This window comes from Saccopteryx bilineata, chromosome 3 (assembly GCF_036850765.1).
Source record: "Saccopteryx bilineata isolate mSacBil1 chromosome 3, mSacBil1_pri_phased_curated, whole genome shotgun sequence".
NCBI classification, from domain to species: Eukaryota; Metazoa; Chordata; class Mammalia; order Chiroptera; family Emballonuridae; genus Saccopteryx; species Saccopteryx bilineata.
Window position 1 is genome coordinate 258,565,556 of NC_089492.1, and position 121,896 is coordinate 258,687,451.

The 121,896-nt window shown below is 53.0% G+C and overlaps 1 protein-coding gene and 1 pseudogene across 2 annotated transcripts; both read right to left on the reverse strand.

The window, feature by feature from the left end:
* Window positions 1-16,802: 16,802 nt before the first annotated feature.
* On the reverse strand, window positions 16,803-103,873 carry PTPRF (protein tyrosine phosphatase receptor type F). 2 transcript variants are annotated; one of them, XM_066269420.1, is made up of 34 exons: window positions 103,643-103,873; window positions 96,710-96,785; window positions 89,901-90,035; window positions 80,152-80,297; window positions 79,847-79,988; window positions 67,719-67,907; window positions 58,805-58,915; window positions 48,691-48,960; window positions 46,256-46,837; window positions 45,867-46,003; window positions 45,292-45,436; window positions 40,766-41,071; window positions 39,945-40,138; window positions 36,672-36,698; window positions 35,235-35,352; window positions 34,578-35,156; window positions 33,816-33,913; window positions 33,378-33,631; window positions 33,201-33,294; window positions 32,390-32,608; window positions 31,894-32,048; window positions 29,195-29,310; window positions 24,340-24,437; window positions 21,586-21,709; window positions 21,246-21,421; window positions 20,452-20,571; window positions 20,081-20,235; window positions 19,716-20,001; window positions 19,453-19,631; window positions 19,116-19,242; window positions 18,780-18,905; window positions 18,376-18,530; window positions 18,149-18,284; window positions 16,803-17,743 (listed from the first exon to the last, which is right to left on the reverse strand). In XM_066269420.1, the coding sequence occupies exons 3-34, from the start codon at window positions 89,989-89,991 to the stop codon at window positions 17,675-17,677; spliced, it is 5,724 nt and encodes a 1,907-aa protein (XP_066125517.1). In that variant the 5' UTR covers window positions 89,992-90,035; window positions 96,710-96,785; window positions 103,643-103,873; the 3' UTR covers window positions 16,803-17,674. The 2 variants fall into 2 exon arrangements, with proteins under 2 accessions (XP_066125517.1, XP_066125518.1); XM_066269421.1 differs by lacking the exon at window positions 36,672-36,698.
* An 8,867-nt stretch (window positions 103,874-112,740) lies between these two features.
* On the reverse strand, window positions 112,741-113,046 carry LOC136329088 (U6 snRNA-associated Sm-like protein LSm3 pseudogene; annotated as a pseudogene).
* Window positions 113,047-121,896: the final 8,850 nt, after the last annotated feature.

The following is a 121,896-nucleotide window of genomic DNA, read 5'->3' on the forward strand; positions in this document are numbered from 1 at the left end:
ATTCCAACTCCTGCCTGGGGGCACTAGCTGCTGAACAGAAACATTTTTTTCTGGGAGCTTTGGAGGCTCTGGTCAAAGGGCCTCACATGAGCTGCCCAGAAAAGAAGCCCTGATCCCTAAGCACCAGGAACACATTGACACAGACTGACCTGCTCAGCCTGGTTCACTGCGGAGGGGTTGGGGAGAGCTTCCGCAGCCAGGTCAGTCAATGTAAATAGAGAACTGAATCGGCCTTAACTCAGGCTTGCAGACAAGGTCAGCTGGAAAGACCAGGGCCTTCTAGTCTATGAAATATAAAAATACAAATATAAAAATGTTTACAGGCAGGCCCTGGCCGTTTGGCTCAGCGGTAGAGCGTCAGCCTGGCGTATGGGGGACCCGAGTTCGATTCCCGGCCAGGGCACACAGGAGAAGCGCCCATTTGCTTCTCCACCCCCCCCTCCTTCCTCTCTGTCTCTCTCTTCCCCTCCCGCAGCCAAGGCTCCATTGGAGCAAAGATGGCCTGGGCGCTGGGGATGGCTCCTTGGCCTCTGCCTCAGGCGCTAGTTGCTCTGGTCGGGGCAGAGCGATGCCCCGAAGGGGTAGAGCATCGCCCCCTGGTGGGCAGAGCATCGCCCCTGGTGGGAGTGCCAGGTGGATCCCGGTCGGGCGCATGCGGGAGTCTGTTTGACTGTCTCTCCCTGTTTCCAGCTTCAGAAAAATACAAAAAAAAAAATGTTTACAGGCAGACACATACACACACACACTTACCCTGGATTCTGCCATTTAACAAAAATATAGTCCTTCCTTCTGGCTCTGATGTATGCTCCCATGCTCAGTGTTACCTCAACGGCACAAAATTCTTTGGTGAGCCACACCACCGACCAGCACCCCACAGGCCATTGCTACATCATTCAATCCTTCTCCTTTGCTTCCTCCAACTGTTCTGTGGGGTTTTTGTTTTGTTTTGATATCAGCCACCAAAACATCCTCTTCTCAAGGCTAAATCCCACCCATTCCTCAAGCTTGGATTCAAATTCTACCTATTTGTACATTTTTTAATGTAATGATTTCAAGCACCTATTTTGTACCGTCTCTGGGGATACAGAAATGAAGACAATTCTGCCCCTCCCCTGGACAATTACAGGCACCTCAAACTCAAGAAAAGCCAACCTAAGGTTCTTTCCTAAATCGGTCCCTGCCTCAGTGTTCCCCACCTTAGCAGAGGCACCAGGATCCACCCAGGTGTGTACTGGCAACCCCTGTGCTTCAGGACAAAGTTCTAACCAACTGAGCTATTCAGCCAGGACATACCATCACTCTTGAGTCTCTCTTGCAGCCCACACCCAAGCCTATTGGCATTACTCTCCAAAATATATCTTGAATTCTACTCTTCACCTCCTCTGTCACTACCATCCCACTTCAAGTCACAGTACCTTTCACCTGGACCACGGCAACCATTGTCTCTAATCTGTTCTCCAAACAGCAGCAGCCAAGAGTGAGCTTTCTGAAAGCAAAGCTGAGTTCATTGCTCCACTGAAAACCCTTTAAAAGCTTACCGTGGGCCTGACCTGTGGTGGCACAGTGGATAAAGCGTCGACCTGGAAATGCTGAGGTTGCCAGTTCGAAACCCTGGGCTTGCCTGGTCAAGGCACATATGGGAGTTGATCCTTCCAGCTCCTCCCCCCCTTCTCTCTCTCTGTCTCTCCCTCTCCCCTCTAAAATGAATAAATAAATAAAAAAAATTAAAAATAAAATAAAATAAAAGCTTACTGTGCCCTCATGGTGAAACCCAAGGTCCTACCCCGGGCTTACTAGGCCCCTGCCCACTCTCTACCCCATCCTGCCCCATTCTTTCTTTACGAAAGGAAATCATAATATAGCTAATACAGGACTGTTGGGAGATGAAATCCTAACAATGCAGGTAGAGTGCACATCACATCTAAGTGCACAGCAATGCTAACAGGCATTACTATAGCATGTAACAGGTGTGTACCATGTGTATGTTGGATTTAAATCTTTAGGACCACATAGGAGCTCACATGGAAGTAACTGCAAAGAATGTCCTGAAATGTGCCAGACAAGAGGTTGGAAAGGAACATACCTAGAAGGAAGTCTGGGACACAGGTCTGTGGGAGGAGATTGAGAGCACCCCAGTTCTGGAGCCAAAAATCTTCCCCCAGGTCAAAGTTCAATCCAGGTTCTGGGTGACCCTTATTTATTTAAGAAATGTCATTGGTAATTATTCATTTGAGTCATTCCTACTGTTGATGGGGGATGGGGAGAAAAGCAGCTTATCAGGGAGAGGGTGGTTTGGTGTGGATGCTGGTCCCTTCTTGGTTGAGGTGGTCAGAGGATGGGAAGTCCCTCCCAGAGCTAAGATGTGTGCTCAGCATGGAAGCGAAAGGGGAGTCTCCTTAAAGGAGCTGGGAGTGGAAATGCCGAGGACTGGATGAGTATTCAGGCAGCCCCAGCTACAATTCCTCTGACAATCAGATTTACTTTTTTTTTTGTCCAAAATGAGAAGGAAGGAGGGCAGCGGGTGTGTGTGTGTGTGTGTGTGTGTGTGTGTGTGAGACAGGCTCCTGTACGCCCAACCAGATCCACTGGGCATGCCCACCAGGGGGCGATGCTCAGCCCCTCTGGGGCTTTGCTCTGCTGCAGCCCGAGCCATTCTAGTGCCTGAGGTGGAGGCCATGGAGCCATCCTCAGCATCCAGGCCAACTTTGCTCTAATGGAGCCTTGGCTGTGGGAGGGAAAGAGAGAGATAGAGAGAAGGGAGAAGGATAAGGGTGGAGAAGCAGATGGGCGCTTCTCCTGTGTGCCCTGGCTGGGAATCTAACCCGGGACTTCCACATGCCAGGCTGACACTCTACCACTGAGCCAACTGGCCAGGGCCAGATTTACTTCTTGCTTTAGGACCAGGTCAAACACCTCCTCTTTGATCCACTTGGCAAACATTTATGGAGTCCCCACTTTGGGCTAGCCTATGCTGGGAAGCAAGTAAGACATGGCCTTTGCCTTCAAGAAGTTCACAGTCCACTGGAAGAGACAGATGAATCAAACTATAATTATCATGTTAATTTGCATTTCATTTCTACACTGCAGCCTGGATAATTTATTTGGTGTTCCCCCCCCCCCATTTTAGTATGTGAACAGCTGAAGAAACAAGAATAATAATTTCAGCGCAGTGCTACGGTTACTGGACCAACAATGCAGCTGGATATGAGGATGTCTGACTGAGTGTGAGGGAGGAGGGGCCAAGATGGGATTCCCAGAGGACCAGGAAGGGAATCCAGGCATATGCAACCATAGCATGACATGCTTTTTGACCACTGACACATTCTTATAAAACAAGTATGTCAGTGGTAGCAAACTAGAAAATGCATTTAAAATAGGGAGCATCACTGCTGACATTTTGGTGAATATCCTTGCCAGAGCTTTTCTAATTTTAATGCTCATACAAATGCCCTAAGGAACTGTCAAAATACAAATTTTGATTTCATAGGTCTGGGGTAGGGCCTCTGATTGTTTCTGACATGCTCCCAGATAATACGGATCCTGATGGTCTCCAAATTCACTTGAGCAAGGTTGTAGGAGATACATGTGTGTATATGTGTTGGGTTGTTTACAACTTTTCAGTATTATGAATGATGTTGCAGTGAATCTTTGCCCATTGACTTAAAAGATATTTGTTCTAATCTGACCTGTGGTGGTGCAGTGGCTTAAGCATTGACCTGGAATGCTGAGGTCACTGGTTCGAAACCCTGGGTTTGCTGGGTCAAGACACATTTGGGAGTTGATGCTTCCTGCTCCTTACCCCTTCTCTCCCTCTCTCTCTCTTTCTCCCCTCTCTAAAATGAGTAAGTAAAATCTTAAAAAAAAAAAGAAAAGATATTTGTCCTATTGTTTTCTTTCTTTCTTTCTTTTTTTTTTTTTTCATTTTTCTGAAGCTGGAAACAGGGAGAGACAGCCAGACAGACTGCCGCATGCGCCCGACCGGGATCCACCCGGCACGCCCACCAGGGGCAATGCTCTGCCCACCAGGGGGCGACGCTCTGCCCATCCTGGGCGTCGCCACGCCGCGACCAGAGCCACTCTAGCGCCCGGGGCAGAGGCCACAGAGCCATCCCCAGCGCCCGGGCCATCTCTGCTCCAACGGAGCCTTGGCTGCGGGAGGGGAAGAGAGAGACAGAGAGGGAAAGCGCGGCGGAGGGGTGGAGAAGCAAATGGGCGCTTCTCTTGTGTGCCCTGGCCGGAATCGAACCCGGGTCCTCCGCACGCTAGGCCGACGCTCTACCGCCGGCCAGGGCAAGATAAATAATTTTTAAAGAAAGAAAACAATAGGGCCCTGGCCGGTTGGCTGAGCGGTAGAGCGTCGGCCTAGCGTGCGGAGGACCCGGGTTCGATTCCGGCCAGGGCACACAAGAGAAGCGCCCATTTGCTTCTCCACCCCTCCGCCGCGCTTTCCCTCTCTGTCTCTCTCTTCCCCTCCCGCAGCCAAGGCTCCGTTGGAGCAGAGATGGCCCGGGCGCTGGGGATGGCTCTGTGGCCTCTGCCCCGGGCGCTAGAGTGGCTCTGGTCGCGGCGTGGCGACGCCCAGGATGGGCAGAGCGTCGCCCCCTGGTGGGCAGAGCATTGCCCCTGGTGGGCGTGCCGGGTGGATCCCGGTCGGGCGCATGCGGCAGTCTGTCTGGCTGTCTCTCCCTGTTTCCAGCTTCAGAAAAATGAAAAAAAAAAAAATTATTTATCTTATTATTCATTTGGGGTGGGGGGAGTGTGAGAGAGAAGTGGAGAGGAGCAGGAAGCATCAGCTCCCATATGTCTTGACCAGAAAACCCAGAGGTTTTGAATTGGCAACCTCAGTATTTCAGGTCGACACTTTATCTTCTACACCACTACAGGTCAGGCTTATTTATTTTAGTGAGAGAGGAAGGAATGAGAGACAGGAACATCAATCTGTTCCTGTGTGTGCCCTGAAGGAGGATTTAACTGGCAACTTCTGTGCTTCGGGACAACGCTCTAACTGACCAAACTATCCGGCTAGGACCAATGGTTTTTTTGTTTTGTTTTGATTGATTGATTTTAGGGAGAGAAAGAAGCATTCATTTGTTGTTCCACTTAGTTGTGTGTTCATTGGTTGCTTCCTATACATGCCCTGACCTGGAATCAAACCTGGAACATTGGTGTTTTGGGAGGATGCTCCAAGCAACTGAGCCAACTGGTTAGGGCTTGTCTGATTGTTTCCTGTAAACAGACTGCTAAATGTGTGCCACTGGGTCAAAGGTAAAGCATATTTTAAGACTTTTGATAGATTCTGCAATTTTTCCTTCAAAAAGAACCAACATAGATAGATCCCCACTAGCAACGTGAGTGTGCAATTCCCCATACCAATTTTAACACATAACTATTTTTATTTATTTATTTATTTTTTGGCAGAGACAAAGAGAGTCAGAGAGAGGGACAGAAAGAGACAGACAGACTAGAAGGGAGAGAGATGAGAAACATCAATTCTTTGTTGCGGCTCCTTAGTTGTTTATTGATTGATTTCTCATATGTGCCTTGACTGTGGGGCTACCGCTGACCGAGTGACCCCTTGCTCAAGCCAGTGACCTTGGGTCCAAGATGGTGAGCTTTTTGCTGAAACCAGATGAGCCTGTGCTCAAGCTGGCAAACTCGGGGTCTCAAACCTGGGTCCTCCACATCTCAGTCCAACGCTTTATCCACTGCGCCACCACCTGGTCAGCTAACACATAACTATTTATTCATTTTTAGAGAGGAGAGAGAGAGATAGAGAGGGAGAGAGAGAAGAGAGAGACAGAGACAGAGAAGGGGGGAGGAGCTGGAAGCATCAACTCCCATATGTGCCTTGACCACGCAAGCCCAGGGTTTTGAACCGGCGACCTCAGCATTTCCAGGTCGACGCTTTATCCACTGCGCCACCACAGGTCAGGCAACACATAACTATTGACAATTTTTTTTTAAGTGATAAAGAGGGACAGTAAGACAGGAAGGGAGAGAGATGAGAAGCATCAACTCATAGTTGAGGCACTTTAGTTGTTCATTACTTTCTCACATGTGCCTTGACCGGGGAGCTTCAGCTGAGGCAGTGACCCCTTGCTCAAGCCAGTGACCTTGGGCTCAAGTCAGTGACCATGTAGTCATGTCTATGATCCCACGCTCAAGCTGGTGAACCTGCACTCGCAGGCAACCTTAGGGTTTCAAACCTGGGTCCTCAATGGATAGGCCAACGCTCTATCTACTGCACCACCCTCTTGTCTGGCAACTATTGCCAATTTGATAAACAATAGTACCTGATATTTTTTTTCAATGTGTATTTCTTTGATTAATAGTGAAGTTCTGTAGAAACAAAAAAAACAACAAAAGACAACAAAATTTAAAAACAAAAGAAAAAAATAAAAAAAAGAGGAAGAAACATTGTGAGGTTCTGTATCTTCTATACTTTCATGGAATCAGTGTACCATTTTAAAATTGCCTATTTGTGTCCATGCTCATTTTATTTATTTTTTACAGAGACAGAGAGAGAGTCAGAGAGAGAGATAGATAGAGACAGACAGGAACGGAGAGAGATGAAAAGCATCAATCTTCAGTTTTTCGTTGCGACACCTTAGTTGTTCATTGATTGCTTTCTCATATGTGCCTTAACTGTGGGCCTTCAGCAGACCGAGTAACCCCTTGCTCGAGCCAGCGACCTTGGGTCCAAGCTGGTGAGCTTTGCTCAAACCAGATGAGCGCATGCTCAAGCTAGCGAACTCAGGGTCTCGAACCTGGGTCCTCGGCATCCCAGTCCGACGCTCTATCCACTGCGCCACTGCTTGGTCAAGCTATGCTCATTTTTCTATTAGGGATTTAACCCTGTACTTTTTACAAATGTTTAGGGTGGTGTGCTTAAGAAAAGGCAAGTATTTAGGTAAGGCTGGGATAAAGGGTTCAAGGAGAGATGGGTTAAGTGTCATGGAAGAGCACGAGGAGTTTGAAGCTCCAGACTATCATCATTGCAGAGGCTGCAGCCAGCATCCTTGTTACATTACAGCTCCCCTTCTGGAAACCTGGAAGGCTGTGCTCATCAGAGACTACCTCCTCCCTTCCGGCAGGGATGGATGAGCACAGCTTACTCTGACTCCTACTGGCTTTTATGTTGACACAGATCCTTCATATACATTTTTGCCCCCCCCCCCCTTTTTTACAGAAACAGAGAGAGTCAGAGAGAGGGATAGATAGGGACAGACAGACAAGAACAGAGAGAGATGAGAAGCATCAATCATTAGATTTTCATTGCGACACCTTAGTTGTTCATTGATTGCTTTCTCATATGTGCCTTGACCGTGGGGCTACAGCAGACCGAGTGACGCCTTGCTCGTGCCAGCGACCTTGGTCCAAGCTGGTGAGCTTTGCTCAAACCAAATGAGCCTGCGCTCAAGCTGGCAACCTTGGGGTCTTGAACCTGGGTTTTCCGCATCCCAGTCCGACGCTCTATCCACTGCGCCACTGCCTGGTCAGGCCATTTTTGCCCATTTTAATGAGAAACAATAACATCTGGCCCTGGCCAGGTAGCTCAGTTGGTTAGAGCATCATCCTGATACCCAAGGTTATGGGTTTGATCCCTGGTCAGGGCACGTACAAGAATCAACCAGTGAATGCATAAATAAGTGGAACAGCAAATTGATGTCCCTCCCCCTCCCTTCTTCTCTCTTTAAAATCAATCAAAAAATTAAAATAAAACAATAACATCTGTAACCAGAAATGAGGGAGGGAAATTTTCTAAAATTAACCAAATGTCCACTTAGAATAAAATCAGGGAACTAGCACTAATTTTATTTATTATTTATTTATTTATTATTTATTTTTTAAAGATTTTATTTATTCATTATAGAGAGGAGAGAGAGAGAGAGAGAGAGAAGGGGGGAGGAGCAGGAAGCATCAACTCCCATATATGCCTTGACTAGGCAAGCCCAGGGTTTTGAACCGGCAACCTCAGCGTTTCCAGGTCGACGCTTTATCCACTGCTCCACCACAGGTCAGGCCACTAATTTTAACAATATAGTGATAGGGATACTAGCTGTGTCAGGTAATAAAACAAAATCACAATTAAATGAGTAGTTCTGGCTTAGACAAGACACAATGAATGAAACAGACTCAAGGCCCAGAAGTAACATTTATATAACTTCATATAATTTTTTTAAAAAGGCATTACAATCAGTGGAGGGGGGTGATCTAAAATAATTTGGGGGGGCCTGACCTGTGGTGGCGCAGTGGATAAAGCATCGACCTGAAATGCTGAGGTTGCTGGTTCGAAACCCTGCACTAATCTGGTCAAGGCACATATGGGAGTTGATGCTTCCTGCTCCTCCACCCTTTCTCTTTCTCTCTCTCTTCTCTAAAATGAATAAATAAATAAGTTAAAAATAAATAAAAAAAAATTTTGGGGGATAAAAACCAATTTAGCCCTGGCTGGTTAGCTCAGTTAAAAGTGTCATCCCTAGGCCCTGGCTGGTTGGCTCAGTGGTAGAGTGTCGGCCTGGTGCACGGAGGTCCTGGGTTCGATTCCCGGCCAGGGCACACAGGAGAAGCTCCCATCTGCTTCTCCACCCCTCCCCCTCTCCTTCCTCTCTGTCTCTCTCTTCCCCTCCCGCAGCCAAGGCTCCATTGGAGCAAAGATGGCCTGGGAGCTGGGGCTGGCTTTGTGGCCTCTACCTCAGGCGCTAGAATGGCTCTGATTGCAACAGAGCGACGCCCCAAGATGGGCAGAGCGTCGCCCCCTGGTGGGCGTGCCGGGTGGATCCCGGTCGGGCGCATGCGGGAGTCTGTCTGACTGTCTATCCCCGTTTCCAGCTTCAGAAAAATGCAAAAAAAAAAAAAAAAAAAAAAAAGTGTCATCCCGAAACAACAAGGTTGTAGGTTCGATCCCCAGTCAGAGCACGCATGGGAAGCAACCAAAAAATGCATGACTGAGTGGAACAAAAAACTCTCCCCTTCCCCCATCTTTCCCTTCTTCTCTCTGGCTCTCTAAAAATCAATAAAAATTAAACCCTGGCCAGATAGCTTGTTTGGTTGGAGTGTCATCTCTGATTGCAAAGGTTGCCAGTTTGATACCCTAGTCTGGGCACACACAGGAGTAGCTCAATGTTCCTGTCTTTCTCTCTCAACAACAACAAAACAACCAAAAAAGATACACTAACCATACACCAAAATATTTTTATACTAAAATATTTTTAAAAACAAGAATTCCAAAAGATAGTAAGTAAGCAATGGAATCAGAAATCACAGAAAATGGAGATGAGAAAACTGCAGCCTTAGATGCCTGAGTCAAAGATCATTCTCCCCAGGAGAAGCCTGCACAGGTTTTTTTTTTTTTTTTTTTTATAAATTTTTTTATTTATTCATTTTAGAGAGGAGAGGGAGAGACAGAGAGAGAGAGAGAAGGGGGAGGAGCAGGAAGCATCAACTCTCATATGTGCCTTGACCAGGCAAGCCCAGGGTTTCGAACCGGCCACCTCAGCATTTCCAGGTCGACGCTTTATCCACTGCGCCACCACAGGTCAGGCCCTGCACAGGTTTTAAGCTGAGTCTACACACAAAAAACAAAACAAAACAAGCCCATTAGCTCAGTCGGTTAGTTTCCTCCCCAAACACCAAAGCTGCAGGTTCGATCCCCAGTCAGAGCACCTAAGGGACACAAGAAATGAATGCACAACTAAGTGGAGCAACAAATGATGCTTCTCTCTCTCTCTCCCTTCCTCTGTCTCTAAAAATTAATCGATTAAAAAAAAAAAACCTTAAAAAAAATCAAATGGGTGACAGGGTAATATGATAAAGAACGCCCCTAGCTCCACGGCTGCCATAGAACCCTCTTCCAACCATGGGTCACTCAATACACCATCAGACACAATATCTTTTAAGTTTCTTGGGGAAATTTCTTTTTCTAAGTAAAGACGGCAAAAGTAAGTGCCCTCCCTCCCGAGAGCAGCCTGCACCTTTTCCCTTCCCCCACCCGTGTCCCCAGGGTGCTCCTTGTCTCTCTTTCTCCTAAGCTCCAACCGCGGGAGCAGTGGGCAGTGGCAGCTTGTCCCGGGCTAGCCCCCTGGACCTGTCTCCAAGGCCCCCTTTTCTTTGCCCTCTCAGTCCCTTCTGAGTGCATTATAGCATGGCCAATAAATCCTTGCTTTGCTTGCTTCAAAAAGATTTTTAAAAATCAGGAAAATTAAAACTGAAAGTAAGTATAAAAGAGATCTTCAGACCTACATGAATCAGAAACTTCACATTATGTGAAAAAATTTCACGAGGGAGTACTTCAGCAAACAGCAAGACTAACAGGCTGCACCAGAAACAGCAGCAGCTGTGTGTGATCCAGAAGGGAAATTGGATGACTTATTTGAAATTAATGCGTGAAAGATTTTTCATAAACATGCAATTAAAATGCTGTTTATTGGTTTTCAATTTTTAGAATGACTTAATTACGTAAATAGAACAGGAAGTATTATAAACTTTGACAATGTGAAATAAAAAAGAATAGTTGGAGGCAGGAGGATGGGGGGGGGCGGGGACCAAGAAGCATGAGCTAATTTCCTCATTCTTCATAGAGGGTAATCAATAGATACTGCCTCAGGTGATAAATCAAGACATAGATAAATACATTATTTAAAATCATGACGGAGTTCCAGAAGAGCTAAAATATCTAACAAAATCAAGAGGTAACGTGGGAGAGTACATAAATTAATGAAACCCCACACGTTTTATTGGGGAGTCACCAGGTGCTACCTACTGCAGATGTGATGCTCACTGCCCGAAGAACTAAAATCGGAAGCTCCGAAGGATGAAACTGGGGTCGGGCGAGGGGAAAGGTGCGCTCACCCTTTACTTTGTACTCTTCAAGACCATTGGAATTATTTTTATCTATTTTATCATGTGCACTCATTTTTTATATGTATTTTTTATGTGCATCCATTTTTTCAAATAAAAAAGCTATATTGAGCCTTACCAAGTGGTGGCACTGTGGATAAAGCATCAGAACTGGACGCAAAGGACCCACGTTCAAAACCATGACATCACGAGCTTAAGTGTGGGCTCACCAGCTTGAGCGTAGGATCATAGACACGACCCCAAGGTCGTTGGCTTGAGCAAGGGGTCACTGGCTCTGTTGTAGCGCCCCAGTCAAGGCACATATGAGAAAGCGGTCAATGAACAACTAAGGAGCCGCAACAAAGAATTGATGCTTCTCATATCTCTCCCTTCCTATCTATCTCTCTCTGTCACACACACACACACAAAAAGCTATATTGATAAGCATTTAAAAAGCGATGGCACATCTATAACAGGAAAGTATGTAGCAGCCTAAAAAATGAGGTGGTGACATGGGAAGAAATTCACAATAAACTTAAATGAAAAGGGCAATTTGCAGAAAGACATGAGTAACATTATTCTTGTATAAAAAATAAAGTTCATAAACATATTTGTATATTCATAGAAAATGCCCAAAAGAATGCAGACTAAATTGTGACTCCCGCCAGGGAGCTGGGAGACAGGGAGAGCATGGGGACTGTAACATTTTACAACTTCGCTCCTGTTTGAAAGATCTTTGTTTTCAAAAATGTTGTGTAATTTTATTTTTAAAAATTTATTGGTTCGCCTGACCAGGAGGTGGCGCAGTGGAGAGAGCGTCGGAATGGGATGCAGAAGACCCAGGTTTGAGACCCCGAGGTCATCAGCTTGAGTGCGGGCTTGAGCAAAAAGCTCACCATCTTGAACCCAAGGTCACTGGCTCGAGCAAGGGGTTACTCGGTCTGCTGAAGGCCCGCGGTCAAGGCACATATGAGAAAGCAATCAATGAACATCTAAGGTGTCGCAACACGCAATGAAAAACTAATGATTGATGCTTCTCATCTCTCTCCGTTCCTGTCTGTCCCTGTCTATCTCTCTGACTCACTCTCTGTCTCTGTAAAAAATAAATAAATTGGCCCTGGCCGGTTGGTTCAGTGGTAGAGCATCAGCCTGGCGTGCAGGAGTCCCGGGTTCAATTCCCGGCCAGGGCACACAGGAGAAGCGCCCAACTGCTTCTCCACCACCCCCTTCCTCTCTGTCTCTCTCCTCCCCTCCCGCAGCCGAGGCTCCATTGGAGCAAAAAGATGGCCCGGGCGCTGAGGATGGCTCCTTGGCCTCTGCACCAGGCGTTAGAGTGGCTCTGGTTGCAACAGAGCATTGCCCCCTGGTGGGCGTGCCGGGTGGATCCCGGTCGGGCGCATGCAGGAGTCTGTCTGACTGCCTCCCCGTTTCCAGCTTCAGAAAAAAAAATAAATAAAAATTTTTTTTATTGGTTCTAGAGAGTGGAGAGAAGAGAGAGACAAACATTGATCTGTTCCTGTATGTGCCCTGACTGGGAATCAGACCCACAAAGTTCATGTTTCAGGACGATGCTCAACAACTGAGCTATCCAGCCAGGACAAAAGATTTTATTTATTGATTTTACAGAAGTCAGGGCGGGGGTGGGGCAGGGAATGAGAAGTAGTTGCTTCACTCTAGCTGTTCATTGGTTGATTTGTCATATGTGCCTTGACTGTGCAAGCCTAGGGTTTCAAACCAGCAACTTCAGTGTTCCAGGTCAGTGCTCTAGTCACTGCGCCACCACTAGCCAGGCCAAGAGCTATTAATTCTTTACAGGACATATACAGTGTGTTGTTCGTAAAGTCATGGTGCACTTTTGACTGGTCACAGGAAAGCAACAAAAGACGACAGAAATGTGAAATCTGCACCAAATAAAAGGAAAACTCTCCCAGTTTCATACCTTTTCAGTGCAGTTTGATGTGGTCTCATGCACAGATTTTTTAGGGCTCCTTAGGTAGCTATCCCGTATAGCCTCTACAGACTCGTCACTGACTGATAGCCTACCAGAACGGGGTTTCTCCACCAAACTGCTGGTTTCTTTCAACTGCTTATCCCACCGAGTAATGTTATTCTTTTTTTTTTTTAAGTTTCATTTATTCATTTTAGAGAGGAGAGAGAAAGAGGGAGAGAGGGAGAAAGAAGGTGGGGAGGAGCTGGAAGCATCAACTCCCATATGTGCCTTGACCAAGCAAGCCCAGGGTTTCGAACCGGCGACCTCAGCATTTCCAGGTCGACACTTTATCCACTGCGCCACCACAGGTCAGGCGAGTAATGTTATTCTTGTGTGGTGGCGCTTCGTTATAAACGCGCCTATATTCAAGTTGCACTTTGGTCACGGATTCGAATTTAGCGAGCCACAGAACACACTGAACTTTCCTCTGTACCATCCACATCTCGACTGGCATGGCCGTGGGCTGCTCCGCTGTATACACGGTGTTACGTCATCATCTGCGCATGCGCACATGCTGCCATATCATCCTACAGAAACTGGGAGGGTTTTCCTTTTATTTGGTGCAGATTTCACATTCTATCGTCTTTTGTTGCTTTCCTGTGACCGGTCAAAAGTGCACCATGACTTTACGGACACACTGTAGAAAATCATGAAGCAAGAGATCCCCAACTTAACAACTCATGTGTATTTCCTTCCAAATATCTTTTTCCTCAATACAACTGACTCCATTTCCAGCTAGAGGCAGGTAGCAGTGTGGAATGAGCACTGGAGACAGGCAGACCTAGAAACCATGGCAACTCTGCCACATTCCGCTTAGGAGTCTTGAGCCCTCACGTTCAGCTTTCCTCATTTCCATAAATGCCAACCTCATCCCACAGTGGCTCAGGCCAAAACTGTGGGGTCAGCCTTGACTCCTTTTTCTCTCATCCACTCTGTGAACAAATCCTTATTTCCACTTCTAATATATAGCAAGTATCTGGCTACTTCTCACACCTGGACTTCTGCCCAAATCCTCCCCACGTCCTCAGAGCTGGTCCCCATTTCCCCTCTGACCTCACCCCCCCCCCCACTCTCTCACCCCTTGTTGGCAGCATCACAGCTACACCAACTTCAACCCACCACATTCCCGCCCAGACAGGGCCTTTGCTGCAGCTGCTCCCTCTGCCTGGATGCTCATTTTGAAGATGTTTAGGCAAAATCTCTCACCAGTTTCAAGTCTTCCCTCAAACCCCATCTTTTTTCTTCCTTTTTAGAGAGAGAGGTAGGAACATTGAGCTGTTCCTGTATGTGCCAACTAGGGATTGAACCAGCAGCCGGAACAACACTCCAACCAACTAACAGCTCTGTCCAGATCTTAATTAATTAATTAATTAATTAATTGACAGAGACTCAGAGAGGGACAGATAGGGACAGACAAAAAGGGAGATGAGAAGCATCAATTCTTCATTGCAGCTCCTTAAGTTGTTCAGTGATTGCTTTCTCATATGTGCCTTGACCGGGGGGCTACAGCAGAGTGAGTGACCCCTTGCTCAAGTCAGTGATCCTGTGCTCAAGCTGGTGAGCCTGTACTCAAGGCGGAGACCTCCGAGTTTCAAACCTGGGTCCTCCACATCCCAGTCTGACATTCTATCCACTGTGCCATGGCCTGGTCAGGCTTTTTAAAAATGTATTGATTGAACTTTAGAGACAGAGAGAGGAAGGGAGAGCGGAGGGGGATGGGAGGCATTCGTTTGTTGTTCCACTTAGTTGTACATTCACTGGCTGCTCCTGTGTATGCCTTGACTGGGGATTGAACCTACAACCTTTTCACTTTAGGATGATGCTCGAACCGACTAAATTGTCTAGGGCCAAATCCCTTATTTTTAATGAGGCTTTTCTGACCTCCCCAATAACCAAACTTCCCTAGGTGCCTGATTCTTCCCAACTCCTCTCCCCATGGTATTTCTCACTTTCTAACAAACTTACTATCTTTCATAGGCGCCATGCTTCCTCTTACTAGAGTGTAGATACCACAAAGGCAGAAGTCTTTGTTGCATTCACTGATATGACGAGCAAATGGCAAATGCTCCTTATGTATGTGTTGAATGAGTAGATGAGACCTAATTTTCTCATCTACAAAACAAGCATAATAGGATCCCTGTACTTTGTTGTGAGGATGACATCTTTTCCTGACTGGGTGCTAAATGAAATAAGCCAGTCGGGGAAAAACAAGTACCATATGATTTCACTTATATATGGAATCTAATGAACTAAATGAACCAACAAAAAAAATGAAACAGAAACTCATAGATACAAAGAACAGACTGACAGCTGTCAGAAGTGAGGGGATTAAGCTAAGAAAAAAATCATAGGCACAGACAACACTACGGTGGTTACCAGAGGGAAAGAGGGATGAAGGGTGGTAAAGAGGTTAAAAAAGATAAATGGTGATGAAAGGAGACTGGATTTGGGGTGGTGAAAACAAGCTAACCATTACCCTGTTAAACACTTGGAATCCAGCATGTCACCTCCTCCAGGAAACCTTCCTTGATCTTGCTGCAGGGTCAGGTACTGCCTCAGACCACCCACAGCATCTCTGAGGTGAACCCATCACAACTCTCAGGCTAGTCATTGCCAACTTCCCTTCCCCACTTGTTCTGGGTTTCATTCATCTGTGTCCCCAGAAGCTCCATGGTTTGATAACATGGTAAGACTTGCCTGATCACTAGTGACAAGGCCACAGGGCTCAATGAATGGATACAGCCATACTGGGGGCCAGATGGCTGCACCATGTCCCAGTGTCCACACTGCAAGAATGAGCAAGAACCTTCTCTAGTCAGTTTCCATACTGACACAGCTTTCACTGCCACAGTGGCAGTGGGGAAAAGAAGAGGGAGGTAATGAGAGAGGAAGTGTGGCTCCTGGAAGAGGGAGTCCCAGGACCTCCGGCCGGGGGACCCAGGATATCCTAAGGGTGAGGAGAGGCAAAGGGCACGCATGCTCCCAGGCTGCGCAGCTGCTCCCAGGGGGGCTGCTTTTCACATGCTCTGGTGGCTCAGTCTTCAGGGTGTGTAACCTGAACTGAGCACCAGGCTGACAGCCCATCCTGTCACAAATACTTAGGACAGTGTACCTGTTTCCTCAGGAGCAGGAAATCACCAGAAACTATCCTTAGGTGTCGACTTACAGAGCTCAGACTCTGGTTCCAGAAACAGCTGAGACAGAGGCCCGGTTTGTAAGAAATCTGATTATTCAAATTTATTACCATCAAGAATTATGCAATGATGCTGTAGTTTTCTTAACAAATAGAAAACAGACTGTGTACAACAGTGAACTCTACAGCACTAGCATCCACAAGGTAAAAATGAATGTCTCATCCAACATTACCAACCCTGGATTGTTGATCTTGACCGAGCCTAGCTAGATCTTGGGATGTTTGCTTCATGTCCCTTGGCTAAAACAGCTATGCACCCTTCCCCGCCCCCACTTATCTATCTAGATAGTGCTGCCCAGAGGAAGAGGCCCTCTCCCTGCCCCTCAGCAAGCCAAGATTACAAGGATCGAATATAGTACCATTGAGAGAAGTCCAGTAGTCTTGCCACATTGGTTTATGAGGGCATCTTAAAAGAGTGGAAAAGAGCAATTCTCATGGGCTTTGAAAATAGCTGCACACCAGGGAGGAAAATCATCTGGCCCCTTCTCTGAGAACAGACATGTGCTACCGGGCCCACTGGCCTGGACCTGAAGGGCCAGCCATGCCCCTGCTTGGCCCTGAGGTGTGCAGGGTGTGGCACACACCCTGACCTGTGCCAACTGCCTGGGCCACATGGCCAGACCCACAGCCTACCAACACTACACCACTCCGCCACACCAAAATGCTGGGGACAAAAGCCACCTTCTGTGGGTTCAGAGGTCAGCCTGCCAACTCCCCGGGGTGCCCCAGGTCCAGAGCCGACTCCCCCCTCACAGGTTTGAAGCAGAGGCCAGGAAATGACTCTTTTTTTTTCCTTTTTTTTTTGATTGTTTTTTTTTTGTTGTTGCTTTTTTTAACCTTTGCAAACACGATGGTGATGAGGAATGCCTTGCCAGGCTCCCCCAGACACGCCTGTGGTTCTGGGCTGTGAATGTTAAACACACACTGGAATAGATGACTGGGGCTGAGTGTTTTCCCAGCTCTTCCCCGCCCACCACTGTCTGTGGGGCCTAAAATAAGGCTCTTAAGGAAAAACAAAACTTGAAAAAGAAAACTGTTCCCTGCATTTGGCTGAAACAGGATCTTGTCTGAAGGCCGGGAGAACAGCGGATCGCGTGGCTTGCCACCCACTCGGGCTGGCCACCCCGGCTCCACACGCGCAAAGAAGGCATGTTCATTCTTCAGCAGTAAAAGTTGTACAAAAAAAAAAGGATCCAAGTGAACTCAAAAAAAGAAAATAGACTATACCCCAACCCCCACAGCAGCCCATTCTGAAGTTAAGACTTTGCAAAAGAAAAAATCAGAGGGGAGAGGCTAGAATCCCTCCGTCTACTCCACTGAATGTATAAAAAGGAGGCTCTGCCCCATCCCCACCCCATGAGAAGAAGCATGAGAAACGCGGCAGCGAACAGAGAGTGTGGAGTGGCCTCCAGGTGGGCTTGGTGGACAGGGACGGCCGCAGCGCCTGCCTGCCCACCTACCCACTCGCCACAGGGGTTCTGGGCTCTCTGTTTGGTGTGGCAATGTTCCTGAAACGCTGTGATCCCAGTGGGCTGTGCTCTGCCAGCAACGGCATCCGTGCAGGAGGGCTGGATGATGGTCGGTATGGCTCAGAGGAGCTGGGTCCCCTCCGGAGCCCCTAGGCAGGGGCGGCGAAGGAGAGGGTGCGGTAGTTACGTTGCATAGTGGTCAAAGCTGCCGAGGTACTCCAGGGCTGCGCGGTAGCACAGCTGGTACTGGTCCTGCCAGGACAGGAGGACGGTCAGCATGGGTAGTACCAGTGGGTACCCCAATACACTGCCAAGGGCACTCATGCTACAGCCGGTGGGCCATGGACTTACTTAGCCTCTGCTGGCCAGGAGCAGGTGCTGGACCCAGACATCTGCCCCAGGCAGTGTCCAGAGAGCCTGAAAGAATCTCTGAAAGCTCATCTCTCTCCCTTTCCCACTGGCCATATCTACCACCAACCGATCTGTACACCCATAAAAACTGCTATGTCCAACCCCAGCTGAAGCCAGGTATACCACTGGAGATCAGTGCAGAGATGCTGAATGAGGAGCACGTCCCACCCATCCTGGCCTAGAACCCCAGGCAGAGCTGGCCAAGGTCCGTGTCGGCGGTGTGTGCTCACGCACTGGCCCACATACCTCTGTCTGCACCATGGCTGGGCGCTGTGTGCGCAGGGTCTTCACGGTCTGGAACATGTCCACCACGCCCTCATAGCGCATCCGCTCCAGAACGATGCTCAGGGTGATGAACACCCCGGTGCGCCCCACACCGGCACTGCTCAGGGACAGTGTTGGGTCACGGGTCTTGGTCGACCGGGCCTGCAGGCCACCCCCACCCTGCCCAGTCCTCCAGGAGCCAGCCCCACCTGCAATGCACCGTAATGGGCCCATCCTGCCCAAACTGCTCCTTGGTCTTGTGCACCTGCCCGATGAAGTCAATGAAGCCCTCCCCCGTCTTGGGCACACCCTGCTCTGGCCAGTCTGTGAACTGGAACTGCCGGATTGTCCTCGACTGCCCATCCTGGGAGAGGCAGGCAGGAAACAGAGTTAGTGCCTGACGCTGCAGCCCCACAAGGCCAGGAGGGTAGGACAATGACACAGGTAAATACCCTGGGAGATGTGCTCTGGCCCTCCCACCTCTTCTCATTGGAGCCTCAGATTCTCGCAGCTGGAACTAGGGCATGAAGCAGGCAGCTCCCACCCCATACATGATCAAACAGTTTCAGACATGCTTTCACACAAACATACATGTTTCCCTGTCCAAACTTACCCGTGCGTCCGTGACCTTGAACTCACGCAGGATATACTGTGGCATGTTGTACTCAGCCATCGGATCAACGACAAAGTACTGGTAGCGAGCAGAGCGCTCTGCTGGCCAGTACTGGTGGCATTTCTCCTGTGAACAAAGGGCCCAGGCCCCATGATCAGGAGGGGAGAAACGGGGGTGGGAGGCTCCAAGTATCAGAGGATTCTGGGGCAGGATCCCTCAGACGGTGATAACGGGAAAGGGGTCAGAGGCTATGCTGATGGGAAGCTGGGTACAAGAAAAGACTGAGGGGTGGCTGGTGCACTCCAAGGCGTGAGAGGGCCCTGGGGGTGGGCTCACCCTGCCCATCTCCCGGAGCCGGGTCAGCATGACGATGATGGTGGAGTTGTGTTCCCACAGCATACGCCAGAAGTCCTCGGTGCTTTCTGCCAGAGGCCCCTGTGTGGCTATGTAGGCCTTCTGCTGTCTGGGGCGGACAGAAGACTGGACATGCTGGAGGTGTTGTGCTCCCAGTCTCCCCAAGACTTCCTAGTACCTCGGGGCCCCAATCAGATCACCCCTCCTCCAGGAAGCCCACTCTAATCTTTGGGGCTGGCCTTCTCTGTTGTGGCCACAGCCAATCAGGCACAGGCCTAGATACCCACAGGGTATGGTGGGCAGGCACAAGCAGGCTAACCTATAGCCATCCAGGAAGCTGGCATTGATGTAGTCGGAGCCCTCCACACCCCGGATAGGCTGCAGACACACACGGGTCAACTCATAGGGCATGATGTTCACCAGGCGGTTCTTGAACTTGTTGCAGGGCAGATTGGCGCTGATGAAGCGGGATGTGTGGGCCTTGGAGCTGGCCAGCAACTAGCGAGAGGGAGGGACTGGTCAGGTCTGGCTTCTTGGGGGGACTCATCCCCATGATCCAGTTCAACCCACCCCTCAGCCCACCTTGAACTCAAGCTCCATGGCGGTCACACTCTCCCCAGGAGGCACTTGGCCCAGCTTCTGGATGTGGGCATAGAGGTTGCGGGCGGGCACCTCTGTGTGTCCACATGTGGCGGCCTCTAGCAGCGCCTCGTGGATGAACACATACTGGTCTTCCGTCTGCACCATGTAGTTGCGCTGTGATCGCATGCACGTCACGTGGCCATAGATGTCAACTGTCTTCTCGTGCTTCATGCGCTCCAGCATGGCGTCAATCACGATGAAGCAGCCCGTGCGGCCCACGCCCGCGCTGCAGGACACGGGCGTGGCTTGGGGCAGAGGTCCACCCACCTCCCACCCTGTCCCTTTCGTGGAGGGTATCCCCTCACCTGCAGTGTACCACCATGGGCCCCGCATCGAGCGGGTTGCAGGCCTTGACCCGCCGCAGGAAGGCCAGGATGGGGGTTGGGTACTCGGGAACTCCATGGTCTGGCCAGGCCATGAACTGGAACTGGCGCAGCTCCCGCTTCTCACTGGAGCCGCTCTGGGGAGAATGGTTGGGAGAGAGGGTGTGACCAGGAGAGTCTGCCTGCTATAGGCTCAGGGCAGTGAGCCAGCGCGGGCTGTCACGGGGCACTCCCACACCTCCAAGCCCGACCTCTGATCCTTAGTTGCTGCTCACCCACACCCAGCACACTAGGCTCAGACTATTGTCCTTATCGGGCCTGAGTGGGGGACAAGCACTGGGGTAGGGCCATACCTTGTGGAGCGCGAAGGTGCGCACAGTGTATGTGGCCAGTTCCACAGTGTCCAGCAGAGTCACCTGAATGAGGCCGTAGGTTTCCGTGCCACGGACTGGCCAGTACTGATCGCACTTCACCTGCAAAGACACAAACGGGGCAGAATGCAAGGGTGTTTGGAAGTTTCCAAAGGCTCAGAGGGGCAGGGGCCCTGAGGCCTGGGGCAGGGTGGAGAGTCCAGCTGACCTGAATACAAGGCCTCCCAGCCCCAAACTCTCAGATCCACTGTGCCAGTCCCTCACCAAACCACGTCAGGCTCTCAAGCCACAGCGCCACTCCTACCCTAGCTGGGGGAACGAGGGCCGTAATTGAAATTTATTTATTCATGACCAGATCGCACCAGGCACATTTTCTGCCAAATTTACCCATGATGTTTATGTGCTATTTTCAAGCTCTGTAAATTTTACGTTCCAGTCGATGCTTTGCAGTGCAAAAGCAGATAACAGCAGCACTTCCCACTAATTAACTTAGGAGATGTGTTAATGCCCCAGGAACACTGCAGCATCTGGGGGACATGCGAACATCGCGGGAACATGCCAACAACCGGGGAACATAGTAACATTCTCAGAAAATGTAGCATCTGGTGCAACATATTAACATCCTAGGAACCTACTAGTATCTGGGGACCATGATAAGATCCCAGGAAAACAATTTTTTCCCATGGGGACAGCAAAAGGTGCTTGAAGTCACCTGGTGGCTGAGTATTTCCCACCGCACCTCCTGGTAGAGCTGGCAGAGCCCCGCATAGTCTTACCCGAGACTTCTCCTCCAGCCGCGTCATCATGACCACAGTGGCTGTGCGCTGTTCCCACACCATCCGCCAGAAATCACCCATGGTCTCGGGCAGCGGGCCCTGTGTGGCAATGTAGGCATTCTGCTTGCGGTAGCCATCAATGTAGTTGGCATTGATGTAGTCGCTGCCTGGAACACCTGTGGATAGGAAGGGACATGGGAGAGCATTATCCCCGGGTCCCCGACCCCAACCACCACACCTCAGTGCACCCCAGGACTTGTGGACCTCTTCTGTAGGATGACCTGTCACCCCAGCCAGCAAGGAGAAGAGCAGGGGATGGGGGGGCCCGCCCTTGGCTCACCATCGATGGAGGTAAGGATGACACGAGAGTGGTCGTAGGCAATGACATTTGCGTAGCGGTTCTTGGGCTTGTTTACCTCCAGGTTTGAATTCTCCCACGTGAACTGCTGTCCAGGGTCAATGGACTGCAGAGAATGGGGGAGGCAGGTGGAATGGGTAAGAGTTGAGGGCTACCTACTTCCCCCAAGGTGAATCTAGCATTCCAGATGGTGCCCACACCCTATCTTCGCTCTTTGGCCAGAGTCAGCCCCTCTAGTCCATGGTTCCAATGAAAGGTGAGCTCCAGGTCCCCCAGCCATGAAGTTCAGGGGCTGCCATGTCACTTGTCAGGAAGGCAAAGGACAAAAGCCTTTTCTAGCCACGGGATCAAATCCCCTACGGGTAGAGTGACAAGGGATGAAGTAGTAACAGGGGAAATTCCTTCAGGCCCTGCACCCAGCTAATGAAATGAGCGCAGCAGCAGCAACGGCAGCCAGCTGTGCACTGCCCACACTCCAGCTGTGCATTTCCCACACTCCAGCTGTGCACTGCCACACTGCCCAGGGCTTTGGATCCACAATAACAGCTCCCTCTGCACATGGCCTTGTCTGGCTCTCCTACCTCTCCGGCCGTTTCTCTTCTGCCTCCTCTCCTTCACCCGCCTGTTCCGTAGGCAGGACACAGCGCTCTTCCAGGGTTCATTTCTGTTCCCTCTTTGACCTCTACAACCTTTCCTGGGTGACCTCATTTGCTCGCAGGATCTCACACTAGGTGCTGGAGCTGCATGTAACCTAGCTTGCAGCCCCGAGTCTCCCTTGAGCCTCCGGTCTAAACAGCCAGCAGCCTCCTCATACAACGAACAATCCTTACACAATGCAGATCTGATGACCAATTTCCTGCTTAATGACTTCCGTGGCTCCTCACTGCCTCACCTCAGACGATAATGATAACAGCTCAATCTCGGTGAGAACTTACTGCGTGCTTGGCACAGTTCTAAGCACTCTGTCTGTATTCCCTCATCTAATCCTCCTCGAAGCAGGTTCTATTATTATCCTCCTTCTGCAGATGGATGCAATCCACAGTCCTCAGCACAGCACACGATGTCCCCCATGTTTTGGCGCCAGCCTGTTACTCTCCACAGGACAGCATGCTCTGCTCCTGTGTCTCCCAGCGCACCCGCCCCTCTGCCCACTTCACGGCACACGTCTGTCACATTTGTCACCAGGGCATATTGTTTTATTTCATGTTGATTATCTGTCTGCACTCATTTCCCCACTGACTGAGCTCCCGGAAGCTATCTGTCTCCACATCCCCAGCACCGAGCACAGAGACGGCACATGGTAGGTGCCTGACAAAGAGTGAAGACTGACTGACCGTTAAAGGTAACAGAACTATGGGATCCTCGCTAAGGGAAAGCCCACAGCAGGCCAGGGTAGTCAGAAGGCTTCCTGGAGGAGGAGGGTCTGGTAAGGGAAGCTCAGACTGGAGGAAAAAGTAGGCAGAAGGTAGAAGGAGGAACCCCGAGGCTGGACGAGGCACAGAGACTTGTTGGGAGGAAGGGCAGTTGTGGGGCCTGGAACTTAATGTGTATGAACGGAAGACCACAGAAGGCCTTCCAGGACAGCTGAAACTCTGAAGGTAGAGAGCCCAACTCACTAGATCTGTCGCCCTTGAAGCAGGACCTTATGCAAAGAAGGGCCCCGGTGGGTGCTCAGACATGCTCGGCAATCTGCCTGCCAAGCTCAATTTCCTCGGCAGAAACCTGGCCCACACCCCCTTGGAACCTGCCTGGCCCCCAGCCCATGGAGGGGAATCTCAGTGCCCGGGATGTTATACACAGCTGAGGGTGCACACCTGACTAGAGAGGAACAAACTCCCAGGCTGGGCTGAGCTGAGCCAGCCCTTCCATGGTCTCCTCATCCCTCACCGATCGAGGGTTAACCCACGCGAGATCTGTGCCAGGATCAGGGAAGCAGTGGGGCTGAGCCACGATGACAGCTCCCTCTCTGCTCCTCAGAGGAGGCAGAGCTCTCCTTATCACTCCTCCTCTAGCCAAGCACCTCCCAGCTGAGCAACTTGGAAGCCCTCAGACCCAGGCTCAGGGAACAGTGTTCTGAGCACCCCCCGCCCCCTCCAGGTAGAAGTCAAGACCAGAGTGAAGTGAGCACATGGAGGGCCCTGAGCAGGAGAATTTGTGCAGCCTCAGCTGAGTCCCCTGACTTCCCACCTCTGTGATCTGTGCAGCTCTGATAACACACATGTGTGCACATGCGTGTGCAGGGCACAGGCTGTGCCTATATGTGGCAGGCAGGCCTGGGTGTGAATCCTAGCTCCACTACTCAGCAGCTGTTTGACCTTGGGCAAGCCACGTCCCCTCTCTGAGCCTCAGCTTCCTCACCTGTGAGGTGGGATAGTAACAATACCCATTTCACAGGGCTGTGGAAAGAGCTGAATGCAATGATGCATGCAGAGTGCTTAACTCAATGCTGACCTGCAGTAAGCTTTTGATAAATGCCAGCCATTATTACGGGTGTGTGTGTGTGATCTTACGCCTCCTCTGTGAGTACCTGGGCATGTGTCTTAGTGTCCAGACCTGGGCTGCTGGAAGGGTCTGAGCCAGGCCCAGCACCTGAGCAGCCAAGCTCTTGACTTGCCATTGCTCACCCCTCCAATCTATGCTCTGGGGAAGCCTGGAGCACCCGACCCACAGCTGGGACCTGAGGCAGGACAGAAGCTGGCATGGGGCCAGGCACATGATGGGAGGGCGACGTCTCACCTCATACTCCTGTGAGAACTTGAGGCCATCGTTGGCTCGGAGGCGCTCAATGTTGTCTGCTAGGTCAGTGATGGGAATGGGCGGGTGGTCTCGCATACCTAGGGCGGGGGGGGGGCACACAGGCTGAGTTAGCACGAGGCCTGAAAGAGGTAGCGGGCATAGCCCCACGCATGTATGTGCACATGTGAACACGTGTGACCATGGAGCACTCAGCACTAGTGGCATGGAGACAGCGGCACATGCGGCGACAGGGATGGCAGAGCACACAGTGGCTGGAGTGGGGGAGAGGACAGAGCAGGAGTGTGTGCGCTGTGAACACGTGTGAGCATGTCTGTGTGACGCGGCGCTGAGTGGGGGCACCAGGGCCCCACCCGGGAGGTTCTCAAGAGGGAATGAGGGACTTTCTCCTTCCCAGCCTGGGCCTAAAGCCCAGGTTGGGGGCAGCTAACAGGATGGGGCCGTGGACCTCTTCAGCCTGCACCCCTACCCCAGGGGCCCTGCCTGTGGACAGCCCTCCTGCCCCTCACTGGCGCGAGTCACTATGGGAGACTTGGACATCATCGTCCCAGCATTGAGCATGTGGATGGAGTGATCACGGAGTACAGAGACAAGACAGAGTGACGCTGAAGGACACGGGGAGAGAAACAGAGGTGAGGAGGGAGCTGCAGAGACAGGGAGACAGGAGACAGGAGGCACCCAGGAAGGTGTCAGACTAAGGCTGGAGGCCAGAGAGGCGGCAGGTGGGAGGGAAGACAACACTGGAGGAAGCAAGTGGGGGGGGGGGAGGAGGATGGAGAAGGGAAGAGATGAGAGCGAGAAGACGAAGACAGGAAAGGAGAGAGAAGTCAAGGAAGAAGCGAGGTGATGGGGTGAGAAAAAGTAGAGGAAACAGACACAGAAGCCAGAGTAGGCCCCAAACATGGGAACTTGGAAAACTAACTTGAGATATTCGGGCAACTGGGGACACTGGAACCTGCAGAGAGAAAAACAAACAGAACAACAGCAGGGCAAGAGAAGAAAGCCTGTTAACCTGCTCTGGGTCCATCACGGTGGGACACAGCGGAAGGGTGGCGAGGTGGTGAAGGGGCCGGGAGGGGCAGGCAGGAAGAGGAGGAGGACCCGGGGACAGCGAGCCAAGTCCCAGCACAGGCCCCCTCTGCCTCCCGAGGAGCACGGTGGACATCCCACCCGGAGCAGAGCGCGCCCTGCTCCCAGGGGGCTGGCAGGCCTCCTCTTATAACCACATTCTTGGTCCAAACCAACTGTTGTCCCGTTTGGTATCAGAATTAGACCTCAGCTATTTTTGGGTGATGTGGCAAAAGTGAAGTGTGCTTTTATACAGAGAGATGACGCACGTGGCAAAAAAATGAAAGGGTCAGTCTGCACGAGAACATGCAGATGGCGGCGGGTCAGGAGCAGCTTTTCTGTGGGGTTAAAAATCTTCAGAATAAAAGTTAAATAGTAACAGGAAAAAAAATAAGTGTTTACTGAACTAAAAATAAACACATAAACAAAACAAAACAAGAAAACCCTGAACTGGGGAGAGTGCTGCCATCCCCACTGCCCTGCCCCTGCCCCTTGTTCTTCTAGTGTCCCTGGCCCCCTCCACACTGCTGCGTCCACAGGGGCACCCTCTCTGCCAGCAGCCTCAGCTCCTTGATGTCCGGATGTTCGGTGATGTTCACCATGCCCCTTCCCACTGCCTGACCCAGGCTATAGCTTCTTGTCCTTCTGGACCCCAGCTCCTGAACTTGGCCTTTACTTAATTTATTTTTACGATTTTATTTATTCCTTTTAGAGGGGGGAGGGGAGAGGAACAGGAAGCATCAATCCTCACAGATGTCTTGACCAGACAAGCCCAGGGTTTCGAACTGGTGACCTCAGCATTCCAGGTCGATGCCTTTATCCACTGCATCACCACAGGTCAGGTCTACTCTTGACCTTTAACACTACCGCTGTCTTCATCTTCTCTATCCCTCCTTTCCTCTCAGATCCCTGCAGCCACAGGAATTCGGGATCTACCCCCGGGCTCTCAGGCTGCCCAGCAACCCGCCCCAGGCAGGCACATACCCAGGCGGGACATGACTTCTCTCCTGACCCTGCTCTAACCACTGTCCTCTCACCCGGGAGGAAACGGGCCTTGGGCTGAGCACTGCAACGTGTCCCTGACACCAGCTGGCCTGCCTCCCATCCCTCCTGGTTGGAGCTCCAAGGCGTCCCCACACGCTTTTCCCAGGGCAAACCACACCCCACACCGAGGGCCGGGCCCCACATCTCAAATGCTCATGCAAATGACCACTGCCTGGAAACAGTGCCATGTTGGAAAGAAAAAAAGTCCTTTTTGGATCTCACACCCCTCTCTTCTCCCTTGCTGGGTTCCTGCCCACCTTGTCCTCACCCGTGGTGTCTAAAAGGGGTTTCTCCACTTAACTCCTTCCCTGCTCACTGCTCCTCAAATCACTGAAACGCTTCTGCCCTCAGGACTAGGCCACCATGCTCTGTCCAAGGTGCCAACTGCCAGAGCCCACGGTCTCCGGATCTCCTCTCATCCCTTCCGCACAGCCCTCCCCGTCCTGACTTCAGGGACACTGTCCTCCTGTTCTCTCTCTCCAGATGCTCGATCTTAACCTCCCTGACTACTCTGCATCCTTCCTCAGCCTTTCACCAGGTTCCCTGGCTGCTCCTGCCGCCCTTCTCCTTGTCTTCTCCTGGAAGAGCCCATCTATGCTCAGCCTTGGACCACTGCATGCTCCTCGGCACTTCCCATGCCCACGGTTTCAGCCCAGATGTCAATGCAAACGACGACGGTGCAGACACACAGACCAGGCTGCCATCTGGAGCCGCCACCCCATCCCACTGCCAGCCAGCTGCTCTTGCATGCCCCCTGCTTTTTCATCCTCCCATGCAACCATGCCCAGGCTTAGCTGCCCTGCCTCCTTCACGCTCCTCTGAGTCTGCCCTTCCGTCCACCCGTGCCACCACCTCTGGAAGTCCAGGTCCTCAGCACCTTTCACTTACTCAGTGGCCTTCCAAATAGTCTCCCTCCCCAATTTCTCCCCCTACAATCCGTCTTCCACACAGCAGTCAGAGAGCTATTTCTAAAGAACAATTCTGATCCTGTCGCTCCCCTGCTGAAAACCTAGAATGCCTCCCTGGCCCCTCAAGAGGAAATCCAAACCCCTGAGCCTACTGCTTCGGTTCCACTGTGAGTAGATCTTCACCTAACTCTCCAGTCTCGTCTCTGGGCTCTCAACATCTCCAGCTCAATGCTGCAGAACCTTCAGGGCCTCTCAGCTGCTCCTGTGCGTGCTACTTCCGCCGATGACAGCTCCCTCCCACCCTCTCTGCTTAACGCCCATATGGCCTGGCATTCCCTCTCAGAGAAGGTTTCACTGCCCTCCAGGGCTCCAGCATCCTGGAGCGTTGACTCCTCAGATACCCAGGCTGCAACAGCCTGCTAGGTCTGCCTAGCTCTCTCTCTCAGTAGCTGTGCCCTTGGAACTCAGCTACCATGTTGTAAGGGAGCCCAGGCCACATGAAGAGGTTTCATGTGGTTGTGACAGCTGACAGCCCCAGGTGGGCTCAGGGCTGACTTCAGCATCAACTACCAGACATGTGAGTGAAATGAGCCATCAGAATTCGAGGATCAGCGAACTTTTCTATAAAAGGACAGATAGTAAATATTTTTGGCTTTGTGGACATAACTTACCTACCGACATCTGCTTAACTCTGCTTTTGTAGTATAAAAGTAGTCATAGATAATACATAAATGAATGGGTATGGCTGTGCTCCAATAAAACTTTATTTGTAGAAATAGGTGGTGGGCTGTATTTGGCTGTGGGCCATAGTGTGCTGACCCCTGCTTTAAATGATTCTAGCTCCCAGACTTCAAGTCTTCCAGCTGAGGGCCCAGACAGTCTAGAATAGAGATAAGCGGTCTCTGCTGTGCTCCTGCCTGAATTTCTGACTCACAAAAACTGTGAGAGAGAATATGTAGTTATTGTTGTTTTAGACCATTACGTTTTGGGGTAATTTAATATGTAATAATAATTAGCGTGCACGTGCACGTGCGCGCACACACACACACAGGCCCTGCGTGTGTGTTAGTTCACTCATTCAGCTGTGTGTTTGTTTCACAAGCCATTTAACAAGAACCCACCGTGTGCACAATACCAGGGATGACAAATGAACAAGACACAGCTCCTGGCTCCACAGAGCTCAGACAGTCACTGAGGCAATTCCAGCCCAGGGTACGAGGGGTCATGACAGAAGAAGCAGAGAGGTTCTGGGAGCTGAGGAGAGACTCCCGCAAGCCTGTGTGGAGGCTGGGCAGTCTGGGAAATGTCACACAGGGGAAAGGTCTGAGCTGTGTCTGAAGCACGGGAAGGGAAGACACTTCAGGTAGAAAGAACAGGGAGCCGTGCGAAAGTGGCTGGGAAAGGAAGGGCAGGTGCCGAGCCCGGTGCAGGGCCGCTGTGCTCTCATGGGAAAGCTGGGGCCAGCCTCCAGGAAGGGTCTCATGTGGGCATGCCATCCCACAAATGTCTGATGGAGTGTGCCCCTTCATAGGCTGGGATGTCGGCTCTGTGAAGGTCCTTGGCCCATGTTTGCACAGACCAAAGACAACAAGGCAGGGCCTAAGCAGCTGGGCCTCCCCTGACGGGCTCTTAGAATGTGAAGGACCTGTCCAGCTGTTCGATTCAGGGGCTCTCAGTCTTTCAACAAAGTGGTTAGTACAGGGAGAAAGGCAAAAAGGAGGAGCAGGAAATTGGGTCTCAGGTCAGGGTCCTTCGGTGGAGACCCTGGGGACCTGCAGGCCTGAGCTGGGGCAGGCCGGCTAGAGTAGCTGCCCTACCTGGGGTCTGGTAGTTGAGCCTCCGCATCTCCACAGGGTCAGAGGAGTGGGCCAACAAAGAGTCCTTTAGCCCAATCGACTGCTCGTCTTTGGATGACGGGGAGTGGGTCCTTTTCCTGAAAGGCAGAAGGGGAGCTGGTGACAACCGAGGTCTAGGCAAAGGATAGAGATGGATGGTGTGGCTGGCTGCCACCGAGTCCGTGTTCATGGTTCTGGCCCCGCCCCGCCCCCTCCTGGGGTCTCTGAGCGCAGGGGAGCCAGGGGCAGAGCAGCTTCGACATGGAGAACACAGGGTGGGGGTGGGGAGACAGCAGGAATGGGGAGTGGACAGAGGGAGTGCAGCAAGGGAGAAGGGCAGGTGACTGCTGGGCAGTGGCTGCTGTCCATGAGGCTGCCACAGCGAAGACAGCAGGAGCCACCAGGAGTAAACATGCAAATGACACATAAGATAGCAAACATCACAGAGCGCTGGGCCGCAGCTATCTGATTCCCGGTATATCAGGGTAAACGTCCAGAGCAGCAGGACCAGGACAGAGGAGGTGTCACCCTAGCCGAGCAGAGTCCTCCCTCAATGGCCTCAGCTCCCCTGACTACAAGGACAGGGTCAGAGACAAAATATGGGGTCTAGCTGCTGACAAGTACCCAGGGGCTGCTTCTGCTCAGGAGAAACGGGTATGTTTGAGGGGAAGGACTCGTGTGTTTGCACGAGTGTAGCGAGACACAATTCCTCACTGCCCTGCAGGTAGTGCTCTTTGCACATATGCAAGACTCTGTCTCCTGCAGCACTTAAGATAACTCAGAATAGGAAGCCTGGTAAAAGGTTCTGGTGGGCTCAGAGCCAGTCTGTGCATACAACGGAGCATCGTATGTCTGTGCGCTGCCTGCGCCCTGGGGAAAGGGCGTTCCTTATGCAGGGTGCACATGGAGAGAGTGACAGAGCCTGTCCCAAAGCCTGCTGAGCTAACCCAACAGCCACAGGCCAGGAGGCTTCTAGTCAAAGCACCGCCCCTCCCTGCTGAGCCCGAAATGTACATGGGGGTAGGAAGTAAAAGGGGAGGCGAGAAAGAATGACTCCTACCTTTCTTGTTTACTAGGTCCCGAAAGATAGGCAAGGACAGAAGAAAGGCATGGTCACTGTTTCCGCCAAGGACTCAGGCCCTCTCGTGACATGGGGACACTGTGGATCCTATCCATGGCACACACAGGGAGGGGGGCTGCCTCTCCTGACAGACACCAAGACCCAGACGGGAGTGGGAAGAAGGATAAGTGGGTGTAGGGGATACTCCTCAGGTGCCCACCCACAGGACTCCACACTCTGAACCAGGACAGCCTGTCCTCTTCACCTGGGAAGGAGGAAGCTAACTCTTCAGGAAGGAGGCACCGGGTCCAGGCAGCAGTCGGGTCAGGATTCAGGGGTCAAGGGCAGGGGAGAGATGGAGCACAGGTATAGGACTACACGTGTGGAAATATGTGCAGACACACAGACCAACACGCATTCACTGACACACGTTCACTGACATGTCTTGTGGGTTCGGCCTTGTGCTGGGGGCTGGGAATGCAGGCCTAGGGATGTGTGTGCCCCAGAGCATTGCTGGGGCAGAGCAGGGAAAGGGTGGGGAAGCGGTGGGGTCTGGGAGAGCCTTGTGGGCCTGGCGGGGTCTTGAAGGGTGAGATGGCCGTTGCCAGGGGGGCAGGGGGTGGACAGCTGCAGAGGGAGGAGGGCTCAGTCTGAGATGGCAGGGGAACTGTATTAGTCCAGCAGGACAATATCAAGAATGGGGGCAGGGGCCAGAATAGCCAGGCATTTGACTGTCAAGTTACAGAGATGAGGTTTATTTTGGGAGCCACTAAAAAGATTTAAACTGAGGCAACAAAGTTCAATCTTCAGTAATACCTTCCAGGCTACAAGGTTAATGGATAGCAAGGGGGCCTCCCAGAGCAGGTGGCTGCAAGTACCCGAGACAGAGGACTAAGGCATGCTGTGTGTCCGAGAGGACTGAGGTGTTGTATGTGCTAGGTCCCCAGCTGCCTGCACGTGTGTTCTACTGTGGGGAGTCCACCAGGACAGGGAGGAAGAACAGATCCAGATATTCAGCATAGGACTCACAGGAGACAGTGGAGCAAGAGGAAGAGGAGAGGTGAGGGTGACACCCAGGTTTGGTTGGTAATTAGGGGGATGGGAGGAGGGCTTCAAGGAAGGTTCAAGATACACTGAGTCTAGGACAGCTGGGAATGCTGCAGCCCCAACACACTCAATAAACGTCTGTCAAGTAAATGTCTGTGGGCATGTAGGCCTGCAGCTGGGCCTGAACCTTCCTAGGCCTAAGCAGGAGAGCCAGGCTGGGGAGGCACCTGGAAATGGCCGCAGAACAAGTGCTGAAGGCAGGAGACCAAGAGAGGGCAGTATTTTGAAGCTGAGACAGACATGCTCACCATATTCACCAAAACAGAAATAAATGGACAGACGTCCGTGGAAACACGTGAACCAGCCCTCTGTGAAGCCTCAGCTTCTTATCACACCTAGGTAACAGACACACATGGGCACACACACTGCTTCTGCTCATCCTGGCTTCCCACCGAGCCTGGGCCAGGGTGCAGGCTGGTGTGGCTGCTCTGTGACCGAATGTACCACATCTAGGGAGGGCCTGAGAGTCCAGGGGCAGGTGGCCACCCCCTGGAGTCCTGGGTACAGCACTCACCTCTTGAACAGGAGGATGGCGATGACAATGAGGATGATGAGGATGACTGCCAAGACGGGGCCTGTCACCCACAGCATCTCAGGCTCCTCCTGCTGCTGGGCTGGTGCTACCTGGACCACAATCTCATCGGAGTAGGGGCTGGTGGCATAGCGCTTCTGTGGCCCATGGGAGGAACATCACGGGCGGGAAGTTCAGTGTGAGATCTCCCACCGTCTGCCCACCAAACCTAGAGAGAGGGCCCTGGGGCTGGGCTACGCCTGCTGGCTGGGCCTGGTTTCCCAAACCTAAGATCCTGGTTAGCTGACTGCATCCCTAGGAGAGATTGTGTCTGGCTTTCTGGATCCTATGGGCTGGTATCTTAAGAACCCTTGTGGAGGTTTGTGGTCTCTAGGGGCTACCCCCCAGGTCTGAGATCTTAAGAGTGTCTGAGCCTGGCCTGGTCTTGGGTCAGACCTGGGGTCTTGGGGTACTGAGGGCCCAGGTGGCTTAGGCAGACCTGGTCCACAGGTTCCTTCAGGGAGGCGAGAACAAAGCACTGGTAGCTCAGGTCCGGGGACAGGGGTCGGTTGTAGAAGCCCCGGTAGTTCTTCTTGTCCCCCAGGGTGAAGGTCTCGGGGAGCACGTCCACCTGAGCTGCCACATAAGGCTTTAGCCGCTCCGCTTGTCGCCGCCGCCGCCGCCGCTCCCCACCGCCCTGCTCGATGGCCTCCAGGAGCTGACGGAGCAGAGCACAGAGTCACACCAGGCCTTGGAACATGTGTGTCTGTGCCTGTGGCCTGGGACATCAGCTGCCTGGGCTGAGATCAGGGCTCATCACCTCCTGTGTACGGGGCCCAAGCCCAGCCCAGCTAGCTCTCCCTTTTTATATTTCCGCCACCCCACTTTCTTTGCAGAGAAATGCTAGACACCAGACATGACAATGTCACTCCTTCCCACCAACCCAAGATACCCTCTGGGAAATCTGCCTCTCTGCCTAACCAGAACGGGCTGGTTCCACACTGCTACGAGAAGACAAGATTCTACACGTCCTAAGGCCTCCGCTCTAGCCCCACCGTGGCCTCTAGACCCACAGAGATGTCTTTGGTTTTTCCCATCCCTGGGATCCTTGGCAAACCCCTCCAAGGAATCTTAAGTAAGCCAGCTCTCTGAAACTCCTGGGGGCCACTTCAGAGTCCCTCTCCCCCTGGAGGGGCTTGGCTACCAACAAGAGCAGCCGGAGAGTGACTCCAGTTTGGGTTAGCCACGAGGGCCACAGCCAACCACTGCCACGAGGCTGTTGTTAAGTGCTGCCTGGCCTGTCGCTGCACCTCATCCAGCTCCAGCTCCTTGGGTGTGCTCCACCGTGATGTCAGCATGCTCCCGCCCACGCGGTCAATGGGCACCACTACGATGTAGAACCACCTGGGCGGGCAGAGCAGGGAACTGTCACTGTGCGTGCTCGTGTCACTAGCCCTACCCTCCTCCACACGGCTTCGTCTGCACACCTGACAAGTGAGGGGTCCTGCACGTAGGGCATGGAGAGGGTGAAGTGGCCGTCCTCCATGTAGGCAGAGGCCGGCAGCGGCTTGTGTGGCAGGAGGTCAGGGGCTGTGCGGATGGACACGAGGTGCTGCAGGCCCCCGGCACTGCTGCCCCGGTTCATCAGCACGAACGAGTACTCTGTGTTCGGCTGCAGGTCTGAGATCAGCTTCCGCATGGAGTGCCCGTCCACCTCCACACTCTGCCCATTGTACAGAATCTGTGGGGAATGGAGCAGAAGGCACACTGGGGGAGGCGCCCACTGAGGGCCTGCCAGGCCGGGCTCATGCACACACCTGACCGGGATCCCGCAACACGAATGCACAAAAACACCCACAGTGGGACTGGAACGATGGCTGCAGCAGTCCCGCGCGAGGGCTGGGCTGGTCGGGGCCCTCACCCACCTTGAAGGGTACAGCCGACTTGTAGGAGTCGGGAACTTCCCAGCTGAGCAGCACAGATGTCTTCATGGCGGCTGCCACACGGAAGTTCTTGGCAAACACTGTGGAACATAAGGAGGGAGTCAGTGCTGGCTATGTAACTGGGGTGGAGTGAATGTGCCTGAAGGGTCCCCTGCCAGGAGGAGACCATGTGTTGGGGTGCAGGGTAGGAATGGCTGCAGAGAACCAGGCGCCCCACTCCCAGCCGCCTAGCTGGCCTCAGATCTCCCAGTCCAGCTCCCAGCCCCAGCGCTTCCACACCGTGAGCGCCCAGCCAGCTGACACCACAGCCTCCACGGCCAGAATATCCATAAGTGCCTGGGCCAACGCTGGCACTCCCAGGCCCCAGGTTAGAGTGACCACAGGTAAGTGGGATTTGGTCATGAGAAGCATGTGGCTGAACCCCAGAATACTTGTTCATTAAGTGATCAGTTTGTTGTGGCCCCAAGAAATTAGTGTCGCATACCCAAGAATGGTGATACAGTCAAGAGAGATCAGTGGGTCAAGTCACAGAGATTGGAGAGTCACACAGCAGAGGTCAGTAGGTCAAGACAGCAGAGGTCGGGGTCACACACCAAGAATGTGGCACCTATTCGCTAGAGGTTAGTGATCATGGTCAGGAGAAACTGGAGGGTCACAGAGCAGAGGCTGGTGGGTCAGCCACCAGAAGTCAGTGGGTCAAGAGCAGCAGTTCCCCCGGCGCAGCCGCGTCCCCGCGGCACACACCTTGCTCCACGGGCATGGTCCGCGACTGGATGCTGGGGCTGAGCGGGCCGGCGCCTTTGCTGGTGTGTGCCTGGACCTTGATGTCGTACGTGGTGTCCGGCTTGAGGCCGGAGAGAGTAAGGTGGGTGTCGGCAGTGGTGTTCTGCAGCTCCTGCTGGCTGTTGATGTCGCGGTATACCACGGTGTAGTCGGTGATGTGCCCGTTCCGCTCCGCCAGCACCGGCGGATCCCAAGTCAGTTCCGTGGTAGAAGTAGTCAGCCCTACCACCCGCAGGTTTTGTGGGAAGCCACTGGGTGCGCCCTCAGGGGTCGTGATCTCCTTCTTGAACTCCTCACCTAGGCCGGCCTGGTTCTTGGCGGCAAGCCGAAAGATGTAGGTGGCCCCCTTGTGAAGGCCGGTGACCGTAAAGTGCTGGTCATCCTTGCCAAAATCTATGGTGTTGGGCCTCGTCTCGTCAGCCCGGTTGTACTGCAGCCGGTAGCCCAGCAGTTCACCGGGCAGCTCCTTGGGTGGGTGCCACTGCAGCAGGGCGGTGTTCATGGCTGTGGTGCTGACAATCATGGTGGGCCGGCCTGGGACTGAACAACCACGCACTGGGCTCTGGCACTGCCCTCGTCACTGCCCCTCCCTCGGTCTGTCCTGGACCCCTCACTCACCTGCTCCCGTTGTAGTGACAACTTTGGGCTTGCTTCGGGCACCGTCTCCTTTGGTGGTATAGGCAGCAACAGTAACGGAGTAGGTGGTCTCTGGGGTGAGGCCGCTGATGGTGGTTTCCTAAGGGAGGAGGAGGGCCCATTCCCATCACAGGACAATAAGGAGAGCCCAGACCAGGCCAGCCACCTCAGGATTCTAGCTGGTGGGGAGTCCCCGGGGCACACAGGGCCAGAAGAGGTCCAAGGAGGTGAGCTGTATAATGCTGGCATCTACCAGAGGCAGAGTCAGGCAGGAGGGATGCGTGCCCAGGAGGACCCCACCCACCAAGAGTCCCATGCCTGGAGCAGACAGACAGCTCATTTTTCTTTTCAGACAAGAACAAAGGGCCACACTGTTCCTTCACCCCATTGTACTGTGAATACCTCATGACACGACACACAGGGCACAGGGCCTCGCACGCATGTAACACCTTGCATGGTTTCTGCCACGCACATTCATGTAACCCATAGCTATTCCTGTACAAGCGAGTGGAAGGCCACCTATAGTTACGAATGCACACTCATGCACACCCACAGAGCAAGGGAGAGGGGTGGCCCAAGTGCTACCCTGCAGGATCAAATCAGGATCCCACCTGATCTCCACCAAGGCACTGGCTCTGCGAACACCTTATGCCCTGCAATACCTCCAAAGACAGGGAAGAGAGACAAGAATAGGGAACCACCCTGGGGAATGCACTTCCCCATCAGCCCGGTGATGCCTGAGAAGTCAGTCAAGGCAGTGTCCCCATGCCTTGGTAGGCCCTGCCCATACGCCCGTGTTCAGCCAAGGAGTCATTTCTGGACATGCTGAGCAACCACGGGAGGCTAAACCACACCACACAGTAGAAGAGTGGGAAGAAAGGAGGGACCACCGTGCAGTGGGAACAGACTTGTCAACACCAGCCCTGGTGTCCCTCCAGCTGAGCCCCGGGTGGGCCACCGCAGCCCCTACCAACCCCGCACAGGCCCCCTCCTGCCCCAGCTGGAGGGTCTATCCCAGGGCTGGGGCTCCAGAATGCACCAACGCCGGAACCCGGCTCCCCAGACTCCACTCCCAGCCTGGGCTGAGGGCAGGTGATGTTTCATTCCAGGGATCAATAAGGCCTAACAATCAGGATTGGATTTAACTCCATCCCTGTCTGGCCAGAGCAAGGGCCAGGCCCTGGTCAATCATGAACATTGGCCTGAAATCGCTGCTCAACAGGCGAGAAGTAAGGATTAGAGGAAATGCCAATCGTTGCTTAGCTTGGTGTTCCTGTCTAAACACCTATTTTCTCCAGATGTGGCTGGTGCCCTGTGGATCTTGGCGGCTCAGGCTGGGAGGAAAGGCGGGGGAGGGGGAGTGGCCCAGGAGCCCAGCGTGACCCAGGTCTTGCCCACACTCGCACACCTGTTACTTACATAGTCCTCGGACTCCTCTGGCTGCCACTGACCGCAGGAGAGGGAGAGAAAGGGAGACAGGATGTGAAAGACTCTGGCCTGGCGAGAGCCTGGCCTAGGGAAGGCAGGTAGAGGATGTGGGCCTCTGAAGTGCCCATGAGGGCTGCACCCCCAAACACTCCCCATCTAAAGATTCCAGCCTCGGCCTCATGAGCCCCATTCTGTGTATCAGGGCAGAGGAGAGGAGGGCTCCAGGCCACTGAAGGGTCAGAGGGCAACACCTGAAGGGGCTTTGAAGGCCAGGCCACCAGACACCCAGACACAAGGGGTGGGCTGGCTAGCTCCGGAAGAGAGGAGGGAAGAGACCATAGGACGAGCAGGAAGGGTGACTGTACAACCTGGTTTGCCCGGGATAGTCCTGGCCTACTTTTGTTGCCATGGTGGGATTACTCACTCTCAGCGGTATCCTTTCAAAAGTATCTCAGTTGGGATGACAGATAACACAGTCATCCTAGGCAGGAGGAGCATTCCAGGGACAGTAAGAGCTGCACCATGGCTAGGAGTGGGGGCCCGGGGCAGGCTAGACAGCAAAATGACCGAGGCGTGAATGCCAAACTCAGAGCAGACCCTGCCCCACAGGCACGGGGGAAGCACTCAGACCCCTGTTTCTTCTGGGGGCTGCCTGAGATCTTATCAAGATAGAAAGGCATGTTTCAGGGTTGCCAATGTTAGTATTTCTTGGTGCATTCTTCATTAGGTCATGCTACATGTCGATGTACTAGCTGAACAGGGAGAGGGAGTGATGTCTCTGTCCTACATTCCTATGTCACTGGAGGGCTGGGGGCTGGCAGGTGTACAGCAGAGATGGCCCATGAGATCTCCAAGGTACAGGTACCATGGGGTCCTCCAGCCTAACTATCTGCACAGTGCTGACCTGGCCTCTGTCCACCAGCCCCAGCTCCTCCTGTTTTGGGAAGCTCTGTTGGAAAGGTCTTGTAAGGAGAGTGGGACAGGAGATGGGGGAAGGCCACTGACAGGCCCCTACCAGCCATGGCCTCTTCTGAGCATGTGGCTGGGCCCATCTCTGCTCTAGGTTCCTTGCCTAGAGGGAGACCAGCACTGTGCAAGCCAGGCCCGGTAGGAAGGTCCTCACAGGGCACCTCCCCTGAGTCAGAGGCAGAGTGAGGGAGAAAGGGAGACCAGCACTGTGCAAACCAGGCCCGGTAGGAAGGTCCTCACAGGGCACCTCTCCTGAGTCAGAGGCAGAGTGAGGAAGAAGGGAAACACAAAGCGAGTGGAGCAAAATGGGAAGGGGGGTGGAGGGAGAGAGAGAGAGAGAACGGGAAGGGCTCAGAGGAAAGGGGAAAGAGAATGAGACAGACAAAAATAGAGAGGGAGAGACAGAAACAAAGGAGAACAGAGACCATGAGAAGGGGACAGGAGGACACAGAGAGGTACAGTCGGAGACCATGAGAAACAGATAAACCTGGAGATGTAGGAGACAGGTCTGGCTACATACTCGCAGGGGCACGTACCCCACAGTACTTTCAGAATGGATGGGGGCCCTGGGCCTAGCAGGTGGTGCTGTTGGGTAAAGGACAGGCAGTGGTGCCCTTGACAGAACACTCAGGGGACAGCCGGGCCCTGTGGCCAGGCTGGGGAGCAGGCCCCATCTGCTCTCCTACTGGCTCCGAGCAGAATGACCCAGTCCCATGGGGGCTGCAAGGGCAGGCCCCTCACTTTCAGTCGGCCTCCCTGCAGCCTAAAGAGCACGTTTGCTCCCCCACCCCCTACCCAGGTCAGCAGATGCTGGAGGCCAGGAGGGCAGTGTCCCTCCTCCTACAGCCCAGCTCCCTTCCAACCACTTCGGACCAGAAGGGGGCACCCGAAGCGGCTTCTCCAGAACCCCACTGGCTGCAGCTGTGCCGCTGGCCCCTAGCACGGGAGGGGCTGGAGGGAGCCCATTCCCGGCATGTTTCTGGGTGGGTGTGTCTGCTGAGGCTCCAGGAGGAGCCCTCAACCTGCCCCAGGAATGCAGGCGGGTTTCCATGCCCGCCTCCTCCACTCCCTCGTTCTCTCAGCACCCAGAAGGCTGAGAGGAAGAAGAAGGCACCCTTTGGGGAAAAAGGAATTTTGTTCAGAGGGACGAGCCCAGCAGGAGGCATGAAATCCCCTCTCCCCCTCCCCACAAGCACAGCACAGGGCAAGTGCTTACATTTCCAGTCCCAGCCCAGGTAGGGTTGAAAAGCTGGATGGGGCGGGTGTGTGGTTCTGCAAGGGATCTGGGCTCCTTTCCTCAGGACTGGCTCAGTGCTGTCCCTTGTGGATCTCCCAAGCCCTGATTCTAGATGGGAGACCCTGAGAGCACACCACACCAGGTATTAGGACACTTCAGCAGAATATTTTGGGAGGGAATTTGCAAAAGCAATTATGGCTCTTATCCCGGAAATCCAGAGACCCTGACTTCCTATCCAAGCTCAGCCACCCACTTACTGGAAAATTCTGGACCGCTCACACCACCTCCCAGGACCCCTGGCTCTTCATCTGAATAGCAATTTAGTGCTGAGGATATCCCAGGGACTTTACCCCACATTCACAGGCAGAATCATCATCATTCCCCCCAGACAGAAGGGCAGAGGGAGCTGTGAGACTAGCTGGCAGCCCCAGCTTTTGAGGGTAAACATCAGGGACTGAGCCACCCTCCTGGGGGCCAGGCACAGAGCACACCCGAGCTTGACCATTCACAGAACTCAGCAATGGCCAAGGGCCAAACTGGGGGAGAAGACTGTCCAGAAGAGCTTTCCAGGCCTTTGGCTGTGGGAGGAGTGGCTGGCCAGCTCAGTACTGTCTAGGAGAAGAGCACATCCCAAAAGCCCAGCCAAATGCGACAGGGAAGGTGCTTCCTGCCAACCACAAAGGAGGGCTTAGGAGCGCTGAAGCCTGTGTAGGGATGACAATAGAGGCCCGGGTCTGGGGAAATAGAGCTCCTCAGTGCCAGTGCTGGTGGCTAAGCCAGAGAGGTGACTGCCAGGCTGGGCCTGTCACCAGGACAGATGGGGTTGGCAGGGTATGGGTTGGTATAGTTTGGGCAGCACCAAGACAGAGGAGGGAATGCTCCTGGAACCTAGCCCTCACCCCCTGGGCTCAGTGCCTCCCATGTCCAATACAACAGGACATCTTGGTGTCACAGTCTCTGAGAGCAGGCGGGAGAGGGGAGCAAACCTGGGCTCCAAAGAGGAAGTGACCATGTTGGTCTCGCCCACCCTCCCACTCCACCACCTCTTTGAGGTGTACCTGGGCCTCAGCCAGCATGACATCCTGGATGATGGGTTGGCCTCGGGGCTGACCATTCTCTAGCCGCACATAGGTGACCTGGTAGCCACGGATCTGGCCATGCTGCTTGCTGGGGACGGGCAGCTTCCAGGAGACGTGCACGGCAGTGGAGTTCACCGGTTCCACCTCAACCTTCCGCGGTGGCCCACTGGGCACTGGGGACCAGGGAGACAAGGAAGTCAGACCTGGTGGTATGGGTTCTGGCTCGGGTGGGCACAGCACACTACAGGGCCTTGCCTGCCACCCCACTGCCCCAGGAGAGGCCCTGATGTAGCTTCCTTAGCCTGCCTGTCTCTGGAGAGGAACATGGAGGGCTCCCTCTGCCTTGCAGCAGGGAGAGCCCAGGACCCTGTGACCCTCTCTGGCTCAGAGCTACCTTACTTGGTGGGGAGGGGAGAGGCCTTTGATGACGCAAAAGTCAGCACAACCTGTCCTATCTCCTCCTGGGGCCCCATATCATGCCAATGTCCAGCCCACGCAGCATCTCGCTGATTCTGCTTTGAGTCTCTTGTATCAATCTTCTCAGTCCTGACCTTTCAAATCTTAGGAGGGTTACTTGTTCTATCTTAGCCTCTTAAGGCTCTGGCTGCCTTGGGAATAGTCTCAGAGGCTGGGATTTAGGCACAGGTTATCCCATAAGCTACATTCCCCCAGCCTGGGCCATTCAGCCTGTACCAGGAAGAGGAGTCCTGTGGGCTGTGAGAGGCCCTGGGTTACGAGGTGGGTAGTGTCCAGGCAGAAGTCCTCCCCTCCCCGCCCTGCCCCTTGGTGCCGCTGCCTACCGTCCTCGTTGGTGCGCACCAGCACCGGGCTGCTCTCGGGGCCGGGGCCCACGTCCGTGTGCGCCCGCACCCACACCCGGTACTCCGTCCACTTCTCCAGGCCCACCAGGTCCCAGCTGGAGTGCTCGCGGCTGATGCCATTCACCACCTGCCGCCGGCGGTCCTCGCCGTCCACCGCCTCGTAGGCCACCGAGTACTGGGTGATAACGCCGTTGCGGCTGTCAGCCGGCGGTGGGACCCAACTTACCCGGACTGTGGTGGAGCCCGTGCTCACACAGGTCACCTTCTGGGGAGGGGCGGAGGGGGCTGGGGAAGACAAATGAGGGGAAGCAGGCAGATGGAGGCAGGGATTACAGGCACGGTAACAAGTCACAGAGGAGGGGAACTCACCCAAGCAGGTCATTCCCCGAGTGTGCAATGCTTATCCCAGGGCCCCCCATGCAGGCTACAGCCACTGCTGCCAGACAGCCTGGCTACCTCTAACCACAGGCACGCGCGTGCCCATTCTCTCTCACTCATATACACACACACACTCACACACACAGTGTCTTCCACATATACATATGGTGTCTCTCACACATATGGGGCTCTAACACAGTGTCTTACACACATATGCTATCTCGCCCAAAACACATATGGATTCAGACACACAAACACCCGGCCACGTCACCCCCACCTGCACCCCCACACACAACCACATATAGAAAACCTCTTCAGATGCTATTCCCTTCTGAGGACAGTGGCCCCAATGGCTCCTCTGGTGCAAGGAGGCCCTGGCCTGTGCCTGCCTGGACAGGGTGTCTGTGCCAGAGCCACAGGTGAGCAGAGGCCAGGCATGAAGGAGGCCAATGGCCCCTAGCGTAGCCTGGAGAAAAAGCACCTGACAGAGGTGCTCTCTGGGTTCCTTGGGGGTTAGAAGGCAGCTCTGTACCTTCCCAGTTCCCTGTGACATTTCCAGACCCTATTCTCACAGGGTCTGAGGCTTCCTCACCATTTCAAGTGCTGCCACCATCTGCTGCCCAGGTGACTTCAGCAGCCCCTTCACCACACTGGCACCAGAGCCCTACCTCTCCAAGGCTTTCTCCTTGCCAACACTGAGGTGCTTGTGCCCTGTATATTGCACTGACTCTACCAGGAAGAGCCCTACCCCCCCCTCCCCAAACCGTGGCCTCCAACATCTCCTCGCAGACCTTGCTTCTTATCCCAGTCCAGTTGCTCAAGGCCCCCAGCAAGGTATGTGCGCTTTACCCCTGGGGACCTCCGTCCTTACTGCCCTCAGTACTCAGCCTAGACCAGGCATGGCCAGCATACGGCCTGCGGGCCGGATGAGTTTGTGTGGCCCGCGATTAAATTTTTAATATTCTCTGCACAACGCACCGTGGAAATGAAATAAGTAGTACTTTCAAATCGTTATACATAAACTACAATATTTAACCATTGTACAACAATGAAAGTTAAAATCTCAGCTACTCAGAAGCGGAAGCGTCTATGATTATTGGAAATCGAGATATTCAAGAAGACAGTGATACGCAGGAAAGAATTCCGCGTGTGATTAATCTAGGGTTAACTTCCAATAACTGGTCGAATGGATTTGCGATACTTCTCTATTTTAAAAAAAAATTCCATTATAAAGATTTTTTTTGTTAATTTGTTGTACTAAATTACTTACATTTATTCATAAACAAATTACATAATAAAATTTTGTTTACTTAAATGAATCATTTTTGTATTTAACATTTTTTAATTTTAATATTTCATCTGGCCCGTGAAAAAAGTTTTCTTTCTAACCTGGCCCAGGGGCAAAAACTGTTGGCCACGCCTGGCCTAGACACTGAAGTCCTGTATCGGACCAATATCCTGAACTCCCTCACCTCCTCTTCGTCCCATGCTGCTGCCCGGGCCACGCTGAGCTCTGAATGAATCCAACTCTCCACCTTCTCTAAGGCGGCACCGGAGTGGTAGAAAACACCGCCTGCCCAGTCAGGGTGGCATCCTCTGAACACATGCCCACGGCCTCACCTGGGCCCTCCACACTGTCTGCCACAGTCTGTTCTCTCCCTATTTCACTCTGCCACGTGACACAGAAAAGTTTCGACTTTCTCTGTCCTCCTCAAACCTCCGGCTACCATCACCACCCTGTCTACTACTTTGCAGAGAAAGTCAAAGCTTCCCAAAAGCAGCTCTCTCCATCTCTTGCTACCAAACCCACCAATGGACTTGCATTTGCACTGATTCTCTCCTTTCTTCCCCCAGAATGGAGACCTATACTCTTCTGTCCACGGCCAATCATCCCATCACTCATGCTCTGCCCCCTTCCCTTCTTCCTTGCCTCCCAGTATCTTTCTTTTCCATATTTCCTACTTCTCTTTATCCATTCCTTCCCAGTAACATTTAGATATGCTCATGATTTTCCCATCTGAAAAGACAAATCCCATCCTCAGCCCTATGTTCCCTCGGCTACAGTGACCCCTCCCTCCGAACTAAACATCCGACATCTGAGCTTTCCATCTCTGCTTTCTTGCCTCCCATCATGCCTCATGAAATCCAAGCAGCTTCAGTCCTTCACGACACCAAGACTCTTGTCCAGACCCATTCCTCCTTGTCTGGACTCTAGCAGACCCTCTGCGTTCCTCTGGCCCTGACCCCTCAGCAGCAACACCTGCTCTGCTTCTTGAAACGTTTCTTCCAAACTCCAACACCCCTTTCCGGGACCTCCTCCCATCTCCAGCCCAGGCTCCGGGTTCCGGCAGCCTGCCAAGCATCACCATGTGGATGGAGAACAGCATCTTGAGCTTGGGTGTCGGCTTCTGTCCCATTTCCTACCCTCAGGAGAGCTGCCACCCACCTCCCAGGTCTATGCATCAGAAACACCGGATTCGCCTGACGTGTCCTTTTCCCTCAGCCCCCACACATCATCCATCACCATGGCCCAGCCAGTCGGCATCCCAGACAGCTCTCCATTCACCACCACCGCCTCATCTGAGCTGCTGTCTTTTGCCCAGACTGCCGCACAGCCTCCTCACTGGTCTCCGGCATCCTGTTGGGCAGCCTCACACATTCGCATACAGCGGCCAGTCAGTCCTCCCACCTGTCCTGTTTCCCTGCTCCAGCCACACTGGCCTGCTGCTCGCTCCTGACCACCACAAAGCACCTTCCTCCTTCAGGGCCTTGGCACCTGCTAATGCCCTGGCTGAGGCCTCTGTTTCCCCAGGAAGCCCTCCGAGATTCCTCAGACCAGAAGAGGTTCCAATTCCATCATCTCTCCTCTGTTTGTCTCCTCCACAGCACTTTAGACAAATGTAATTAAAAGCTCATTTGGATAATTGCAGGTTTAACGGCTGTCTGCCCCACTAGACTAGGATTCCCACAGGCAGAGGCTATGCCAGGGTCGTGCTGCCAGCCCTCCACTGTTCACGGGGCCTGGCACCCAGCAGGGGTGCAAGAGGTGCTTGTGGAATGAACTCACGAACATCAGGTCGCACGTGGCTCCCTGACATCCCTGGCACACTCACACAGTCGCTGGGACATGGACAGCCTCATAGACGCTGCTGTTCTTTAAGGTCATCACACGTGCTTCCTGTTTCAATGCCACGATCCCTTCCAGCCACATACCCATAGCACTGTTATCACAAAGGGCCTCAAGGACAGTGGTCTGCTGTGGCCACGTGACCAGACAGCCAGGGTCTCATGGCCTGTCATCGGGAGAGCGTCAAGAGACCCACAGACAGGGTCATGGGTCAGGTACCCAGAGATAACACACACTGGGTTCCCAATTCTAAGAAGAGCTTTATAGACCCGATCATAGGGGCACAGAGACTGACGCGCACGCACAGGAGCTGCTCGGTCAGGTGGTCGGACACGGTGACAGAGCTCACAGCACCACTCTTGTACATGCAGAACAGTAATTCACAACACCACAAAGTTACCACACAAATGGCCCCGCATATGGTCCCACACACAGATGGCCACATGATCCTGGAGTGATACACAGACATGCTCAGTCACATGGTCTCGTTCTCACAGGTATACCCTGTGTGCAAACAGCTTAATGTGATTGAATGGCTCATACACACTCATGGTGGGGGGCATGAGGGAGGGAGCACAGGTGATGGGGAGATGAGATGTGGGCACATGGGCAGGGAGATGGCTGCCAGAGCAGGTCTGGGGATAGCGAATGTGGTGGTCCCACCGCTGAGGATGGCTTAGTCAGCTAGTGCGACCAGCGCAGAGGAGGGTGGAGGAAGGAGATGAGTCAGACACAGAACTTACCTGGGTGGGTTGAGGGGGTGTGGTGGGGACAGAAGCCAGGCAGGGAGCAGTGAGTGCAGGAGCCGCCTGGCGCAGACTAGAGGGCACTTACCTGTCCCTCTCTATGGGTCCAGACCTGGAGCCCAGATCAGAGTCTAGTCCAGGACCCAGCAGACCTGACCACCTGCCTGGTCGAGGGGTCGGGGTGTGTGTGTGTGTGTGTGTGTGTCCGTGTCGCAGCCCAGCTATAGCACGCAGTAGTCTCAGGAGACACTTACTGGACTGTGCCGTGCGGGCCTCAATGGTGGGGGTGAAGACGCCCACCCCCAGCTCAGAGCGGGCGGCCAGCTGGAAGTGGTACAGCGTGTCGGGCTTCAAGTCCTCTAGGGTGTAGGAGGAGGTAGGATCGAAGGTCACCTTGTGCTGGAAGAGCAGGGAGCACTCACTGACTGCTCCGACCTCAAAGGTCGCTCAGAGGCTGTTCCCTGACACAGGGAACAGCTGACCGCCCTGGAGCCACTGTGGCTTCAGGGCTGGCTCCACGCCACATGGCCACACGGGGGACACGTGGGCACAGGAACTCCCGGGACACATAGCCCCAGGAGAACTTGAGAGTTCTGCCAGTGTCACATGAACCACAACCACAGAGCCTGGGAGACTCAATGACAGACCTAGTGACTTTGCCCCCAGCACACGGTGACAAAGAGAATCATAAAGGCTGCACAAGCAACAGAGCCTCAAGGAGAACCCCAGGGGCCACAGAAATCCAGAAAGGCTGACCTGGGTAAGCCCACCACAGACCCTTAGGAACTAGAAGCCCTCCTCCCTCCTCCTGTCCTTGCTGGGCACTCACCTGCTGGCCTTCATCCTCTGCTGCCCAGTATACCAGCTCATACTTGACGATCCGCTCCTGTGGGGGCAGCAGCCACGAGAGCTGAATCCTGGTGTCGGACTCCGCCTCGGCCTGGAAGTCCGCGGGCTGGGCAGGCACTGCAACACCCCATGCCAGGTGCTGTCAGCCCCACCGAGCCCCTCCAGGGCAGGTGCACCCAGGGGAAGGGGGCAGCGGAAGGCAGATCTTTACTCCCACACCCTTAGTCTGCAAGTGACCGCCTATGTGTGAAACACAGGCCCTCCTCCTACCCAAACCTCCGAGTGGACAGCCTGAGGAAGGAGGCCCGCCCCAGCCTCGCCCACCCCAGCTCTGCCTGGGCTGTCCGGTCAGACGCTGCCCGCACCTACCTCCTTGCTGTGTCTTGACCTGGATGGTGGGGCTGGGGGGGCCATCGCCCACAGCAGTGAAGGCCAGCACGCGTAGGCTGTAGGTGATGCCGGGCAGCAGGCTGCCCACGGTGGTGAGGAGTCCCGCGTCTGTGTTGTGCTTATGCCAGGCACTCAGGGGGCGGCGGGAGTCGGGAGTATAGTAGACACGGTAGCCCCGTACTAAGCCATTGGGCTCCTCGGGTGGCTCCCACTGCACCAGCATGGTGCTGGCGCTCAGCATGCGGGCCTGTACGCGGCGTGGTGGGCTGGAAGGCGCCTGCTCCCCCGTGCGTGCCTGCACCACCTCACTGGGTGGCCCTCGCCCGATGCTGTTCACCGCCAGCACACGGAAGGCATACTCTGAAAAAGGGCTGAGGCCGCCAATGCTGTAGCGAGTAGTGGCCACACCATCCACTTCCTGGAAGGGGCCCTCCGTGCCCGATGCACGGTACTGAATGCCATAGTAGGACACAGGCTCTGAGTTCCCAGAGTCCCAGGTCAGGGTGACACTGGTAGCAGTCGTCTCTGTCACCACCAGGTCAATTGGAGGCTTCGGCAAAGCTGGGGACAAAATGGGAGGCTAAGGGGTGCCTGAGGTCATGAGCCCAGGAGGCAACCCTGCCCTTGGGGTCATTTAACCAGAGAATGGTTGATCCCCACAGCCCACCTTGAAGAATGGCCTAAAAAGTCTGTGGTGATGCCTGTCTGAGGGGACCTAGTGGGGGATGGAGTTTTTCAGTGTCCCCAGGGGCCTTGGGTCATCTAGTGTTGATCCACACGTCACTTCTGGGATTCCCTGAATCCTCGTATCAGCCCCTGTGACTCATCTAACAATCAGACCCAGACATGACGCTGCCTGCCCAGGTCCCATGCAGATGGGAGACACACAGGCTGGGGGGTAGAGACCTGCTTCTGCAGCTTGTCTTGGTTCACCTGTTGGCACATATGTGTAATAGGGGCTAGGTAAGGGGAAGATATTTCTCCAGGAAACGGTTCTGGATATTAGAAAAAGTGATGAAACCACTGGCCCCACAGACCCAGGCAGTAGTTTGGCTGAAATTAAAGGTTGAGAAGTCCCAGGTCCACAGTCAAGATTCAACAAATAATTATTGAGTATCAGGCACTGCACTAGGCCAAGGACATATGTCACACAAACAGGTTCCTGTTCTCATGGGGTTTAAATTCCAGGGTGAGGCCCTGGATGATTTGCACAGCAGACAGAGCATCAGTGTGGCATATGGACATCCTGGGTACACATGAGAGGCAGAGGCGACTATCTGCTTCTCTCCCCCTTCTCCTCTTCCCTTCCTGCAGCCAGTGGCTCTATTGGTTGGAGCATTGGCCCCAGGCACTGAGGATAGCTCATTTGGTCTGAGTATCATCCCCAGGTGCTAAAAATAGCACTGTTGATTCAAGCATTGGCCCCAGACAACAGGGGTTGCCAGGTGTATTCTGTTAAAGGTGCATGTGAGCGTCTGTCTTCCTAGCTCCTCTCCTCTCACTTGAAAAAAATTTCCAGTGTAAGAGAGAAGTAATCAATACATCGGTAATGATTCTGGTATGGGCAAGGACAGCAGAAAGCAGGGTACCAAATGGGCAAAAATTCAGAGAATCTCTTTAGATGGGGTGATCAGGGAAGGTGTCACAGAGCTAAGATCCAGAGAGTGAGATGAAGCCAGCAATGGCCAGAGCTAGGTGAGGAGCCTGGAGCATAAGCATGGGATGCATAGCAGTAAGGATCCTATCCCAAAAGCCACTGGCAGACACTGGAAGGCTTTCTCCCTTTCTTTAAATGAAGTGACACAATCCTGCTTTACATGTTAAAAAAAGACCACTCAAGTTGCAGAATGGAGAAGGACGGAGATCAGAACGGGCAGCGTGGAAGCAGGGACCCCAGGGGAGTCTGCTATATATTCAATATATGTATGCCTGTCCCAGGGCTCTAGGGAGCCCACATTCCCCTGGCTCCTATTTATCCTATTTCACATCCTCCTTGGCGGGAAGCTGGGAAACCCCAGGGCCTGGTGATATGTAGTAGTTAGAGAGGCGTGCTGTGGAATCAGACCCCCCAGGGTTCAAGTCCCTGCTCCATTATTACTTCTGTGTGACCCTGAATCTCAGTTCCTTCACTTGTAAAAGGGGGATGATGAGAGTACCTACTTCCCAGGGTGAAACTGAGAATGAATAATGTAATCTGTGCTTCCCAGAGGGCGTCTTCTCCCAGGACTCAGTACCTGTCGGCTATTATTATTAAGACTATTAATGACAGAAATCCCTGCCTCCATCACAGAGGGCCAGGAGGACCCCAGAGCCGATGTACCCAAGAGAGAACAATGACCCAGCCCAGCCCACAGCAGTCATACATGCTGGGACTCCTGCTGCATTCCACGACAAGGCATGCCCACGGCACTCACCTTTCACTGTGACCTGGGCTGTGGCCTCAATCATACCCAGTGAGGAGATGGCCACACAGGTGTAGTTGGCGGAACGCATGACGTTGCTGAGCTCCAGCACGTTGCGGCCAACCGGCATCTCGTCCTCCTTGGTGAGTTCTTCAGCCCCCATCATCCACTTCACGTAGGGCATGGGTGCGCCCACCGCGACACACGTCAGGTTCACGCTGCCACCTGGCATCACCTCCTGGCTAGTGGGAGGGATGGAGAAACGCGGAGCCACGCGGCGCACTGCAGGAGGAGGGAGAGAGGCACTCACAGGCTGGGCCACAGACACCGGAGGACGGAAGGGCAGGGGCCCCTCATCCAGGAAGCCCCTCTTGTCAGAGCCAAAGCCACCTCAGAGACAGGAGGGGCAGAGTCCCTGGGCCCTGGCTCACCATCTCCCACCCCACGTTCAGGCTAGAAAGAGCCTCTATACTCAGGGACTGGAACACGAGAGATTCTATCACAAAGCTCCCACTTTAGAGCCTAGGAAACCGAGGCCCAGAAAAGTCCCATCTGTCCAGGGTCGTCCAGGGGCTCAGTACAAAGGCCAGGCCTACTCAGGGCCACAATCCAGGTCACCCTCCAGTGCCCACCTCTATCTCCTCCTGACCCCCTCCCCACAAGGGTATCCAGAAGGGCTGGTTGGGGCACTAGTGAGAGAAGTCCAGGCGCCCTGGGTGGAGGGCCCTTGGAGATGGCTGAAGCAGAGCCGAGTGTCCATCTGGAAGTGACAGCCACCTCCTCTGGAGTCACTTCCTCCACCTCCAGGCCCAAGGGGAAGAGATGAGAGCGGTAGCATGCCCACCTGCAGGGACTCAGCCATGCTCAAGGCACAGCCTTGGAACCCCAGAGAAGGGGCTGCCCTCAGAGGGACTGGGCGGGGGCAAGAGGTCGGGGTGAGCCAGGGACGTGGTCCACGGGCAGGATGGGCATGACGATGGCAGTAACATGATGAGGGCGCCGAGCACACGGCTTTCCACGCCAATGAACAAGGATCTCAAGGGGGAGGGTGGCTGTGTCTGGCCACAACCTCCAGCCTTGGGTTCCCCAGATCAGAAGCTGTTCTGAGCTTCTCAGTCCAAGGTGCAGCCCAGTGACACCCCCCAAAAGATGCAAGCTTGGCAGAGACATTCGAAACATGCAGAGAGAGGGAAACCAGGCAAGACCTAGCCATGGGCAGGCATGCTTGGCATGCAGACGGGTCATGCAGCTGGTAGGCAGAGGCTGGGGTGAGTCTCTCATGGGCACCCCTGCAGACAGGGCCGGAGCAGGCAGCAAGGCTAAGTGACCAGAGGGCATCACTGAGAGTATGGGTCTCAGAGGACCCTTGCGAGGAACCCAGGCATGCAAAAGACCATGGTGCCCCACAAGAAGCTCCTCTCCTATGGGTTGCAGGCTTTGCTGCTTGCACAACCTAAAACCACTGAGTCAGAGCTGCAAGCCAATGCAGAGACTACCTGGTGCAACCTCTAACCTCTACACAGGGGTCAAGCTACAGCCCAGAGACCAGGCATCCAGCAAATCACCAGGTCCTGGTAATGCACTGTCTTAAAATATCTTTCAAACCCACAGGCAACTGGCACCACCAAAGTCTAAGCCACCATCATCTTTCTCTGGATGGCCGCATCAGGTTCCTCACTGTTCCTCCCGTCTTGTCCACCAGACCTGCTCCCATGACTGGACCTCCACAAACAGCTGGCACAAATCTGCTCACAACACTTTCCAGTTAAAAAACTCCTGCATGGTCCCCCAATCACTCCTCGGCCTAGACTATAGGAACCTACCTTCTCCAGTCCCTGCTTCAATTCCATCTACACCACCTCACTCTGAGGTCTCCAGGTAGAACCGAACATGGCCAGTCCTGAGTGGGCCAGGCATGGCCAGTGTCACGGGCCTGGCCATTTCCCTCTGTGTCCCCCAGGCTCACTGGGGTCTCAACATGTCTTGTACACATGTAGCATTCTACCTTCTGGAGCTGGCATTCTCATTTCCCTTAGGGGAGCCACCCCATTCCTGCTAAGTGGGGCGTGTAACCCAGACCTGGCTAACAAGATACAGCCTTTAGACTTTGGCAACAATGATTACAACAGCGATCTCTCTACTATGGTGGCTACGTTTAGATGGACTGTGGCCCACCCTTCACAACATGAGAGGACCTGCTTGTGGACAAAGCAGTCAACTAACTGAGAGGAGCAGAGCTAAGAGATAAAGACAAATGCCTCCTCAAACTGTTTAAATATCTGGATGCAGCCCTGCCTGGCACCAAATCTACTACATTTTTCAGTTCGGTAAGACAAGAGTTTCCTTGTTTTGATTAAACTGATATAAGTGGGTTTCTGTCATTTGTCCTAAAGCTGGGAGTCTACACTGGATGAAAATAGCATGTCACAGGTAGAGCAGTCTGTGTGGCAGAGAACAGGTGGACCCCGGATCATGGCTGGCAAGAGAAAGCCACAACAAAGAGCCCCGTCTGAGCCTGCCCTGCAACTGACACAAGGGTGAGGTCAGGAGGCAGAGAAAGAAGCATCACCCAGTCTGGTGGTGTAGGCACCCCCTGGCCTCTGGAGCCAGGCCGGAGGGGTGGGCCAGCAGAGCAGAGACACAGGCAGGTCTGCCTGCAGCCCAGGCCCTGGTCTGCTGAAGGCCCAGGGTCCAGCCCAGCCCAGGGTCCAGCACAAAGGTACAGGGTAGCAGCCTTAACTGACCAAGTATGTCCTCTGCTCTCAGCCACCCGCTGCCCCATCTCCTGCTCCTTCATGGCATTTCAGGGAACGGAAACCACTCTTGAGCACTTACTAAGTGCTAAGGGTTTCCATGGCTATCGCCTAATCACAGACAAGTGAAGTACCTTAAGACTGATCCTTTAACTGAAATGCCCGAGTCTATCCATGTACTACAAGTAGGTCTGTCTGATGCAAATAGGGCAGAAAAAAAGAGACCCAGGAGACTCCAAAGAGAAGCTTCTTGGTTTCTGAGTTAGTCAAGGCTGGCAGCAGATCCTCTCCCAGTGGTGTATGGATGGGATGTGGAGAGCCTGTGTCAGGTGAGGGGTCTCAGCTGCAAGCCTGACCCCAGTCAGTGGCGGAGTCTTGGGGTCTAGTTGGGTCACTGAACATAAGAACAAAGAGCCCAGGAAAAGGAAGTATGTCTTTGCTCAATAAACCCTGGGCTCCAACCTAAGCAGTGTAGAAAGTTGACTAGACTTTTCACCCCAAATAGTCCCTGGAGGACAAGGTCTTCTGTTCCACTGTCAGCAATGGGAAGCACTATAGAAATTAACACTGAGAACAGTTTTTTTATTTTCCCCCTCCAACAGGCAGGTGCAAGGGAGGACTCCAGGGACCAAGGATAAGAGGTGACCCTCAGGGTCATCCCTAGTACCAGGTAAGGGCTTCTACCTGAGAGACTCCTGGGTGTGTGACCTGTGGCGCTTTCACAAGGACACTGGGCTCCGGCTGCATGGCAGGAGAGGCGAGAGACAGCCTCCTGGGACCACAGCGCCTGGGGGCCCGCGCCTCCTGGACCTGCCCGGACAGCCATCCCCATTCCAACAGCCACGAAGCTGGCGCCTCACCACAGTCACTGTCATTCCTCCTGCTGTCACAGATACAAGGTCTCTAAAAAGAACAAGACTCACCCTGGACTCAGCCTATTGACAGAAGCAACAGCAGGGAAGGAAAAACCAGAGCCGGGGAAAAATGCACTTAGGGTCTAATCTTGAGCTCCAATAATGCCAGTCTCTCACCGTTCCCTGTGCATCCCGAGTGCTGACATTTTACAGACAATTTCCAAAACAGGGCCCTGCCATTTCTGGATTATATTTCAGCTGTAAGTTTTAAGTCTAATTATTTGCGCTGACAACCCCTATAATAGGGCGGCGCGGCGCCTGCAGGCACCGGCGTTGGGTGAGTGACAGACTAATCGCAGGGGGAGGCGGCCCCGCAATCTGCATTTACTTGTGGAAATTTCTCTGATGAAAATAACACAACATTAAGGAGGGGATAAGGGGCAGGATCCACTGTATCAAGATAAAATAACTCTTTAATAAATAACCTTGTGGCTGCCGCAGAGCAGTAATTAAATGCCAGCGCACTCGGCACACAGTTTTAAGCAAAGCTAGAAAAATGTAAGATGTAATTATCAGCGCCAAACAAATTACCAGCCCAGCAAATCCCCCCGGAATATTTAGAAACTCATTTCTGCTTTCCCGTTAAATATTTGTGCGTGTGCTTATTTTTGGCGGGACCCCTGCGGGGGCAGGGCAGGGGCAAGGGACCAGGGGTGGCAGGTGTAGGGGGAGGCAGCCGCAAGCTGGGCTGTCTCTGCTGATGGCTGTGTTCTGACGGCCCAGGCAGATCCGCCCGGTCAGCGAAATGGTGTAACCGAAATGCCCCAGAGCTCAGGAGTGCATATGGCTGGATGCTCAGGGCTGATATCTGAGCTGAGGCCGCAGCCCTCCTCCCAACTGGCTCCCTCTCCCTCATGGAGGAAACTCAAGCCACAGAAACGATACAGAGGGGACCAAGTAGCCCAGCTCAGCTCCCTGGGGCTCAGCCCAAAGCCCTGTGGACACGTGAGCCTCCTCCTTGGACCACTCAGAACAGGGGGACACAGAAAGAACTGCAAGCCCCTGCAGGTGGGCTGAGAACAGAGCCCCATGTAAGCATGTTCTGGAATGGGCTGGAGTGGAGTCTCAGGGAAGCCCTTTCCAACCTGTGGCTGGGCTGGGGCCTCCTCAGAGCTCCCAAGTGGGCCTCACTAAGTTATAGTTGACTGTTCGAGGTGTGAGCTCCTTGGGTCTGAATGCCCAGCACCCAGCATGGGGTTCAGAAAATGGCAGAGCCAGGCAGAGGGGGGGGAACTGGGGCAGGTGGGAAGCTTTTCATTTGGATATGGCCCGGGAGGGAAAAGATAAGTGTGTAGGAGAGACATCCTCAGTGAGCCATGATGATATCACCTACCCAGTACTGTGGACACTATGCTCAGTAGGCAGACCAGGGCAGACAATGTAGGACTTTTGTCCTATGCTGCAGGATCTTCAGGGGTAAGCTCATTCTAGATGAGCTTTTTCCCTTTGTCTTGTCAGTGGTTTCAGCTAAGCTCAGGCAAACGTGGCGTTTAGGTGATTGGGGGCTATGAAATGCCCCCCAGGTATACATAAAGCACCCTGACTCTTAGAGCTCCCAAAATCACACCTGAGTTCCACCTGGAACAGACAGCTGGCCCGACCTGGGCACAAAGGTGCAGTGTAGCTTCGTGCCATGCACCATGCCTGCCGGACCCTGCAGGGGAGCCCAGCTAAGGGGACATGCAGACATGAGGTGTATAAGGGGCCCAAGCAGCAGAAACATGCGGGGCAGGGGGGCCTGCCCACCACCCACCCTGGTCCTGCCCGCCTGCCGGCCCAAAACAACAGATAGCAGAGCCCAACTGGCGGGCAGGCCTGGCTGGAGCGAGCCCAAGGGAGCTGGCCGTGCCCGCTGGTCCCTACTGACGGGAGCATCCCATCGACGGGCGAACTGTAGATGGATAAGAAGTGAAAAGGACCAACCTTCTCGCTGATCTGAGAGATGAGAGTTTGGGTTGATGGCAGAGTGCGATGAGGATGAGGAGGGAATAAAAAAAAGACAAGGAGAAACACAGAGAGAGTAAAAACAGGCCAACCTTCATCTGCCCACACAGCACGGAAACGAGACAAGACTCTGGTGCCCCACGCACACGCACGTGCACACAGGTGCGCGCGGACCACGCCGCTCACAAAAGACTCAGGACTCATGGAGGACACGGTGGACAGGGCTGAGACCCCTCGGCAGGTGCTGGGACGCCAAGGGGAGGAGGGGGAGGGGTGGAAGCGGGGCACAGGCAGGTCCCCATGCCTCACACACACCTGATGGCTCGGAGAGACCCAGAGAGCTGGGCTCTGGGGTCAGGGCCCATCCAGCCCACAAACCCACCAGCCGCACGAGCCACAAGAACCCCACCACCTTGAGGAAGCCAGCCCCATGCTGCACAGCACCACAGGGTGAGGAGCTGGTCTGGGCACCTGTGGGGAGAAAGGCTGTGAAGACACTGCCCTGTTTAGAGACAGCGGTGACCTCCTGGCCAGCTTCCTGCAGAGAAGGGGGTAAGTCAAAGGCAGGTAGGGCAGGCTCTGCAGAGGGTGTGGCCTTGCCCTGGCCCCTGGCAGCTATGCATTCGTTGGAGAGCTGGAGGAAGGAAACGCTGTGGGAGCAAGGAGAAAGTGAGTCATTCGGGGGGGAGTCAGATGGCGAGGGAGAGGCTGGTCCACCAGGCAAGCCTGGGCCTGCTAGACCGTGGGTGGAGCTGCGGCCAACTGTGAGCAAAGTCAGAGTAACTGGATGATGCATCCACCCCCCAACAGTGCTATCCTGACAGCAACAGCAGCTAGACTGCCAAGTACTTCCTGTGTGCCTGGCGCCAGGCCGGCAGCTTTACCCTCGCTGTCCCATTAACAGCAGCAACTGTAGGGCCTCAGAGAGGCAGTGGAAGCCCTGAGAGCCTGAGGGACAAGGGGCAAGATGCGAGGTACACACCGAAGCCAAATGTGAGAAGGAGACACAAGCCCAAGCTCAGTGGACAAGAGAGTGAGAGATGGATGGAGATGACTCCCCATGGGAGGCTGTCTATTTGGGCAGTTCTCAACTAGATTCCGCCAGGCGATACTGAGCAAGGTCTGGAGACATTCTGGGTTGTCATGACCAGGGAGTACTGCTGGCATCTACTGTGCCAGGGATGCTGCTAACCACTCTACTAAAACCCACAGAACAGGCTCATACAATTGAGTTATCCGGGCGGAAATGTCAATAGTGCAGAAGTTGAGAAACCCTGGGCTAGAGTCCACACTGATCCAGGTGCCGAGGCCTCGGTCCTGAGAGCTGGTACTCAGCAGGGACCTCCTTCCAGCCGGGAGGGTAACAAGTAGCTGCTCTGCTGGGAGGTCGGTGGGCACAGCCAGCAGGCGGGGCATCACAGGTGGGGGTTGCTGGGGGAGTTCTCTATGGGCAGCCCGCTCACAAGCAGGGTTCAGGACACAGAGCTGGAGGCCATCCCAGCAGGGGCTGTCCCAGAGGAGCTGGGGCTGGGGGGCCCCCAGCAGTGTGGGAGGCAGAAAGCAGGGGCTGTGCCAGGACTGAGATGAGGGTGGGAGAGAGATCAGAGAAAAGGATCCTAGGAGCAGGGCTTTCCAGGTGTCTACAATCAGATGGTAGGACCTGTCCTACGGCTAGAGGGCAGAGGTCACTCCCAGTAAAGCAGGGCAGGTGGTGCAGGTTCAGGGAGGGCCTAGGGACATGACTTGGGACTGGACCTGAGATACCAGGGCCCACAGGAATGTGTGTGTGATAGAGGCAGAGACAACTGAAACTAGACGGAAACAACCTGGTTTAGAGTCCCAGGCCAGGTGGGTCTAGAACTAAAGAAACTCCCACATTCTCTGCCCCAAAGGCCTGTGGGCATGGGCCAAGAAGGCAATTCCGGAAAACCTGGTGGGGGTGAAGGATAGACCATGGCAGAAGCCAGTGAGGGTCCTGTCTGAGTTCATCAGGTATGAATAACGGGTGCCCCAGAGACAGGGAGGCTTCAAGGGGTGGAGGGTCAGAGCTCCTTGGTCAGTGCTCAAACTGCCAGGTATAGGAGTCAAAGTCAGGTCATCTCCAAAGAGACCCACTGTCAGGCTAGTGTGATGGGGACTTCAGAGAAAGTTGCCCAGCTAAGATGACAATGCAGGGCCCTGGCCAGTGGCTCAGTAGATAGAGCATTGGCCTGGTGTATGGATATCTCAGGTTTGATTCCTGGTCAGGGCACACAGGAGAAGCGACCATCTGCTTCTCTCCCCCTCCTACTCTGCCTTCTCTACCTCTTCCCTTCCTGTAGCCAGTGACTCGATTGGGTCAAGCATGGCTCTAGTTGCTGAGGATAGCTTGGTTTGTCCAAGTGACAGCCTTAAGTGCTAAAAATAACTCCACATTTGAGCATCAGCCCCAGATGGGGTTGTCGGGTGGATCCCAGTCAGAGCACATGTGGAAGTCTGCCTCACTGTCTATCCTCCTCTCACCTTTAAAAAAAAATAAAAAGATGACAGTGCAGGGTCCATAAACCTCAGGTCTGGGCCTTCTCCTGCCCCTTGAAGGCCTCCTGCAGCTTTGCCCCAAGAAATGTACCACTAGAGCTTTCTTGCTGAGGCCCAGGACCTCCACTCTCCCATCCCTCTGGCCTTTTGGGAGAAGTGCTTTGGAATGGTCTGGGTAGAAGGCAGGCCTTTGACAAAGGGTCTTTCCAGCTGCTTGTCTCTCAGAGGGGACTTGTCAGGCTCCTGTGTGCTTGTCAGAAGCTCTGCCTGGAGCAGTGCGGGTTGAGGGGGGAAAGGCTGTGCAATTTACAACACTCACCTCGACCTTTTTTTATTTATTATTATTTTTTAAACATTCTTTTTTTTTTAAAGATCATGGTTTTTATTTATTTTTTTTATTTTTTTAACAGAGACAGAGAGAGGGATAGACAGGGACGGACAGACAGACAGGAATGGAGAGATGAGAAACATCAATCATTAGTTTTTCGTTGTGTTTTGTGACACCTTAGTTGTTCATTGATTGCTTTCTCATATGTGCCTTGACCGTGGGCCTTCAGCAGAACGAGTAACCCCTTGCTCGAGCCAGTGACCTTGGGTCCAATCCGGTGAGCTTTTGCTCAAACCAGATGAGCCTGCGCTCAAGCTGGCGACCTTGGGGTCTCGAACCTGGGTCCTTCCGCATCCCAGTCCGAGGCTCTATCCACTGTGTCACCGCCTAGTCAGGCTCACCTTGACCTTTTAGATAGCTATTGTGTTCCTGGCCCCCTGCCCTGATGCTGTTTCTTACGACGGGCCCTGGGGCAGCTCAGGTGAGCTTCAGCAACAGAACACCTAACAAGGGGAATAGTGTGGACCTCCCATTCCATGCCCCAACTCCAATGAGGCATCGCCCATTGTCTCTGAACTAGGGCACGCCCATCACCAAATGGGCTGACAGCCTGCAGTCTCTCAGGAACATGTGCCCTGACCAAGGGCAGCCCTTCAAGAAGTACATAGTTGATGGCCTCATTCTCTTTGCCCTATCTGACCAAAACGCCCCAAAGAGTGGAACACGCCACTGCCATCGCCCCATCCTGTGCCTGGCCCTGGGTGGACAGGTGGACACCCCTCAAGAAGCAGCACGAAGCACTTAGTGTGACGAGAGCATCACCATATGGAAGCAGCATCCACTTTCCTTTACAAATCCCGAGGGAGACGGTTTCCCTCTTAATGACGCCCATCTGTGCAGGAGGGCTGAGGGGACAGGAGGGGCTCCCACTCCCAGGGCCCCCCCTGGGCACCATACACAGCAGACTCAGCATGCTCATAGAAAGCAGCCAGTTTTGGGCGCCTTGGGCGGTGAACACAGCAGAGACTGGACACTCCAAACCAGCCTCTGGGACCTCTCTGCTGGGTATCTGGACTTGTGAAAATGCACAACCCACTTAGTCCCAGCAAGGAACACCTGGAACACAATAGATGCTCACTGCAGCGTTGCCTCGGCCCGACTCCCTACAAAAGGGTCCTGGCTGGACAGAATATATTTGGCTTTTCCTTCAGGAAGACCCCAGGCAAGACCTGGCCAGAAGGCAGGCACACCTGGCCTAAAGCCCACCCTGCTGGGGGTGGGAAGGACAGGACAGATTCAAGGAAGACAAGGCAGGTATCCACATCTTTATACACAAATGTAAGTGCCTGCTCACACACAGAAACCCACACACCCACTCAGAAGGCTCTGTGGACTTCCACGGGGCTCTGGGCCCATACAGCAGGACCTACGAGAGATACAAATACTCCCAAGAGTGGATGCTTCCCAAAGGGCCTGCAGGAAAGGAAGGCAGAGCAGTGGTGGACATCAGGGGCTTGCCCAGTGCGAGCTGCTACTGCTGTGACGCTGCAGAAAGAGGCGGGAAGGAGAGACTGGGCCCATGGCGGCTCCCCATGTGTTCGTTCCCAGCAGGGGCAGCTCAGCTCCGTGGAGACAGGGCCAGGTACTGCACTCACGGCCAGAGTCCTTACCTCGCACATACAGGTTGGCAGGGGCCGAGTAGCGTGTGCCTGCAGAGTTGGTCGCCACACACTCGTACTTGCCTTGGTCCGACTCCTCACTGCTCTCAATCTGCAAGGCACCTGCAGAGACATAAAGACCAAGTTCAGGCCTGGAACACAGGGAGGGATCTTGACAGTATTTGTGTTGACCAGTGCAGCAGACATTGGTGTCACACCCAGTGTCAGTACTGCTTCCAGGAAGCCCTCCCTGACTAGCCCAGTGGCTTCTTGGTTGGAACCAAGGGTTGCAATCTGGAGCACAACCCTGCCCTGCTCTGCCGAAATGCAGTTGGGCCTGTTGCCTCTGCCAGGAGCTCTACCCCAGCCCCCAACTCCACTGAGTGTCCACCATCCTCCAGCCAATACTGGAGCCTGTCTGCCAGCAAGCATCCCCATTAATGCCCCTGGCTGTGCCAGGCCGTGAGAGCCAGGCATGGGTGGGAGCAGCCTGTAGACCTGCTGGCCTGGGATGTGTAAGCATGCAATGCCCTCATCGGGCAAAAGCCTGGGAATCTGCCACCCACCAGAACCCCACAGGAAGAAAGTGGCTTGCCCTGGGGGCCTGGTGCCCAGCAGCCTCGGTTCACAGCACCTATCATCCCCTCCCACCCCACCCCCATCCCGCCAGCCCCACCCATTCCGGTTGCTCTTCTCAGCTTGGTCCTGCTAAAGTGCTTCGACCCACCATGTCTCCTGCATAATTCAGGAAGCTAATGGAGACTGTAGCTCCCACGCGGGCTGGCGCCCTGAGGGGCTGCTCTGGCCACAGACGGACAGACAGGAGCCAGGATGGGGGGTTAGGGGGTAACTGAAAAGGGCCCTCACAGAGAGTGGAGGAAACTTGGGCTTGGGGCCAGTTCTGGGAGGTCCGGGGGGGGGGAGCACAAGTTGAGGGTGGTGGTGGGGAGGGGGGGAGTGAAACCACATGGCTAGCCACTCCCCCATTCCCAGCAATAAACACTTGGAAAAACTGCTTGTGAGAGCACACTGGGCAAACTGTCTGCGACAGTAACACCCTGAGGCACAGGTAGCAATGCTTCCCTGGAACAAGCTGACAGACGATCACACCCACACAGGACAGTCCAATGGACAGTTAATAACCCCACAGGACACAGCCTGACAGAAAGCCACCGCCTGCACAGAAAAGCCAGAGTGATCCTAACAGCCCGCTCCTCCCCAGGCCCAGGCTGGCTGACAGTCATAACTACAAAGGATACAGATAGAACCTGCCGGACCCCACCTGACTGGTCTGGACAGGAGTCCCAGGGAGCCTTCCGAGCCATGCACTCATGGTCCAGGCCCCAGGGGAGGACCACCATGGTCCGAGCTGCAGCCTCTTCACTGTCTGACATCCCTTTGCCCAGACCCAGGACAAGAGGGGCTGTGAACACCCAGGGGCTTGGGAGATGGAGATGGAGGAAGAGGCTTTCAGGGCTCAGCCCTGAGGCAGGCACAAGGGCTGGTCTGCTCTGTGGTCCTCGCTTCACGGGGCATCAGGGAGTGTGAGGGCCCAGGGTATATGCCCACTATACTTCTTCTGCGAGAGCATCCCAACGGGCACCCAATAGGTCATGTTCATGGGATGGATGGACCCAGTTACAGAAAATGTTCATTCCAACAGGTGGGGTCACACATCTGGCTGGGAGCCTGCCTAAGCTCAGCTCAGCTGGGGGATGGTGCCACAGACAGGAACAGGAAGTAGTGCCTGGATGAGATCCCTGCTGGGAGAGGAGCTCCCAGCGCCGAGAGCCAGGGCTGGCCAGGGACCCAACATAGACCCTGGGCCTATTTGTACACAGAAACTCCCAAATCTGGAACCAACCTCCGTAAGGTGGCAGCTGCTCTTCTCAGCCCCAAATTCTGTCCGGAGACCACCTGGCCCTGAACTCTGTGGGTCTAGATGTGCCCAAGGCCACTTGAGAGGTGAGAGGAAATGACATAAATACAGTACAGAAGCAAGCATTTTACAGGGTGCCTGCTCCATGCCAAACACCACCCAGTCCTCCTCTCCTTTAATCCTCAGCCACGTGAGGGGGCTTTGGCCCCAATCAGAGGAGGAAACAGACTGCTGAGAGACAAACTGATTTTCTGAAGGTGACACAGGTGGTGAGTCATAGGCTGAAGAACCTGGATCTTGGAGTCCAGAGTCTGGGCTTTGAACCCTCAGGCTGCAGGGCCTCTGCACAAAAGCAGCCAGGGGTTAATAGGTCAGAGGATCTAGTCACACAGGACACTGTATTTCACAGAATGGTCCTCATTTTACTACAAGGCCAGGATGTTAAAGGGGAGTTAAGTAATAACCGAGGGCCCTAAGACAAAGAAGGTTCTTGAGAGGAAAAGCAAGGCTTAGTCATGCTCCCCACCTCATAGGAAGACTTTCCCTCTCTGGCCAGCCTTGGGGACCGGGGCCTGGCTTCACTGCAGGAGCCAACAGGTTCCTTCTGTGGGGCTGGCCTAGAAGGCCTGGGCAACGGGGCTGGCCGTCCCCAAGGCGGGGCTCGGCTGAGTATCTTCACAATCCAGACTTGCAATGGATGAGTCCACAGGAGGAAATGACCGAGAGTGGATGTGTGTGGTGGCCGGTGGTGTTGAGGGGGCCAGAGCTGGAGATGAGGCTGGAGAGGTCAGGATGGGGATGGGGGAGGTGACGGACTGGACGGGATGGAGTGGTGGTGACGGCAGTGGCGTGGCGTGGCGAGATGCACGGACAGCATTCTTACCTCTAATTGGTGAACCACCTGGCGAGGTAATTTGAATGCAAATAAGATCAGAGAGAAGCATTAGTACAAAAGGAAGGAAAGCCACAAAAAGCCAAATCAGATAAAATAAAACACGAGAAAGGGCCTTAAATACACGAAGAAATCGAGGCCTGAGTTCGGCCAACGCAGGTAATGTGTGCACAGGCACCAGGCTCAGTGCGGGCGAAGCTGTGTCCTCCAGGTCCCTGGCACTACTGAGGAGGGGGAGAGTGGGACAGGGGTTAGGGCTGGGGGTGATGGGTATCAGGACGGTGAGTTGGGGCTCCTGTAAACCCCACTGGCTGAGGCCAGTGGAGGCAGGAAGTGAAGAAGAGGTAGCAACCCCACTCTGCAGGGCCACCCACATTCATAGGTGGGCAGATTTCGAAACAAAGGACTTACCAAAACAAACCAGGGCATTTAAGCAGACAGAAGGGCAAAAAAGAGGTTTCCCTGAACAAGCACATCAGCCCACCCTGCTGCGAGACGAGGCTGAACTCACAACCCAGTGCCAGTCTCCCTCTTAAACCCCCTCAACCCTGCTAAAAACTGAGCGACCACTGAGCTTCTCCCCAGCCTGACTGGCGAGAGCCAGAGGCCAGTGCCCTCCCTTGTCTGTCCAGTGCTCTGCTGTCCTGAGCATCGGCAGCGGAGAGGGCCATGTGCGGGTGCAGGGTGAGTGTGAGGTGTGAGCAGGCTCGCTTCTCAACGGGGCTTCCTCCGAGGCTGCTCAGGCCGACCCGTGGGTGTCTCCCCTGCTCCTCCTCTCCATCCACTTGTAGGGGAGGAAGCGTGCTGAGAGACACACACTGATCACTATTCCATCGAACCTAACGACACCTGCCCCAGGAGGAATTATCATCCATCACCCGCCCGGAGGAAGTCTTAATCTCTGTGTAGGAATGAGAAAACAAAGGCTGATTAACACTAAGTGACCTGCCCAAAACCCAAGGTCACGCAGCTCCTGAGTGAAGTGGCAGGGAACTGACCCAGTGGACCTGGCTCATGGCATTCCTACTGGACTAGGCTGCCTCCTGCAGTCACAGAGGCTGGAGAGGGCAAAGGCAGCTTGTCAGGACCTGGGTGTGTGTGTGTGTGTGTGTGTGTGGTGCAGAGAAATTGCCTAGAAAGAACCATCAACACAGTGATCCTCTAAACTCAGTTTAGGGACCTTTAGTGTCCGTAAGACCCTTCCAGAGGGTTCACAAGGTCAAAACAATTTTCATAATACTAAGAAATTGTTTATCTTTTTCACTCCTGTTCTCTCAGAAACACACAGCAGTGGAGTTTCCAGAGCCTCCATCATGTGTGCTATCACGACAGACGGAATGCAGAGACAGACGTGAGTCCAGCCGTCTTCTATTAAGCCCCAAATTGAAACTGCTTTGTAAAAGTGTGAAACAATGCTGCTCTTTTCTCACTAACCATTTTGTTTTATAAAAATATGATTATTTTTCATTAAAAATGTTATTTCTGTTAACCCATAATGGAGTTTTGGTTTTTTTTAAGTGAGAGGAGGGGAGAAAGAGAGACAAACTCATGCCTGAGCCCTGACTGGGATCCGCCTGGCAACCCCCGTCTGTGGACATGCTCGCATCAATTGAGCTCTGTTTAGTGCCTGAGGCCAACAGTCGGACTAACCAGGCCACTGGCTGTGGGAAGGAAAGAAAGAAGGGGGGAAGAGAAGCAGATGGTTGCTTCTCACGTGTTCCCTGACTGGGGATCAAACCCAGGATGTCTGCATGCTGGGCTGATGCTCTATCCACTGAGCCAACTGGCCAGGGCCATTTTAAGTTATTTTAAAGTAGATTAATAAATATTTAAGATCTTATCACTCTCAGTATCTGCTATGGTAAATATTGACAGATAAAATCCACATGAATAAAAGCTCTTTGAGGTCCTCTGATATTTACAATCACAGGTTCTGAAACCAAAAAGGTGACAACGGCTGATCTACTCCTACAGTCGTGCTTGACGTGGCAGGGGGTGGCAGTGTCAAGGGCCCAGGTCTAGGACCCCGAGCTTCTAGCCTCAGCTCTTCTAAAACCTAACCTGCTGTGTGAGGAGCCTGGACAGCTCAGAACAGCCATGTCTCTATCACACTGAAGCAAGAACTTGCTTTTCCATTTCCCAAGGAGGCTGCGAGAGACTGGAGGGAGCCTGGGAGTCAGCACTGCCTGCGAGAGGCGCCAGTGTGCTCAGGCCAGAGGGACACCGCAACCACGCCCCGACAGCGTGCCTCCTGGCAGACCTGGAGGACAGCGGGGCAGAGTGGGCGGACAGGCTCTTCCTGTCGGAGTGGGGGCTGCAGGCCTCACACCCACTCTAGGGATGGCCCTGCACTTCCCTTTGGGTCCCATCTGCTGGGGTCAGCGGGCTTCCTCTGGTGGCCAGATGCTGGCATCTCTGCTTGAGGCCCTGTAATCTCTGCTCCGGTGTCAGGACACATGGAGGGAGACCGCCCTGTGTGTGAGCAGGTGGATGCGTGCATCACATTGTCCTCGATGTGTAAACTGTAATGGGGACGGTGGTGCACATACTCAGGCTACTGGGATGAGTGGAGCACAAGAGGTTTCCTTGGGGCTCTGTCCAGGCTTGGCAGAGCATGCGGCCAACAGTTCCTCTCAGCACCCTGCAGTGGCTCAGAGCCCCAATTGGGAAGTGAGCCACCATTCACTCTAGTGATATAGTCTGCTCCTGACTCAATTTCCACTCTCCCTGAGCCTGTCCCATTCCTCATGGGCCCACACTGGCTCTCAAGTTCAAATTCTCCAAGAGGCTCGTGTTGGTGCAGCAGTTCCCACCACTTCAGTGAGCACTGGACCTGTACAGCAGAGCTCACACCTGGGCAATGCCACCTGCTGCCCTCCTACCAGCACTGCTCTAGTGCAATACCCTGGTGACATGTGATGTGGCTCGGCCTGAAGATGACCAAGTTCTGGGCACCAGTCGGGGGTTAGGTCTGAGATCTGGACAGAATGGGACTGTGGCACTCTGCAGCCCTAGCAGGGTCCAGCCATATCCCATACCCCAGGTTCTGGATGTGATACTAGAAGGCTCCTGGGGACCTCACAGGGGAGCTCCCCAGCCCTGCACCTCCACATGTGACCCCAGGTGACTCTCTTAAATCAGCTGTAAAGTGGACATGATAATCACAGCCTGTCCTACTTCTCAGGGTTGTAGGAGAATCCAGTGCAACCAAAGGCAGGAAAGTGCTTTGTAAACTGTCGGTGATGCGTAAACCGTGACAGTCTGTGTGAACAGCCGACTGCTCGGGGGCCTGATTCCACTCTATGAAGGGACGCTCCTGTAAACGTGCATGGAACAGCCCAGCACATTCCGAGGTGGTAAGAGGACAGGGGCAGCAGTTACTGGGACCAGGGTCTGGGAACAGGATTAGGCAGCGATGGGGGAAGAGTTCTGTCCATTAGCTCCACCCGGAGGTGAGATGATTGAGTTCCCTCAGGTACCACCTGGTTCCCTCCCAGTAGCTGGATTTTAGGCCTATAACCATCAGGCCACAGCTGCCAGGGGGGCAGAAAAGGTCTAACAAAGAGGTCTTTCGTGGACCTGGGAAGCAGGAGTAGACATCAGTCTGCACGGACAGAGTCCAAAGGTCACGTTCACACAATAATTCATCAACAAGGGTTCAGAGATCCCCGTCCTATAGCTGGGCTCGTGCAAGGCACTGGGGAGAACCTCGCAGAGGAGAACCAGGCCCAAGCCCTCCTTATAAGGAGTGCCCAGCCCAAGTGAGCAGAGCTGGAGCCGGATGGTAAAAATGTCAAGTGGAATGAGTCCCAAGGGGTTAGGTTTTAGGCAGAGGAAGGCAGGGCTTCACATTCTGGTGAATGTAAGCAGAGGGCCAGGATGGGGTCAGGGTGGCTCAGTACAAGTGGGGAGCGGCCAGAAGTAAGAAGAACCCCGTTCCCAGAGCCCTCACCATATGCCCAGTAGTAAACAGTGGCTCTGACTGCCACTGACTCTGTTTACTGCAGCTCCTTTTTAGATGAAAAACTGAAACTCAAAGTTAAATAACTGAGGCCACAGAGCCAGTAACTGGTGCAGCTGGGGCCCTAGGAGATAAAGCTGAGATGTGAGCAGGGGCAGAGAGAAGGGTTCTGCGTGCCTTGTTCAGGGGCAGGCACCCGACCACGCAGGCAATGAGGGTGTCAAAGCACAAAGGGACATGAGCAGCACGCTCTCACGGCTGCTGGAGGGTGGATGTGAGGGGGAGACCCTGGAGGCAGGGAGAGCAGTGTTTGGGGACCTGGGACACAGCCAAGGCAGCCAGCGAAAGGAGAAAAGGAAACCAACTTGAGAGTCGTGATGGTGACAAATCAAGAGGACTTGGTGGTGCCTTATTGGAGGAGGAGTCCGGGTTTCAGGTTGGGAGGCTGCCACTCAGAGAGAAGGTCAGTGGGTGGAGGGGGCAGCTGTTTGGGAAGGAGGTCATCACTCATCATGGCCAGGGTGACACCCAGAAGACAGATAAACATTTTTTGGTCTAGAGCACAGGCAAGACGTTTGGGTTGGAGAGACAAATCTGGAAGCTGCTGGAACGGGTGAGCAGGCTCAGGGAAAGGCTTTGTCCACGGGGCGAGGGCAGGGCTCACGAGCTCCCCGGCTAGAGGAACAAGCAGAGAAAGAGGGGGCTGCAGGGCAGATAGAGAAAAGCCAGGGGAACCTGGAAGGGGCCTGTTGGGAAGGTGGGGTGTGTGGACTGCGGAGGCTGCGCCTGAGCAGCACAGGGTGGAGCAGTGGGCGGGAGCCAGCTCCCAGGGCAGTGAACAGGCGGCACAGGGCCCGGCACACGGCAAGCACTACATGAACACTCGATGAACGAACACGCGAGACAGCGTGCCTTCCCAGAACTGCCGCCACGGACAGCCCGTGCCGCTGGAGGTGGAGGCCAGACTGGTGGAGAGGGCCATCTGGCTGCTCGGGGCGCCTGCCGGGGGCACTGCGGGGAGAGGCAGAGGAGCCGGACCATGCCGGCCGCTGGGCAGTGCTGGGCAGCGGCTGCAAGTGCTGCCGGACTGCTTCCTGCCTTGATTATGGCTGTTTTAATTAACTGCGCTACAGCTGCCTCCATCTTGTTGAGTTTTAATTAAATTAAATGAGCTAACACTTCGTAGGCTGTCTCCTGCGGCCATGGCTGGGGCCAGAATCCTGTCCCTACTGGGCAAATCACCTCTCCCTTCTTCCTGGGCACCACAGGGGTGTCCACCGGGTAGGAGCTAGTGGGGAGGGGCTGGCACCCCAGGGAGTGGCAGGACTGCCTCTGAAGCCAGCAAAGCCTGAAAGGAGTAGAGTCTTATGCTTTACAGAGCTGACATCACAGCTGAGGGGAAGCAGGGGATCTGGCCGGCACTGGGCACCTGACGGAGCCCCCATCCCGCAGCCAGCAGAAGGACTTTGGACCAAGGCCTATTGGTCCAGCCATGCTGGCGGCAGATGCAGAATGCAGCTAAACTGATCCTGAGCCTCCCTTCCCGTCTGCTCCGTTCCCACAAAAACTGAATCAATTATCCAGGCGGGAGCCTTGCAGGCAGATCGATCAATGAGGCGACACCTCCCACTTGGTCAAGATGGTATCCCTGTTCCCTGGGCTCCACGCTGGCTCTACTGAGACATCCAGAGAAGAGAGGTGGCCCTGGTGGCCGGAGGACAGCAGCAACTGCCCCTGGCTCCAGGCGCTGAGATCCAGCCTTTTGAAGCCTGATTCACCAGGCATCTTTGGCCTCTTTCCCTGTCGTCTGGAGGAGCAGAGAGAAGCACCTTCCAGGCCCCCTCATCTGGGCTGCAAGGAAGGTGGACGATGAACACCCACAGGGCAACTCTGCAGAGCCCAATGCCCACGGGGCACGGCTCGCATGCCGTGAGGGGCAGAGCCGGCCCGAGGTCTGGAGGCCTACACTACCAGGACGGTGGAGAATCACTGATGCCTAGCCCTAACTGCCGAGCCCTCTTCCTAGGCCAGGTGGGCTTATAGCAAGATCTGGCCCGCCCTCCAGATGCCCTCTGCTCAGTCCCTGGAGGGTCGGGCCTGGGCTGAGGTCTCCTGTGGCTCCCAGGCACCCAGGTCCAAGAGGGAAGGCTGTGCTGGGTTCTGGCCCCACATCTTTCCTCACATCTGTGCTCACCTGAACGCAACTGTTTGATGCGACCGTTGCTTGTGGCAGGATCCACAGGGAGGAAGTCCTTGAACCAAGAGATCTCAGGGTCTGGATTTCCGCCTGCCGCACACAACATGGTGGCTGTGCGTGCTTTCTCCACCACCTTCAGCTGAGGCCCCATGTCGATGGAGGGGAAGCCAGGGGGCAGCTGGTTCTCTGCAGACAAAGAGCAGATGTGTGTGTTAGGATTAGGACCCCCCCACCCCCCCATGGAGAGCTTCTCCAACTCCCTGGTTGGCTGGAATCCTCAACATTCTTCTCTCCCCAATGCCTGACTTAAGCAGAGTCTGAGTCCCACCGCCCAGGGCTGCACTTCGCAGGGCCAGGGATGCAGTGGGGTCCACTCTGCTCTGTCAGGGAGTTGGTTTCCAGGTCCGAGAAGCAAAGCCTCAGACTTATGACATTAGTACTGATCTCTTTGGGTCCTGGGAAAAAGAAGGATTGATGTCCCCCTGGCCATAGCAGAAAGTGCTACGTGAACGCTGGGCTATATGGGGCTCACAGCTGACTCGGTGGAACCAACAGCCACACTCAGCCCAAAGGCGCCCTGTGTTGCCCAGCTCCCACCCCACTTTGTTGCCACCGCTGCCTGCATCCAGCCTTCAGCTCCGCCCCACGTCACAGCCTGGGCTCTGGCCCCGACTCTGAACACCTCCTGCCTTACCCCTGAGCCACCACCCCTGCCCTCCGATCCTGACTCTGACCCATCCTTTACTGCACCCTTGACCCGGACCCTCCTCCCTCACTTAGCCCTGAGCTGTGGCCAGAGTCAGGCCTGGGACCATGTCTGAGCATGTGGAGGCTAAGGAAATTTAAAAGCTCTGAGGACACTAAAAGTTGATGGGGGTCAGGGGAGGGCCGAGGCAAAATTCCTCCCTCGCTGCTGTTTTCCAGCTCACAGGAATCACTTCTATGAATCCAACAGGAACAAACATCAGCAGCACACCCCCACCCCTGCTCATAGACTCCTGCACCGGGCCTGAGGGTCAGGGGAACAAGGCTGACCACGCCCCACCCTTGGAAGCACAAGGGGTTGAGAGCACAGGGTCCAGACTAGGGCAGACTAAGCAGGGCTCCCACCTCCACCACTAACCTGCTATAACCTGGGTGTGGTATAAACCCTTTCCAAGTCTCTGTCTTTATCTGAAAACAGCGTTCAAGTGCCCACCTTATAAAGCCATCATGAGGACATCTGATGATATGCGTCTGATAAGGTGCTAGAGAGCGTCTGACAAGGAATCTGTACCCAGTGAATATTAGCTGCCGTTACTGTAACAGGCAAAGGATGAGCCACTGGGGTAGATACCAAGACGAGGGCCCGGGAAACCTGTCCCGTCCTGGGCTGGCGAGAGGTCCTTCCCCCAGGAGGAAACCAGACTGTGTGTGAGCTCAGCAGAGCCTCTCCACCAGTATGGATGCCGGCATGCCCAATGTGGGAAGGGGAACAAGTCCACTGTCAGTCTCCTGGTGGGGGAGTAGGGCTCCATGGTGGGGGAGAGCAGGACACTAGCAAGGCTCTGCGCCTCCCTCCCAGCACCTCCTAGCAGGCCCAGCACAGGATGGACGTGTGGGGACATTTGCTGAGGTTAGGCACATGGCATCCTCAGAAAGGAAGAAAGTAAAGGATGGCAGGGATGTCCTGCCTGAAAACTCTGAGACCCAGGGAAGTTGATGGGGGAGGGGCAGGCAAGAGAGGAAGCTGGAGGAGCCCCAGTAGGCAGAGGCAAGACATCCCTCCACCTGGTGCCCGACCCCGGGGGTTCTCTGCCACACTGCAGCTGCCAGAGGCACCCCAAAGGGGCTGGGTCCCATCAGGGGATGTGGTCTGAGGGTGGGGAGCAGCAGGACCCCCAGCATGTCCTCATCTCCCCAGCCTCTCCAGATTGCTGATAGCACGCCTCCCCACCCGCAGCCCTATAACTTCCAGGCGTGACCCAAGCGTCTCTTTGGCTGTAAATTTGATCCCAAAGAGTCCTAACTTTCAGCTGATTTTTAAAAGGGAAATGTTAAACAGTGGCAAGAAAAGAGAGGATGGAAATGAGGCAGGCCTTTGGGTGCACCAAGGAGGCGAACAGCTTCCTTTGGTTCTGCTGCCACTTGCTTTCCCAGGAAGGCCCAGGCAGGGCCCGAGACCCAGGGCTCCTCACGGCCCGCTCTCCCCAGCAACTGGGGGGCACTCAGGACTGCCAGAGCCACACTAGCCCCCTAGGACGCCACTCTAGTTCTTCCAAGACCTCAATCCTGCCTGCTAAGCCCGCGTGAGCAATGGAGGTGGACAGAGGGAACAGGGCCTGCCAGAGTGAGGGTTTAGGAGCCAGCTGACCCCAACTCTACCAGCCAGGTACTAGTCAAGGAGAAGGGAAGAAGTATACAAACATCTGCAGTCCTGTGTCCTGGGAATCTACTCTGAATTCCTAACACAGGGAAGGAAGGTCTTCGCGATTTACGGCAAATTAAGGACAATTAATTTTCCTCCCTCAATTATCGCGCCCTCAATGGCTCCATCCTTGGCTCAGATCATCCCTCAGGCACTGCTGCCAGAGCCTAAAACCGGCGTGTGTGAAGAGCTGCTCATAAAACAGTAGGACCCAAAAGCCGTTCTCTTGTGCCAAGGAGGCTTCCAGGCAGAACTCACAAGGCTGCAGTTCTGCATCTCAGGATGGAGAAGTGTGCCTCACAGGAGGGCTCCAGCCCCTCAGGAGTGACCGCTGCTGTCTCTCCCTTCTTTGCTCACTGGGGCGCCTCCAGCATATTCATATGTAGCCAAGGACAGCAGCCAGTTACTGGTGCCCGTTGTGCGCCTGGACAAGCTGAATACTGGGCATGCATGCTGCTACAAACTGACCCAGCTACCGACTGGCACATTTATCCCCTACACCTTACCCCTGCAGGTGCCCACAGGAGCTGGGTCCTGTGGTGAGGGGCAGGCAGGAGAACCACTCAGGCTAACGACTAGGGCAAATCCCTGCTGCAGATGCTACCTGATCACACTAAACCCATTAATGACTGGGAAAACTGAGGCCCAGACATGAGAGAGAAAGGGTCGTGTTACTGAAGCATTTACTACCTTACAAGTACTGAATTAAAATGCTTTACAAAACGATTTGATCTTTTCCAAAACCCTGAGATATATAAACAACGGAGACTTAGATCTAGAAACCTGCCCAAGGTCACACAGTTTGAAGGGAGGTGGGGCTGGGATGAGACCAGGTGGTGTGACTAAGTGCCAGACAGAGCTGGGCCAGGGCAGGGCCAGTGGAAGTGAGGGCCCCCCAGTGAACACCCCATCATCATCCTGGCTCACTTCCCCAAGGTGGGCTCAGCGCCCCCCCCAAAACCACGCCCTCTTCCGTCTTCCAGGGCTCAGCTACTCCACAGCAGACCCCCTGCACACAAGCCCTGGCGTTTTCATGTACTGCAAAACAAAACCGACTGTCCCCACATGTGGCTACCCACGGGCAGTGGCCACGCACTCAGGCTCCACCCTCTGAATGTACCCTTCACACCGAGTCCGTTCAAAATCTGCCCTCCGGAGCAGGAGGGGAAGGGCCCCTCCCCCTTCCAGGCCACCGGTAACCATAGCAACGGCGCGGCGCCGCTGTAAAAGGGCTGCGCGTGCCCTGTGTCCAAGCTGCGCGCAATTGCAGCCCCTCCCTCACCACCTGGGTGGAGCCGCCGAGCCCTCTCTCAGGACCCCCACTTTCCAACTCCAGGGAACACCCTCCTAAGCGTCCTTCCTGCTCAACCTTAACCGATATGATGGCTGCCTCCGCCCTAGCACAGCTCGGAGGAGGTCCTCATACACCTGCAGCCTCCACGCCAGGCATCTGCAGTGTCTGTCCCTATGGGGCCGAGGTCCCTCCATCCTCCGAGAAGGGATGGAGAGAGAAGCCCTTGGGGACTTCAGAAGTACCAGGAGCCCAAGTCTACAGCTGTTTGTGGATGCACATATAGGGCGCACACAGATACAGTGTGTGTCTCTGTGGTAGGTGCGCATGTGTATGAATGGCTCCTGCTCTTAAGTGGGCTGGTTTTTAGAGATTGCAGAGAAGACCCGACCCCTCTCCTGCTATCTCCGCTGGGCAGAGGAAGATGCAGGGCGCATATGTGTGTGCACTGGGGTGTTGCGTGCCTAAGGATCAGAAAGAGGCAGGAGGCTGGGCTGAGGTACCACAGCAACTGTGGAGTGATCAGTTCAACTCCACAGCTCACCTGCTCTGTTGGTGGCTTCCTGGAGGAGGGAGATGTAAGAATAGGAAACACTTGAGCATGGGAGGCAAGGGAGAGCTTTCTGGGGGGAGGAAGGGAGGGACAGGTGAGTCTGGTTAACGCTAAGGAGAATGCTGGGGTCCTGACAGATGAGACGAGTGGGAGTGGACAGGGGATCCGCTTTGGCTTGGCTACAAGGACCAGGGGAAGAAGGCTGCTGAGGCCCCCTACAAAACACACACAAGTCTCTTTGTGAGCTGAGCCTGAGTTGTCTGAGGCGGAGTCTGGGCCAGAGGGAGGGGCTGCAGCAGGGAAGCAACAGATGGAGATGCCTTGCAGGGTCTCAGGGTGGGCAGCACCCTCTATCAGCTCGATCTTCTCACACTTGTTTGTACCCAGCTTGGTGTCTCCATGCACACGCAGGCATAGCAGTGGCACACACATACACAGGCTCCCTGGGATGGCACTGTGGGTAAGCCTGACCCCCTGCCTGTGTGCGAATGTTGGGCCCAGCCTCACTGTCAGAACACAGACGCCTAGGAACATGCAGAGCCAGAGATATACGTGATGACAAAGACAGGTGCAAAAACAGAAAACTACACGCGCGTGTAGAGGGCACCTGCAGTAACAAGCACCTGTGGCAACTGACTCGTGTAAGCAGACCGAGGCAGTGCATGCAGACAGGCAAACACACATGTGGAGCCAGAGATACATGTGCGCTGAGACATATGACCTGAAGACACACACAAGGTCAGAGATGTAAGCAATGCAAAGATGTGCAGAGACAAATGAAGGGAACTCCCCCAGCCCTCACACACTCTGAGGAGGACCAGGCCACCTCAGGCCCTGTCCCTGAGGCAGCTCCATCCTCAGCAGGGGCAGGACAAGACATCCCCCAGCAAGTGGAAAGGCTTCCCCAGGCCTGCAGGCTCCTGCTCTCTCCCAGAGCTCAGCCCCACGCCCAGGCTTCCAGGAAGTGAGGGGGGCCTGGCGAGCCTGGGGCCCATCTCCTTTCGCAGCTTTCAGTCTCGATTTGCAGCTTTTTCCAAGAGAAAACTCCCACCTCTTCCAGCACTCAGATTTCATCAAACTTGGCATCTTAAAAGCCTGTTTTGTTTTCAAATCTGAGCTGTTTGGGGCCCATCGGCAGCAGTGGCCTCCCCCTCCCAGTCCCCATTCTCAACCCTGGGTTTCCCTGGCACCTCACACAGCCCTACTCAACCTGGTTAGTGAGGCTTCCCCACCACACACATCTAGGTGGCCCCAGGGGCCATCCCCTTGGCACATACCCTTCCTACACTTTGGCTTCTGGGCCATGGCCCATGTTCGATTCTCCTCTTGGGGTTCCCCACCTCCATACTACTTCAGGAAGATTCTTCTGATTCATTTACACACACACACCCCATCAGTTTCAGGCTCAGTTACTCCAGACCAATGACAGCCTCCCACTCATGCCTCAGGCCCCTGCAGCCTAGCTGCCACCCCCACTGCTTTCCTGCCAGCATGCTCTCCAAGGTCAACCATGACTCCATGGAGATAAACCCAAAGGAGACTTCTTTCCGCATCATCTTGCCTGACCTCTGGACAGCAGCCTACCCTGCTAACCACTCCCTCCTCCTTCGTGTCCTCTTTCCTCTCTGACTTCCATGCACTGCTCCGTTTTCCCTCCTGCCTCTCAGGCCCCTCCTCACCAGATTCCTATGCCAACTCTCCTCCCAAAACAAAGACTTAGCTTCTGGAGCTCCACCCAGGACCCCTTCCTCCCCTCTTGGCTCTCACTCCCTGAGAGTTGCCATTTCTTGGCCTTCAATACTCCATCTCCAGCTGTCCCTCGGACTGCCAGATGAATGTGAACAAGACCTCCTTGACATCTCCCCTAGATGTCTGCCCATGCCTCATACAACAGATTCCTAGGGCTCATCAACCTGCCCATTCCTGAGTCTTGGAAAACAGACTTCCATCTAGGGGGCTGCAGAGCCAGTTACCCAGAGGCTCCCACCTCTCCACTCCCACAGGTAGCCAGGCAGGTCCCCACTCTTTCTAAACTGTTTGTAACCCAGTCTCTCCCCTTCTCTCCTACCCACTCTTGGTTTGGCCCCACTGCCACCTGTCACCTGGGCTGCAGGGCTGTCCTAACTTCTCACTGGTCTCCCTTCGCCCCAATCGGAAGCATACATTTGACCATGTCATTCCCCTGATTAAATCCTTCCTCTCCTGGCAACCAGAGAGACAGGACACCTCACCGAGGATGGGGAATGTGCACACACATTCATTTAAAACCTCCAACTTGGCTACCTGTTCCCAAAGCTGCCACTCCGCTGTGGTCGTGAGGCTGAGGGAGAGGAGAGGAAGCATGGGGGCCATGCACACAGCAGGGCTTTGTAAGCCCCTCTGACTAGAGGGGTGGGGGGCCCGGCTGGGCAGAGGGGAGGCGCCTGGTGCGTCTGTGGCTAATAGAGGCAGGTGTACTGCCCGTTCCATGGGAGAACCCATTCAGAAGGAAGTCCACTTGGGCCCTGAAGGCAGATCACAACAAGAAAAAATGGGAGATTCCAGGTACCAAGAAACCCAGAGTCTGCTTTCAAGGGCCTCCTGGCAGTGCCCCTATCTGACATCTTTCCCACCCCTATGCCCCGGGCACAGAACTCTCCAGGAAATGGATGTATGGATACAGTCTCGTCTGCAAGGGTCTCGAATGCTACTGTGGTCATGGGGGGGAGGGGAGGACAAGTCACAGAGACCACAGTTACTGGACCCAGAAGCATGTATGTCATGCCTCAGTTGCAAGGGGAGGGGCAAAAGCTGGCCTAGGTTCTAGGTCTTCTGTAGCTACAAATTGGGAGGTGACAGGTCCTGTTTCTATAAAACTAGCCCATTCCCAAGACAGAAAGGCAGGCAACAGGAAGGGGGCACATTCTGCCACAAAGGAAGTCATCCTCTGCCCATGGTAGCCCTTCACCCTAAGTCAGGCCTGGGCTGGGGCAGGACAGCGGGCTCCTTGGGAAAACAAAAGCTCCCTTACCAGCTCAGGTCCGGGTCCAGAACAGCCAGGACAGGTTAAAACAAGGGCATATGATGCTCATCAGTCCTCATGTCGCCAAGGGCTGTTGCCAAAGGATGGTGTGTGAAGGTGGGTAGAAGGGCGTTCAAGAGATCCTTCATCACCCCACAGGTCCCAAAGCCAGCCAGGGTCAGGGCCAGGGCAGTACCCAGAGGTTTGAAAGTTGGCCCCCAAGAGCCTGCCCCGAGGTTGGAAAGACCAGGTACTCCATGCAGGCACCTGGATGCCTGGGCCCACGTGGCATGAGCAGTATGCTTTTGGTCAGTCAGCAGACACCAAGGCCGGGCAGGAACAGGTAAAGGATGCCTGGGCTTGGTGGAAAAGAGGGGAGAGAGAGAGGAAGAGGAGAATCCCAAGGTCTGGGCAGGATTCCTATCTGCCCTGCACCCTCCCTCCTGGCCTGGTTGCAAAAGAATGTTAGGTGCCATCACAGGCACTGAGAAGAGGTCAGACCAACCACTCTGTCCCCCGTTCATCTCTGTCCAGCTGTCCCAGCTGACGAACAGCTCTGAGCAGGAATCCCGTAGGGTCCCAGCAACGATGAGCCCAGACCCAGTATCTCTGATCTCCTCCAGCACCAGATAGACAACATATTCAGCTCAGACTGCGTGCTACATAACCCCCTTGCTATCCACACAGTCTGTAAGGTGCAGACTACCTTCTGTATATACATACCCCACATACACATTGTCTGACGTGCAGGCACACACATACCCTGCATGATGTACACCATCTGCTGTACACACCGCCCCACACACTGTCTGATGCGCACACACACTGCATGATGCACACCACCTGCTGCATGATGTGCACCACCTGCTGTATATACCCCCCCCCGACATAATGCTTGATGCGCACTCACACACAGTCTGCAGCACATCCCCTGCTATATATACAGACTGTGAGCACACGCGTGCTATACACACTGCACCACACACCTTATACACACTGCCTTGCCCACGGCACACAGGGCACCCACATCACACACAGGGTGCACAATCATCTGCTGTACCCATGCCCACGAGGCAAATGCTGTCATCTGTACCCAGAGCCCCCGGAGCCAGGCCCCCCAGGACAAAGGGAGAAACAGCTCATCCCTTTACCTCAGCCTTTCCCCCTCCATCTCCTCCTTCTCCTTCTTGGCCCTTCCAGAACCTACCTGAGTTACCAGGGCCCTGCCACACCTCTGCGGTCTGGCCTCCTCTGGGGTTTTCCTGACCACTGTCCTGCCGGGCCTGGAGCCCACTGGCCCAGATGAATCCGTGAGCTCCACACTGAGTTCCAAGACCCCCCCCCTCCTGGAGGGAAAGGCCGAGAAGCAAGGCCTTCCTCCCCTCCCCCTTGGCTCCCCCTCCCTCGAGAGGGAAAATGTCAGATTCCCTGTCTCAGTGGTGGCAGCGGGCGGGTTGGAGGGGGAGTGATTCAGCCGCCTCAAGAGTGCGGAGTGAGAAGAGCTTTTCCTGCCATTACCCAGTGAGGGAGAGGCTGGCTCGCTAATGGCTTCAATTACCACTCAGACAGGAACGCTGGGCGGCGGGCAATGCGTCCCTCACAGCCCAGGACAGGCTCACCCCCTGCCAGCTCGTGCTGCTGAGCAGCGCCTGGGCACCACAGGGCATGGGGGCTCTGCCTGCAGAGCTGGGCACAAAGGCCATGGTCAGGGTACTCCCAGGGCACCAGTGGAGCTGAGTATGAGGCAGGGGGCACAGGACAAACTTGCAGGCCTGGACTCCCTTTTAGGGGTGCACCAATCCCTCACCTGAGCCAGGTCGCCTTAGGAAGCCCTCGGCCACTCCCCTGAGGAGCCCAACTTGTGGTGAGTGCCCCAGCTCAAAGTGCCAGCGGGTCGTTCCTACATACACACACCAGGCATCCGTGGCCAGCACAGGAGGCTCAGAGAGGCAGGGGGCCGGGTGGGGCGGCGGGGCAGTCACAGTCTGGGATGCTTTCCTCTGGTCCCGCCCCCTGGCACCTTTGAGGCCTCCCACTCCACTTCTTTCTGCCAAGGCCAGAGTTGGTCAAGGTTATAAAAACCAATATGGGAAGTCAGCGTTTTGTCTTCTGAGTGCCGTGTTTCATTCAGGAGCAGGAGGGGCTCATTCAGACCCACAGCTCCACTCCCACCCAAACAGGGAGCATGGGTAGGACAGGGACCTGCCCCTCACTCTCCCCAAACTCATCGGACACCTCCCATGCCTTAGAAGCACAAACATACCCCAGGCCCTGCTAAAGAAACTGTGATTCAAGAAGGCCCTTCGGGATGGAGAGAGCCCCTGTAAGTCCGAGTCCCCTCACCTCAGGCCCTGGAAGACCATCCTTGTCCCCTTTAATCGTTTAAAAGTTAAAGCTGCTCAGGGCAGTGTCCACAGAGGACCCACGGTCTTTGACGGGACTTCTCTTTCAACACTAACAAGGAGGCCCTTTCCCTGGTATGAGAGCCAGAGAAGATGCCCTCTGGGGCAGAAGCCACAGTTTGGCCCTTCCTCTGCTTTCCAAATGCCAAGGCAGGGAAGACAGCTCACTACTGGGGCAGATACCAACAGGAGGGAGGGCATGGTTGAAATACTTGTCCTCAGGTCAGTCACTAATGGGGAAACTGAGGTCAGAGTGGTGGCAGGTCAGAACACTCAGCAATCAGTAATCCTGGCCCAGGGCCCCCCCCCCAGTCCCCACCCCACAGGTAAGTACCCCCATGGGAGCAGAAGGTAGGGCTACACTATCTAGACCAGGGGTCTCAAACTCACGGCCCACGGGCCGCATGCGGCCCGCCAAACAATTTTGTGCGGCCTGCAGACTAATCCACGAAGTTCAAAATATTTTGGATAAAATTAAGTAGGCCTAGGGGCCTACTTGTATTTGCCGAACAGCTGTGATCTTGCTCTGTGGCCCACATGCTGAGTTGAGTTTGAGACCCCTGATCTAGACAGTGCCAGACAGCGCAGAAGCCAGGAACTCCCACTCCGATGCCTGGGCCTCAGGATGTGCAGCTTCTAGCCCAACATTCCAGCAGCTATCATTTGTGATGGAATCCTGTGAGGTGCCTAACTACCTCATATTTAAACTTCCAAACCAGCTTGGGCAGTAGGTATTCTATCTCTGTTCACAGATGGAGCAAATGAGGCTCCCAGGCATAGTTACTTGCCCAAGGTCACGAGCAGACAGAGTAAGTGGTCAAAGCCCCAGCTCTTAACATTGTCCTCCCCTGCCCCTTGAAGCTACATGGCCCTACCCTGTCTCTAAGAGACACGCAGCCCAGAGGAATTACTGAATGGATGCGTGTGTGGACCCATAAAGCCAGAGCATGAAAATGGCCAATGTGAAAAGATGCTCAACTGTTCTTGTAATCAAAGAAATGCAAATTAAATTGAGATGCCATTTTTTGCCTATTAACTTAGCAAAGATATTTTTTTTAAATGATAATTCCTACTGCTGCTAAGGATGTGCAGAAAAGAGGCCCTCTTATGACCTGCTTGGTGGGAGTGTAAACGGACACAATCTTCTGGAAATATTGAAAACCTTAAAAATGCATGTGCTGTTCTGATCCAGCAATTCCACTTCCATGAAATCTAGAGTAAGGAAATAGGAAGGGGAACACATCTTATCTGCAAGGACATGTATAAGGCCTAATTTATAGAAGCAAAAAACTAGGAACAAGTATCTGTTCAACAATAAGGGAATGGCTAAATTAGGGTACTTCTATGTGACACTTACCCACAGCCATTAAAAATAATGATGCAGAAGAATACTTAATGAGGAGGAAGATGTTCATGATATGTTTTTTTAAAAACCAGTCTACAAAATCATTGGGCAGAATGTGATTCCGCCCAATGTGGAGTGGGACTATAAGCCACTAATCAAATGTTAATAGTAGAGGTAAGATAACAGGGGATTTTTATTTTTCCTATGTGCGATTTTATAGTTAGCAAACTTCCAATAGTGAACAGGTACTGTTGTTGCAATTCTTTAAAAAGCAATAATCAATACTGTATTTTGAAAATACAGGCAAACATATTTAGACTGATGTATTCATTGTGGCTGGGGCTAATCATGTCACTCCCCACCCTGTTCATGGCTTCCTATGTCCCCAGGAAAGTGTTGAATTGTTCTTCCTCTCTTCTCTCTGGGCCTTCCAGCTGTACACACCATCCAAAAAAGCTCCTATCTCTCCTGCCTCTGGACCTCGGCACAGGCTGATGCTGTTCCTTCTCCCACTTATCCTCAGGATCAGCTTAGACAACAGCTCCCTTCTCCCCTGTGCTCCCCCAGCCCCCTGGGCTGCGCCACAGCACTTACTGGAGACTGAAGTCTCAAGGGCATGGTCAGATAACCTCTCTGGACACAAAGCAGCATTAAGGAATGTTTGCAAGTGAATGAAGGAGCCATAAAGAGAGAGAAGACACTAAAACCCACACTCAGAGCCCTAGCCCCTGATCTAGGCTTTTCACAACAGGAACACAGCTCTCTGAAGCCCACCAGCAAGCTCCACATGAAAATGCAATCCACTGCCACAGGCCGTGTAACCCAAGCGGTACACAGCTGCAGCCCACACCTCAAGTCAGACCCCAGACTCCACCAGCACAATGTCCCATCTCAGCAGGAGAATACAGAGACCCCAGGCACAGAGCTGGTTTCAGCACAAGCCAAGCAATCCAGGCCAGATCCAGTGACCATCCTGTCCATTGCTGATCTTCGTCAACCCCAGAACGGCCAGTTCTCCCTTCTGCCAAACACACACCGGCCCACGGCAGGGACAGGGGCGGGCTGGCTGGTTCTCCCCAGACATCAGTCTCCCCACCTGCCATGCCACATCGCTCCCAGCACGTACCTTCCAGAACGGAGAGCTTGGCACTAGTGTTGATCTCTCCCAGACTATTGGTGGCCGTGCACTCATAGATGGCTTCATCTCGCTGCACCCGCAATGGCTGGATCCGCAGCACGGACCCTGCCCCATCATCAAACTCAATTACCTGCCAGAGGACAGACAATTGATTACAACTTGCTCTGGGTCCGCCATCCTCCTATCTCCAAAACACCCCCCGGGGACAAAGACCAAGGGAAGCAGATGTAGGACCAGACTCTGGAGGAGACAGACCCTGAGCCCTGTCTGCCCCTTCCCAACAGAGGACGTACCTCGAAGCGCTGGGAGCTGACTTTCTTCCCCTTCTTCATCCATGTGATACGCGGCTTGGGTTCCCCTGTGGCTTGGCACACGAAGGAGGCCACCCCTCCTGACAGCCCAGTCTGGTCCTCAGGGACCTTAATGAATGCAGGTTTGCCTGGAGAGATGGAGACACCAAGTCACACAGCTCAGTCACTACAGACATGGCCAACACTATGTGGCAGTCACAGGGATGGGGTCGTGGCAAGAAAGATATATAGAAGAAATAATGGTAACTAACCTTAGTGACAGATAACTAACCCTTATACCAGGGGTCTCAAACTCGCGGCCTGCAGGCTGCATGCGGCCCGCCGAACAATTTTGTGCAGCCCGCAGACTAATCCACGAAGTTCAAAATATTTTGGATAAAATTAAGTAAGTCCGTGGATTAGTCTGCGGGCCGCACAAAATTGTTTGGCGGGCCGCGAGTTTGAGACCCCTGCCTTATACAGTTCTTACTATGTGCCAGGCACTCTTTAAAAAACTGTAGACCTATGAGGTGGGTGCTCTAATTACCTCTGCTTATAGAGAAGAAAACTGAGGCACAGAGAGGTTAAGGGATTTGCCCAATGTGACACAGCTGGTTAGTGCCAGAGCTGAGATTTGAAGTCAGGCGTTCTAAGTCTGGAGTCCATTCTTTAACTGCTACCATCTTTGTCTCCCATCCCCCCATCAATTCCAAGCTCTAAGACAAAGGTAAGCTGAGCGCTGCTGGGAACAGCCCCAGACTCTCCCCCAGACTTGTTACTCCCCCACTGCTATCCACCTGGGTGAGGGTACCATCATCGACCCCAGGGCTCAAGCCAGAGACCGTGACTCTACCTCTCCTCCGACCCCACATACCAGCAGTCCCAAAGGCCTAGACATTCCACCTCCTAAGTATCTCTGGGCATTTGCCCAGGTGAGTGCTTCCCTGTAAACCTGCCCCTCCACCCTGCCCCCACTATTGCCTTCTGACGGCCTGGATGTCTCCCAAAGTGTCCACACAGAGGGAGGGAGAGGGGAAAAAGGAGGGGGCTTAGACACCACACTGCCGTGCTCACATCACCGGGAGCCCACCTAGAGAGCACCTATCCCTATGAATCCCACCACCCAGGGTCACAAGACCAGAGAAACCCAGCCTTCACTAAGACATAACAACACCTCGTTAGTCCTGACAGCAGATCCATTTCCTATTAATCAGGCCAATGAACAGCTCCTGGAAAGCTAATGCCATGAGAAATGACCTTTCAGTCCACCTGCTCAGTGCTGATGCATCCAGGCTTGGCCTGGACCCTGGCACAGAAACATGTGTGTGCAATGACGACAACAGTTCACTAAACACCCACTCTGCACCAGGTACTTTATCTCACTTAGTCCTTTATCATTATCATCCCCAGTTTAGAGGCTCAGGGAGGTCAAGTCATTTGTCCAAGGTCACAGAGCCAATGAGTGGCACAACAGAGACTGGAATTCAAGCCTGTTTGATTCCAAAACACGAGGCACAAGACTTCACATGGTATTGTTGGAGGCCTTGTCAAGAGCAGAGTCAGTGGCGTGGTGGGGGGCCAGAGAAAGACCAAAGAAGGCCTAGGAGTACGAGGTGAGGAAGTGAACAGGAGAGTTAAGTGACTAAACAAGATTGGTCTGACTGGTGGTGGCACAGTGGACAGAGTGTCGACCTAGGATGCTGAGGTCCCAGGTTCAAAACCCTGAGGTTCCTGGCTTGAGCGCAAGCTCATCTGGCTTGAGCGCAGGCTCACCAGATTGAGTGCAGGGTCAGGGTCGCCAGCTTGAGTGTGGGATCGTCGACATGACCTCATGGTCGCTGGCTTGAGCCCAAGGTCACCGGCTTGAGCAAGGGGTCACTGGCGAGGCTGGAGCACCCCATCAAGGCACATATGAAAAAGCAATCAACGAACAACTAGAGTGCTGCAACTACAAGTTGATGCTTCTCACCTCTCCCCTTCCTGTCTTGTCTGTCTCTCTCAAAATAAATAAATAAATAAGCTAACAAATAAAGTAAATAAACAAGAATTGGCTGTGATGGAAAGAAAAAAATATAGCACCTGCAGAAGATGAGTGTTGGAGGAGGGTTTTACATTGCTGTTTCTTTTCCCCCCCCAAAATGTGAAAGACAATGTTTAAATGCTGAAGGGAAGAAGCCAGCAGAGAAGAAGGTGTCAATCCAGCGGAGAGAGGAGGGACAGCAGACGGTCAGGGTCTCCAAGGAGGGAAGGGTTCAGGGGGACCGCCAGGATCAAGAGTGATACCTGCAGGTACAGACAGTAGGGAGGGCTTAGCCTTGTAGGGAGCAGCGAGGAACCCATCTTACTGAGCACCCCAAGGCCCAGTGGGCTCTGGGGGTTTTATGTAATTATTCAGCAAATCACTTGACGCCTCTGAGCCTCCATTTTCTCATCTGCAAGTGGTGCTGGTGACACGGGTCTGTACTGACGAAACGTGATGTTTGCAGACTGCTTGCACAGGCTCGACACAAGGCAGACCTTGCTCGGCGAGGGCAGCCATCGCTCTCACTAGCATTATCAGTTTTAAAACAATCCCACGAGGTAGGTCTATTATCCCCATTTCTAAAGTGGAGGCTCAAGAGGTTAAAAATGGACATATCAGAGTGATCTGGGGTAGACCCAGGGTTTGATCTGGTGTTCCCAATCCTAAAGTCAGGGACTCTCTTGACTGCTCTTGAAGGAGTTATCAGGGGCGAGGGCAGCTGGCTCAGAGGAGTTATCAGGGGCCCTTGGGCGGGAAACAAGCCTGGTGGGGATCAGAGTCGCATGGAGACAACACACAGGTTCAGGAAGCCTGTGTGTCCCACCCCTCTCCTGACTGTCCTCTGAAGGAGGTTTTGGATTCCCACAGTCCGCAGCTGTCTGCACAGCCTGTCCCTTTTGGATAGGTCCTCTCCAATGAGATTCTGCTTACTCAGGCTCCACCAGGGCAGAGGGCATCTCCTGTCCATCTCTAGACACTGCACACCCCTCCCCCACACTTGAGGACCTTCAGACAGCAGCCCCTGCTCTCTGCTGCACTGCCACCAACTTAGCCCAGACACCACCTTCCCATAACTGGACCTTCTACCAAAGTAACAAGTAGTTTCCCAGCCTCTAGGCTTGTCTCCTCCAGTATATGCTTTTGCTGCAGCCAGAGTGAATTAACAGCCTCTCTCCTGTGATCAAAACTCTCCAAAAGGCTCCCGCTGCTCTCAAAACAAAATTTAAACTATCATGACAGACAGAGGCCTGACAGGTCTGACCCTAGCCACTCTACCTGGCCCCAGAGCCCTGGCTTCCCATCCCCTGGATAAGCAATGACCCTGCCACCTCAGGGCCTTTGCTTAGGCTGTTCCTTTGCCACAAACCTCCCTCTTAAGACTATTTCTTTATCCACTAACTCCTATTTACTTTCCTTAGCTCAATTTAAAAGTAATTTCTCAGAAAAATTAAAAAATTTATTTATTTATTTGAGAGGAGGGGAGATAGTGAGACAGAGTCCCAAAATGCACCCTGACCAGGATTCTCCTGGCAACCCCATCAGGGGCTGATGCTTGAGTACTGAACTATTTTTAGCACCTGAGGTTGACACTGGGACCAACTGAGCTATCCTCAGTGCCTGGGGCCAATGTTCGAACCAACTGAGCCACTGGCTGCAGGAGGGAAAGAGGGAGAGAAGGGGGGAGAAGGAGAGGGACAGAAACAAATAGTCACTTCTCCTGTGTGCCCTGACTGGGAATTGAACCAGGGATGTCCGCACGCCGGGCCAACGCTCTACCTACTGAGCCACCAGCCAGGGCAAAAATTTAAAAATGCAAAAATAAAAATTCCCTTAGGAAATGTCCCTCAGACCCCCTGTTGTCATCCCCACCTCCATTAGCTCAGTTCCTGGTTTAAAGCTCTCTGGTAACTCCATCTGTTCACGGTGTATTATGTGCTGTGCGTGTGTGAGGTGATCACTTTTTCCACACTTTGGGAAGTATCTGAGTCACAGCTGCTTCCCCACCTAGAACAATAGCCCCAGGCAGGGCCAACACCATGCCTGCCTTGCCTTCTGCCCTCTTGCAGTGTCTGACCCAGTTCCTGGCATGCAGGCGTGTGGGACAAGAGAAGGCCTGAGGAGGATAGAGTCTGCAGCCCCTCACACACCGGGGGGGGGGGGGGGGGGGGGAGCCCCTGTGTCAAGGAGAGAACCCCGTGGTAGAAACCCTCCTAGGCTCCTGCCTTAACGTGTCTGCACAGAAACTAGAGGCTGGAACCTGCTAAACCGGAATGGCCGGGCAAGTGTGCCTGGGGGCGGGGTGGGGCGGGGCCTCCGCAACAAACAAAGAACCAGAAACTGGGGAGTGGCTCCCCGCCAGGTGTGGGTCAGGAGAGAGTGAGAGAAGGGGAAAGGCCTCAGTATCTGCGCAGGCTGGACTGGGCCCAAGGCCCGGGGCCACGGAGGAGGCAGAACACCCCTTGGAGTCTGGAGTGGGGCCAGTGCCTGCCCGGCCACCCACCCACCAGAGTCTGGCAAGACTAGCAGTGCAGCTCCAACCCAGTGCTGCCCAGGGGCAGGGCCCTCCCCTCAGTCCGGCCTCACCCTGCCTTTCCTCAAGCCTCCCATATCCCCTCACCACCCGAGGGCACCTCACACAGCACAGCAACCAAACCAAACTCCAGCCCATCCTCCTCCCCAAGCTCTGCCAAGCCCTCGGACCTCTGGGTAGCAGAAGTCTGACCATGTCTCCCCTCAGCTCCAAACCCCGTGCTTGTCTCCCCACTCCCCTTGCCACTCTTGCTCCTGCTAACCTCTCCAGGTTCACCTATCCGAACTCTTTCAAAAAACAGCACCTGCAAAGGGCCACACACAGTTCTGGAACACAGCTCAGCCCCGGTGGACTCCCCAAGACAGGCCCGTGGGCACCTTCTTGCCTTTGTGTGTGCCCTGCTCCTCGGGCGCCCCAGCCCCAAGCCTGTGGGAGCCTGCTCTGCATCCCAAAGCCCATGGGCTTCCCATCTCAGTCCTGGTCATCACATGTCCTGGTGACTGGTCAGATCCCCAGGTGGGTGGACACAACTAGGTGACCTGACCGCTCCCAGTGCTGACCCAGAGGGTCTGAACGTAACTTCTGAGACCGTATGCCAGGAGGGGCTTTCTGCCCTACCAGAATGTGACTCCCTCCCCTACCACAGGGGAAGTCCAGCCCTTTGGGCAGAAGCTTCCAGGAGCATGCCCTGGGGCACTCTCAAGCAGCACAGGCTGCTGTGACCATTAAAGGTAGGAGGAAATGGACTCTGAAAAAAAAAGAGGGCTGGCCTGGCACTGAGTGGGCACACTCCACAGGGTCCAGCACTGGGGACAGCCAAACTGGGCCACTTTTAAGGCTCTTCCTCTGGAGACTGCTATTTTGTGTCTTCCCTACAGAGTACCCATACACACTACACCAGGGGTAGAGAGAGCCATGAATGCCACATATTTTAAAATGTTAATTCCGTGAGAGCCATACAACGATCCGTGTACCTTACTCATTATCCAATAAAAATTTGATGTTGTCCCAGAGGACAGCCGTGATTGGCTCCAGCCACCCGCAACCATGAACATGAGCAGTAGGAAATGAATGGATAGTAATACATGGGAATGTTTTATATTTTTAATGTTATTTTTTTTTATTATTAAAGATTTGCCTGCGAGACAGATGCAGCCATCAAAATAGCCATATCTGGCTCACAAACCATAGGTTCCCGACCCCTGCACTACACAAACAGCACCCGGAAGCAGAGCGCAGACACCCAATAGCAAGGGACCACCAGGCGGGGGAGGGAGCCCCTGGAGGGGTGATCTCCCAGTCCCTGAACCACCTAATGAGCTGGGGACTCATTAGAGCTGGCTCCAGTGACTGCTCCGCCCCTCTCCCCCAGGGAGCCCACTCAGAGACAACCCTGGGTTCCCCAGGACACCCAAGAAGCCCTACACAAGGAACCCTAGGTCACGGCCTCTGATGGGGGGAGCACGTACTAGATGCCAGATGCTTTGAACAGGTGACCTCAGTTAACCTCTGTAGGCAGAAGTGATTACCCTCATTGTGCAAAAAGAAAGCAGGCTGAGAGAGCAACCTGCTGGAAGTTCCACAGAGGACAGAGTCTAGATGGGACTCCAAGTCTTCCCTGTCCATAAGGACAAGTGGGACGGCACTGTAGAACCGTGGGCCCTGCCATGTTCCAGCTCCACAGGCTCTAGAGTCTAGAGAGAGGGGGAATGAATGGTATGATAGACACATCCTCAGCTACTGGAGCCCTTATCTCCACCCACCACCTACCCCTGTAGCCATAGAGCATCCTGCTCTCAGCTCCTAAGATTCTAAGTAACTCGGCCATAACCAGGGTCCTCGTTCATACCTGGTCATCTGGTTCTGCACCACTGCCTGTCCCACACAGTCTGAGGACAAAGGGGGCATGGTTCTCACTGGGGTTCTCCCATGGGCTCCATGAAGGAGCCCAGGCCCATCCCTGCTTCTTCCCCCATCTCACCTCATTATGAATACCCCGTATTAGCAAGTGCCCACTCATCCTCCGGCCCCACCCCAGGAAGTCTCCCAACCTTCTTCCCAAGATGCTGAGCGCAGTGTCCCTGTGCCAGTGCACTCCCAACACAGCACCCTCAGTAGCACCCCACACTGCAAGTTCTGAAGGCAGGCCTGTGTGGATTCTTCCCACCTGGCACCTGACAAGCACAGCAGATCAGCAGAAATCTCTTCCTGCTCAGGACCGCCTCCGGCCCCACAAGCCTTCCCCTTTGTGAGAAGTCACAAAGCCCCAGGCTGGGGGAGCTGCCCAAGCCCGCGCGCCCAGGTCTCCATCAGGGCTGACTCGGCATTGATGCTGGGCCTCTGGCAGCTGCTTCTCCACCCCCTTCCCTCCGCTCCCCTCAGAGGCCAGGGCCCCCATTCATTTGTCTCGTTAAGAGGCCTATAGAAACACATTTGTCCGCTCCGCGCTTCACTGCTCTGGTCGTCAATTCTCTGGGGTGCCTGCCCTACCTTTTGCGGCAGCTCTGTCACACTTGCTGCTTGCCCCTGGCCTGCAGTCTCCCAAGCCCAGCTCAAGCCTGGCCACGGCAGGGGAACAGATCCAGAAGTGTGGGCAGTATAAGTGTAAGGCAGGCCTGGAAGGCAGACCCTGCCTCCTGGTCCAGGTCACCACAGCCCAGGCCCCCATCCCATGGCTCTCTGCCTGGGAGCAAAGCCAACTCACCTATTTCAGGGTCTCCAGCTGGTTCCTACATTCAAGACCCTGGCCTTTGGGCTCTGGTCCTTAAGTCCTTTAGGACTCTACTCTAAAAACTGTTCTGCTCTGCCCCAATTCCTACTGAGGGTCCAGACCCGACCCCACCTGTTCAGTCACTCACCCACTACACTCCAGGACCTGAGCTGGACAATGGTCTGACCCCCCAGAACTCAAAGTCCAATGGAACAGGCAGACCCAAAGCAGACAGTCACACTCAGGCAATCCGAAGGGAGCGCAGAGGAGAAGCACGTGACCTGGAGGAAGTGATGGCTCCCGGTGAGTGGGAACTGGCCAGGTGAAGGGGTTGGGGAAGTGTTCCAAGCAGAGCAAACAAGAAGAACAGAGGCCTGGGGGGACCATGAACAACTGAGAGAAGTCAGCATGGCGGGGTGAGGGTCAGAGTGCAGGATGGAGTTGGCAGACATTTGACAACACAGGGCCTGCAGAAGGGCTGAGGCTCCTAGGTTTGATCAAGGCAACAGGGAGGAGAGTGAGGGGTTTTAAACTGAGGGGGACATGATCAGGCTTTCATTTTGCAACATGACTCTTACTTTGGAATGAAGACGAGATTATGAGAAAAGAAGCTGGAGACAAGGAAGCTATAAAGGAGGCTGTTGCATATAAAAGCCCAAACCAGAGCTGAGGGTGGCTTGGGTGAAGGCAGCAGAGACAGAAGTGGATACATTCCAAAGATATTTAGAAGGTAAAAGCAACAGAACCTGGTGATGGATTAGATGTGGGGTATGAGAGGGAGGAGGCAGGGAGGAGGCCCATGTTTCTGACTTGGGTGGCTGGGTGGGTGGTAATGCCATTCGCCAGGAGAGAAAACACAGGAAGACAAGCAGGTTTGGGGGGATAAGAGTGAGGGGTACAGGTTGGGACACGTCGGGTCTGAAGCAGGAAGGAAAGGAGAATAACTATTCTCCCAGATGTGTTGACTCTGTAAGGCCAAAGAGGCAGTACACACTCTACCTTCAAGCTTTGGGTCTGAAGGCCCAGGGCGCGTCGGGGTGCGGGTGCGGGTGGGGGTGGGGGTGGGCTCAGGGAGCAGGATGGTACTGTAATGTCCAAGGGCCACTGATCACACCTGACTCTTGACAAGCCTTCACCTCCCTACCAATGTGGGAAGCGCAGGTAACTTCTACCTCAACCTGCCCTTACAGGCTCAAGCTCTCTCTAACCAAGCCTGGAGACCACCCCTCTCCCTAACCCCGCCCTACTGCGGCTTGGCCAGCTCTCTCATTGTCAGCACCTCCACGCTCCTGTTACCCCTCACCCCACACCCTGGGAAGAATACCCTCCCCTCCCTCTTGCCCTTCCAGCCCCACCAGGGCCCAGCCAGGGAGGACAAAGGGCAGGAGCTCCAGTCCAACCCCTCTCCAGATCTGGTCCTGAATAATTAATGAGCCATTAGGAGAAAGGGCCTGGGTGGGGCAAGGAGAGAGAGCTTTGCCTAGAGACTTGGAGGGGGGGGGTGGTAAAACCCTATGGCCTGCTGACCCCCAGGGTGACCCCTGGGTTGGCCATTGGCCACCTCTGGGCTCTAGATAGACTGGGAACAGCCCCTTCCCCCAGGGACATTGGTTCCGACCTCACCCCTCCCCCTCAGTGCGCAGATTGGCTAAATCAGCCCTGTGCCCCGCCTCCCACCAGTAACCAAGCAGTGGTAACCATGGCGACTGGGCGGGCTGCGGCCAGTCTCATAGTGCCAGGCAGGGGGAAGGGCAGCAGGAAAAGGACCAAAGTTCGGAGTTGGATCTGGGCAGGGGACAATCCCACCTCCCTCAACACACACACAGGGGTGCTGGAGTTCAGCTTTCATCTGGTGGAGTGTAATCTTCCCCAGACTCCCCCAGCTGGGAGAGCGCCTGCCCCTTTCCTTGAAGATCCAGGAGAGGGAAAGGAGGGGCTCAGTGCTTCCACATCTGGATCCCGGGTTCTAGCCCAGGGGAAAAGTTGTAATGGCTCCACCTTCTGAGCCTCCCTGGATCTGTGGACACCTGTGGCATTTCATTCCCATGTCCATACACATTTCCTGTGCATCACCCCCACCCGCATTCCCACGCCAACCCCGACATGGCTCACGCTGTGCCTTCTGTACAGATTTGCAGTGGCAAACACAGCTCATGCCTGAGCACGTCACCCAATGACCACATGAATCCCAGACATGTCTCACCCCCAGCCCATAAAACAGGGTCATGCTTAGACATGCCTAACCCTGCCATGCCATAAGGGGCATGCGGCCATTCCACAGAATGCAACCAGGCAGCATGGGGGCGGGATACTAATTGGAGGGGGCTCTCCATGTGGTGGGCTCTCTCCAGGACAGCAGAAGGTCTGGAGGAGTACCCAGCCATCCTGTCTTTCCTAGTAGCTGGTCCTGCCCTCCATCCCAGAGTTCTGCTAGGAGGGATGCCACCTTTTGACCTGTTAGATCCCACAGTGTAAGGGGTCAGACTTACTGTCGCCATGGGCGCCCGCTACCAAACCAAGCATCACAAGTGCAGGCACAAGGGGCACCATCGTCCTCCCTGGGGCTGGTTCAGGGGCCATCCAGGGCTCTAGCACCACAGCCGGCCACAGCCCAGACAATCTACCTGTGATGGAGAGAAGGGCAAGCTGGTTAGCTGGTATCTATCCACCAGTGTCTCTATAGAACACCCAATGCCACCTCTTGGACTTCCTCACCACCCAGACTCTTGCTCATCCTCACTGACCATCCAGACCCCAGTTCAGCAGACCCCAACCCCCTGCACTGTTCAATGATCACCCATACCTGTGACCACCGAGGCTCCTCACTGATCACCCAGTGACCCCCGCAAAACAGCCCAATAGTCACACTACAGGGAGAGAGTACAAGAGGCCTTCAGATCATTCCTTAAACCTGAATGGGGAAGGGGGAACAGTGGGCTACTACAACCAGATGGTGTGCAGGGATGCTCCATCCAGATCCTGAGTTTCCAGCTCACCTCCTTAGGAATCAGAGATACACAGAGACCAGACAAAACAAGACAGAGACAGAGACAGAGATCAGGGAGAAGTTAGCTGATCCATACAGGCTAGGGACTCCAGAGCCCCTAGGGCACCCTGTCCCCCTCTTCTCCAGCAGGGAGGGAACAGGCAGGTGGCCAGACCCCACATGCTCAGTGCAGACCTGAGCACAAACTTGGCAGTGGCAGACAGGATCCAGGTATCAGGCTTGAAGTCAAAGCCACAACCAGTCCAGGCTCACCAGGACACGTTCTTGACAAGCTGCAGCTGCCCACCTGGCCACCCTCATTCTACCCCATTTCCATGGCACCTTCCTACTCCGCAGGGAAACTACAGGGAGGCCTTGCCAGCCAGGAGTGGGGGGTGTTAAATCCTAGAGTCAACCCCACACCTCCCTGCCCTTGTCCCAACAGGGGCATGGGCGAACTTCACAGAGCCACATGCTCAGCACCGCTCATGATGAGACAGGAACTTCTGCGTGGGCAAGACCGAATTCGGGACTGAGCATCTCCAGGACTTTGCTCACTGGGTTCCTCCTGGGAGTTCCCTCCCCACTCTGCCAGGAACCTGACTGAAGCCACCATGCAGGACAAACTGACTGCTTTCAGGCCCCATCCCCAACGAGGAACCCCTGAGGGTCTCCCTCCCATGTCCCCTACATAGGGGGCTTCAGGGGATTCATACCAGTATGAATTCATACCAGTACCCACCAGCTTGCTCATACCTTCCTCTGAGCAGAAGCTGGCACATAAGTCCCTCATTGATGCTCTAAAACTGCCACAAGACATAGAGGGAGAGGGAGTGACAGTGAATATATCTTTGGGCCTTGCAGTGGCGCCCACTGCCTCTGCTGAGAGAGCTGTGAGCAGAGCCAGGGCCTAGCTAACTGACAATAGTAAGAAAATTTGCAAGGAGGTGACAGGACTGATGAACAGGAAGGGGCAGGGTTCAAAGACTGCTCTGCTCCTTCCTAGAACTTGAACCCTAGGTGCAACTAAGACAGTCAAAGGTCGTCAGATCAGAAGACAGTAGGTGAGCAAAGGTGCTGGGACAAAGCAGGCAGGACCATGAAGAGGAACAGGGGCTAAACACAAAGGAAATAGAGTGGGAGATGTCCCTTGTCCCAGGTCTTGCCAAAATCAGAGACAGGAGCTGAACAGCAAAAGCAATCAGGTTGAAGGGGTTTGGCATCCAGCCCCACCTGCATTACACCTGGGGTTCTGCTCGGGCGGCCGAGGCCAGGGGAGAGGGAGCCCACGGTGATGCTCTGCATGGCCAGTTTGGGATGGAGGTCACATCTCACAAAGCCCTGTCTGGGCCTGGACACCACGGCACTGTGGTGCAGCAGTGCAGCCAACAATAGAATTCAATGTCCCAGCAGACATCAGGTGGCAAAATGCCCGGCCAGGCTGTCGTGAGGATATGGTCCGCTGACACAACCATCCTCTAGCCCCTGGGACAGATACCGTGGCTCAGAGCTCAGTGGCATGCTGCACCAAAGGACAGGGGCAGAGAGGGGCCTGGGACAGGCATCATGGAGCAACAACACAGTACTCAGAGGTTTAACCTCAGGTATAAGCAGCTGGTGTAAACCCCCTCACTGTGGGCATTGCAAGGACTTAACCCTCAGGAACATGCATCGTAGGGGCAAATCTCCCTGGTATGGACACAAAGGGGATGAAGCTACAAAGAACAGACGTTATGGAGGCACCGCTACACAGCACAGTCACCCTGGAATGTAACTCCCCAATACAATCATCACAGAGATTTAATCCCCTATAGCTGCCTCGGTGCATACAGCAGTGTGACACCCAGGGGCAGACATCACAGAGCTGTGGCTGTCTGGTCCAGACAGCAACATAGTGTACACAGCGGATCCTATCATGGGAGTGTAGCTGCCTGACAGGCATCATAGGGGTATGACTTTATCATAAAGGTGTAACCCCTATATACAGACATAGAAGTGTCAGTACCTGAGACCGATATGAAAGGGTTATATGTCCCCAATACAGCCATCGTGGGGTTATAGCTCCAGAGCAGACATCATGTGGGACAATCTAGGATGAGATTCTGGCCATTGAGTATCAGAGAAGCTGGGCCTCTGGTAACTCCACCCCAATGTGACAAAGACAAGTGGCTCTTACTTGGGGACTCCAGGGACCCCCTGTGTATCTGAGCCTGGAGTGTTCATGACACTGTTCAGATCCAGAAAGCAAAACAAACAAAAATAGAGAAGCTGAAAAGACATTTGCTCCCCAGAGAGGTCTCCTAGCAGGCCTGGGACACAGGGACATGGCTGCCCAGAGAGAAGGGGAAACACAGGAACACACAAACATGGACACATTCTCAGGGAACCACTCAGGCAACCACAGAGCTGTCCAAGCCAGGGCCTCTCCCTCACCAGCGCCTGGTATGAGCAAGCTGCCCTCCCACCCCAGACTCTGGGCACAGAGCCTGTCCTGTGTCAGGCGGTGCAGGCCGCTCCCAGCTCTTGGGCCCCCTCTTCAAGAGTACCGGATACCGGAGACTGCCTCCCCCCCCCCACTCCAGAGTGCTCAGGGTCACCTGTGGGGAAAAGGTGAGACAGGAGCAGTGAAGCAGGTTGCAAAGAGCCTACTGGCACGACAGTGTGAAGAGCAGAGCGTCCACTTCCGCCTGCATGGCTGAGTGAGTCCGGGCTTTTAACGCCTGAGATGAGAACTGGGCCTGAACACTTGCATTCTCGGGCACGTCTCTGAACTGCACTATGGACCATGAGGTCTAACAAACTGGCATACTTGAGCAGAAAAACAACTCCATACTGTACTACACTGTAGAATACAATTAAATGTCATTTCCCTACATTCAGAACGGCTTTACTGCACCCTTTTCCTCTGCTAAGTCAGTGTAAAGCTGCCAAATGCCCTTTCTTGGGAAGAACTGTCCTTTATTTTCAAATCTGTCCTTGGTGTTAAAATGTCCTTTCTTGTATAAAATGATGGTGATAGCAGATAGCAGTTATTATTTTTTTTTAATAATGTCCTTAGTTGGCAAAATAAAAAACTGCCAACCACAAGTCTGGCCTCTAAGTACTTTTGAGAACTGGACTGGTTTGTGAAATTGAGACCCTGGGAATCACTGCTCTGAGGGATAAAGGGAGGAGTAGCAGGCACTACACCAAGCCGCAGGATTCAAATATAATTGTCATGGAAATGCATGTTACACAGAGGTCGTGTCATGTCCATGCAGCCCAACCCAAGACACCCCTGTCAGCCTTAGAGCCCCCCCCCACAGACCATGTGACACCGGAGATGGGGGGGCTTTTCCCTGGATGGAGAACAGCTGGGATCATTCCGACCTCTTCATGAATATGCAAACACAGATTGATTTGTTTCCCTTGGGCACGTGTTATTATTCACAAATATTAATTAATCTCCAAATACCACCTGTTCCTCCAGCCTCCTCCCCAGGCCAGGACCCTGGTTCTCAGGAGGCTGGGGCCCCAAAATAGACATCAGCAGAAGGCAGGGTTTCCACGGTGCTGGGGAGCACTGGCCAAGGGGAGAAGCTGGCGTTTGAGCAAGAGGAGCCTGAGGGCAGGGAGAGCTGGAAGCTCTTCCTCCTCTAATCAGTGGGCAGCTAACTGAGCCCTTTTGTCACGTCCTGGACAGTTCACCACGTGGCACTGCAGCAGTAGCCACGGAGGCGGAAACAGGCTCGTTATACTTGGGAAGGGAAAAACCAACGTGTTTCCAACTCTCACCAAACCAACCGCCAGATTAAGATGGGAATAAATCACTGGCTCAGCCGGACCCCGGCCCTGGGGAGAGAGGCGGCCAACAGCAGGCTGCCTTCCCCTTTCAGCCAGTGGCCAGAGCCTGCGAGCGCGGCCGGAACAGCCGCCTGCCCTCCCTCCGCTAGGCCCTCTACCCATCCGCAGCCCTCAGCTTCTCGGCGTCCCGAGAGCAAGAGCGGAAGGGCGAAGAGAAACAGTGTCCCAGAGTCTCTGAGGGGAGGGGGGCACAACTCCAGCAGAAGCTTCGCTCTGGGGCAGACCAAGAGGAGCAGCAGGGGCGCCTTCCTACAGCTATGAGCCCTAAGCCACCAGCCCTCAGCCTCCTTTCCCAGGGCAGTGGAGCCTCCCTTTGGGCAATGCTCACCAATGTGGCTGCTTCTGGGCTTCCACAGTCACTGCACCCTCTATTGCGAAGAATGCCCTTCTCCTGCCCCCCAGCCACCTACTCATCCTTCGGAACTCAGCTCAAGTGGCCAACCCCTGAAAATCTTCCCTGACTGGCCCTCCGTAGTTTTCCAGATTTATACACATTAGTAAAGGCAGCAAGAGGTGATGTAGCCCAGTGGTTATCAATCCAGGATGATTCTGTCCCCATCCCCGTAGGACATTACATAATGTCTGGAGAAATTTGTCAGCACTGAGGACAGGGGTGGGAGCAGGTGCTATCAGCATCTAGTGGGAAAAACAAGGGCTGCTGCCAGACGTCCTTTAGACACTCTTTAACAAAAGGCCTGCCCCCCCACAACACAGGATTATCTGGTCAATGTCAACAGTACTGGGGTTGAGAAATCCTGATGCAGACAGCAAGATCTTTTGCTAACATAGCCCAGGGCCTGCCCCGGCCCTTGCCCCAGACCTCAGTCCTTTATGAGCACCCTGGGGCCCATACTCAACAAGGCCTCAGCCTGACTTAACTCTTGTATTTGCTGTCCCCACGCTTCAGTCTCAGAGTATCCCCCCTCCCAAGTCAGCCTTGCCCCTAGAAGCCAAGCTGACTGCACACTCCAGCCCTTCACACATACCAGCGGCTAGTGGCTCTCCTTTTCTGGTACGATTGGGCTCCCAGGTAGGTAAGACCCATCATCACAGATGGGACAGGTAAAGGGACACAAAGTATTCCCCTACCTACCCTCCTCATCTGACCTTTCTAACCTGTGACAAGTCCCCTCCTGCTGCAGCTTCTAAATAACCTCAATGTCCATCTCAGCATACAGAGGGCCGGGCCCCCAACAGACGCCTAATACATGCTCATTTCCCTCCCCCACCCAGGCCAGACTCTTCTCTACCATGCCCTTCTCATTCAGCTGTCTGTGCAGAACTGTTCAGTGAGCCCTGCTGGGCCCTGAGTGAGGAGGCAGGGTGATGAACAAGAGTACTGAACTATGCCTTCAAGGAGCTCACAGAGGGTGGCCCAACAAGAACTCATCGTCCCTGACCCTGCTCCTCCTGGTCCCCATCTCAGTGTTAGCATCACCATGATCTGGTCACCCAAGCCAGCCAGTCCTCCTCAAATTCTCCCTTTTCCTCCTCCCACACACCCAGCTGCTCAGTAAGTTTGAATCTGCTCTGCACCCATGCCAACCACCATGTTAGTTAAGACGCTGTCACTGCCCTCCCTCTTAAGTGGGACTCATGCTTCTGGTCACTCTCAATCCATCCTGCACACAAACCAATGCCCCCTTTTTTTAGCTCACAAAAATGTCAATCTGATCGCGTCCCTCAAGCATGCCTTGTTTGCTGCTTTATTCCACAGTAGACACATAAATGATGTTTCCTAAGTAGACAAAAGGATGGAAGGATGGGGAAATGGATAGAGGAATGCATGGATGCTGCTTCTTTGCTTAAGAGCCTTCAATGCCTCCTCAGGAAAAAGTCCAGTCTTTAGCCTGACATCCAAGGCCCATGATGTTCTGACTCCCACCTAATTCTCCAACTTCATTCCCTGCAACTCCAACCCACCCACTTGCGCTTCTACCAGAGAGAAGAGGAGAAGTGGACCTCAAGGAGACAAAGAAGGACGTGCCCTGGATCTTGTGGGTACTCTACTCCTCCTACTATAATCGACAGTTGATGAGAACAGTCTTCTCTACAGAAACACAGTGAATGGAAAAGCAGACAGATCCCAGAATGTTACCGGAAGCCTATTTCACACTTACAGCAGCTGACAAGCTGTATACTAGTCCCCACCCACCTCCATCATCCATTCTGGTCAGAAACCTGGGTAGCATCCCTGACGCATCCCCTCCCTCACGCCCCACGTTCAATTCTTGGCCATGTCCTGTCTATTCCCTCCTTAACCAGCACTCAAATCCCTTCTCTGCCCCTCCATCACTGCCTCCCGGCCCGGCCCTCTGTTATCTCGCAGCCACACGCACACTGGATCATGTCATTCCCCTAGTGACACCCCTTCCATGGCCTTCAATAGCTTGTGTCAAAATCCAAGCAGCTCAGCTTGGCCCACAGGAGCCCTCTGCGCCCCTGTTCCCGCACACTTTGGGCACTCACCAGGTCTTTGTTGCTCACTCCAGTCACTCTTGGACAACCAGCACTGAGGGCAGGGCACCGGGGCCTCCGCTCCTTCCTGGAGAGAGGAAAAGATGAGGACGTCAGGAACTTCATCACAGTAGACTACGTACTGACACAGAAAGACATCCAAAATTTGCTGTTTATGCAGGAAATAAAAAAACAGGTTATGGAACTGTTCAGGAAGGCTGAGTCCCATTTAGTGGAAATGCCCATTTCTTCACTTACTTTCACTAACTCACTAACTCACTCATTCGGTGCTCCTGAGCGCCAACTACGTGCCAGGCTTTCTTCCAACCACCCAGCACACAGCTGTGAACCACACAGAACGAGTCCCCGGCCTGAGCAGAATGACGGTGTCCAAACTCCTCAGCCTCACCTCCAGCCTGTGGAGCAGTCGGCGCTGCCCACCTCTTCAGCACCCCCCCCCCGCCCTTGCTCCCCTCCCTCCGACCAACCAATTACAAGAGCTTCCTCTTCTGATCCTCAAATGTGCTCCACTTCTTCCAGCCTTCCAGCCTATGCCACAGCCTGGAACACACTAGCCACATTTTCCTAGCCAGTTACCCCTGAGATCTCAGAGCCAACAGTACTTTCTTACATGATGTCCCAGACTACACGCTGGACCTGGACTTGGAGCAGTGACCACAAATGTGCTGACTGACTGATTTACACATTTGCTGAGTGGTCGCTGAGTCACACCCGTAGCTGGGTATATGCCCAGCTCAGCTCCGTATCCCCAGCACCCTGCAGAGAGCTGGCACATAGTAGGTGTTCTGTCAAAGTCTGCTGAATGAGTGGGTGACTGCAAGAATGAGTTCACAGAAAACAGACCAGCTTTGAAGAAACACACCAGAACATGGGCAGCCTTCAAAGAAGCTTCAAGAGAATATTTATTTTTGACTTTCTCCTCCTCTATAATTTTTAAAAACGAAGGTATGCCCTGGGTGCCTCCTCTGCGGGCACACATACAGTGACAGAGCCTGACCCCTTCATTTTAGGACTATTACTGAGCCTCCACCAGTGTGGGCACCATCCTGGGTGGGGGCAGGGGTCACACACCCCCACTCCATCTCTTCACCACCTCCCCACAGCTCAGCGACTGGGCACCACCGTGCCCACTACACGCAGGTGACACCTCCCAGCAGGCTTCCCCCCTGCCTCCCGCCCCCACAGGCACACCAACCCCTGCCCCACGCAGCAACGCCATTTTAGGTCCTCCCAAAGCAGACACACAGAGCGGGGCACAGGGAGTGTCCTCACCAGCCCGGGCCGGCCTCCTGGACCTGGGCATCGCCCTCACTTGAGCCTGACCACCTGTGCCAACATGGGAAATGTCCTCACTGACTGAAGACTCACCAGCCCAGTACCATCCGCACTGACCCTGTGGCTCTCACCCTCTCCTGCCTCCATCATCCCCTGGCCCCCCAAGAACCAACAGCCCTGGGACTCACTCAGAATGGCTTCCCTCCCCCAGTCCGTTGAGTTTCTCCACAAAGTTCCCTGCAGCCGCTGCTTCTAGCACACAGGCTGCCAGGCGGGTCTGGCCAGACAAACCAGCTTGCATGTCCCCAACTCAAAGGCCCATTTGTCTGGGGACGCCCGCGGGGCCTCACCATGCCAGATGTGAGGCTACTGGCTCTACCACTGCTCAGGGACCCTGGGGCAGAGGGGTAGCGACCCAGAAGGAGGACAGGGAGGGTACCCCAAGCCAGCAGGCAATAATGCCATGACCATGGCCACACTAGAAGCACTGGGCTCGGTGTCTGGAGACCATACCTAAACTGGGCAGGAGCCATAAATGAGAAGAGGTCGGTGCCCCAAATGGCCTGGAGGCGGTCAGAGAGCAAATAACACAGGCACTTGGAAAGACCCAGAGCACACAGAATAGCATGAGGGCAGGCTTCTAGAACAGCACCTGGAACCACACCAGAACAGGATCAAACTGGCCCCCAGAACACCAAGAGAGGCAATCAGACTCACCCTGCAGCTTCACCAGAACCATTGGGACTCACCCTAGGACAAGTCCAGAACAATCATAACTGCTGGATACACCCAGAAGACCAACTAGAAAGCTACTCAGAAAGGACCTGACCGGTACTGGAAACAGAAATCTTTGGTTGGCCCCCAGAAAGGCCTCAGAAGGGGTGAGGCTGGCAGCCAGGACTAAGATCAGGTAAGAAGGCCTTGGCGCCAGCCCTGGGCCAGTCCCCAGCAGGGCTCTCTGTCATCTGCCAGGCCTAGAGCCTGGCCTGGCAGGGGGACCAGGAACAGCTGAAATCTGGGGAAGCACGGACAGCCCTCAGGCAGCCCCTGTGGCTGCACCAGGAACAGTCCCCAGATGCAGCCGCTAAAACACTGCCGAGGAACCAAAACCATTGCTCTCAGACCTGGAGGTTGGGAACACACCAAGTGCTGGTGCAGCTGAACCTCAGAGGCAGAAGAGGAGTCAAGAACCTCTCTAGACACCCAGGGTCCAGGCAGGGAGGGGGAAACAGACGACAGAACATGCTGAGTCCGCCCCTTCTCGGAAAGCCGTCCACCCACCCCAAACACGGGATCTCTTCCCCAGGGCTTCTTCCTCTAGTCTTCTGGTACCAGCCAACCTGAAGGTCAAAAATACCCGAGCAACACACACAACCCGTAGGTATGATGAGGATGAAGGTCAGGTGCTCTCGTTGTTGAGCTCCCCAACTTGCTAGTCTCAGTTCAGAACTGCAGTTTCTTTCGATGAGCAGGTGCCCTAACCCCCCTGGCTGGCAAACTGCGGCTCCTGAGCCACACGCGGCTCTTTGGCCCCTTTAGTGTGGCTCTTGCACAAAATACCACATGCAGGCGCTACCTCAATAAGGAATGTACCTATATATAGTTTAAGTTTACAAAATTTGGCTCTTAAAAGAAATTTCAATCGTTGTACAGTTGATATTTGGCTCTCTTGACTAATGAGTTTGCCGACCACTGCCCTAACCTTAACAAGGTAAGGTTAAAAGCCCACCCCATTCTGATGGGGGTGGGTTTGCTCCACCCATGTTAAGGATGACTACAGTAACAATTGCTAATACTGAGACAGTGCTTACTAGATGCCAGGCCCTGTCCCAAGCATATTAACCTTAATCCTCACAACTACCCTATAAGGCACAGAATTTTATTACACACATTTGACAAATAAGAAAACTGACTCAGAGACGTTAAGCAACCTGCTCAAAGTCATACCGCCATTAAGTGGAGTTGAACCCCAGCAGTTAGAAACCAGAGTCTGTTCCCTTAACCACTGAGGCTGTCTTTTTATAAGCACAGCTCCACACTCATATAACTCTCTGTCCTTCCTATGGCCCAGACTTCTCTCTCCAACTCCAGAGGCTCACACCCAACCCCCTCCTGGATGTCCTTCTCCCCCCCACTCCAACCTCAAACAAGGCATCTCAAAAGCAGTAAGTCAAACCATGAGCTCATTATCTGCCCCCCAATCTACCTCTCCTCCCAAGTCCCTAGCTCTGTGAAGGCCCCCCTCTGTCACTTCCAGGAACTTAGACCCCTTCCTCTTCCTTGCCCCATATCCAACAAATCATCCCGTCCTTATAAATGTGCCTTCTAAATGGCTCCATGCTCTGCCATGTCCAAGCCACCGTCACCTCTCACCTGATCCTGAACCCTCCTCCTCACTGAGCAGCCTCCATCCAGTTCCCACAGCTACAGAATCCTCTTCCAGAAACAAAGCTGATAACACATCACTCTACACCTCCCACCCCAAACCTGAATCCTTTGGGTCTCCCATGTGTGTTCTCAGAGTAGTCAGAGCCACGTAAGAGGGTATTCAAGGCTCTCATGATCTACGGTATCTCTGAATACACCACACAAGTGACAAGATCTCTGAGTCTTCATTTGTATTGTTTTTTTTTTCTGCCTGGAGCACCCTTTTTTCAACTGGAAAACTCCTACTCATCTCTCAAAACTCGGTTCAGATAGTCCCTTCTTGGTCTCCTCTGGGACTTCTCTCACTCTGACCTCTGGACTCCCCCCTTGACTTATCATGTTGGACACCCCCAACCTTCTAACCTAAGCTCAGAATTACAGCTGCTGAGCTGTAGCTACTAAGGGGTGGTGGACTGCCTCTTTTATACAACCGTTAGTCCCACAGAAAGCAAGGCAGCCTGGCTGAAAGTGCCTAGCCCGGAGTTTGGCACACAGTTGACAATCAGTAAGAGGTTACTGAATTGCTCTGCATTCCCATGATGCAACCTGTTCCCCAGGGACCATGAGCTTCTCAAGGGCAAGACCCTGGCTGCAAGCTTGATCCAAGCACGCAGCAGCATCAGTCACACGGGAGGCAAATGACTCTGCTGCTGATGTACCTCCACACAGTTCCCTTGGATTCTCACAACAGCCTTGGTACCTGACCAGGGTTGAATTAGCTGCCGCAGTTTACCCGGGGCAAAACTGAGCCTCAGGGAGAAAGGGACCTCCTCAAGGTCTCAAGCTGGACAGTGGGAGAGCTAGACTATGTGTCATAGCCTCTGTGGAGGAGGTCTGGGTCCCACCCTCTCCCTGACCCCTCCCCTCAACAATGAACTCCCAGTCTGTGTGACAGGAGAGAGTGGGGAGCATAGACTGCCAGGGCCAGCACTTCCTTGCATACCAATACAATTTCCAATATGATTTTGAAGAAAAAGTTTGGCTAGTCTCCTCTTACTGTAGCCCACCCACCCACCCAAACTGCTTCACCAGCACTCATAGAAGTCACGATACCACAACCACCCTCTCAGGGTGCACAGAAAGGAGGTCAGGAGCTACAGAGGGGAGAAAGACAGTGGGAAGAAATATTAAAACAACTCCCCTGTTAAATAAAAGAGGGAAGAGAAAGAGCGGTGGAAAAGAAAACACAACTACAGAAACATTTCAAATGGCACCGGGACACTGAGGAAGCAAAGTGTGCAAGAAAGTGTGCATGAGAATGCACAAGACTGCAAGTGTGCACACTCCTCCTTAGATGTGCATAGTGGTGCACGGCAAGCAAACACAGCAGATTTCTGATCCCTGGCTGCCATGCAGGCCCAGGTGTGAGCGCAGGAAGGCCAGTGGATGTATGGGGGAGGGGGGGGAGCTGAGTATGGAAATGAAAGAAGTGAGAGTGTGTGCCCTGTGCTTGGGGCTGTGGATGGGGGGAGCTGTGCTTGGGGAGTTACACCTGCTCCTTCTTGAAGCCCTAGGCTCATTCATATAACCAGTGAAAAAACGGGATTTTCTTGCTCCCTGAAGCAAGCGTTAATAAGAAGCCAAGCATAGAATTTCCTGAGACTTCCTGTCAGAACCCTCCTCTGGATCACATCCGATCCCTGCAGCCTCCCAAAGGACCTCTCAGCAGATCCTTCCCCTTCTCAGGGGATCCCTCACCAACAAAGACTCCACTGGAAGCACCACCCAGGCTCCTTTTACAGGCCTCTCACCCCAATGCACTTCCTGGATTCTATGGCCAGATCCCGCACCAGGTCACTCTGGATCCCTGCCCTTGTCTGTTCAGGAGCCAAAGTGGAGGCTTTATCAGCAACACTTAGCAGTCCAGCCTCCCAGGCTCTGCCTCGCTGCCCCAGGGGAATCCAGAGGATCCCTTCACACTGGCAGCCTCCCTCCCATTTCACAGCTCACATAGGCACAGGGCTCCCACCCCCAACATTTTCCAACTCGGGGGCCCTGCACTGGGGGGGGGTGTTGAAATGGGGAGAAAGGCCAGCCCTTCCCCCACCCTGGGGTGGAAGAACCAGAGGGGCAGCATTCCAGAGAAATGGGGAGGGGGCCTAGCAGAGGGGTGCGGAGACTCGGGTCAGTGGGAGACAAGAGACACCAAGAGACCAGTGAGAAACACGACAGAGAGACCCGGGAAGGGAGACCAGAGATGGGGGCTGGGGGCCACAAAGAGCTCTGAGGAGGGAGCACAGAGGAACCCGGGAAACTGCACAGAGACCCTGGGCGAAAGAACATAGAGCCGGGGAGGGAAAGCAGAGAGAGACCCTGAGATTGCAGGGGGCGGGGGTGTTTGGGAGGCAGTGACACAGGGAGAAGCATATTCAGAGACGTTGAAGGACATAGATAGAATCCGAAACACAGTGGGAAAGAGAATAAGAAGCTGAGACAGAAACACGGGCACCGCGATGAGGACCGGGGCACATCAAGACGGGACGGGACGCAGGGCGGCGACTGAGTGAACTTTCCGGAGCGGGTCCGAGTGGACGCGTCCTCTCGGGACAGGTCGCTCCAGGGCCTTCAGGTCTTTGCACCGTGGTGGGGGTGGGTACAGCCCGCCCTGGCCCCTCCCCAGCCGCACTGATGATTGAGGGGGGTGAGGGTTCCAAACTCGCGCCCAGCGCACCCCGGGACCGCACGTGCGCCGGAGCCGCGAGCGAGACCCGGGCGCGCTGGATGCGGATCCGCTGCCGGCTGGGAGGGGGCGCCGGTGCAGCGGGGGCGGGGGCGCGGCCTGGACCCGCCCGAAGCTAGGGTGGTCGTGGGAGGTGGAGGACCGCCCCCGGAGTGCGTCCGCGCCGGTGGAGCGGGGACGGGGCGGGGCCGAGGAGGGGGAGCACAAATGCAAAAGGGAAACTTTGCGGGGGGGGGGGGCTGCGGCTCAGGTGCGGCGGGGAGGCCGGGCGAGGCGAGGGAGGGCGGTGAGGAGCCGACCAGCCGGCGGCGGTGGGGGGCGCGTCTGCTGTGGGGTGAGCGCGGGGAGGAGCCGCCGGATTTGGGGGGGGGGGCTGAGCCGAGGTTGCGGGCGCGGCAGGTGGGGGCGCGGCCCGGCCTCAGAGGCGCCCCCAGTCCCCCGGGACCGCCCCCAGCTCCGCAGGGTGGACGCGGGAAGGAGGCGGGGGAATGGGGAAGGAACGGATGCGGAGGGGACTGGAGGGGGACCCGGGGGTCACTCACCGCCTTTCCAGGGGCCGTCGGTCCGCATGTCCCCCCCCCAAGCCACTGGGGCCGCTGCTCCCTCTCCTCTTCTACCGCCGCCGCCGCCGCCGACGACGACCCCAGGTCCCACTCCCGCCACCGCCACCCGAGCTAAAGCTGGAGCCGGAGCTGGAGCCGCCGCCTCTGCCGCCGCCGCCGCCGCTACAGCTCCCGCCGCTCCCGCGCCAGCTCCAGCCGCGCGCCCCCGCTCGCGTTCGCGCCCGCGCCCGCGCCCCTGCCCCTGCCGTGCTCGTCCCCGGCGCCGCCCCTCCCCTCGTGCACTCTCGCTCCTAGAACCGCGGAGCCATGTAGGCTCAGCGAGGCCACAGCCCAACCCCGAATGTAAACCGCCTGAACTCCCAATATTAAACCAGAACCCCAATAATGAGCATGTACAGACCCAAACTCCCATACGAAGAAGTCCAGATTCTGTTAGTAGCTCCCAAGTCCTCATGTGAACTCAATGCTACCCCATCTCCTTCCCATACAGATCTGAACCTAAAATTGAGCCCTGACTGACCCCCAAACTCAATATTGAGTTCAAACCTTTGAATCTGCCCCGAAATTGGCTCAAGCAGTGACTTAAATCTGAAGCCCCATATTGAGCCCAAATACCAATTCGGACTCTAAATCCCCTTATCACCTCTAACTACCTAAACTTGATAGTGACAGTAGCACCAACTAGTTCTTAAATGGGCCCCTGTATCAATACTGAGCCCCACCCCTATGTGAACCGTAACGTCCAATAGCTACTTTTTATGGACCCCAATATTCTCTCTCTTATGATCCCCAAACCTTACATTAAAAACTCCAATCCCACTCCCTGATCAACACCAACACACTTTCTAAATTGGGATGTCCAATTCCTGAAACGAGATTGGTTTGCCAGAAAAGGACCTAACACAAATACTGACCTCTAACCCCACCCACCCATGGGGCCATTTAGGACTCTAACTTGACCCAACTTTAATAATAATCTTGGAACCCGAGATTAATGAGACTGGCTTTGCAGGAACGCCATGCAAATCATCATACCCTCTACTTCTCTGACCCCATGTCAGTCTCAACTAGAGGCTGAATAACACCCCAATATTTAAATAAATTTCAACTGCGAACCTGAATCAAGTTTTGAATGCCCCCCAAACCTGATATAAACTTTGTTATAAACTGACTTTTTGACTCCTGATACCAAACTCATATGCTGACCCTACACATTTCTGGGCTAAACCAATAACTTACATGAAGATTTATCCCGAGTGCCAACTCAGGGAGTTGGTGAGCTCCAAAGCTAGTCACACCTTGGCACCAAAGCCCCCAGCCTCAGACCTACCTTCCCAGTCCATGACACCATAAACCAAAGGCATACCAGTGACTCAAAACCCACCTGCCTCATGAAAGATGGAGAATCTACCCCTACAGCCCTACATCAGGTGAGGACCCTTGTGGAGTAACCGTTTTTCTATGGGGCCTGATACCTCTGTGAGTTTGGGGTTTATTTGAGGAATAAGCAAAGTTTTGGGATCGTTGAAGCACCTGGATTCAGAGAGCACAGTGTACTGTACAGGGCAGGGGTGGAGGGGGTGTCTAATAATCCAGGTTGAGGGGTCAGGTTCTGGTTATCACCTAATTCTTGCCTGCTTTTGCGCAGGACTTAGATTCAGAAACAGTGCGTGTGCGCCCCCTGGTGTGTGAGAAAGGAATGGACCTGGCACCAGCGATTCTGGGAAAACGATTAGATCCTGATGACAAACATCAAAAACGAATATTCCCAGTCAGTGGCTTTTTTTTTTTTTTACCCACTGGGCAGTACATTTTGGTGTACTGTGGGGGAGATATTGAAAGTTTTATTCAGCCTTATACATTTTTGCCAGTGTTTCAGAATTTAGGCCAGGTTTAGGTTTTAATTTTGCCCCCCCCCCCCCATTTAAAGAAGTATACCTTTTAGCCAAGTATTCCTATTCATTGCTGACTTGTGAAAACAGTCCTTCCCCTTGGCTTCAATGGCCTGGACTCTTCTCACTAGCCACCCTTTCTCAATTTCCTATACCATCTCCTGCTCCCCCTGGGGTCCATCCCAGCCTGCCCATTCTCCCACTCTGTCCCTTTCCCCTGGACCATGTCAACCACCGCCAACCATATACTGATGATTCCAAATCTCTATCTTCAGCCTGGGCCTCCGTTCTGAGCTCAGGACCCATGAAACCAAGAACCTTCTTTCTACCACTCTCTGCGTGTCCTTCAGGTGAACTGAATTCTCACTCTCCCACCCAGATCTGCTGGTCTTCAATAGTCCCCATCTCAGACAGGGCATCCTCTTTCTCTCAGTTGCTGGGCCAGAAATACCTTCTCTCCTGCATCCCTATCCAATCAGTCACCAGTCCTGCAAACCTTGAGAGTCAGAAAGAGACTAGAGACTGAGTGGCTCTGTGAGGAACACATAAGACAGAGGAAGGACAGGAGGGAAGGAGGAAGAGGAGGGGAGGGAGAAGGGGGGGAGAGAGAGACAGAAACAAAGAGTTTCTGACTTTTGGGTTTTAGACCACACAAAAACTAGTTGGTCATAAAATCTCTTATACATAGTCATAGAAAACCACCTCTTAAAACTTGCTCTATCTTGGGTGGATTTCAGTACCTTGGAACCAATGGTACCTGTTTAGAACTATCACTTCTTCCCGGAAGCCACCCCTAACCCCTGACTAGGTTGGAGGCTTACCTGCTGAAGCTTTAAGCATTAGGTATCACCACCACCTGCACCTGTGTCTGTCCCCCAACCCACAGACTGTGGGTTCCTTGTGGGCAGGAGGGACGAGGCTGCCTTGTCCACTGCCATATCCTAGTGGCCAGCATGGGGAACTGACACACAATAGGTGCTCAATACATATATACTTTTTAATTTATTGATTGATTTTAGAGAGAGAGGGAAGGAGAGAGAGGCAAACCTTTTCTGGCAAACCAATCTGTTCCTGATTATGCCCTCACCAAGGATTGAACCAGCAACCCTTGTGCATCAGGACAACATTCTAATCAACCAGGCTATTCAACCAGAGCAGCTTGATACATACTTATTAAAGGAATAAACAGGTAGATTTTCACCTTCTATGCTCAGGGATGGTCAGACATAAGTATCTAGGTGAGGCAAAAGCTCCCTGTCCAAGCCTCAGAGCTTGCCCACACCTGGGGTTTCTGTAGGCTTGGCGTGAGCTGCAGAGGGCTCTGGGTTTGCTGCCTTTGTGCCTGCTAGCCCGGGCTCTCAGCAGTCTGCAGCTCTGGCAGCCCAGGTCCCTCTGCCCAGCACTGCTGGTCTGTGAACATAATACTTAGAAGGTCAGTGGGCAAGGGACCTTACACTCTTGTGACCGAAGTCAGCAGACCCACTCACTGCTGTGCTGAACGGATCTTGTTTCAACCCTTATGGGGACACAGTGGTCTCAGAATCTCAACCCGTGGGTTTCTAGCCCCTACCCACCCATCTTTTGGTACCGCCTGTGGTCAGGTGTTCACTGAGGCAGGGTGTACGAAGGCCTGCGAGCAGGCTGCCTAGGTCTCAGCGTGCCCAACACCTAGATCTGGACACAAGGCTGAGGTAAAAAATCAGAAGTCCGGGCCTCGAGGCCACACAGACAAGAACCTCAGGTGGCTGGGCCTGTGAGTGCATGACAGCCATGGAAGGAGAGGAGCCGGGTTCTGTCCAGACTGCCAAGCTCTGAGCACAGGGTCCATGCGGGTCTGCCCTGCTGCCCTGCTCTGGTGCCTGGCGGGGAGGGACGTCCTTGTGCTCATCTGTGAAGGCCGAGTGGTACCACGTGGTAGTCTGTGTCTGCCGTGTTCCGGCCCCAGGGTACAGGGGGTGAAGGGAGAGCCAGATGTCAGCTCCCTGTCACTGTTCACCCTTTGTCCAGGTCCTGGGCCCACTGGACACTCTGCTCAAACTCATGATGCAAATACATCTCTCAGTTGGTCTAAATCAAATTAAATTCAGCTTGAGTCCCTATCCTAACTGGATCAGCAAGAATTACATATCACTTACTCACAGCCTTCCTTCACCTCTTCCCAATTGTCCAAGAACTCCAGCAGCTCACACAGCCCAAAGGTGGTCAGTCTGTGCTCCACAGCCTTGTAAACGAAGGCTGAGGTCTTTTCCAGACCACCACTGCTGCTTCAGACATTAGTTGTCACTACCGTGAGACTTCCATCTGTAGGATCTCACTTGTCTAGCCCGGTCCTTGGGAAGGGACTCCCCACTCTCTTCATTCCAGGCTCTTTCTTCCTTCTTTTTTTTTTTCCCCCTCAAGATTTTATTTATTCATTTTAGAGAGGGGAGAGAAGGAAGGAGGGTGAGGAGCAGGAAGCATCAACTTCCATATGTGCCTTGACCAGGCAAGCCAGGGGTTTCGAACCAGCGACCTCAGCATTCCAGGTAGACGCTTTATCCACTGTGCTACCATAGGTCAGGCATTCCAGACTCTTTCAAGGGAGCTTCTGTAGACCTGCAAGGTTGCATCCCTTAGTCCTTGGCTTCTGTAGTGACACAGAGCTAAATCTCCTGGGGGCAATGTCAGGGTGGGATGGGGGTGCCTGTTTTGCCCCTCACGTCCATGCCAGAGAGACAACTCCCTAAGACACAGCGGTGTTCTCCCTCTAAGCCAGTCAGAAGGTGTTCTGCCGCCAGAAAGGCAAACGGTGTGTTTACTTTCTCAGGTGTGGGGTGGGAGGAAAAAAGGCCTGAGCCTTTGAACACAAAAGCCCAGCTAAGACCTTTCATTCCTTCCTGATGAGTCACTGGGGGTCGGGGGCAAGACGAGAGTTAATTTTTCAGTGGAACACTCTGCTGATGACTTCAGCTCAGTCTTCTCTGTGAAAACAGAAGCCACCAGAGGAGGACTTCCTCATCCCTCCAATACCAAACCCACCCATGTCTCTGCCTTCCTTTCTGTCTCCCTCCTGGTTCCCAGAAGGACGTTCCCTGCCATAGTGGAGCTGGTCCCCGGGATGCTTCAGCTCCTCCAGGACCTCACTTCTCTCCCCCTGCCCCTCCCATCCTCCTCGCTATATCATTCCCATATGCTCATAGTTATTAATGCTTTACTATCCTAAAAAAGAATCTGCTTTCTTGACCCCCTTCCCCCCAACCCCGAGTGGGAGAGACTGACCACTTCCTACAACAAATCCAAGAGCTGTTTATCCATGAAGCCTCCACTCTTCCGTCTCCTCTCATACTCAGCCCACTACAGCTGGCTTTTGGGACCAGCACTCCACTGAAATTGCTCTTGACATAATGACTACTCACCTTTGTTCTGCCAAATCTAATGGCTGTGCCTCTGTTTTCAGCTTAGTGAACTTCTCAGTGGTCTGCTACTTCCTGTCATTTGCGTGGGTTACTTCAGTGCCAGAGAAGGCAGACGAGCTCCTTGAGCTCCTCGTCACAATGGCCATTTCCTCCAGGCCACTCTTACCATCATACCCTGGGTCTTGTCCCCAGGTCTAACCACACCTTTGTTGCTCCCACCTTGCTCATTCAACCTCAAAACAACAGTTCGGTCTCATCAGACTGCTTCCCTATTGACCTCTTTGTGTTGTCCTAATGTAGCAGCTCTCTCCTTTTCTCTCTTTCTTCTTGTCCAGCTTAGATGCCAAAGCTCAGCATTTTAATAATTTGCTTGTTAATACCCCAAGCCCTTTTGCCTCACTGCCTTTTGATCGTATCTGTCTGGCAAATCCCCAGCTCCAGACGAGCCCTCCTATCTGCCTTCTTGTGCCATGCTCAAGCAGCCAAATGACACCACGGGTCAGATTGATAGTCCCATAAGTTATAGCCATTGACTGCAGTTGGCCCAGATACACTTCTCCAGTCCGCTTGGAGCCCCGCTCTCTGCAATGGCTATTTCTAACCTTCCCCATTTTCTCTAAACCACCATTTCTTCACTGGCAGATGTGACCTTGAGTCTTTTATTTATTTATTTATTTATTTATTTTTAAGTTTTCTTTTTGTGAAAGAGAAGGGAGAAACAGAAAGGGAGAGAGATGAGAAGCATTAACTCATAGCTGTGTTACTTTAGTTGTTCATTGATTGCTTCTCATACGTGCCTTGACCAGGTGGCTCCAGCTGAATCAGTGACCCCTTGCTCAAGTCAGCGACCTTGGGCTTTATGCCAGTGACTATGAGATCATGTCTATAATCCCATACTCAAACCAGCAACCTCACACTCAAGCTGGCAAGCCTGAGCTCAAGCCAGTGATCTCTGGGTTTCGAATCTGGGTCTTCAGTGTCCCAGGTCGAAGCTCTATCCACTGTGCAACCACTGGTCAGGCTTGCCTCCTCCTTTGTAGAGACAATTAAAGCCACCAGACAAGAACTCCCTCAGTTACCCACAAGCACATTCACACATCTTCTGATGCATTAAAGAAAGCACCCCTCCCCCATCTCAGGCCAGCGTTCCTGCCTATCTGTAATTCCTAGTTCCTCTTGCTTCTCATGCACCTCACTCTACCCATAAACCCCTCCATCTCTGAGCACTTGATCCCACCCTCTCTATTGGATTTTTCACATCCTCCTGCTCCCTGCAACATTAATACTAGCTTTCTTTTCCACTCTTGGCCATATGGCAACCCTGTTCACTCCAACATTCAGTCAGATTTGGCTCCCTCTTTCATAGCTCCCCTGAAACATGATGTTAGAGCTATGACCTCCATGTCTCAAAATTGGTTGGGCATTTATTTTCAGTGTTCACCTTTAAGACCATTTGATAATTGCATTTTTTTTTTTTTTTAGATTTTATTCATTTTTCGAGAGAGAGGAGAGAGAAAGAGAGAAGAGAGGGGGGAGCAGGAAGCATCAACTCACATATGTGCCTTGACCAGACAAGCCCAGGGTTTTAAAGTGGCACCTCAGTGTTCCAGGTCGACACTTTATTCACTGCACCACCACAGGTTAGGTTTGATTACTGCACTTTTTTTTTTCTTTTGAAGTTAGAAGCAGGAGGCAGTCAGAAGACAGACTCCCTTATGGATCTACCTGGCATGCCCACCAGGGGGTGATGCTTTGCCCATCTAGGGCATTGCTCCCTTGCTGCTGGAGCCATTCTATCACTTGAGGTGGAGGCCAGAGAGCCGTTCACAGCACCTGGGCCAACTTTACTCCAATGGAGCCTTAGCTGCTGGAGGGGAAGAGAGAGACAGAGAGGAAGGAGAAGGGGAAGAGTGGAGAGGCAGATGGGCGCTTCTCCTGTGTGCCGTGACTGGGAATCAAACCTGGGACTTCCACACTCCAGGCCGACGCTCTACCGCTGAGCCAACCGGCCAGGGCGATTACTGCATTCTTAAAACACTAGCTTCTTTAACCCTTTTGGCACCATACTCTTCTGGTTGGTCTCTTATATTCTTGGTTTCCTTCTCAGTGTCCTTTGCAGGCTCACCCTTCCCCATTCAGCCATTAAACACTTGTGTTCCTCAAGGCACATTCCTAGGCATTCGCCCTCTGTCGCTGTAGACTTTCTCCCTGGTGATCTCATCCATGCCTATAGCTTTGATTGCAATCCATTTGCTGATGATTCACATCTTTGTGTCTCCAGCCCAGAGAACTTCCTGTTTAAGCTTCTGACCAATGGAAGCCAAGCCCACTATCCAGTAAACATCTTTACCTCAGTGTCTCAAAAGCATCTTAACCCTAATATGTCTAAGACCTAACTCACCAGCCTCACTCTGTGACACCTTTCCAGTGTTCTTTGTCTTAGTGAATTTGCCATCTAATAGGCAAGCCAGAATCCTAGGAACCATCACCAAATCCTGTTAATCTCGCCTCTAAAGTGTTTCTTTAATCTACCCCTTCTCTTCATCTCTACTGATACCTTGCCTGTCCAAACTATTATTACCTCCTTGGGAGGGGGGCATTTAAAAAAATTTAAAGGAAACATCAACTTTAATTTAAAGAAAAGTTGGAAATAGTCTGAGAAAAATCAGTGGAGCAAGTTAACTTCTAAAATAGAGAGCTGCATCTTGGTGATCACAATTACTGGAAGGGTTGGAGAAAAATTAAAATGCTACTGAATTTAAGAGTTTGTGCTCTGATGAGTAGCTTGGTTGGTTAGAGCAGGGGTCCCCAAACTACAGCCCGTGAGCCGCATGTGGCCCCCTGAGGCCATTTATCCGGCCCCTGCCGCACTTCTGGAAGGGGCACCTCTTTCATTGGTGGTCAGTGAGAGGAGCATAGTTCTCACTGAAATACTGGTCAGTTTGTTGATTTAAATTTACTTGTTCTTTATTTTAAATATTGTATTTGTTCCCGTTTTTTTTTTTTTTTTTTACTTTAAAATAAGATATGTGCAGTGTGCATAGGGATTTGTTCTTTTTTTTTATAGTCTGGCCCTCCAACAGTCTGAGGGACAGTGAACTGGCCCCCTCTGTAAAAAGTTTGGGGACCCCTGGGTTAGAGCATCATCCCGATTCATAAATGTTGCAGGTTCGATCCTTGGTCAGGACCCATACAGGAACAGATAAATGTTCCTGTCTCTCTCTCTCAGTCTCCCTTCCTCTCTAAAATTCAATACATAAAAAAAATTTAAAGAAAAAATTTGTGAGCTATCTACAAATCAATTCATTTCAGGAGCAAAAGAATCCTTGGTAATTTCTTTTTCTTTCTTTTTTTTTTTTCTCAGTGAGGAAGAGGGAGAGAGCAAGAGAGAGAAAAAGGGAAAGAGATGAGAAACATCAACTTGTAGTTGCATCACTTGTTCATTGATTGTTTCTAATATGTGCCTTGACGTGGTGGGGAGTGTCGAGCTGAGTCAGTGACTGTTTGCTCAAGCCAGCAACCTTTGGGCTCAAGACAGTGACCATGGAATCATGTCAATGATCCCATGCTCAAGGTGGCAATTCTGCATTCAAGCTGGCAAGCCCGTGCTCAAACCAGTGACCTCACGATTTCAAACCTAGGTGCTCTATCCACTGAGCTACCACCAGTCAGGCTCTTGGTCATTTCTTAGTATCAAAATTTATGCAGGTTTCTCTTTTGAATATCTTCTACATTTAAGTAAGCAATCATACAAAGTCTCTTAACTTCCATGCAGAATAAATTCTTTGTTTCAGCCAACTCTCAATGAAGGGACAATTTGCACAACACCATCTTCCTGGACATAGAGTATCAAAATATTTTATTTTGTTGATTTATATATCTCTTCATATGTTTCTTTATCAATTTCTGTTAGTCACAGTTTCTTGCATACCTCCCAATATCATATTTAAATGTTGATCATAATCATGTAATCTCCCTCAAAGCCTTCTGCCACTTCTCATTTTCACAGAAATTCTCTTGTCTAGACTGAACCTGATAAGACCCAGGGCTCTGCTGCCACATTAGTAGTGTGTTGCTGGTCCACACCGTCCACCATGTTTCAAACCCCTATTATTACCTCTTATCTGAAGCCTGCAGTGCCTCCTAACTGCCCTTCTCCAGTCTTATCATGTCACTCCCTTTTTAAAACCTCTAGTGGCTTCCCATTGCTGCTGGGATAACTCCTTAACTCCTTAAACACCTTCCCCTTGCCTACCTTCCATCATCATTTAGCATCACGTGATGCTCCCCTTCCCGAGTTCTCTCCAGCTTCCTTTTTTTTGGTGTGTGACAGAGACAGATAGGGACAGACAGACAGGAACGGAGAGAAATGAGAAGCATCAATCAGTTTTTCGTTGCGACACCTTAGTTGTTCATTGATTGCTTTCTCATATGTGCCTTGACCGTGGGCCTTCAGCAGACCGAGTAACCCCTTGCTCAAGCCAGCGACCTTGGGCTCAAGCTGGTGAGCCTTACTCAAACCAGATGAGTCTCCAGCTTCCTTTCAATTCCTCAAACACACATGTGCCCCCACCCCTATACCAACCACCAGGCCTGGACACACTCTTTGTAGAGGACTTTCACACCCTACCCACTTCACCTTATAGCTCATTATTCACTTTTGGCTCCAGCGTCACTTCTTTGGGGATAGCCTTCCCTATAGTCTAGATCAAGGTTGTTTGGTAGACATTTTCATGGGGCCCTGTTTCCTCCACATATATGGTAATTATGCACACATATCTCTCTGGGACCCCAGCCTCGAGTAAAAGGTGGGTGGAGTCCGTGGGGCTTCCAGGCAAAGTGAGCAATGGAATTCATTGTTGTGAAGGCTCTGGCCAGAGGCTTGGAGCTGTTTGGGAATATATCATGGATACCTCCAGGTTTCCAAGGATTCCCTTTATGCTGTCAATACTACAAAAGTCACCGCCCAGTCAGGACAGACCAGCTGTGGGGCAGCCTGGCATTTGGAGACATACAGACCCAGTCCCATGGCACTTATTAGCTGTTTATTCTTGGACAAATCACTTCTCTCTCTAAGCCTCAGTTTCCTCTTCTGTAAAAAGGGGATACTGCTTACTGCAGCATTGTAAGAATGACAAGAAATTGTGTTCATAAAGAGCTTTACCAGAGCTTCATATCACAGGTTCTTGAAAATAGAAGCTATTTGATGATTATTAGAATTAGCATAATTAAGCTTCTAATAGAACAGGCTTAGAGGACCATTTAAAAGCTAATCCCACTGGGCCCCATATCCTGGTAATCCTCAACTAGTGTCTGAATGAGAGCCAGACTCACCATCTATCAACATTCAGTACTTCCTCTCCCCGGATCCAACTTGCCACCGCTCCCTCCCCAGCCTGCCGCTGTTGCCCTCCAGGAGCCTTCAGCCCTTTCACAGGTCCTTCCTCCAACTCCTGCCTAACCCAGGACCCAGCAACTGTCTCCAGAGCAGCTGCCATTCTCCCAACCACAGAGTAAGGAGGAGGGGCAGAGCCTTCTGTGCTCTCAAAAACCACTCCCAGATCATTATTCCTTCAGCCTCATGGAAAAAATCCTGCTCATTTAAGGCTCACACCATCTGGCTCTTGCAATTCATTCATTCAATCAAGATTTATTGAGTACTTTTCCCTCTCTTTCTCTACTTTACTTTCAGAAAAGATTTAGGTGACTCAAAAAACATGCAATGTGAGATGCCTGGCACATAGTAGGATTCTCTCTGTATCTTTGAATACATGAATGCATTTAAAAATATTACACAGATGTTCACCTCTCTCCAATTCCCCCTTCAGAGGTAGGTTTCACCGAACATAAACAGAGAAGTAGACGGTTCAGTTCCGAGTTGTTCAGCTGGGAGCTGGTCGATTATTTTAAATGTTCTAATATTTACAGGGGATCACATCTCATAATGTTGGTTTCCACCTGGAGTTGGGGATGTAGATACCTCAAGAAAACTTGGTTTTCTTCCCATGAACACCAGAAAAGAGGTAGGGGATGGAGCAGGGCCCCTGCCCCTTCTCCATGTCACCTTTTTATTTTCCCCAAGACCATCTTATGAGGCTGAGCTGCCATATGTGAATTGCTTTAATAAAGAGTAGGGCAGCTAAAAAAAGAAATTACAAGGCAGAAAGGAAATACAGCTGGGTGATAACTAGGGTTTTCCTAGGGACCAAGGAGAAAAGTATTTCAAGGCAAATGCTAAATTCACTCTTCTATCTTCCAATATACAGCTTCTCTCTAGACTGCATCCTTTATCCGTGCCCCCTGGCATCCCAGCTTCAGAAAATGTCTTCCTCCTCACTAGGATGGGGTGTATCTCCCTGGATCCCACTCAGTTCCTCCAGTGAAGATATCTCATGAGTCATGTCTGTAGGGCTCATCAAGTTGATCAGTAATGTTTGAATTGGCATCTCCTTCCAAAGGTTATTCTTGTGGGGAAGGGTGTTGGAATTCTATACCCATCCTTTTTTTTTTTTTTTAATTTTTTTATTTTATTTATTTATTCATTTTAGAGAGGAGAGAGAGAGAGAGACAGAGAGGAGAGAGAGACAGGGGGGAGGAGCTGGAAGCATCAACTCCCATATGTGCCTTGAACAGGCAAGCCCAGGGTTTCGAACTGGCAACCTCAGCATTTCCAGGTCGACGCTTTATCCACTGCGCCACCACAGGTCAGGCTATACCCATCCTTTAAGGTGGGTTTCTTTTCTTCAAGAGCTTTCTTACCCTGGCTGGATTGCTCCTTTGGTTAGTTAGAGCATTGTCCCAAAGGGCAAAGGTTACTAGTTCAATCCCCAGTCAGACATACAGGAAGAGATAGATGTTCCTGTTTCTCTTTCTCTCTCTCTAAAATCAATAAAATAAACATTAAAAAAGAGCTTTCTTTTCTATATTCAATATCTACATTGGTTCCCTTATATATTGAACCTGCTAAGCAAATACCCATAGCTCAAAGACGGATGTTACTTCTCAGGTCTAGTATATTCTAAAGCCATATTGAGAAAGGAAATAATTCCTTAACTGTCTTATAATTAGTGGTGATTCTTCCCTTTTCCCTGGGAATTAGTAAATCCGATTATGGTGGCAAGGGTAGAATGTCTGTTTCTTCCTTGATCCCCTTTGGGATGTGTTTGAATAAGAATATGGTCATAGTCCCTTTAATGACTTCTCAATGATTCTCACAAGAGAGGTTTTGATGACTTGATTTTAGGCAGCCTCAATTACATTCTTGCCAAGAGCTAATATCAGTTTTGGGAGAGAGAAAGGAGATGACCTATTCTTCTAGTTAAATAAACTTAAAGGTAAGTGTATAAAGAAACTGAGAAAAAAGCAAAAACAAGGACAATGGCATAAGGACAGGCATACAAATCAATGAAGCAGAACTGAGAGTCCAAAAATAAACCCTTATATTTATGATCAGTTGATTTTTGACAAAGGTACCACAGCAACTCAATAGGGTAAAGATAGCTGTTGTTTTTTTTCAACAAATGGTTCTGGTACAACTGGATATCCACATGCAAAAAATAATAATTTGGATTCTTACTCCATGCCATAGTCAAAAACCAACTCAAAATGTAACATAGGAGTAAATCTTCATAACCTGGGTTAGGACAAGTTCTTAGCTATGACACCAAAAGTGCAAGTAGTATGAGAAAAATGATAAATTGGACTTCATAAAAATAAAAACCTTTTCAATAAAAGAAAAACACCACTAAGAAAGTGAAAATAGGCCCTGGCCGGTTGGCTCGGTGGTAGAGCGTCGGCCTGGCGTGCAGAAGTCCCGGGTTCGATTCCCGGCCAGGGCACACAGGAGAAGCGCCCATCTGCTTCTCCACCCCTCCCCCTCTCCTTCCTCTCTGTCTCTCTCTTCCTCTCCCACAGCCAAGGCTCCATTGGAACAAAGATGGCCCGGGCGCTGGGGATGGCTCGGGTGCTGGGGATGGCTCCTTGGCCTCTGCCCCAGGCGCTAGAGTGGCTCTGGTCGCAACAGAATGACGCCCCGGAGGGGCAGAGCATCGCCCCCTGGTGGGCATGCCGGGTGGATCCCGGTCGGGCTCATGCGGGAGTCTGTCTGACTGTCTCTTCCCGCTTCCAGCTTCAGAAAAAAAAAAAAAAAAAGAAAGAAAGTGAAAATAAAATCACAGATGAGGAGGCCTGACCTGTGGTGGCACAGTGGGTAAAGCGTCAACCTAGAAATGCTGAGGTTGCCGGTTCAAAAAAACCCTGGGCTTGCCTGGTCAAGGTACATATGGGAGTTGATGCTTCCTGCTCCTCCCCCTTCTCTCTCTCTCTCTCTCTCCTCTCTATAATGAATAAACAAAATCTTTAAAAAAAAAAAATCACAGATGAGGAGAAAATTATTTGTAAATCTTATGTCTGACAACAGGATCTGTCTGCATCCAGAATAAATAAAGAACTCTTATAACTCAATAGTAAGATAAATAACTCAATTTAAAGATGGGCAAAGGCCTGACCAGGTGGTGGCGCAGTGGACAGATCATGGGCCTGGGATACAGAGGGCCCATGTTCAAGACCCCAGGGTCGCCGGCTTGAGCATGGGCTCATCCAGTTTGAGAGCAGGAATACCAGTTTGAACGTGGGCTCGCTGGCTTGAGCACAGGATCATAGACATGACCCCATAGTCTCTGGCTTGAGCCCAAAGGTCACTGGACCTAACGTTGCTGGCTTGAGCAAGGGGTCAGTGGCTCAGCTGGAGCCCCCCAGTCAAGGCACATATAAGAAAGCAATCAATGATTAACTAATATGCCGCAACAAAGAATTGATGCCTCTCATCTCTCTCCCTTTCTGTCTGTTTGTCCCTATCTGTCCCTTTCTCTCTAATAAAATAAAATAAAAACGGGCAAAAGAATTAAAAAGACATTTCACCAAAGGCATATATGAATGTCCAACAAGCACATGGAAAGATGCTCATCATTAGCCTGTAGGGAAATGCTAATGAAAACCACCACACGCCCACTGAAATGGCTGTAATAAAAAAGACAGGCAATAACAAGTGTTGATGAGAATGTGGAGGAACTGGAGCCTTCACACATTGCTTGTAGGAATGGGAAATGGTGCAGCACTTGGGAGAGCAGTTTGGCAGATCCTTAGCATAAATCTACCACGTGACCCAGCAATTTCACTTCTAAGTATCGTCCCAAGAGAAATGAAAACATATGTCTACAGAAGGAATTATTTGTAAAAGTTCATGGCAAGTTTTGATAATAGCCAAAAATATAGAAACAACGCTAATGTTTATCACCTGGTGAATAGATAAATAAAACGTAGCATATTCATATAGTAGAATACTACTTGGCAGTAAAAAAGTAATAAACTACCCAAAGTCTGCAGATGAACTTCCAAAAAATTATAATTGGTGAAGAAATCAAACACAGATCACATATTTGTATGATTGCACTTATATAAAATGTCCAGGAAAAGCAAATCTGCGGAAATAGAAAGTAGATTGTAGTGGCTGCCTGTGGAATGTGGTGTGACTAGAAATGAGCACAAGGATTCTTTTTGGGCCGATGGAAATGTTTTGTGGTGATAGTCACACAATGTTATAAATTTATTAAAAATCGTTGAGCAATATATAGATATTTTAAAAGGCAACAGGAGCTTGACCAGGCAGTGGTGCAGTGGATAAAGCATCGGACTGGGATGCGGATGACCCAGGTTTGAGACCCCGAGGTCGCCAGCTTGAGTGTGGGCTCATCTGGTTTGAGCAAGGCTCACCAGCTTGGACCCAAGGTCACTGGCTTGAGCAAGGGGTTACTTGGTCTGCTGTAGCCCCATGGTCAAGGCACATATGAGAAAGCAATCAATGAACAACTAAGGTGTTGCAACGAAAAACTGATTGATGCTTCTCATTTCTCTCCGTTCCTGTCTATCTGTCCCTATCTATTCCTCTCTCTCTCTCTCTAAAAAAAAAAGGCAACAGGATAGGAGATATTCAATGGTACACATGGGAGCAGTAGGCTCTGAATTTGGCTGAGCTTCCTGGTAGCCAAAGGAAAAACAGAAACATAATTGAGTACACAACTCCTAATAACTACATGTTTAAGAGCAGCTTTGCTTTTTTCAGTCATTAGACCTGAGAAAAAATTTTCCTAGTGAGAGGACAACGTATGAATGAATCAACACTGCTTACAATCCTACGGTCCAGGGTTGTTTTTTTTGACAGTTTCATATAATGTCCTTCATTGTCATTGGTGGAATTAGGCTAGAGTTGTGCTGTCCAACATATATGCCCAATAAAATAATTAAAATTAAATCATTTTAGAAATTTAGTTCCTCAGTTACCCTAGCCACATTCCAAGTGCTCAGGAGCCACGCGGACCAGCGGCCGCCACATTGCACAGTGCATCGGCAGAACACTGCCCTTCCCAGGAAGTCCTTTCGGGTAATGCTAAGCTAGAGGATGGTCTAGTGGGAACAAATAAAAGTTTGGAGTTTGGAATGTTGGTGTAAGAGTAATTCTGTCCCAACCTTGGCGAGGACAGAACTTTCAATCTACTCTCATAACTGCACATTTAATACAGGGCAGAAAGAAGCATTGGGGATAGGAGTGGAAATTTCATTAAAAAAAAAAAATAGAAGTGATACAGCAAAAATAAAGCTTATTCAAAAATTTTTTTAAAAAAGGACAAGGTTTGACATAACGATGTTTTGGCTTTTTCTAACATTTGCACATGGACTGGTGGGATAAACTGAGGCCCACCAGGGGCCACTTGAGGTACAACATTTGGTTAGTTAGCTGCTTAGCTAATTACTGGGTGTTGTTTTTTTTAAGCACCCTTTGGCTGTTTTTTCTTCTGCTGATTGGTATATTCAAGCTGGCAGGATTTTGATACACAAAATAGGAAAGGGCCCCAGCCAGCCTGGCAAGGTGAGGCTGCAGTGTGGTGGGTGGGGGGAGGAAAGGGAGGGTGTGGGTTCCGTCCGGGAGAGAGATGCTGAAGGAGCATGGATCTGATGGGATTCTGCCTTGCGGAAGATCATGCAACCTTCTCTTCCAGCTCTCCAAAAAACTTCTGGCCAGATGGAAGTTGGGGGGATTTCATGATGTATAGAGACTGACTTCCAGTCTCGCAGAGGATGGCGGAAGCAGTGGCTTCCCGTCATGTGGGGGTTAAAGGCTGAATCTTGTCTGGGATGTTTCACTTAAGGGGAGATACTCGGCTGCCTCTTGGATTAAATCGTTCATCTTAAACTCCAGAGCACAAACTCACTATGATTGCCTAGCGTGCAAATTTACAGCACAAAGAAATGAAGATTGATCAGGCCTGAGCTATAATGAAATTTAGAATCCCATCTCAAAGTCAGGGGGAAATTGTGGAAACCACTCTGAGACAGAAGTGATAACTGTGGTGGTACAAGGTCCCCTCTGGGCCCGTATATGCCTTCTGAAGCATGGGACATACAAAGACCAGAATGACAAAAGGGGCATGTGGCCATGTGACACCTAACGGAGGAGACAACAGCTCTTTCTGCATAATAACACCCAGGCCAGATGCCCAGAGGAGATTCATATTAGCAGTTCGGAAGTCTGTCCTTCCTGTAGATATTCTACCAACCAGTGCCCCTGATCTCCACTCCCATCCCTTCTCATCTGGAGTGAAATCAGACAGAACTAGCAGCTGGCAGCTTGTACCAGAGTCCAAGGAAGCAGGCTTCCACAGAAGGGAAGAAAAGGGAATATAGGGTGGAGTCAAAGAAAGTGAGAAGGCTCGGGAGGGTTAGTTCCCTCCCAGTATCCAGAGGGTGGTCATTCTGGAGGCAGTGAAATCCTGTATAGAAAGGCCCTTGCTTCCCGAGGCTCTGCTAGTGTCCAGCCATCCCTAATAACAGTTCTTTGCACACTCTCTGTACTGGTTGGAAGCAAACTCAAGCCAGGAGTCAACGTTGACTTTGTATATTTTCCTGTGCTTTTAGGTGTGTGTCTTTATGGCTAATAATATAGTTGCTTTGAGTAAATTGTGCTTCTCCCTTCCTTTCATGGTTAGACTGTGGCATTGGAGTGAAAACCACACAGAAGTATAGACCAAGGCCAGTGCCAGCTGTGACCAGACCACACCATCCCATTGATCTGAGCCAGTGTGCTCCACTGTGGCATCCAAGGAGCAGTACAAGTACACTGAGGGCCTGACCTGTGGTGGCGCAGTGGATAAAGCGTCGACCTAGAAATGCTGAGGTCGCCAGTTTGAAACCCTGGGTTTGCCTGGTCAAGGCACATATGGGAGTTGATGCTTCCAGCTCCTCCCCCCTTCTCTCTCTCTCCTCTCTCTCCCTCTCTGTCTCTCTCTCCTCTCTAAAAATGAATAAATAAAATAAAAAAAATTTTTAAAAAAAAGCCTAAAAAGAAAGTACCCTGAGGAGCAAAGGGCATCCGGCAGGAGAAGGAATGAGATGGGAGACGAGGGCAAGGCTACTGTCCTATCTGGCTCTGGAGCGGCTGGAGGGTGCAGTTGTTGAGAACACACGGTGAAACCAGGCCACACAGACAACATGCAGGGGAGGCAGCTGTGCAGAGACCTGTGTGGACACACGATCCGACCAAATTTGGAACAACAGTGGCCAGCAGTCTTCACTAAAGAAACATAGGAAGCTCCACCACCATTCTTCAGGCCTGTCCTTCTTTGGCTATGACCAAAAGAATTAGAGAAATAGTTGCTATGTGGTGAGAGTCACTAATTGTGTATATTTCAAGATGCTTGTTTTTTTACTAATATAAGTATCCCAGGGATGTAGTATACTTTTTATTTTGTTTAGATAGAGAGAGAGGGTCCAGGAGTTCACACTAGGTTTTTTTTTTTTTGGGGGGGGTGGTAGGGGACAGACTAGGAGCTTGCTGCTGCTGTGAGTTCTCACTACACCTTCCAGAACTAGGAGAATGATCGCCGGACAAGGC

What these genes read in the sequence shown, in the direction of transcription:
- PTPRF (XM_066269420.1), bottom strand. Translation starts at nt 89,991, where the DNA reads ATGGCCCCTGAACCAGCCCCAGGGAGGACGATGGTGCCCCTTGTGCCT. An exon ending in AGCCCAGGTCACAGTGAAAG is followed by an intron (nt 46,838 to 48,690) that starts GTGAGTGCCGTG and finishes TTTTGTCCCCAG; the next exon opens with CTTTGCCGAAGCCTCCAATT. An exon ending in GACCATGCCCGTGGAGCAAG is followed by an intron (nt 33,914 to 34,577) that starts GTGTGTGCCGCG and finishes TATGTTCCACAG; the next exon opens with TGTTTGCCAAGAACTTCCGT.